The sequence below is a fragment of the Oncorhynchus kisutch genome, linkage group LG30 (assembly GCF_002021735.2).
Source record: "Oncorhynchus kisutch isolate 150728-3 linkage group LG30, Okis_V2, whole genome shotgun sequence".
NCBI classification, from domain to species: domain Eukaryota; kingdom Metazoa; phylum Chordata; class Actinopteri; order Salmoniformes; family Salmonidae; genus Oncorhynchus; species Oncorhynchus kisutch.
This window is the reverse complement of record NC_034203.2, coordinates 5,271,364-5,413,891: the sequence shown is the minus strand read 5'-3', so window position 1 is coordinate 5,413,891 and position 142,528 is coordinate 5,271,364. Positions and strand designations below refer to the sequence as shown.

At 41.5% G+C, this 142,528-nt stretch overlaps 2 protein-coding genes across 3 annotated transcripts; one reads left to right on the top strand and one right to left on the bottom strand.

The window, feature by feature from the left end:
* Positions 1-23,692: 23,692 nt before the first annotated feature.
* On the bottom strand, positions 23,693-109,941 carry puf60a (poly-U binding splicing factor a). Its single transcript, XM_020466649.2, has 11 exons — positions 109,814-109,941; positions 96,023-96,118; positions 84,668-84,757; positions 80,280-80,330; positions 79,821-79,982; positions 72,665-72,757; positions 72,364-72,577; positions 52,503-52,693; positions 51,062-51,167; positions 42,628-42,875; positions 23,693-24,399 (listed from the first exon to the last, which is right to left on the bottom strand). The coding sequence occupies exons 1-11, from the start codon at positions 109,832-109,834 to the stop codon at positions 24,100-24,102; spliced, it is 1,572 nt and encodes a 523-aa protein (XP_020322238.1). The 5' UTR covers positions 109,835-109,941; the 3' UTR covers positions 23,693-24,099.
* Positions 109,942-118,632: 8,691 nt separating this feature from the next.
* tmub1 (transmembrane and ubiquitin-like domain containing 1) lies at positions 118,633-141,821 on the top strand. Of its 2 annotated transcripts, none has more exons than XM_020467125.2 (3): positions 118,633-118,751; positions 134,682-135,373; positions 140,766-141,821. In XM_020467125.2, exons 2-3 carry the CDS (start codon positions 134,727-134,729, stop codon positions 141,115-141,117), a joined length of 999 nt encoding a protein of 332 aa, XP_020322714.1. In that variant the 5' UTR covers positions 118,633-118,751; positions 134,682-134,726; the 3' UTR covers positions 141,118-141,821. The 2 variants fall into 2 exon arrangements, with proteins under 2 accessions (XP_020322714.1, XP_020322713.1); XM_020467124.2 differs by lacking the exon at positions 118,633-118,751 and adding an exon at positions 127,104-127,214.
* Positions 141,822-142,528: the final 707 nt, after the last annotated feature.

Here is a 142,528-nt window from a genome sequence, read left to right as displayed (position 1 = left end):
GAGTCTTGTAGCACCGTACCAAACATCATGTCGACAGGCAGACGTGGGGTTCTCCCAAACATCAACTGGAAAGGGGCGTGGCCCGTGGTTTCATGGACTGTACAGTTGTAGGCGAAGGTCAACGACTTCAGCTTCTGGGGCCACCTGTGCTTCGCTCTCGTAGGTAAAGCCCTGATCATGTTTCCCAGCATTCTATTGAACCTTTCGACTCCCCCGTTCCCCATCGGATGGTAGGGAGTTGTGTGCGACTTCTGGACTCCTGCAGCACTCAACAACTCAGCAATCAATTTACTTTCAAAGTTGGCCCCTTGGTCAGAGTGGATACGACGAGGAAAACCATAGAACACAGAAGATGTTGTTCCACAGCTGAAGGGCCACTGCTTTAGCTGATTGGTTCGGACACAAGAAGGCATGGGCCATCTTAGTAAAATGATCAGTGACGACCAGAACATCCAATGACTTGTTGTTGGAGTCTTCAGCAGACCAGAAATTCAACACACACCAACTCGAGGGGCTCAGTCGTGATGATGTTCTCCAGTGGAGCTCTGGCCTCTGGCTCGGGGGCCTTACTGAACACACACCTCTTGCAGGTCTTGACATACTCTCTCACATCCGACTCCAGACCATGCCAGAAGAACCTCTGTCTTGTCAAGTACAACGTCCGCTGTTGCCCCTGATGACCGGCTTCATCGTGGACACCCTTCAAAACTGTCGCCCTCATGGAGGTGGGAACTACATACTGGTACGTCTTCTTCTTTGACAGCAAACTTTTGGTAAAGCCATATAGTACACCCATTTTCAGAGTGAGCTTCTCCCAGGTCTTCAGAATCCGCAGAGCCTCGATTGGTTCATGGCCATGTTCCCTCCTAGAAGGTCTACGTCCCCGTTCCACGTAGAAGACAACTCTGGCGAGTGCATCATCCTGGCGCTGCTTTGATATCAGGTCGTCACGGGACAGCACTGTCACATCTGACATCTCAGATGGCACCAGTGACTGAGTGAGCTGAGGCAGTAGCAGCGCACAGTTCTGTAGACCAGCCTCCTCTTGCGACCTCAGGACTGCTGACACCACTTCCTTTGACAGAGAACCAGGAGAAGGATAGGAGGTAGTTTGGCAGTCCATGACAATTTCACAGGCATCTGCCTCAATTGATGGTGAGCAGCTTTCGAGGTCGAATGGGTGGTTCGACAAGCGGAACACATCTTGCACCTTCTCAGCACGTACTCCCGCAGCTTCTTCCAGCAAGGCCTTGTATAGAACCCTTGTGATACGGTGGAGTGCGCTCGGCTGCACAAATGGCTGTCTACTGAGTGCATCAGCAATGACATTTTTGGGACCGGGGATGTACTTTATGTCAAACTCGAATGGAGCAAGTTGAGCAACCCATCTCTGTTCACAGGCATCCAATTTGGGCTTGGACAGAATGTACGTTAATGGGTTGTTGTCTGTCCATACAGTAAAAGGCTTGCCCCTTAGCCAATGACTAAACTTCTCAGACGGCCAAGCAAAAAAACTCTAACCTATGGGCAGGATACTTTGACTGTGCATAAGTAAGAGATTTGCTAGCGAATGCTACGGGCCTGGCTGCAGACCCATCCTCTGGCACTTGGGAGAGGACAGCACATAATCCATTAATAGATGCGTCTACAGACAGCAAGAAAGGTTTACTAAAATCAGGGTGGGCTAGCATGACCTGATCGAGGAGAGCTTGTTTCAACTGACTAAAGGCCTGTTTGCCCTCACCAGTCCAGTCTGCTGCTGTGAGTTTTCTATGTATTCCTCTTTTCCTCTTGCCTTTACCATGGCGTGGTGCCTTCGTCCCAGTTGTCAGCCCATGCAGCCAGCGGCTTAGCGATGGTGGAGCACCCCTCAATGAACTGCTGGCAATAAACTATCATTCCGAAAGGACCGAATCTTCCCCTGGGAGGGCACGTCCGTGTTATCCTCCATGAGATCCTTCTCTGTCATCCCTGCAATAGCCTTCACTTTTTCTGGGTCTGTGGCCACACCTCCTTCACTGATGACATGCCCCAAGAACCGCACTGACCTCTTCATGAAATGGCATTTCTTTGGAGACAGTTTCAGATTATGGGCCTTGAGACGCTCAGAAACTGACTCCAAGCGTTGCAATCCAAGTTCTTCAGTCGGGGCAAAAACCAGCACATCGTCCAGGTAGCATAGAAGGCTAGAAAAAAAAATATCCCCAAAAATGCTCAACATCATCCTCATGAATGTAGCTGGGCTATTGCATAGTCCTTGTGGAAGACGGTTATATTCATATAACCCAAAAGGAGAAGTGAAGGCTGTAAACTTCTTGTCTCTTCATGTACCTCCACATTGTAGTAGCCTGAGGTCAAATCCATTGTAGAAAAGAAGGCATTGCCACCCAGGGCCGCCAGAGCATCAGCTTGGTGAGGTAGAGGGTGAGCATCCTTTACGGTGCGAGCATTGAGCCATCGGAAGTCTGTACACAGTCTCAGATCGCCAGACTTCCTCCAGACCCAGCACGAGCGGGGAGGCATACTCACTGCTGGATTTCCTGATTATCTCTCGCTCTTCCATCTCATCCAAGGCCTGCCTGAGCTTGTCATAATGGTTAGGGGAGAGCCTATGGTAAGGTAGCCTAAAAGGCTTAGTGTCACTGAGTCTGATGCGATGGACATATCCAGTAGCCTTCCCGCAATCTAGTTTGTTCCGGGAGAAGATACACTCGTCGTAGCGGGCTATTAGCTGAACTAGCCTGGCCTTACACTGTTGCGACAACTGAGTGAACTCAATGTCAATGTCACCTAGCCCTAACTCGTGCAACATCTCACTTGTCCCTCTGTGCGGTTTTACGGCACTGTCAACGGTCAAGCTATCTCCACTACCATTGTCAAAGTCTTGATTGTCATCCATTTTGTGTACCTGCTGCACCAGGGGGACCGGTTCGGCAGTGGCCCATCTATATAGTCAGTGTCAAAGTCTTTTAATGCCATGCAAGGAAAAACGTCCGCTATCTTGGCATTGCGTCTCACTGTTATCGGCTTTGGTGAGGGATTGATAACTTTGACAGGAACCCAGCCATCGCTCCACAATTTCGCTACTGTTCTCCCCACTAGAATGTTTTTCGGTCTTGAGCGTGCCCTCGTAGGCTCAATAACGACTGCACTGCCCGCGGATACGTTTTGAGGCGTACACAACCGGCCCCAGACTAAATGTTCCTGCATGGGTCCAATGTGACCGCCCGCTTCAGCCTTACCATGCCCACTCTTTCCGGCACTTCTGTCCCTTTCTATCTCTCTACATTAGCCAGCAGACGGAACAGTTTGTCATCTCCATTGTGTTCAGATGATGACATCTTCTCCCAGAAGTCACCGGTCGTCTTCAGCTCCCTGATGAGGTGTTTTATCACATTGCTGCCTAGGATGAGCTCATCACGTTGGCCATCCACTACTAGAACAGGGACAGAGACACTGCTGCCATACACAGACAGATTCAATTCACACACACCTACAGGCTTGGTCTTCAACCCCCGCAGCCAACCAACACCACTTCAGTCGGACTGAGGGAGCCACTCTTGAGCACCCCTGCTTTCTCAAGGCGTGGCACCACTGTTGAGCTCAATGTGCATGCCATAGAACCACTGTCAATCATAGCGCTCACCTCTATAACATCCTCCAGTAACACACTAGTATAGAAGAGTTCATCGTTGTGGACCACACTCTGTGTATTTTGCATAATTACTTTTTCGTTCGACTTGACTTCATCACAAACACTTTCTAAATCTACAACACTATCGGATTGGGGCACCTCACAAGGCCCAGTACTTCCCCCCACCACGTGCGGGCCAGCTAGTTTTCCCTGCCGGTGTGAACGTGTTGCCGCTTGATGGAGCGACGGGAGTTACCGATGAAGTGCGAGGACATTCCTGAAGTGTGTGCCCAGCTGCATAACAGAGGAAGCATAGGTGGTTAGAATAACAATGATCCATTGTGCTGTGATTCGCATCCCCACAAACTTTGCATTGCAAAGACGGGTTCTCCCTTCTCCTGGGCCTCCTCTGGAAACGGTTATCATAGCCACCTACAAGTTGCTGTGGCCTCTGCTCCAAGAGCCATTCAAGCATGCCCATCACACGATCCAATGCCTCGGATGAGCCATTTGTGGGCTGCTGCAAGGGGTCCGGGCAGTTTGCAACAGCCGACACTGGCCTACTTACTTCCTGCGTCAGTGTGGTGACCAGTGGGTACAGCCGCATCCACGTCCCTTGCGGCCTTACACTTCCTCTGGTACTCCTCCAGCCTGCCGTGGACCTCCGCGGCTGTCCACTCATGCAATGGTTTGCACATGAATATCAATGACAGCTCTGGGTTTGGACAGTGCTTGATGAACATGACAGTCAGAACACGTGATGGATTGGCTCCTTGTTCTGCCTCTTCAAACAGTCCTCTGCCACCTCTATGGCTCTGTTCAGTCTGATCCAGTAATCAAATGGAGTCTCCCCTTCCATTGGCAACGTAGAATAAACATCAGCTAGGGGCATGTCAGAGTTGATTGTGTCGCTAAAGTGATGCTTCAGAATGTCAAAAACCGGTCTAGGGCCCTGGCTTAAGTCAACTGGGTTACTGCGTAGGCTTACTCTTACCACATCACGTGCCCTCCCCGTCAGCTTACCCAAAACTTCATCTGACCTCTCCTGCCCACCATAGCCCTTCTTCTGCATGTACACTAACATGGTCTCCTCCCACTCATGCACTGTGCATTCCTCTGAACCATCCCCCCTGAAACACACTGGTTCCCTGACATCATTTTTCACCACTACATTTAGACTAGAGCTGGCCCCAACCTTGGTACCACCAACATTATCAACCTTCTGTCCCACCCCATCTCCCATAACCTTTGATTCCAAACAAGAGGCAATATTTTCACCTATGGAGTACCCTATCTGCCTAACAATGCCCGCCAGGAAATCCATAGACACATCCTCCTTCCTAGGATTAGGTGAAACTGGCTCAAATGCACTGAGTTGAGGTAGCTCTAAATCATGTGGAAAGCACACCCTTGTCTGTGTAGTTGGCCTGGCCAGGGGTGTGGAAGTAACCGGAGAAATAGCTGCCCCCCTACCGACTGGCGGTGAAGGGTTAACCATAAAAACTCCCCTACCTCTCCCAGAACTTTCCATTTTTAAAATAAATGATATATATATATATATATATATATATATATATATATATATATATATATATATATATATATATATATATATTGTTTTTGTTGTAAATATTACGTGCAAAAAAAATAATAATAAATGAAAATTATCACAATAAATATGAACACTTCTATAAAATCAGCTGGAACATAATGCACTCAAAATAAAAGTTCAGTAGTAGTTGTCTAACAAGACCAAGAATCAACACAGAAAAGTAACAAGAAACGCCTTAATAAATAGTTGGCGCCACCGTGTGGTAGAAAATGGCACCACCCTCACGTTAATTGGCTTCCGAAGGTTACTAGCTTAACAGCACAGAGGTGGAGTATAGTTGAGATTGTAGAGAGCTTTCTGAGTTTAAAAACTTCTTAAGGCTAGGGGGCAGTATTTGAAAGTTCGGATGACTGACGTTCCCAAAGTAAACTGCCTGTTACTCAGGCCCAGAAGCTGGGAGATGCATATAATTGGTAGCATTGGATAGAAAACACTCTTAAGAATAATGTCTGTGAGTATAATAGAACTGATATGGCAGGCGAAAACCCGAGGAGAATCCATCCAGATTTTTTTAATTTTTAGGTCACAGGCCATTGCAATGCAAGCCTATGGGATATTCAAAATAATTCCTCCCAGATTGCAGTTCCTATGGCTTCCACTAGATGTCAACAGTCTTTAAAATGGTTTCAGGCTTGTTTTATGAAAAGCGAACGAGTAGTTGTAGTTTGTCCAAGGTGTCTCTCATTAGAAAAGTAGTCTTGTTGCTCGCGTGAATGAGGTGCGCGCTCTTCGTTATTTATCTTCCCTATTGAACATACTATTCTCCGTCTTACATTTGATCATTTATTTAGATGTTAGAGTACCTGAGGATTCATTAGAAACAACGTTTGACTTGTTTGGACGAACTTTGTTGGTAACTTTTTGGATTCGTTTGTATGCATGTTGAACGAGTGGATTACTGAATCAAGCACGCCAAATAAACTGACATTTTTGGGATATAAAGCAGGACTTTATCAAATAAAACGACAGTTTGTTGTGTAGCTGGGACCCTTGGGAGTGCAAAGAGAGGAAGATCTTCAAAGGTAAGTGATTTATTTTATCGCTATTTGTGATTTTGTGACGCCTGTGCTGGTTTGAAAAAGTATTTTGGTGTGGGGCGCTGTCCTCAGATAATCGCATGGTATGCTTTCGCCGTAAAACTGTTTTGAAATCTGACAATGCGGTTGGATTAACAAGACAGCTGCCTCCCGCAAAGCATTCTTCACTCCCAACGAAAGGCCCGGAGCGGATACAAACAACGAATAGTTTCACCGTCCTGGAGTCTGATTTTCCTCCACCTTCGTCGCTGGGGATGCCTGTGTCTGCAGCTGCAGTGCCTACTACTACGATTTCAATGTCGACATCTGCAATCTTCCGTCCCTGCTAGGGATCGAGCGGAGCTTCTCCATCTGTCGGATGCACCAGGTGCCGGGAGCAACAGGCTCAAGTAATCCTGCCTCTCGCCCTTCCATAAAGGGTTCTCCGAATCCTGTGAAGCGTGGGAGTGGGCAGATTTCCTCGTCATTTTCGGCAGCCATGATTTTGGGCAGATCCATGGGAGGAAATGTGACTGTTCCTGGTGCAAAAACAATGTCCTACCCCGGAGCTTGAGTAAATGACATTACTAAGCTACTCCTGAATGTACTACGTCAGAATCGATAGAATCGATGTCCATGTGGGTTTTAATGCCCTGAACAGTTGAAAATGGATTTTAAAGCGCTGACTCTCTGCTAGACACTAACAAAAATTACCCATCATATCTGGTCCTGTTCCTTCTCTGAATCGTGGCATTGAACGCTTTAGCAGGATTATTTCTCTTCACACCTGGCTTCGTGATTATTGCAGCTCAATGGGTATAACTTTTGTTGACAATTTTGATACATTTGGGAAACAAAACACGTTTTATTAGGCGGATGGGATCGACCCAAATCATTTGGGTTCCTGGATCCTTTCACAGCATTATAAGATTATGTTGAGACAATTGCTTATCAATGACCCAAGCCCAGCTCAGTTAATTCCTACTATTGTGACGCAGAGTTGTTAAGCATTCCAGAAGAAAAGTGCTCAAAATAGCCCACTAACATATGTAGTTTAAGAAACGAGGTTCTCTGAAACTAACTTAGATAATACCTTTGATGATACAGTAGCAATACAAGGTTATAACATTTACAAAAAAGATAGTAATGCCAATGGTGGAGGTGTTTCTGTTTATATTCAGAAACACATTCCTGCAAAAAAGGACCTGTTAATGGTGGGTCGCAACGTGTCAGAGTAAATGTATATTTATTTCATTAACTACTGGAATTGATTTGGCCAAGTTAATCTGCGCTCTACATGTTGATTGCACTCTCTGCTTAGCAGCGGTCTCTGCTCAGTTTGGCAGCTGCGTGAAGAGAGAGAGTGGGAGATGCCTGTGTGCTTCGCGGTTCACCTGATATTTTTTCTGCAGTTTTCTTGACGATCACTCCGCGACATGTGATGCAGATGATGCCCTGTCAGCCACTGACTTGTTATTCCCACTCGCCATTGTCACGATCGTTATAGGGAGTGGACCAAGATGCAGCGTGGTATGTTTCCATCCTTTTATTTGGAAGAGAAACTTAAAAGAACAAAAACAAGTGAACAAACTAAATGTGAAGCTCAAAGTAGTGCTCGCGGGCAACTATACCTAGACAAGATCCCACAAAGCACAATGGGGAAATGGCTACCTAAATATGATCCCCAATCAGAGACAACGATAAACAGCTGCCTCTGATTGGAAACCATACCAGGCCAACATAGATATATAATTCACCTAGATAAACCACCCCAATCACTGTCAAACAACATAGAGAGTAAACAGCTCTCTATGGTCAGGGCGTGACAGCCATCACTCAACGCTGTCATCAAATGGACTCATGCTAGCCACAACATCCACAGCATGATGGTTAACCCAGGGAGTTCTTTCAGAACAGGGCAGAATGCTTCCAGAAACAGTGCTTTGACAGTGGAAAAGTCAGTCAGCTAGCAAGGCATTGTCATTTTATAACAGGTGATGATCAGCAGAAATAAGGGAGTACTTACAAGCTCTCATAATAGTAGATGTGAGTTTCTCTTTCAAACAATCCCCTGGTCTTGTACACAGCTAATAGCTAACGTTAGCCAAAGCAAACTAGCTACTGATGCAGCCCTTAGTAACAGTACAGATGAAGATGAAAAATGATCAGGCCTACTGTACATCTTACTGTAGAAGTGATTGTTGAAAACTAGTCTAGGTTGATAATTGCTGTTGCTGTTAATCCATGGGGATTTTATCGTTTTTAGTCATTTTCTTTTTCGTTTAGTCATTTTCATTTTCGTTTTTAGTGCATGTTTATTAGTAACTGGAATAAGCAATTTCATAAATGTGTGAAGTGCAGTGTCTGTTAGCTCCTTATTACACATGACGGACCAAGAAATATTCTTTACATCAACAACATATGAATCACTACAAAACGTATTGTATGACCTCTTATACACTATATTAGGCCCAGACTTTGGAACTTTGGTTTTCCTAGATATTGCCATTATATTGTGATCACTACATCCTATGGATTTGGATACTGCTTTCTAGCACATTTCTACAGCATGAGTAAAGATGTGATCAATGCATGTTGATGATTAAATTCCTGTGCTGTTTTTAAATACCCTGGTAGGTTGACTGATAAACTGAACCAGGTTGCAGCCACTGGTTACAGTTAGAAGCTTTTTCTTGAGTGGGCCGCTTGATGAAAGCCATTCAAAATTTAAATCGGCCAGAAAATATACCTCCCTGTTTAATTGTATTTTTATTTAACTAGTTAGTCAGTTAAGAACAAATTATTATTTACAATGGCGGCCTACCAAAAGGCAAAAGGCCTCCTGCGGGGACGGGGGCTGGGATTAAAAATAAATTAAATAAAAACATAGAACAAAACCTACATCACGACAAGAGACAACACAACATCACATAAAGAGAGACCTAAAGACAACAACATAGCATGACAGCAACACAACATGACAACAAAATGGTAGCAACACAACATGGCAGCAGCACAAAACAGGGTACAAATATTATTGGGCACAGACAACAGCACAAAGGGCAAGAAGGTAGAGACAACAATAGATCACACAAAGCAGCCACAACTGTCAGTAAGAATGTCCATGATTCTTAGAATGAAGAGATACAACTGTCCAGTTTGAGTGTTTGTTACTGCTTGTTCCAGTCGTTAGCTGCAGCGAACTGAAAAAATGAGCGACCCAGGGATGTGTGTGCTTTGGTGACCTTTCACAGAATGTGACTGGAAGAACAGGTGTTGTATGTGGAGGGTGAGGACTGCAGTAGATATCTCAGATAGGGGGGAGTGAAGCCTAAGAGGTTTTTATAATAAGCATCAACCAGTGGGTCTTGCGACGGGTATACAGAGATGAACAGTTTACAGAGGAGTATAGAGTGCAGTGATATGTCCTATGAGGAGCATTGGTGGCAAATCTGATGGCCAAATGGTGAAGAACATATGGCCGAATGTAGGCTGTTGATATCACATACATTATCAAGCATTTCACACATGTTATCCAGTGTCATGACTGGCCTGTTCGGGCCAGGTTACTGTGGATCACAGTTCTGCAGAGAAATCTCTCCCTTCCGCGGAGGGGGCGAGGTATAGACGGATTGATGGGGGGGGGGGGGGCACAAGCAGACCAGCTCCTTTTTGGTCTCTAATGTGAGAGACTGGAATGTCTTTGTGTGACTTGTGGAGAATCTACCTCAGAACTGTAACATGGAATAAATGGACTTTGGGACATTATATTTCATAGTCAAAATGGTGGTAACAATTATAACTGGAATATGAAAATGAATGTAGATTTTGTGATGTCATTAAAAGTTCATTGACGTTATAAAGAAAACATGTTCACATACTGTTTGTTGTGTAGAAAATATCCAGATCAAAGAGAATGTTTTTGTAATGATGAACTGTGAATTTAGTTGCCTAAACCAAATCCTGGTAAGGTTCTGATACCTTGCCTTGTAATGAGCTATGCTCCAGGGAACCCAGAGGACACTACCGTCCCACCTGCCCATAAGAATTTAACAATCAAGGCTACGGTTGATTACTGTATCTAAGAAGGTGAATTCAAGAAGAACCAACCGGTTATTCTCTTCCAGTCATCAGTTGTCTACACGGCCCTACCCAAGCAGCTAGGAGCGTCAACACAGCTGATTAGCCTCCTTAGAAGCACACTCTCACAGAACGAGTGCAAGGAAACAGACCACTAAGAGAAAGGACACTGACATTGTGTGGACAATTTGAGACTTACACCCGGTAACGAAGGAGGCCATCGAAATAAAATTTGTCAGCCAAACCTTTCCCACTAAGTGGAACTTGGTCCACGAGATACCCAACGGAGACCTTCCACAAGTAAATACATTCATTATCATTCTGACCCATAGGAGCGGCAGTTCGGGGCAAGGTGTTAGGGCTAAACTAAGCATAGTTTACAAATGTATCCTTTTATCTCGTGCACTTTCTCTCTCTTTCTTTAAATCTACATTTTGTATAACATATGTCATATTGTGTTGGTCCACTGTTGCCTGTTGCCATTGTATGAAGTTCTAACCGATAACCTAGACTGTTTGTATATGTGTATCTTATATTGTCATTTAGCTTGTTAATAAATAATAAATAATCATCTCAATTGGTGTGGTACAGAATGATTTAGTGAGACCCGAGTTTGTGCAGATTTACAAATTGCCCCACGTTCAGAATTAAATGAATGAATTAGTGACTGCTAGAAAATCGATATTCTGATATTCTTTGAGTTAATTTGGGAAACAGTAACTCATTAAACAAACTTTTCCCATATTGCCCCAGGTTACTGAGTTAACCTCTCTGGGATATGTGGGACGGTAGCGTCCGACTTGGACAAAATCCAGAGAAAATGCAGAGCGCCAAATTCAAAATCAAACTTTCATGAAATCACACATGTAAGATACCAAATTAAAGCTACACGTGTTGTGAATCCAGCCAACATGTCAGATTCCAAAAAGGCTTTTCGGCGAAAGCAAACAATGCTATTATCTGAGGATAGCCGTCATTGAAAATAAGAATTTGTTCTTAACTGTCTTGCCTGGTTAAATAAAGGTTAATTTTTTTTTATATATATATATATATTTTTTTAAATAGCACCTCCGTAAACAAAAGAGAGAAAACAAATTTCAACCCTGCAGGGGAAAAACGCAGAAATAAAAATATAAATCATGCTTTACCTTTGACGAGCTTCTTATGTTGGCACTCCAAAATGTCCCATAAACATCACAAATGGTCCTTTTGTTCGATTCATTCCGTCGATATATATCCAAAATGTCCATTTATTTGGCGCGTTTGATCCAGAAAAACACCAGTTCCAACTTGCGCAACGTGACTACAAAATATATCAAAAGATACCTGTAAACTTTGCCAAAACATTTCAAACTAGTTTTGTAATACAACTTTAGGTATTTTTTTAAGTAAATAATCGATCAAATTGAAGACGGGATGATCTGTGTTCAATACAGGAAGAAAACAATCGCTACCTTTCTGGTCACACACCTCTAACAAACAGTACACTTGAAGTGACCCTTTTTTAAACAAAGGAAAAATCTCAACCAATTTCTAAAGACTGGTGACATCCAGTGGAAGCGGTAGGAACTGCAAGAATGTCCCTTAGAAATCTGGATTCCCAATGAAACCCCATTGAAAAGAGAGTGACCTCAAAAAAAATCTGAATGGTTTTTCCTCTGGGTTTCGCCTGCTACATAAGTTCTGTTTTACTCACAGACATGATTCAAACAGTTTTATAAACTTCAGAGTGTTTTCTAACCAAATCTACTAATAATATGCATATCTTATCTTCTGGGGATGAGTTACAGGCAGTTGAATTTGGGCATGCATTTCATCCGGACGTGAAAATACTGCCCCCTGTAACCAAGAAGTTAACGGTTACCTGCTTACTTTTATCCCATAATTATAAACATAGTTAAGTAACAACGTTACGACACCAGATACTGACTGTTAGCACTTGGTGGTCTATAGCAGCTTCCCACCAGAATGGACTTTAGGTGAGGCAGATGAACCTGTAGCCATATTACTTCAACAGTATTATGAGAGATAATGAGAGATCCTCTGAGATCCTCTCTATTCTTTACAGCAGGGGTTCTTAAAATATTTCAACCTGGAACCCAAATTAGAAATGTTGTGTTTTCCTGGGACCCAAGCTTTTGAATGTATGCAACTATATGTAAATATTGGTACATTTCATGCCTAAAACAAACGCAATATAGACAAAAACAATTAACAATGAAATAAATTATTCATATTTATATTCCATTAAAAACACTCCTACGTATCTGTCTAGGTTGTTACTGTTGCTATTCAAATAAAATAAATAATTTTCATTCTGAACTGGAAAAAAATGATCACATCACACAGATGTAGACCAGAAAACACATACACACAGTCCTAATGAGAGGTGTGTAGCTGGTTGAAGTTTTCAACAAGCATGTCTATTCTGGGCTCTGTTTTTCACAGTGCAACACTGAGGTCATGCTCAGAACTGACACAGTTTCTGTACTTCAGAATCCTGACTTGAATAGGTATGTGGTGCCAAACTGGATCAGAACATCTAGTGCTTTTTCAGTCAGGCAGGAGATGAGATGCTGCAGATGAGCAACCCAGAACAGTGTGAGTGGGTCAGTTTATTCCAGTTCAGAATACAAATTATTACTTGTATTTTAATGCGAAATTGAAAAATTGTTTGGTTGAGAGGGATGAGGCAAAACGAATGGCAAATCAAATCAAATGTATTTATATAGCCCTTCGTACATCAGCTGATATCTCAAAGTGCTGTACAGAAACCCAGCCTAAAACCCCAAACAGCAAGCAATGCAGGTGTAGAAGCACGGTGGCTAGGAAAAACTCCCTAGAAAGGCCAAAACCTAGGAAGAAACCTAGAGAGGAACCAGGCTATGAGGGGTGGCCAGTCCTCTTCTGGCTGTGCGGGGTGGAGACTATAACAGAACATGGCCAAGATGTTCAAATGTTCATAAATGACCAGGATGGTCAAATAATAATAATCACAGTAGTTGTCGAGGGTGCAGCAAGTCAGCACCTCAGGAGTAAATGTCAGTTGGCTTTTAATAGCCCATCATTAAGAGTATCTCCACCACTCCTGCTGTCTCTAGAGAGTTGAAAACAGCAGGTCTGTGACATGGAGCACGTCCGGTGAACAGGTCAGGATTCCATAGCTGCAGGCAGAACAGTTGAAACTGGAGCAGCAGCACGGCCAGGTGGACTGGGGACAGCAAGGAGTCATCATGGCAGGTAGTCCTGAGGCATGGTCCTAGGGCTCAGGTCCTCCGAGAGAGAGAAAGAAAGAGAGAATTAGAGAGAGCATACTTAAATTCACACAGGAGGATAAGACAGGAGAAGTACTCCAGATATAACAAACTGACCCTAGCCCCCCGACACATAAACTACTGCAGCATAATACTAGAGGCTGAGACAGGAGGGGTCAGGAGACACTGTGGCCCCATCCGATGATACCCCCAGACAGGGCCAAACAGGAAGGATATAACCCCACCCACTTTGCCAAAGCACAGCCCCCACTCCACTAGAGGAATATCTTCAACCACCAACTTACCATCCTGAGACAAGGCCGAGTATAGCCCACAAAGATCTCTGCCACAGCACAACCCAAGGGGGGGCGCCAACCCAGACAGGAAGATCCCGTCAGTGACTCAGCCCCTGTAATAGGGTTAGAGGCAGAGAATCCCAGTGGAAAGAGGGGATCCAGCCAGGCAGAGACAGCAAGGGCGGTTCGTTGCTCCAGAGCCTTTCCGTTCACCTTCACACTCCTGGGCCAGACTACACTCAATCATATGAGCCACTGAAGAGATGAATCTTCAGTAAAGACTTAAAGGTTGAGACCGAGTCTGCGTCTCTCACATGGGTAGACAGACCATTCCATAAAAATTGAGCTCTATAGGAGAAAGCCCAGCGGTTTGTTTAGAAATTCTAGGGACAATTAGGAGGCCTGCGTCTTGTGACCGTAGCGTACGTGTTGGTATGTATGGCAGGACCAAATCAGAGAGATAGGTAGGAGCAAGCCCATGTAATGCTTTGTAGGTTAGCAGTAAAACCTTGAAATCAGCCCTTGCCTTAACAGGAAGCCAGGATAGCACTGGAGTAATATGTTACATTTTTTGGGTTCTAGTCAGGATTCTAGCAGCCGTATTTAGCACTAACTGAAGTTTATTTAGTGCTTTATTCGGGTAGCCGGAAAGTAGAGCATTGCAGTAGTCTAACCTAGAAGTAACAAAAGCATGGATACATTTTTCTGCATCATTTTTGGACAGAAAGTTTCTGATTTTTGCAATGTTACGTAGATGGAAAAAAGCTGTCCTTGAAACAGTCTTGATATGTTTGTCAAAAGAGAGATCAGGGTCCAGAGTAACGCCGAGGTCCTTCACAGTTTTATTTGAGACGACTGTACAACCCTTAAGATTAATTGTCAGATTCAACAGAAGATCTCTTTGTTTCTTGGGACCTAGAACAAGCATCTCTGATGGGTCTGAGTTTAAACGTAGAACGTTTGCAGCCATCCACTTCCCTTATGTCTGAAACACAGGCTTCTAGCGAGGGCAATTTTGGGGCTTCACCATGTTTCATTGAAATGTACAGCTGTGTGTCATCTGCATAGCAGTGATAGTTAACATTATGTTTTCGAATGACATCCCCAAGAGGTAAAATACAGTGCCTTGCGAAAGTATTCGGCCCCCTTGAACTTTGCGAACTTTTGCCACATTTCAGGCTTCAAACATAAAGATATAAAACTGTATTTTGTGAAGAATCAACAACAAGTGGGATACAATCATGAAGTGGAACGACATTTATTGGATATTTCAAACTTTTTTAACAAATCAAAAACTGAAAAATTGGGCGTGCAAAATTATTCAGCACCCTTAAGTTAATACTTTGTAGCGCCACCTTTTGCGGGGATTATAGCTGTAAGTCGCTTGGGGTATGTCTCTATCAGTTTTGCACATCGAGAGACTGACATTTTTTCCCATTCCTCCTTGCAAAACAGCGCGAGCTCAGTGAGGTTGGATGGTGAGCATTTGTGAACAGCAGTTTTCAGTTCTTTCCACAGATTCTCGATTGGATTCAGGTCTGGACTTTGACTTGGCCATTCTAACACCTGGATATGTTTATTTTTGAACCATTCCATTGTAGATTTTGCTTTATGTTTTGGATCATTGTCTTGTTGGAAGACAAATCTCCGTCCCAGTCTCAGGTCTTTTGCAGACTCCATCAGGTTTTCTTCCAGAATGGTCCTGTATTTGGCTCCATCCATCTTCCCATCAATTTTAACCATCTTCCCTGTCCCTGCTGAAGAAAAGCAGGCCCAAACCATGATGCTGCCACCACCATGTTTGACAGTGGGGATGGTGTGTTCAGGGTGATGAGCTGTGTTGCTTTTACGCCAAACATAACATTTTGCATTGTTGCCAAAAAGTTCAATTTTGGTTTCATCTGACCAGAACACCTTCTTCCACATGTTTGGTGTGTCTCCCAGGTGGCTTGTGGCAAACTTTAAATGACACTTTTGATGGATATCTTTAAGAAATGGCTTTCTTCTTGCAACTCTTCCATAAAGGCCAGATTTGTGCAATATACGACTGATTGTTGTCCTATGGACAGAGTCTCCCATCTCAGCTGTAGATCTCTGCAGTTCATCCAGAGTGATCATGGGCCTCTTGGCTGCATCTCTGATCAGTCTTCTCCTTGTATGAGCTGAAAGTTTAGAGGGACGGCCAGGTCTTGGTAGATTTGCAGTGGTCTGATACTCCTTCCATTTCAATATTATCACGTGCACAGTGCTCCTTGGGATGTTTAAAGCTTGGGAAATATTTTTGTATCCAAATCCGGCTTTAAACTTCTTCACAACAGTATCTCGGACCTGCCTGGTGTTTTCCTTGTTCTTCATGATGCTCTCTGCGCTTTAACGGACCTCTGAGACCATCACAGTGCAGGTGCATTTATACGGAGACTTGATTACACACAGGTGGATTGTATCTATCATCATTAGTCATTTAGGTCAACATTGGATCATTCAGAGATCCTCACTGAACTTCTGGAGAGAGTTTGCTGCACTGAAAGTAAAGGGGCTGAATAATTTTGCACGTCCAATTTTTCAGTTTCTGATTTGTTAAAAAAGTTTGAAATATCCAATAAATGTCGTTCCACTTCATGATTGTGTCCCAATTGTTGTTGATTCTTCACAAAAAAATACAGTTTTATATCTTTATGTTTGAAGCCTGAAATGTGGCAAAAGGTTGCAAAGTTCAAGGGGGCCGAATACTTTCGCAAGGCACTGTATGTAGAAAATTGGCTCGACCTCTGACTCCAACTCGCTGCTTAATGGGGAAAACCGGTTGAAAGTTTCTGTCGGCTGAATAAGCGACACCGGTTGAGGATTCCTACAGCATTTCCCTCCAGAAGCCATAAGAAAGTTGTCCGGCAGCGGGGACCGTGCGAGGGGATTTATACTAACATTACTATCTGTACTTACTGGTGGTACAGATGCTGTGTCATCCTTTCCTACACTGAAATGACCCTTGCCTAACGATTGCGTCTGAAGCTGGGCTTGCAACACAGCTATCCTCGCCGTAAGGTGATCGTTCTCCTGTATATTATGAGTACAGCGACTGCAATTAGAAGGCATCATGTTAATGTTACTACTTAGCTTCGGCTGTTGGACAATCCACGTCCAGATAAAGCGTCCAGAGTGAAAAAGTTTAATGAAAAAATGTTGAGTGAGGGAAAACTAAAAATATAAACGGTAATTAAAAAGTAAAAACTGTAAAGTTGTCAGGTAGCAAAGTAAGGTTGGCAAAAAACGCACAAAACGCAATTACGTCTGGCTGCACAACCGATTGGAAAACGTACTGCTATTGAGAAATCATGTGACTAAACTGAATTGAATGTGACTAAAAGAATTAGAAACAAGTATTGTTTTCTATCGACAATGACAAGCCACCGGGGTCTGACAATCTGGATGGAAAATTACTGAGGCTAATAGCAGATGATATTGCCACTCCTATTTGCCATATTTTCAATTTAAGCCTACGGTAAAGTGTGCCCCCTCAGGCCTGGAGGGAAGCTAAAGTCATTCCGCTACCCAAGAATAGTAAAGCCCCCTTTACTGGCTCAAATAGCTGACCAATCAGCCTGTTACCAACCCTTAGTAAACCTGTGTTTGACCAGATACAATGCTATTTCACAGTAAACAAATTGACAACAGACTTTCAGCAAGCATATAGGGAAGGACACTCAACATGCACGACACTTACACAAATGACTGATGATTGGCTGAGAGAAATTGATGATAAAATGATTGTGGGGCTGTCTTGTCAGACTTCAGTGCAGCTTTTTGACATGATCAATCATAGTCTGCTGCTGGAAAAATGTATGTGTTATGGCTTTACACCCCCTGCTATAATGTGGATGAAGAGTTACATGTCTGACAGAACAGAGGGTCTGACAGAACAGAGGGTGTTCTTTGATGGAAGCCTCTCAAACATAGTCCAGGTAGCAGGAATTCCCCAGGGTAGCCATTTAGGCTCCATACTTTTTTCAATATTTACTAACAACATGTAAGGCCAGTGTGTCTATGTATGCGGATGACTCAACACTATACACGTCAGCTACTACAGCGACTGAAATGACTGCAACACTCAAAGAGCTGCAGTTAGTTTCGGAATGGGTAGCAAGGAATAAGGAATAATAAAGGAATAATAAAATCATTGTATTTGGGACAAATCATTCACTAAACCCTAAACCTCAACTACATCTCGTAATGAATAATGTGGAAATTGAGCAAGTTGAGATGACTAAACTGCTTGGGGTAACCCTAGATTGTAAACTGTCATGGTCAAAACATACTGATACAACAGTAGCTAAGATGGGGAGAAGTCTGTCCATAATAAAGCGCTGCTCTGCCTTCTTAAAACCTCTTAGGGATGATGCGAATTTTCGCAGCTTTTTGTTAAAAATCGCGCAACATTTCAGCGTCCTGCTACTCATGCCAGGAATATAGTATATGCATATGATAAGTGTGTGTGTATAGAAAACACTCTGAAGTCTCTAAAACTGGTTAAATCGTGTCTGTGGCTATAACATAACGTGTTTAGGAGTCAAAATGCGTCAAAAAACTGTTCACCGAAACACAAAAAAAATATCCATCCGCCAGTCAATGTATTATCTAAGGCTGAAAAAAATACATGGGAATCCCCTGTAAACGCCTACAGCTTCCACACGATGTCGCCAGTGCTTGCATTTTGGGCCTGCTTTATCCTTGGTTTGGTTACGTTTAGGCATTTCCTTTCTTGAGGCTCACCACAGGATGTTATGATTGTGAAAACATGGACGATGATTTCAAGACTTGCTGCTATCGAATACAGATCGCCTGTATTTAAACGTATTTTAACGTTTATTAATACCTAAAGTTGGTTTAGAAAAGTAGTTTGAAGTGATTTGTAAAAGTATATAGGCAACTTTTGTAATTTTAAAAAGTGACGTTGCGTCTTGTAAAGGGGCATTTTTCTGGATCAGACCGGTCTTCAGCAAATCACATTTTGGGTATACATTGACGGATTTAATCGGGAAAAAGACCCAATTGTGATGTTTATGTGACATATAGGAGTGCCAAGAAAGAAGCTCGTCAAAGGCAATGAATGTTTTATATTTTATTTCTGCGTTTTGGGTAGCGCCGGCTACCGCAAAATCTGTTGTTTTGTTGACGGTCTGTTATTTTGGGGGGGTGATTGCTATCAGATAATAGCTTCTCATGCTTTCGCCGAAAAGCATTTTACAAATCTGACTTGGTGGCTAGATTCACAACGAGTGTAGCTTTAATTCACTACCTTGCATTTGTGTTTTAATGAAAGTTTGAGTTTTATCGAAAACAATAAGTGGCGCTCTAAAATATCCAGCCGATTTTGATCCCGACACAGGGACCTCATACTTAAGAAGTTTTAATTAACAACACTAACAACACCATCGAGAGCATCTTGACTGGTTGCATCACTACCTGGTATGGCAATTACTCAGCCTCCGACCACAAGGCACTACAGAGGGTAATGCATACGACCCAGTACATCACTGGGGCAAAGCTTCCTGCCATCCAGGACCTCTATACCAAGAGGTGTCAGAGGAAGGCCCTACAAATTGTCAAAGACCCCAGCCACCCCAGTCATAGACTGTTCTCTCTACTACTGCATGGCAAGCGGTACCGAAGTGCCAAATCTAGGACAAAAAGGCTTCTCAACAGCTTCTACCCCCAAGCCATAAGACTCCTGAACAGCTAATCAAATGTCTAGCCAGACTATTTGCATTGCCCCTCCCCCTACACACAAAGATAACCACATTTTTCTTAGAGCTTGGTGAGAACGTGGTCGTCCTATGGTTATTTTGCATAAAACCTTCCACAACTTTCTGGGAATGTTGCAGGACAGTTGCTTGGCTTTGGAACATTCTCAGCACAGACTCACCACCTGGATTCGGTCTTATGTAGCGACATTTGAAATGGTGTGTTTTACATTGGATAAAAGTAGAGCTACAAAATTGTATATCATACACTGCATCTTTGAGGAACAATGGGAAAGTAATTCTGCTTTGAAAGTTGATAAACTTGTCAACTCACTTTTGAGAAAATGTTTTGGTATCTAGTGAAGAGCTCTTCTTTGTCTACACCCATTCAGCATCATTCACAATCTCTTAAGCTTTAGCCCCACCCATCTCGTTTTGCTCTCGGAGTGCACACTTGACGCTGTGGCTGAAGATTTGTTTACCTCTGGACAACATGAAAACAGCCTAACCAGCACTGCTGGCAACAATTTCATTACGCTTTTTTTTCTCAGACGTTTACTGACACCAGTCATATTCAGCTAGCTAGGTAAACAACTTGTAAGAACACCCTCGTCACGTAACATTAGCTAACGAGCCAGTCAGCTACCGTTGGCTAGTTAAACAACAATGAACATAGTGCCAAATCACGTTGGCACTACCCTGCATGAATATGCTGGGAGGTAACCAACCAGGTTAAATGTTAGCTAGCTAACATTAGGCTCTAACTAGAAAAGCAAACGGCTCTGGGAAATTAATAATAACATCAGCTAGGGAGCCAGCCAGCTAACGTACACTTTAGCTTGAAATGAAACCTACTTTGTCAAAATTAGAAACTTGTAATATCCTAAAATGTAGCTAGCTAACGCTAGACAATCTTACCTGTATACATCATCATGCATGATTGACACATGGAGAAAATACCTGTCTCCGGAATACATCTTCAAACTAATCAAGCATAGAACGAGCATTTGCTGGAGGGTCATGTCAGGATGAGCCTGCAGGAAGGGTACCACATGAGAGAGGAGGATGTCTTCCCAGTAATGCACAGGGTTGAGATTGCCTGCAATGACAAGCTCAGTTCGATGATGCTGTGACAAACCGCCCCAGAGCATGACAGACCCTCCACCTCCAAATCGATCCCGCTCCAGAGTAGAGGCCTCGGTGTAACGCTCATTCCTTCGACGATAAATGCTAATCCTACCATCACCCCTGGTGAGACAAAACCCTGACTCGTCAGTTAAGAGCACTTTTTCAGTAGAAAGAGGAGTCAGTAGAAAGGCCTCTTTAGTGTACTAAGTTTTCAGAACTGCGACCTTAATTGCCTACCATCTGTAAGCGGTTAGTGTTTTAACGACTGTTCCACAGGTGCATGTTCATTAATTGTTTATGGTTCATTGAACAACCATGGGACACAGTGTTTAAACCCTTTACAATGAAGATCTGTGAAGTTATTTGTATTTTTACGAATTATCTTTGAAAGACAGGGTCCTGAGAAAGGAACCTTTATTTTTTTGCTGAGTTTACATACGACAAAACGGTCCTGTAGTTTAGCATCTGCTTCATCTGACCACTTTTTTATAGACCGAGTCACTGGTGCTTCTTGCTTTAATTTTTGCTTGTAAGCAGGAATCAGGAGGATGGAATTATGGTCAGATTTGCCAAATGGAGGGCGAGGGAGACCTTTGTATGCGTCTCTGTGTGTTGAGTGAAGGTGGACTGGAGTTTTTTTATATTTTTACCTCTGGTTGCACATTTAACATGCTGCTAGAAATGTATTTAAGTTTCCCTGCATTAAAGTCCCCGGCCACTGGATGAGCGTTTTTCTGTTTGCTTATGGCCGTACACAGCTCATTGATTGGGGTCTTAGTACCAGCATCGGTCTGTGGTGGTATGTAGACAGCGACGAAAAATACAGCCTATTGGATAATGGTACAATCTTCAGGGCTTTTTTGGCTCATAAAAAGTTAATGTATGGCTCATCAGATTCAGGTAGCATCAGGGTTGAATTTTCAATCAAAACTCTAATCAAATTCAGACAAAGGCTTTTGAATGACACTTCCAGTTTTGGCGGGACATACCGGGTTACCCAGGAGAAAATAGATTTATTCTTGGGATGGAACATTGGTAAAATACCAGGAAAATATTCAACCCACCATCAAGGCTTATTATAAAAGCAGGTGACAGCACGCCTTAATTGGCAATGGTCTTGGTAAGTGGAGTGTGCCAATATATTTTGCATAATGTTTTCTTGACTAGAGGAAAAAAAAGCAAGTAGGCTATGAGGATACATTTATATTTGTAGCTACATCCAATGTAACAAGGCTGTGGATTTTAATCCCACATGGGGTGGATATATTTTTTTCTTCAAATGCTTTATTTACAATATTCATCCCGTGCCCACACCCAATTCTGAAAAGTGAAAGTATACCTGTGAGAGTGGTCACCCTGGTCGTAGATGTAGGTTTTCATACAGTACCCAAGACCTACCGATTGTCTCATTCACCCCCCTCCCCCCGTAACTATTCCCCAGGTCGTTGCTGTAAATGAGAACGTGTTCTCAGTCAATTTACCTGATTGAAAAAGGGTTAAATAAAAATAAAATACCAATCTTGTGAGTTAATTTGACCATTGGAAAAAGAGCTACTGCGTAAATACTGCAATGTCTCACAATTGAGAGGATCCTGTTGGGCTGTATCACCGCCTGGTACGGCAACTGCACCGACCTCAACCACAAGACTCCAGAGGGTGGTGCGGTCTGCACAACACATCACCGGGGGCAAACTACCTGCCCTCCTAGACTCCTAAGGCACCCGATGCCACAGGAAGGCCAAAAAGATAATCAAGGACAACAACCACCCGAGCCACTGCCTGTACACCCCGCTATCATCCAGAAGGCGAGGTCAGTACAGGTGCATCAAAGCAGGGACCGAGAGACTGAAAAACAGCCTCTATCTCAAGGCCATCAGACTGTTAAACAGCCATCACTAACTCAGAGAGGCTGCTGCCTACTTTAAGAAAAAAATCACTGGACACTTTAATAAATGGATCACTTGTCACTTTATACAATGCACTCTAAATAATGCCACTTTAATAATGTTTACATATCTTACATTACTCATATCACATGTATATACTGTATTTTATACCATCTATTGCACCTTGCCTATGCCGCTCATCCATCGCTCATCCATATACTTACATGTACATATTCTCCTTCACCTTCATATGTGTGTATTAGGTATAAAAAAAAACATACGCTACCAAGGAACCAAATGTTCTAGCTGGGCTTGGTGTGTTCTGCTGGTGTTACTGTAGAATGGAACATAGCAATCCCTGGGCATTTTGGTTTATTTGTCTTGTCTGCTTCACTAGCAAGAAGTGTTCTGGCGGTGATAACGTTAGCTAGATCAATTTAGCCATCTATGTGTCTGTCTATATCGATCTCTCTCTCGATCTATATACCCATCTGTGTGTCTGTTTATTAATTTGCACTGCTGAAATTATCTAGTTGACCACACACGGCTATTGCTTTAGCTACATTTATTATAACGAATGGATTGCTGTACGTTTCAGTAAGCAACCATTTGATACATGCCTTCAATTGTATTAGCCTATTATTGAAATATTTGTTATTCAGTGATATTTATTCGCACAGTAATTCTTTAGGATCCATGAAATCTTTGTTAAGAAAACGTGCATGCATAGTGGTGGGTGTTGTGAAGAGATGTGCAAAGTGACATCAAAGTTTAGAACTTCCACAAGGATGGCAACAGCTTAGTAACAGGCGCTGCCTAGCAACCATAAGCATCAAATCTCATGAACGCGAATTGCTTACGCCGGACTTAGCTTCGAGTTATTTTGTTTGGTGCAACAGGTGTAAATTCTGATCACAAAGTTGGTGATGTCTGACCTCGGATTTAAAACCAACTTTTTTTTTTTGTGATCAAACTAGACTAACCGACCCCTGCTCCCTGTAGTTTCTTTCTGGATTAATATCAATAATCAAAATATCAAACCACTTTATGAATTCATGAGGAATTTATTGTTTTGGGCAATTAATACCAAGAGCTATATAACAAGAGAACCTTTGTAGAATTGACTTAATCAAAAAAGGTGTAACCGAAATAAAACTAAAATCAGGGAAATGAAACTGAAAACAATACAAAAACAAATATCCAGCCCTTCACAGTAGGCCACAATAATAATTAAAAAAATCCTCCTTGCTTTGTCGGTGTCCCCAAACAGGAGCATTAATAATATTAATATCAACATTGATAAAAAAAAAAAAAAAATGGTTAAAAAGAGGCCAGCATCACCTACAGTGGTGCGTGGCAGCCTTGTCTGTGTAAGTGTGTATGTGTGTGAGGGAGAGAGAAACACCAGAGGTTGTGGTCGTAGTAGTAGAGATCTTTCAGAAAGGTCAGAACGTCTTATGCAGATAAGTCGCTGTTGTCAAAGCGCTCCTGGTCGTACACCTCAGCAATGACCTTGCGACCTCCAAACCAGCGATTATTGAGTGCCTGGATGGCCTTGTTCATCTCTGCCGCCATGGAGAACTCCACAAAGATCTTGACAATAACCTCCGCATCATCCTCCTCGCCCTGCTTTTCCTGGTAGATGATGACACGGTTGACAGCACCAAACTTGCCGCACTCCTCAGTCACCTCACCCTCCAGGTCATCGTCGATGTCCTCTGGTCCTACCATGTTCCGCAGCACCATCACCGTCGACTGGGCACAGTGGAAGAAAAGCATTATTATTGTACAATGTATTATTAAAACACAAATATGTGTGCTACCAGTTACTTTCTTGATCAGAGAAAACACTGACGGTACAGTTAGTTACCCACACGTTGCGACTATTAATGTTGTGGAAACTTTTCAGAGAATGCAACTGTAGCCCTTGTGGCTAAACTGCGCACTTTCAACCCCAACCAGGGCTCCAGACGTGACCACTCAGTAAAATTTTGCGACCCTTTTACTTGGCTGTGCGAGTTCAAGTTTAAATTGGAAGCATCGGCTGCACATTCTACTTGATCACCTCAGTTAAAACTTTGGGAGGCTAAAACCATGATTTGGTGAAAATTTGGTGCACTATCCTCATGTAGGGCTGACCCCATTTAGTAGACTGGTCAAATATTTTGGTCGACCAAGATTTTTTGGGGTTCAGCAGTTGCAAATATATACAGTACCAGTCAGAAGTTTGGACGTGCCTACTCATTCCAGGGTTTTTCTAAATGTTTTACTATTTTCTACATTGTAGAATAATAGTGAAGACATCAACACTATGAAATAACACATATGGAATCATGGAGTAAACAAAAATATATAAAATATATTTTAGATTCTTTAAAGTAACCACCCTTTGCCCAGATGACAGCTTTGCACACTCTTGGCAACCAGCCAAGGTAGTCACCTGGAATACATTTCAATTAACAGGTGTGCCTTCCTAAAAGTTAATTTGTTGAATTTCTTTCCTTCTTAATGCGTTTGAGCCAATCAGTTGTGTTGACACATGGTAGGGGTGTTATACAGAAGATTGCTCTACTTAGTAAAAGACCAAGTCCAAATTATGGCAAGAAAAGCTCAAATAAGCAAAGAGAAATGACAGTCCATCATTACTTTTAGACATGAAGGTCAGTCATTGCGGGAACATTTCAAGAACGTTGAAAGTTTCTTCAAGTGCAGTCGCAAAAACCATCAAGCGCTATGATGAAACTGGCTCTCATGAGAACCGCCACAGGAAAGGAAGACCCAGAGTTACCTCTGCTGCAGAGGATAAGTACATTACAGTTAACTGCACCTCTGATTGCAGCCCAGATAAATGCTACAGAGTTCAAGTAACAAACACACCTCAACATCAACTGTTCAGAGGAGACTGCGTGAATCAGGCCTTCATGGTTGATTGCTGCAAAGAAACCACTACTAAAGGACACCAATAAGAAGAAGAGACTTGCTTGGGCCAAGAAACACAAGCAATGGACATTAGACCGCTGGAAATCTGTCCTTTGGTCTGGAGTCCAAATTTGACATTTTTGGTTCAAACGCCTTGTCTTTGTGAGACGCAGAGTAGGTGAACGGATGATCTCTGCATGTGTGGTTCCCACTGTGAAGCATGGAGGTGGTGGTGTGATGGTGCTTTGTTGGTGACACTGTCTGTGATTGATTTAGAATTCAAGGCACAATTATTAACCAGCATGGATACCACAGCATTCTGCAGCGATACACCATCCCATCTGGTTTTCGCTTATCATTTATTTTTCAACAGGACAATGAACCAACACACCTCCAGGCTGTGTAAGGCCTATTTGACCAAGAAGGAGAGCGATGGAGTGCTGCATCAGATGACCTGGCCTCCACAATCAACCAACCTCAACCAAATTGAGATGGTTTGGGATGAGTGAAGGAAAAGCAGCCAACAAGTGCTCAGCAAATGTGAGAAATCATTCAAGACCGTTGGAAAAGCATTCCAGATGAAGCTGGTTGAGAGAATGCCAAGAGTGTGCAAAGCTGTCATTAAGGCAAAGGGTGGCTACTTCGAAGAACCTAAAATATATTTGTATTTGTTTTACACTTTTGGGTTATTTCATAGTGTTGATGTCGTCACTATTATTCGACAATGTAGAAAATAGTAAAAATAAAGAAAAACCATGTGTCCAAACTTTTGACTGGTACTGTATATTTTTCATGACACCTGTCTAAATCATGTCTGTCTCAGTGGACTTATCCATTGTGCAGGCCGCTGGGATGGCACACCAGCATCACCAGTAGTACCTTTGCCTTTAATTCCGATAATGTCTAATCTACAATGTTTGTTTGGTTACGGCATTTTCTGGTAATGCATTAATAATAATAATATATTCAGTATTTTACAGTTCTCATTGTGGGAGTGGACTTGTGAGGAAGACATTTGTCAATATATTCATTGTCTTTTGTTTGTGGCTCTCCTGTCAATGTTGAGTTAGGATGCGCATCTGACTATGCATAGAAGTAGGCCTAGGCTTCCTGGCAGGCGTGCAAATGTAGGCCTATAAATGTGCACATTTGGAGATCTGATAGCATTTCTGAACTCACCACCACTGTGGAGCTTCTCAAAGTAATGTTTTCTCCACCTCAAACAGCAAGAAAAGAGCAAGTAAATTGAGAATGACAATAGTTCCTTAACGTAGCCTATTTAAAAAATATCTATCGATAACCACTCGGCGTGAAAGTATTTTTTTTTTTTTTTAATCCTCTCATCCGGTGGAATTGTCATAAAATAGGCCTACTTCTTATCCCTTGTGCAAATAGCCTACAGCTGTCTGTGTCTGTCTGTCCGGAGCTCACTGGCATAGGAAACTGAGGGCCCAGAATATTTTAGAAAATGTTGCAAGATTGATAGTGCTAGCTTCAGGCCGGACCCAAGTTAACAGTTGATATAATGTTTCATATTCCTTGCAGACAGGCCATGCATAGCCAATGTGAATTATAGGATATTTATTTTTAACAGGATATTTTCTACCTGCAATGTTTTTATTTATTGGCTTTATATGTAGGCTATTTTTACATTTTACATTCAGACCTTTACTTTTTCCACATTTTGTTACGTTACAGCTTTATTCTAAAATGGATTAAATGTATTTTGAGATGTTAGATCGGGTTAAAGTGCGGGCTCTGGCTGGACCACTCAAGGACATTCAGAGACTTGTCCCGAAGCCACTCCTGCGTTGTGTTGACTGTGTGCTTAGGGTAGTTGTCCTGTTGGAAGGTGAAACTTTGCCCCAGTCTGAGGTCCTGAACACTCTGGAGCATGTTTTCAACAAGGATCTCTCGGTACTTTGCTCCAACAATCTTTCCCTCAATCCTGACTAGTCTCCTAGTACCTGTCGCTGAAAATCATACCCAGAGCATGATGCTGCCACCATGCTTCACCGTAGGGATGGTGCCAGGTTTCCTCCAGTTGTGACACTGGGCTTTCAGGCCAAAGAGTTCAATCTTGGTTTCATCAGACCAGCGAATCTGGTTTCTCATGGTCAGAGTCTTCGGGTGCCTTTTGGCAAACTCCAAGCGGGCTGTCATGTGAGATGGTTGTCCTTCTGGAAGGTTTTCCTATCTCCACTGAGGAACTCTGGGAGGCTCTGTCAGTGTGACCATCGCGTTCTTTGTCACATCCTTTACCAATGCCCTTCTCCCCAGATTGCTCAGTCTGGCCAGGCAGCCAGCTCTAGGAATAGTCTTGGTGGTTCGAAACTTCTTCCATTGAAGAATGATGGAGGCCACTGTATTTTTGGGGACCTTCACTGGTGCAGACATTTCTTGGTATCCTTCCCCAGAGCTGTGCCTCGACACAATTCTTCTCTCAGAGCTCTACGGACAATTCCTTCAAACTCATGGGTTTGTTTTTGCTCTGACACACACAGTCAACTGTGGGACCTTATATAGAGGCATGACTCTCCTGGGGGAGGGTCCAAGGGTCAGATCAGCGTGGCAATGGCTGACGATAGCCAGACCCCCTCTCACCCACAGAAGAGGAGGAGGGGGCTGTGCCAGTTTTGACACCTTAACACTCAGTCATGAATTTGGCAGTATTAGTAAAGGAATGCCCTTTGTCTACAGAATACTTTTACCACCAAAACGATGACATCCAAAAAAGTTAATATTGGAACAATATTTCTAATATAGGAATGGTCAGTGGGGATCTAAAGAACAATCATGTCACATTGTTTATCATTTTGTGATGTCATTAAGAATTGCATCAAGAAAATACTGTATCTCGAAAGTGTACACATTCTGTCAAGTTTACATCCAAATGATGTAGAAAATATATGATTAAGGATGAGAGTATTTCTGTTAAGATAGGAATGTGATTAGAGTTTTCTAATTTGTTTTTTTTCTCCATATAAATTGTGCACAGTGACTAGACACACCCTGAATGAGGTCAGAGAGCTTGTCAGTGTGATGGGACTGCCTTTTCGACCAGAGTGCTTGAAAGGACTGGCTAAGAATTCCACATGAGGCCGTGATCCACACGTTGAAATGTTTTGAAACTCTCAACCTCAACACTAGATGAGAAGACAACCTCACCTACCAGACCAGAAAGAGTGGATCGTTAGCTACATGTTTGAAATGGTTAAATCTTTAAAACCTTGACACAAGGTGAAGAAGAAGATAACCTCACCTACCAGACCAGTAAGACCGTCAGTCTGTAGCTGAGAGTGTAAGTGATTTGGAAGTTCGACTATTTCTTTAACATTTTTATTTCACCTTTAGAAATATATGTTATTCAATTATTGCACCTACACTGCTCGCGTTCGCCAACAAGCGTCTGCGTTGCCAAGGGCTAAAATAGAAATCAGTTCTATTTCTGAAGCAGATCACGCTGCAAGTCCTGCCTCTCTCATGTCCTCATTGGTTTATAGAAGCAGGAAGCCACGTGCCACCATCTCATTGGTTATACCCACGTGGGTGACTGAAGACGAACGAGGTCAGTGGCGGTAATGCACCTAATTTATGAAAGTTGCCAATATAAAGCCAAGAGAAGCAAACGCCTGGAAGGCAGAGAGATCACTAGAAATTATTCGGTTGACCGTTTTACAGTGCCTTGCGAAAGTATTCGGCCCCCTTGAACTTTGCGACCTTTTGCCACATTTCAGGCTTCAAACATAAAGATATAAAACTATTTTTTTGTGAAGAATCAACAACAAGTGGGACACAATCATGAAGTGGAACGACATTTATTGGATATTTCAAACTTTTTTAACAAAACAAAAACTGAAAAATTGGGCGTGCAAAATTATTCAGCCCCCTTAAGTTAATACTTTGTAGCGCCACCTTTTGCTGCGATTACTGCTGTAAGTAGCTTGGGGTATGTCTCTATCAGTTTTACACATCGAGAGACTGAAATTTTTCCCCATTCCTCCTTGCAAAACAGCTCGAGCTCAGTGAGGTTAGATGGAGAGCATTTGTGAACAGCAGTTTTCAGTTCTTTCCACAGATGTGTGGATTAATTGTCCGAGTAGAGGACCTTGGGCATTTCAGGTAAAATAACAACTCAATGTTAATATCCCAGGGCAAATTAGCTAGCAACAGCAAGCTGGCTAAATAGGACAAATTAGCTAGCAAGTGCCGGCTAGCTCGCTAGATTGCCATAAACGGTTAATGCTTTTCGACCTGTCCCCAAATTAATGTAATTGGTTCTGAGTTTATTTTGATATTTTAACATGCGTGTCGGGATCGCGTTTGGTGTGGGGGGACAAAATAAATGTCTGCACGATGGCACAGGGGCGGCAGGGTAGCCTAGTGGTTAGAGCATTGGACTAGTAACCGAAAGGTTGCAAGTTCAAATCCCCGAGCTGACAAGGTACAAACATCTGTCGTTCTGCCCCTGAACAGGCAGTTAACCCACTGTTCCTAGGCCGTCATTGAAAATAAGAATTTGTTCTTAACCGACTTGCCTAGTAAAATAAAGGTAAAAAAAACACGCGCGCAGCCGGTTTGGGTTCCGTGTAAAGGCAATAAATTACAATTTAGCAATTAACACTGGAGTGATAGATGCGCAGAATAGGATGTGCAAGTAGAAATACCGGTGTGCAAAAGAGCAGAAAAACAAAAACAAATATGGGGATGAGGTAGGAAGTTGGTTGGGATAATTACAGATGGGCTATGTTCAGCTGCAGCGATCGGTAAGATGCTCTGACAGCTGATGCTTAAAGTTAGTGAGGGAGACATAAGTCAACAACGTAAGTGATTTTTGCAATTTGTTCCAGTCATTGGCAGCAGAGAACTGGAAGGAAAGGCAGCCAAAAGAGGTGTTGGCTTTGGGGAAGACCAGTGAAATATACCTGCTGGAGCGCGTGCTACGGGTGGGTGTTGCTATGGTGACCAGTGAGCTGAGAATGGGAGGAGCTTAACCTTGCAAAGACTTACAGATGACCTGGAGCCAGTGGGTTTGGCGACGAATATGTAGCGAGGACCAGCCAACGAGAGCATACAGGTCGCAGTGGTGGATAGTATACGGGGCTTTGGTGACAAAACGGATGGCACTGTGATAGACTGCATCCAATTTGCTGAGTAGTAGTAGTAGTTGCTGGAGTGAACCTTTCAAAATGCCGATGTTTATTTAGTTATGGATCCATAATGAATTACTATCGGAATAAATATCACTGAATTACAGAAATATCCTCCAATCCTCTATATGTAATTATTGGCGGAGAGTCACGTCATATTTTCCTATATACTGTAGGCCTACCGTAGGTGACATGAGTCCCACTAGTGTTGAGTAATGTGCTGTTAAAAGTGGTGTAGGTCTTATTTAAAGAGCATATTGAAGTTATAAGCAATAGGATTTGAAGCAATAGCCTACAACTATTTTAGCACTGATTTGCACTGCTCTGAGACAAGCATGGGGACTGGTCTTGATCAATCAATGAGATTTTTTTATTTTCACTTAATCTCCATGTGGGTATTGGTTAGACTAAAATTTGAAAATTAGGGTGTAGAAATATTATGCTCTTAGTGTAACCTTTAACTAGGCAAGTCAGTTAAGAACAAATTATTATTTACAAGGAAAACCTACTCCCTCCTTCCTTCCCCTCGGGGTATTGAATCCGGTCTCACACGTGCCCGGAGGTTTTTTTCCAGTTTTTCTTGGAATTGAAACACCATAATATTTATCAAATTAATTAAGCAAGTACCAATCAAAAGTTTGGACACACCTACTCATTCCAGGATTATATAAAAAAACTATTTTCTACATTGTAGAATTGTATTATTATTTTTTTAAACTTTATTTAACTAGGCAAGTTAGTTCTTTTTTTTCAATGAGGGCCTCGGAACAGTGGGTTAACTGCCTTGTTCAGTGGCAGAACAACAGTTTTACCTTGTCAGCTCTGAGATTTCCTTCTTGCAACCTTTCAGTTACTAGTCCAACGCGCTACCCCGCCACGGCAAAAAATAGTGAAAACATCACAACTATGAAATAACACATATGGAATAAGTTGTTATTTACAACGACAGCTTAATCCTCCTCCCCGTCGGGGAATTGAACCCCGCTCTCCCGCATTTTCTAGTACAGCAATTATTGAAGGTACTTGAGGTCACCGAGAAAGTCTGGACATGGCCTGCTCTCCCTTATATTTTATTTATTTTGTCTTTATTTAACCAGGTAGGCAAGTTGAGAACAAGTTCTCATTTACAATTGCGACCTGGCCAAGATAAAGCAAAGCAGTTCGACAGATACAACGACACAGAGTTACACATGAAGTAAAACAAACATACAGTCAATAATACAGTATAAACAAGTCTATAAACAATGTGAGCAAATGAGGTGAGAAGGGAGGTAAAGGCAAAAAAGGCCATGGTGGCAAAGTAAATACAATATAGCAAGTAAAACACTGGAATGGTAGTTTTGCAATGGAAGAATGTGCAAAGTAGAAATAAAAATAATGGGGTGCAAAGGAGCAAAATAAATAAATAAATAAAAATTAAATACAGTTGGGAAAGAGGTAGTTGTTTGGGCTAAATTATAGGTGGGCTATGTACAGGTGCAGTAATCTGTGAGCTGCTCTGACAGTTGGTGCTTAAAGCTAGTGAGGGAGATAAGTGTTTCCAGTTTCAGAGATGCTATGGTGACCAGCGAGCTGAGATAAGGGGGGACTTTACCTAGCAGGGTCTTGTAGATGACATGGAGCCAGTGGTTTGGCGACGAGTATGAAGCGAGGGCCAGCCAACGAGAGCGTACAGGTCACAATGGTGGGTAGTATATGGGGCTTTGGTGACAAAACGGATTGCACTGTGATAGACTGCATCCAATTTGTTGAGTAGGGTATTGGAGGCTATTTTGTAAATTACATCGCCAAAGTCGAGGATTGGTAGGATGGTCAGTTTTACAAGGGTATGTTTGGCAGCATGAGTGAAGGATGCTTTGTTGCGAAATAGGAAGCCAATTCTAGATTTAACTTTGGATTGGAGATGTTTGATATGGGTCTGGAAGGAGAGTTTACAGTCTAACCAGACACGTAAGTATTTGTAGTTGTCCACGTATTCTAAGTCAGAGCCGTCCAGAGTATGTTGGACAGGCGGGTAGGTGCAGGTAGCGATCGGTTGAATAGCATGCATTTAGTTTTACTTGTATTTAAGAGCAATTGGAGGCCATGGAAGGAGAGTTGTAATGGCATTGAAGCTTGCCTGGAGGGTTGTTAACACAGTGTCCAAAGAAGGGCCGGAAGTATACAGAATGGTGTCGTCTGCGTAGAGGTGGATCAGAGACTCACCAGCAGCAAGAGCGACCTCATTGATGTATACAGAGAAGAGAGTCGGTCCAAGAATTGAACCCTGTGGCACCCCCATAGAGACTGCCAGAGGTCCGGACAGCAGACCCTCCGATTTGACACACTGAACTCTATCAGAGAAGTAGTTGGTGAACCAGGCGAGGCAATCATTTGAGAAACCAAGGTTGTCGAGTCTGCCGATGAGGATGTGGTGATTGACAGAAAGCCTTGGCCAGATCAATGAATACGGCTGCACAGTAATGTTTCTTATCGATGGCGGTTAAGATATCGTTTAGGACCTTGAGCGTGGCTAAGGTGCACCCATGACCAGCTCTGAAACCAGATTGCATAGCAGAGAAGGTATGGTGAGATTCGAAATGGTCGGTAATCTGTTTGTTGACTTGGCTTTCGAAGACCTTAGAAAGGCACGGTAGAATAGATATAGGTCTGTAGCAGTTTAGGTCAAGAGTGTCCCCCCCTTTGAAGAGGGGGATGACCGCAGCTGCTTTCCAATCTTTGGGAATCTCAGACGACAAGAAAGAGAGGTTGAACAGGCTAGTAATAGGGGTGGCAACAATTTTGGCAGATAATTTTAGAAAGAAAGGGTCCACATTGTCTAGCCCGGCTGATTTGTAGGGGTCCAGATTTTGCAGCTCTTTCAGAACATCAGCTGAATGGATTTGGGAGAAGGAGAAATGGGGAAGGCTTGGGCGAGTTGCTGTTGGGGGTGCAGTGCTGTTGACCGGGGTAGGAGTAGCCAGGTGGAAAGCATGGCCAGCCGTAGAAAAATACTTATTGAAATTCTCAATTATGGTGGATTTATCAGTGGTGACAGTGTTTCCTATCTTCAGTGCAGTGGGCAGCTGGGAGGAGGTGTTCTTATTCTCCATGGACTTTACAGTGTCCCAGAACTTTTTTGAGTTAGTGTTGCAGAAAGCAAATTTCTGCTTGAAAAAGCTAGCCTTGGCTTTTCTAACTGCCTGTGTATAATGGTTTCTAGCTTCCCTGAACAGCTACATATCACGGGGGCTGTTCGATGCTAATGCTATTATTTTTGTGTTGGTTAAGGGCAGTCAGGTCTGGGGAGAACCAAGGGCTATATCTGTTCCTGGTTCTAAATTTCTTGAATGGGGCATGTTTATTTAAGATGGTTAGGAAGGCATTTAAAAAAAATATCCAGGCATCCTCTACTGACGGGATGAGATCAATATCCTTCCAGGATACCCTGGCCAGGTCGATTAGAAAGGCCTGCTCGCAGAAGTGTTTCAGGGAGCGTTTTACAGTGATGAGTGGAGGTCGTTTGACCGCTGACCCATTACGGATGCAGGCAATGAGGTAGTGATCGCTGAGATCTTGGTTGAAGACAGCAGAGGTGTATTTAGAGGGGAAGTTGGTTAGGTTGATATCTATGAGGGTGCCCGTGTTTAAGGCTTTGGGGAGGTACCTGGTAGGTTCATTGATAATTTGTGTGAGATTGAGGGCATCAAGTTTAGATTGTAGGATGGCTGGGGTGTTAAGCATGTTCCAGTTTAGGTCGCCTAGCAGCACGAACTCTGAAGATAGATGGGGGGCAATCAGTTCACATATGGTGTCCAGAGCACAGCTGGGGGCAGAGGGTGGTCTATAGCAGGCGGCAACGGTGAGAGACTTGTTTTTAGAGAGGTGGATTTTTAAAAGTAGAAGTTCAAATTGTTTGGGTACAGACCTGGATAGTAGGACAGAACTCTGCAGGCTATCTTTGCAGTAGATTGCAACACCGCCCCCTTTGGCAGTTCTATCTTGTCTGAAAATGTTGTAGTTTGGAATTAAAATTTCTGAATTTTTGGTGGTCTTCCTAAGCCAGGATTCAGACACAGCTAGAACATCCGGGTTGGCAGAGTGTGCTAAAGCAGTGAATAGAACAAACTTAGGGAGGAGGCTTCTAATGTTAACATGCATGAAACCAAGGCTATTACGGTTACAGAAGTCGTCAAAAGAGAGCGCCTGGGGAATAGGAGTGGAGCTAGGCACTGCAGGGCCTGGATTCACCTCTACATCGCCAGAGGAACATAGGAGGAGTAGAATAAGGGTACGCCTAAAAGCTATGAGAATTGGTCGTCTAGAACGTCTGGAACATAGAGTAAAATGAGGTTTCTGGGGGCGATAAAATAGCATCAAGGTATAATGTACAGACAAAGGTATGGTAGTATGTGAATACAGTGGAGGTAAACCTAGGTATTGAGTGATGAAGAGAGAGATATTGTCTCTAGAAACATCATTGAAACCAGGAGATGTCATTGCATGTGTGGGTGGTGGAACTAATAGGTTGGATAAGGTATAGTGAGCAGGACTAGAGGCTCTACAGTGAAATAAGCCCATAAAGTGTTTAACCAGAACAGCAATGGACAAGACATATTGACATTAAGGAGAGGCATGCTTAGTCGAGTGATCAAAAGGGTCCAGTGAGTGGAGAGGTTGGTTGGGGGTCACGGCGATTTAGACAGCTAGCCAGGCCATCGGTAGCAAGCTAGCATAGGATGGAGGTCTGTTGTTAGCCACCATCAGTAGATTAGTGGGGTTCCGTGTGGTAGAGGGGATTAATCCAAATCACACAACAACAACAAAAATAAAAACAATAGATATAGTTATAGAGGCCCAAGAAGAAAACAACATCGGCCCAAGAAGATAATAATAATAAATAAATTGTCCGATTGTCTATTCAGATAGCAGCCGGTAAGACAGCTAACGGTTAGCAGGCCGCAGATGGGCGTTCAGGTAACGTGATTGATGGAACTCAGGAGTGATTGACGGAGCCAGTCGGATCTCCTTCGGGTAGATAATGTCGGCAGTCCAGTTGTGAAGGCCCGGTGGGGCTCCGCATAGGCAGCAAAACGGGTCCGGATAGGTGACTGCAGCCCAGGAGTGATTGATGGAACTCAGGAGTGATTGACGGAGCTGGCTAGCTCCGGAATAATTGATGTTTGCTCCGGAATCGACGAAGGCCGATAGTCACACGGATAGCAGCTAGCTAGCTGTGAGATCCGGGTATGAATGTCCAGAGAGCAGTCGAAATCCAGGGACATGGAGAGAAAAATTGGTCCGCTATGATCCGTTCCGAGCCGCGCTGCGCCGTACAGAACTGGCGATAGATTTTCGAGCTAAAGGATAGACCACAATGATGACCACAAACCGTGGTTAGCTGAATACTAATGATTTGCCAGTAAAGAAGCTAACTAGCTTCTGAACTAGCTTCTGGATTAGCTTCTGGCTAGCTTCTGGCTAGTTTCAGGCTAGCTTCTTGGAGTTTCTGGCTAGAGGATTACAGATATAAGGAATTAGGCACTTTCTCATGTTTACTGCAGTATGTATTGTAGGCTATGTTTACTTGTCAGAATGGACAGTGTCCTAATAAACAAATGCAGGTGACTTATATATTCAAAAGGCTTTAAATGCTTTATTATCCAAAAGTAAAAGCATAGAATGTACAGTACTGTATTTCTTCATCAGCATCTTTTATGCTTTTGTTAATAAAATAATCTTTCAAAATGCAGATGTTAATTTAGTTATGGATCCATAATGAATTACTATGGAAATAAATATCACTGAATTACAGAAATATTGGATCGAAGTTGTCTAATGAAATACTCTTTTAAACACATGGTCACATTGTATAGTGTCATCATGGCACTATATCATGGCTATTATATCATGGCTATTAGCATAAATATTATTTTGGCCTTTATTCAGATTACAATTGCTCACTGTCATTTAAAAAAAAAAAGCCTTCCCACTGTGGACGTTTATTTCAGCACCATTTCGCGGATTTTCAGTTATATTCCATGATATTCTTAAAATATGTGCTGACAGAATATAAGCAAGTGATGTCTGCTAAATAATCTTATTTCTGGAGAAACCTTAAGAACAAACTGGCTTTATTTACAAATGAGTGAGAATGTTCAAGAAATTACTTTTTCCTCGCTCACTCTAGGTTAAATGAAAATTAAATCTCCAAAATATTATTATTATTAATTAATTTAGAATTATGTGAAAGCCCCTTAGATATTCTCATAGATACTAACGGAAAATGCCCCTTAGATATTAATTTAGAATCCTCCAATCCTCTAATTATTGGTGGAGACTCACGGCATTGAATTTTTTTTTTTTTTAGATATACTGTAGGCCTACCATAGACGAAATGAGTATTGGTTACACTACAATTAGGGTGTGGAAATGTTATGCCCCTTAGATATTCATTTAGAATCCTCCAATCCTCTTATGCTGCAGCCTACTCCCTAACTTCACGTTGTACAGCTCAATATTTTCCATTCCATCCTAACGGAAAACCTGAGGGTTTCGTTTTTTGTTTTTCTCGGAATAGAACCACCATAATATTAATCAAATTAATTAAGCCAAATTTCTTAAAATCAATCCCAGATACTATGTTATTACAAAAAGGTTTTAAAGTCTCTAGTAATGCCAATGCGGGAGACTATCAAATGCTTCTCAAAGTTGCCCTCAGGTGGTCAAACTAGCACTAACTAGCATTACGTAAAAAATGGCTGGCAATTAAATAACATTACATAGAATGCTGCAGCAGCCCGCAAGGTGTGCTGCAGTATGACGCAACTTTTAAAGGAGCAACCACTGTATATGATTAATGTGAGAACATTCCTAGAATGTGTCCACGATAAGTGTCCTTTTCCTCCCTCTCTCTCTTTCCCCCTCTCCATCAAGCTTTATGTTGCAACAAGCCGTCATATCTTGTCAGTCCACAAGGGACTTTTGTCTCATGTAAGTGTGTATGTGTATTTTGTGTTATTATTTAGTTATTAAATAAATAATTTAATACATTTGTGTAGTAATGAGCAAAGGTTGGGTTTTTTGCAGATCCAAGAGGGTTACGACTGATCAGAATGTGACTGATATGAGGTAATGATTAATAAGTGACTTATTGATAGATAACTTATATATAAAGTTATATATAATCTTCTAGAGTTTAAAGAGTTACCATCTCCCGAATTAAACAACTTCTTCCGTGATGTCCCAAATTCCTAATGAGTTAATTGTTACATGCTAAAAATAAATAACAGTCATCACATTAATGCAAGTCACGTCACGACAATAGACAGGTGTGTGCCTTTCCAAATCATGTCCAATAATTTAATTTACGACCGGTGGACTCCAATCAAGTTGTAGAAACATCTCAAGGATGATCAATGGAAACAGGATGCACCTGAGCTGAATTTCGATTCTCATAGCAAAGTGTCTGAGTACTTATGTAAACAAGATATTTCTTTTTTTTTTTTATAAATTTGCAAAAATGTCTAAAAACCTGTTTTCACTGTGTCATTATGGGGTATTGTGTGTAGATTGATGAGGATTTTTATGTATTTAATCCATTGTGGAATAAGGTTGTAATGTAACAAAACGTGGAAAAAGTCAAGGGGTCTGAATACTTTCCGAATGCACTGTAGCTGTGCAGCAACGCTCCTCATCCATCCTGACAGAGCTTGAGAAGATCTGCAGAGAAGGATGGGAGAAACTCCCCAAATACAGGTGTGCCAAGCATGTAGCGTCATACCCAAGAAGACTCGAGCCTGTAATTGATGCCAAAGGTGCTTCAACAAAGTAGTGAGTAAAGGGTCTGAATACTTATGTAACTGTGTTACCTTTTAATAATTTTAAAACATTTTCAAAAATGTTTTCACTTTGTCATTATGGGGTATTGTGCGTAGATTGATGAGAAAAAAAAATGTTTTAATACATTTTTGAATAAGGCTGTATCCTAACAAAATGTGGAAAAAGTCAAGGGGTTTGAATACTTTCCAAAGGCACTGTAGATTTAATGATCTATGTGTTTTGAGTTCCTCAGCTAGTGAATTAGCCTTAAAGCTGCAATATGTAACTTTATGGGAAAAAAACAACAGATTCACATAGAAATGTGAGTTATAGATCTGTCATTCTCATTGATGAAATCAACTCTTACGAATCTGTTCTTTGTGCGGTAATTCTATTCTTCCTGTTCTTAAGTTTCGTTTTTGCATCTTTTACTTTAGATTTTGTACACCAGCTTCAAACAGCTGAAAATACAATATTTTGTGTTATTGAAAATATATTTCACAGCGGTTTAGATGGTACAATGATTCTCTACCCTTGTTTTGTCACAAACTGAAATTAGGAAAACTATTAGAATTTTAGCAATCAGGAAATGGAGCCATTTCTGCATATTGCACCTTTAAATTATACTGAACCAAAAATATAAACGCAACATGTAAAGTGTTGATTCGAAAATGTTCCATAAGCATAAAAAGCTTATTTCTCTGAAAAATGTTGCACAAATTTGTTAACACCCTTATTAGTGAGCATTTCTCCTTTGCAAAGATAATCCATCCACCTGACCGGTATGGCATTTTAAGAAAATGATTAAACGGCATGATCATTACACAGGTGCACCTTGTGCAAGGGACAACAAAAGGCCACTCTAAAATGTGCAGTTTTCACACAACACAATGCTACAGATGTCTCAAGTTGAGGGAGCATGAATTTGGCCTGTTGACTGCAGGAATGTTCATCAGAGCTGTTGCCAGAGAATTGAATATTCATTTCTTTACCAATGTCGTTTTAGAGAATTTGGCAGTACGTCCAACCGGGCTCACAATATCACACCACGTGTACGGCGTCGTGTGGGAGAGCGGTTTGCTGATGTCAACGTTGTGAACAGAGTGACCCATGGTGGCGGTGGGGTTATGGTATGGGCAGGCATACGGTACGAACAACAAACACAACTGCATTTTATCGATGGCATTTTATTTCAATTAACTGATTTCCTCATATGCACTGTAAAACATTGTTGCATGTTGTGTTTATATTTTTGGTCAGTATAATTAGCCTATGTGATGTTAGCGCACATAAAGATGTAAGCAATTCCATCTCTATTGAAAAATCAAATACCATAACACTCAGGAGCCTATTTTCACAGTAAAATATAACCCAAAATTCATGACAATCACTGGATTAGGTTGCACATTAAAATATCTTGAATCATCCATTCCTGCTTGGACATGTAAGATGAAACAACTTATTTACTGAATACTAGAGGTCGACCGATTAATTAGGGACGATTTCAAGTTAATAACAATCGATAATCTGCATTTTTGGACGCTGATTATGGCCGATTACATTGCACTCCATGATGAGACTGCGTGGCAGTCTGACCAACTGTTACGCGAGTGCCGCAATCTGAACATAAATCATTAGTTAACTACACATGGTTGATGATATTACTAGTTTAACTAGCTTGTCCTGCGTTTCAAATAATCAATGCGGTGCCTGTTAATTTATCATCGAATCACAGCCTACTTCGCCAAATGGGTGATTTAACAAGCGCATTCGCGAAAAAAGCACTGTCGTTGCACCGATGTACCTAACCATAAACATCAATACCTTTCTTACAATTAACACAGAAGTGTATATTAACTAGGTAAATTATGTCACTTCTCTTGCGTTCTGTGCAAGCAGAATCGGGGTATATGCAGCAGTTTGGGTCGCCTGGCTTGTTGCGAACTGTGTGAAGACCATTTCTTCCTAACTAAGACTGTAATTAATTTGACAGAATTTTACATAATTATGACATAACATTGAAGGTTGTGCAATGTAACAGCAATATTTAGACTTAGGGTTGACACCCGTTCGATAAAATACGGAATGGTTCCTTATTTCACTGAAAGAATAAACGTTTTGTTTTCGAAATTATAGTTTCCGGATTTGACCACATGAATGACCTAAGGCTCGTATTTCTGTGTGTTTATTATATTATAATTAAGTCTATGATTTGATATTTGATAGAGCACTCTGACTGAGTGGTGGTAAGCAGCAGCAGCCTTGTAAACATGCATTCAAACAGCACTTTCCTGCGTTTGCCAGCATCTATTCGCAATGCTTGAAGCACAGCGCTGTTTATGACTTCAAGCCTATCAACTCCCGAGATTAGGCTGGCAATACTATAGTGCCTATAAGAACATCCAATAGTCAAAGGTATATGAAATACAAATGGTAGAGAGAGAAATAGTCCTATAATTCCTATAATAACTACAATCTAAAACTTCTTAACTGGGAATATTGAAGACTCATGTTAAAAGGAACCACCAGCTTTCATATGCTCTCATGTTCTGAGCAAGGAACGTAAACATTCGTTTTTTTACATGGCACATATTGCACTTTTACATTCTTCTCCAACAATGTGTTTTTGCATCATTTAAACCAAATTGAATACGTTTCATTATTTATTTGACATGTAATTGATTTTTATGTATTATATTAAGTTAAAATAAAAGTGTTCATTCAGTATTGTTGTAATTGTCATTATTACAAATATATATATATAAAAATCGTCCGATTAAACGGTCTCGGCTTTTTTTGGTCCTCCAATCGATATCGATATTGAAAAATCATAATTGGTCGACCTCTACTGAATACCATCTCAGTAGTCTATGTACACTTCTTAAAAAATGAATAAAGGAATAGGAATGACTTTATAATGTCTTCATAAGATGTTTTTTTTTGCAATAGATTTCTTTAAATCATGTGACTCGTTTCAGGAAACTCGGCGTATGCCGAGCGTCACTAATTCACAGGAGAGCCATTTAAACCTTTTTTTATTTTTCCAAAATGCATTTTTTGGCAGAAATGCCATCTGGAACATGTGAACTTTCATGTGCCTTAATAACAAACGTGTATGCCATCTGAATATGCATATCCTTGGTTCTGTGCCTGAGCTCTAGGCAGTTAGATTTGGGTATGTCTTCAGGAAATTGAAAAAAAGTAGGGGGGTAGTTCTAAGAGGTTTTTAAGGAGAAGTCTATATAAGTCTTTAATTCTGTGACTAACAATTGTATCTTTTATCAATGTTTATTATGAGTATTTCTGCAAAACCACCAGATGTTTTGGAATCAAAACATTATAGCACGTAATGCGCCAATGTAGATTGAGATTTTTGGATATAAAGATGCACATTATCGAACAAAACATACATGTATTGTGTAACATGATGTCCTATGAGTGTCATCTGATGAAGATCATCAAAGGTTAGTGATTCATTTGATCTATATTTCAGCTTTTTGTGACTCCTATCTTTGGCTGGAAAAATGGCTGTTTTTTAAAAACTTTGCTATGACCTAACATAATCATATGTTGTGTTTTTGCTGTAAAGCATTTTAGAAATCAGACATGATGGGTAGATTAACAAGATGTTTATCTTACATTTGCTGTATTGGACTTGTTAATGGGTGAAAGTTCCATATTTCCAAAATATATTTTTGAATTTCGCACGCTGACTTTTCAGCGGAATGTTGTCGAGGAGTTCCGCTAGCTAAGAGGCCTGCCCTAGAAAAGTTAATTGGGTAGACAAAGATTAGCTCTCCAGTTGGTACCAAAACACTCAAGGGCCATTTTTACTAAAGTGATGTTACAAGTTAATCAACTTTTTAATCAAGGTTACAAGTTAAATTAATTTCCCATTGTCCCTCAAATATGACTTACCATTTTGTAGCTCTAAGTCTCTACTTTTATCCAAAATAATAAACACAATTTCAAATGTTGCTACATAAGATCAAATTGAGCCAGTCGGTCACAAATATGGGCTAGTGCCACAAGGGGAAAAGGTTAGACTGGAGCACTGCTAACTCATCCACTGTGTTCAATAAGAAGAAAAAAAAACAGGAACATTTCAACCCACCTCTTGCTTGCGGAGCAACTTCTGCATGACCATGTGTCTGGCGCTGCTCCCAGAGATGCTCATGTACTCCTGCTCACTCAACGGCTCCTGGCCCGTCCCGTCCTGCAAGGCCTCCTCCTCCACTTCCTTCTTCTTGGCCTCCTGGGCTGCTACCAGAGAGGTGACCAGCACCGGTGGTAAGGCCAGCACTGGGTTGACCAGGCCCACCTGAGGTAGCACAGGCAAAGCGGGCCGCACTGGGGTTACCCCTGTAAGAGAACGGAAGGAGGCAGCACAAAAAGGTCAAACCCCCCCAAGGTTGGACAGCCAACAGAGGAGCCTCCCCAAGCCCTAAGCCAGTGGCAATGGTGGGAAAACCCCTCAGGGGCTTTTCCCAAGATAACTGGCTGGGTTGGCTCCTGTCTAGCAATGTTTAATTGTGACACGACAGCTCCCTGTCAAGTAAAAGGGTGCTATCGAACTGGAGCTAGCAATCATGGTATTGGAATGTTGTGTCCACTAGCAGGCTGTGACTGGACTGACCACATTTGTTCTGCTGCATAAGGAACATTTCCACGTGATGTTTGGGGTTGGCAAAAGTTAGATGGCAAAGAAACTCTATAGCAAAGCCTTCCAAACCCCTTCTAAAGCTCTACCATCTATTCCAGGTAAATATGGTTTTCCTAGTCCATTAATCTTTGTCAAGTAAGTGTTAAAGCGGCAATCTGCAGTTGTATCAATAAATAAGTGTCCTCCCCTCCCTGAATCGGTAAAAAGCTGAGGGAGGGGGCTGGAGAAATATAACCACTCTCAGATAAATAGACAGAGCTATGGATGCAAAGACTGACCATCCAGGATATCAAAAGTATCATTTTAACCAGTGTTTGTTTACATTTACTTTGATTCCAAACATTGGAGTAAAACAAGCTTATATATTTTGGGTTCTGGTGGAGTACATCAGTTGAACTAAGCTCAGGAGGCATTTATAAGTTATAAGTGCCTTCAGAAAGTATTCATACCCCTTGACTTATTCCACATTGTGTTGTTACAACCTGAATTCCAAATGGATTAAATATATTTTTTTCTCTCACACATCTACAAACACCCCGTAATGAAAGTTAAAATGTTTTTAGAGTTTATTGAAAATGAAATGCATACATTTCTAATTTCCATAAGTATTCACAGCCCTGAGTCAATAGTTTGTAGAAGCACCTTTGGCAGTGATTACAGCTGTGAGTCTTTCTGGGTAAGTTTCTAAGAGCTTTGCACACCTAGATTGTGTAGCATTTGCCCATTATTCTTTTCAAAACCTTCAATCAAATTGGTTGTTGATCACTGCTAGACAACCATTTTCAGGCCTTGCCATAGATTTTTTAATATAGATTTAAGTCAAAACTGTAACTCGGCCAATAAGGAACATTCACTGTCTTCTTGGTTAGGTTATTTTCATGCTGAAAGGTGAATTCATATCTCGGTGTCTGGTGGAAAACTGACTGAACCAGGTTTTCCTCTAGGATTTTGCCTGTGCTTAGCTCCATTCCGTATCTTTTTTTATTCTGAAAGACTCCCCAGTTCTTAACGATTACAAGTATACCCATAACATGAAGCAGCCACCACTATGTGTGAAAATATGGAGAGTGGTACTCAGCAATGTGTTGTATCGGATTTGCCCCAAACATAACACTTTGTACTCAGGAAAAAATGTGAATTGCTTTGCCAGGTTTCTTTGCAGTATTATTTTAGTGCCTTGTTACAAGTAGAATGCATTTTAAAAATATTTGTATATTCTGTAAAGGCGTCCTTTTCCTCTGTCATTTAGGATCGTATTATGAAGTAACTACAAAGTTGATCCCATCCTCAGTTATCACAGCCATTAAACTCTGTAACTGTTTTAAAGTCAACATTGGCCACATGGTGAATCCCTGAGCGATTTCCTTCCATTCCGGCAACTGAGTTAGAAAGGACACCTGTATCTTTCTAGTGACTGGTTGTATTGATACACTATGTGTGGGGTACAGACATTACTCCTGAACTTATTTAGGCTTGCCATAACAAAGGGGTTGAATACTTATTGACTCTTGACATTTCAACTTTTCCTTTTTAATCATTTGTAAAAAATTATGAATAACATAATTCCACTTTGACATTATGGGGTATTGTGTGTAGGGCTGTAAAACAGTAAAATCTGGCAAAAGTCAAGGGGTGTGAATACTTTCTTAATGCAATGTATATTCTGTATATGGATGTAGCAACTGCAGACTGCCCCTTTAAAGGGGAAAGGGAGGAGGGGCATGGGATGCAAACTAAACACTCCTTACAATAAAATGAATGTATTCAAATGAATCCCCCCCACCCTCTAACCACCCTGGTTGTAGCTTCTTAATGGTCATGTTGATGCATACCAAAAGTAAACTCCACAAAACACACAGGATCTGAGACTCACTGGCCAATAGGAATGAGGGGCTATGTTTATGAGGGGAGGGGCTAGAAACAGTCCTCTTCACACTTGGTTGGTCAGTGTGCAGCAAAGGGGAGGGATTAAGTGGCCACTGTCGGTGCGATTGTGGAGTCAAGAGAGGGAGGGGAAGAAAGGAGAGAGAAAAAAGAGAGAGACAAGGAGAGAAGAGACAATAAAAGAGAATCTATTAGTGGAGTGGTCCTCCGACAGGCTATGTACAACTAACACACTGTAGGAGACAACAGCAGCCTGAAAAAAGTACAGAGGCAATTCCACTTCAGACAAAAAAATATCTATATGCACCGGTTTAATTCCTCATCTCGTTTTGGTTCCACCATATAACATTATAGGGTGTTAACAGATGGCATCACTAAGTGTAACGCTACACCAGCGGTGTCAAACTCATTTTACCCCGGGTGCCGCATTCGTTCTTCAACGAGGTCCGGAGGGCTGCACTGAAAATTGGTTATACTTCCTTGCCAACAAAGTTAACAAAAAAATTGTCCTCTATCCATCATTTTAAACATTTTCTATGCTCCCTGACACTTCTAGCGAGCTGGACAGTCAAGAAACTATGAATATGGGTCCATTATTTCTACACAGTTTTGGTTTGTTTCTAGTCATTTTAAAGCATATTGAGTTCGTCGTCCCCCCCCCCCTTAAAATATAGATTTTCTATAATTTTTTACTGGATTGGACCCCCTCAATGGCCAGATCTGGCGTGAGGGCCATATGTTTGACACCCCTACTCTACACAGAACTCTCTCTCTTCTTACTGAACTCAAAACAAAGTGAAAGGCATTGAGATGCCAATTGATAGTCATTTTGGGAGAATGCTTTTATTAGGGTTTTAACCAATCTTTAATAAGAGTTTGTCAACAACCTGTAGTTGTTAATATAGGCAAAACACATTACTGCATGTTACTTCTCATTGTAATTTGGTCCCAAATATGTCAACTGAACAGCCCGACTTAAAAAGACTGCTACAAAATTGCGCGTTTACAGCGTTGTTTTGGGAAATGGCCTCTAAATGACCACATAACACAGCTAACATAAATCCTATAATATATGTTGCATAAGCTTGTCTGTTGCCAGTACCTGCATTTATCCAATTCATTCCCAATGACCCTACAACTGTCCAATTCTGCACTTACCTGGGTATCTGGCCTCTTTTCATACACACCAACTCACTGTCTCACTCTGGATAGCCCATGCAGTGAAAGGCATCCTAATAAATGCACACATTTCCCTCGCCAGCCAATGAGAGGCACATTGTTCAATGGTGGTGCAAAGAGGGTGTTTAAAAGTAACACTTATTTTCTTCCTGATTCAAGGCCAAACAAAAGACTGAGTGTGAAAGCTGCCATGACCAGCACCTGCTCAACTCAATTTCTTACTGTCCAATCTTCCATCTTCCCATTTCAAATCAGTCCACAAAAGCTAGCCTGGTGGAACAAGCCTGATTGCTGCGTTCATCATTCTATTTCACTTCACATATTAGCCTGGCATTCATCCTCATTGAAACTGTTTGAGCCATTGTCTGTTATGAGGGAATTAAACATAATTAAATAGGCAGTGATTGAATCACCTTTAACCAATCAGAGGACAGACGGGCATATTCAAAGCACTATATTTGGCCACAGGGTTTTTGACATAAACCCAGCCACTGTTTCTATTTGGAGCAGCCATTTTCTGGCATATTCCAAACACACATCTGTTGAAGAAAGGCCAGAGTGATAACAGCAGTAAAACAGAATCAGGCTGTTTACAGCAGCGATCAGATTCCTCTACCACCCCCCATGATGTCCTTTCAAATCGGTGAGGTTACCAGGAAGTAAGAGTTCCTCTTTCCACATCCCCTTTAATCTTTTGCTAAATCCCAAATGAACCTCCACAGAACTTCTTCATGGCCAGTAAAATGATTCTCTACACAATGACTGCTTGTTTTGCCACATAAACTGAAATTAGGAAAACTATTTGAATTTTGCAAACAGGAAAAGGCAGAGCTATTTCTGCATATTGCACCTTTCATTTGGCTCTATACTCCAGCATTTTGGATTTGAGATCAAATGTATCATGAGACGACAGTACAGAATGTCAACTTTTATTTGAGGGTATTTTCAGACATACATTACCATTTAGAAATGAATGCACTTAATTTAACTGTAGCCAGGTGTACACATTTTCATTTGTGTATTAAAGTAGTCAAAAGTTTACAAGTTGGTCTCATATTCGTAGCATGTGTCGCCACAAACTTGTTGGATACATTTGCAGTTAGTTTTGGTTGTGTTTTGGGAAATTCTTTGCCCATTAGGAACTGAATGGTGAATGGAGCCATTTTCTTTCCAAGTGAAATGTTTCTGAACACTTTGAAATGAATCCTGATGCCATGTCATTATTAATCACCAATACCAATAGGAGGGGCATCTAACTTTCTCACTCATCATTATTAAAATTGTATTTATGATTATCCATAATCTTGGTAGCATCCGCATTAATGTAGAAGTGTTCAGAAAGATCTATTTTTACTTTCAATAAAAGTGACTTCAAAATGACAATACATTATTCACCATTCAGTTCCTATTATGTAAAATATAATCCGAAACACGAACAAAACAAACTGCAAATACATCCAACAAATTTGTAGTCACATGCTTGATGTAGTCATTGGGTGCAAGGAAAATGGGACCAAATACAACATTTTTGACTACTTTAATACACTATAAAACTATATGAATTTGTCAAAATACTGTCAAATGGCGAGACTAGATACTAGTGCTGAGCAATTAGTGTTTTTAAGGTCGGTTCGGTTTTGATATTAAACAAAAAATGCATTATGTGGGTTGAATGCTACAACACAGAATAAAAAAATTGATGGTATAACTGTCCACTACGATCACTTATTAGGCCCTAACCTTCATTTATTCACATTACTTAAATTATATGTATATTTGTTTTTGGTACGATGATGACTATTATTTAATTAATGATGATGGTAGAGACTGCCTATTACTGCATATCACTTATTGATAAACTATCCTTTAGTCACATAACTTTACTTTAACCCCTGTAGGTCTAAGCCCTTATAGCTCAATATCTACTAAGCTAACATACGGAATTGTTTTAAGATGGTCATAAAATGGATCATTTACCCACTTGATTTTGAATGAGGCATACACTACCAGTCAAAAGTTGTAGAACACCTACTCACTCAAGGGTTTTTCTTTATTTTGACTATTTTCTACATTGTAGAATAATAGGGAAGACATCAAAACTATGAAATAAAACATATGGAATCATGTTTGGCTTGTAGACAGCTTTGCACACTCTTGGCATTCTCTCAACCAGCTTCATAAGGTAGTCCACTTGGAACGCATTTCAGTTAACAGGTGTGCCTTCTTAAAAGTTAATTTGTGGAATTTCTTTCCTTCAAAATGCGTTTGAGACAATCAGTTGTGTTGTGACAAGGTAGGGGGGTATACAGAAGATAGCCTTATTTGGTAAAAGACCAAGTCCAAATTATGTCAAGAACAGCTCAAATAAGCAAAGAGAAACGACAGACCATCATTACTTAGTTGAAGGTCAGTCCATATGGAAAATATCAAGAACTTTGAAAGTTTCTTCAAGTGCTGTCGCAAAAACCATCAAGAGCTATGATGAAACTGGCTCTCATGAGGACAGCCACGGGAATGGAAGACCCAGAGTTACCTCTGCTGCAGAGGATAAGTTCATTCGAGTTACCAGAAATTGCAGCCCAAATAAATGCTTCAGAGTTCAAGTCACAGACACATCTCAACATCAACTGTTCTGTTCAGAGGAGACTGTGTGAATCAGGCCTTTATTGTTGAATTGCTGCAAAGAAACCACTAAAGGACACCAATAAGAAGCAGAGACTTTCTTGGACCAAGAAACATGAGCAATGGGCATTAGACCGGTGGATCTGTCCTTTGGTCTGAGTCCAAATTTGAGATTTTTGGTTCCAACCGCCGTGTCTTTGTGAGATGCAGTGTGGGTGAACGGATGATCTCCGCTTGTGTGGTTCCCACCATAAAGCATGGAGGAGGTGGTGTTATGGTGCGGGTGTACTTTGCTGATTAGTTATTTAGAATTCAAGACACACTTAACCAGCATGGATACCACAGCATTCTGTAGCGACACGCCATCCCATCTGGTTTGTGCTTAGCGGGACGATCATTTATTTTTCAACAGGCCAATGACCCAACACACCTCCAGGCTGTGTAAGGCCTATTTGACCAAGAAGGAGAGTGAAGGAGTGCTGCATCAGATGACCTGGCCTCCACAATCCCTCGACCTCAACCAAATTGAGATGGTTTGGGATGAGTCGGACCACAGAGTGAAGGAAAAGCAGCCAACAAGTGTTCAGCATATGTGGGAACGCCTTCAAGACTGTTGGAAAAGCATTCCAGGTGAAGCTGGTTGAGAGAATACCAAGAGTGTGCAAAGCTGTCATCAAGCCAAAGGGTGGCTATTTGAAGAATATAAAATATATTTTGATTTGTATAACACTACATGATTCCATATGTGCTATTTCTTAGTTTTGATGTCTTCACAATTGTTCTACAATGTTAAAAATAAAGAAAAACCCTTGAATGACTAGGGTGTTCTCAATCTTTTGACTGGTAGTGTATATCAAAATAAAAAATAAAAATGTGAGCAAACATTGAATTTGGCCTTTACTGCTAGATCCCATAGAAACGCATTGAATAACACATTTGTACATGGCAAAACAGACAACTATCAATGAATTCGATGTATTTCGGTTAGAGATACATAAGCAACAGCTCTCTATCGCTCTTCCTCTCCATGTCTGTCTGCTGGCCCCCAAGCAAGCCTGGGCAAGAACCAATGAGAACAGGCATCTGAAGGTGTAGATTGTAGTTGGTGTAGATCATTGTACTCAATTACCACATTTTCCGCACTTAACTATGATGAATATTGATTAGCCCGTTGAAAACCACATCTTTCTACAACCTACCACAGTTCATGTTTGATTAAATTGAAGATGCCTAGAAACTGCTTCTCCAATAGAAATCCCCGATCACGCTTGTAGGGGATGTCATGGCAGTGTTGGCTAGCAAAGCTCATGCGCAGAAACACAAGCTCATGTGTAGTCATCGGGTTTAATGGTTATCTCCCGCCGAACTGCGCATGTGCAGGCCGTCAAATCAAAGGCACTCCTTCGATATAAACTTGTTCTTGACGAAAATTAAAACATGTTAGTTTATCACTTTCACGAGGTTGGCGGGTTCAGTTACTTAAGACATTGGCTCGAATCAAGGTTGTGCGTTTAACTTGAGAAACTTAACAACAAAGAGTTTTCATTTTCTCCAATTGACTTCCCAAACCCCTGTCTGGTCTGTCGAGTCTGCTTCGCGAAGCATTCCCAGAAGTATCGGGATGTTGGGTCTCTGGGTTTAGAAACTCTGTGAATAGATTTCTCTCTGGAGAAACGGTGTGTGCTCACAGAAAAAAAACGAACAAAATGGAATTCAAATAAGTGAAGTTATTTCAAAACCGTAAATAAACCAACATTTCGGGCTAATCACTCAGCACTAGTAGATACATAAAGTGCTTTCATTTCTAAATGGTAAAACAGATACAGTATGAAAATAGCCTCAAATAAATAATACATTCTGTACTGTTGCCTCAAACATTTGATCTCAAATCCAAAATGCTGGAGTATACAGACAAATATATATTTTTTGCTTTACTGTCCAAATACATGGACAGTACTTTACTAACGACTCTACTCCAAACCCCTCCCAACTGCACAGGCATGGCCAAGGTCCTTAGTAGTAGAAACATTGCCATTAAACTTTTAGGAGCTTTTAAACAGTATACTTTATTCCCAATTGGAATTGTTGGTAGCCTGCAACCATGGAGGCTTGTTGGATGTGCATACACTTTTCTTTAAACAAACGTGTGTGTGTGTGTGTGGGGGGGGGGGGGGGCTGGGGGTTGAGGTGCTTGGCTTACCTGTGATGACCCCCGGGGCCTGGGCTGCCATGACGGCTTGGGGCAGGCCACCCAACTGTTGAGAGAGGAGGGCGGGTCCAGCCAGCACCGATGACCCAACCGTCTCCTGGAAGAACAAAGCCAGACATGAGGGTATACCACCTGGACTGTGCCAGTGACGACAAGGACAGAAAATGAGAAAGGCAAAAAAGAAATTGTCGGGATAGTCTGTCCTGGAAGACCAAGGTGTGCATTGTTTTTTGTTTTCTCCTCCAGCACATTAGTGCATTTTATATGGAGCACATCAGTCATGCGCGCATTCACGTGCGTACTTAAATTTGAAATATAATATATTGAAGTGGACACACGTAAAAAAGTGAGGAGTCGGGATCTGGGGCTCACTGGGGACACCCTCTCCCAAAGGAAGGGGGTAATGCAGCGAACTTAAAGTATCTGTCCAGTGTTCCAGATTTCAATGAAATATGACCTAAAATGTATTACAATATGTAATAAATAGATGTCCTTTCCAATTTTTTAAATTAAGGATGTTAAAAAGCAGTTTCTCTGTGCCCTGGTTTGGGTGAATAACAGGGAAAAAAAGAAGAAAAAAAAACTGCTGATTTGCCTGCTCAGCCAATAAGATGAACATACACTTGGATGTTCAAATGAGCTCCAACGTGGGGTCAGAGTCACTGCCGAACTACCCCGGTAGGCTTGCCCTTTGCTCATGCTGCAGCAAACCAAGTGAAATAGTATGGATGGATTCAGTATTTGGAAACGTATGATGGAATTACTAGGCACTTTACTAAAACAGCAATAAATACACTGTGTCATTTCTGTCCATTGCTTTGTCACTACTCCGTTAGAGATGATCAGCTTGAGCTAAGTAAGGTGCAGAGTCACTGATCTACAAACAGTATTCCCTGCCAAATAATAGGTTTTGTACAATTCACAGAGCTACGCCTCCCCTGATTTAGGCAATTCCCCCACTGAACACACACATGCACAACCAGACATTGATTGATTGGATACCGCTTGTGTCAATTAAAGACAATTTCCTCTGATTTTCTACCTGCAGCAACACAAGTTGATAATGCTGGATATACCAGTAAAATCAAAGTGCCTCAAAAAAGTACCTAAAATGCATGGCCCTAGTTATGTTTTGCCTGTGTTTGTTTCCAAAAAGTACCTAAAATGCATGGCCCTAGTTATGTTTTGCCTGTGTTTGTTTCCAAAAATGTCAAACTGTCACCCTGTCAGTTTAATATTTCATATACACAAATGACAGCTAGTATTAATTGGGACTTACTGAGTCTGGCTTTATGAAACAATACATAATTCAACGAATATATCAGAGCTTGAATTGAAATTGAATCTCTTGAGCCAAAGTAAATTCAATTTGCAACTGACCCCAAAAGCGGAAAATAGTGTCTACTAAAATGAGGGCACAGACAGTACTGACCTGGGCAGTGATTTTGGCTGTGGCAGCTGCAGCCGCCACAGCTGCAGCAGGGGGGAGTCCGCCAGGTGTGGTCGGAGTGAGCAGGGGCATGGGGGGGGTGACCGCTTTGCCCACACGCAGGTATTGACCCCCTAGGTCAAAGAGATTCATGGAGGAAACTGCATCCTGGGAGGACTGAGCCTTGTCGTACTCTAACGGGTGGCAGATGGGAAACCAAAAGAGATTCAATTAGGGCTGGAACAATTACATATAACTGTGTAACCAACTGTTATGGATGAATACCGCCATGAAAATAAAATAACCGTCATAACTGTAAAAAAAAAAAATCTAAAATGGCTGAAGACGGGACGGTTGGGAATTTGTGCGTTTGAGTCTGTTTCTGCTGTAACATGGACTCTACACGGTGATGAAACTTTGTTGCTCCTTGCTAAAACAAGAAAGGTGTTGTAGCAAACAAGTCTTTGGTTGCCTAGGCAACGCCCCCCTTACTGCAGCAGCAGCACATGAAAAGAGGAGAAAATGTGCGGCGAATTCCATGACTGTCACAGCCCTAGATTCAATACCTGATTGTCTTATTTGGGAGGCATGTTTAACAGATGCATAATATAGTACTGGCATGAATATTATTATAACATAATTGCTATTACCTGATTATCACCCAAAGTTATGATACCTGCACCATTAAGGGGTTCGTTAAAGAACAAAACCCAATGTGGTAACGAGTGCCGTAGCCTACTCTGCAAAATGCACAACACATTGTATTACTGTCGGTCACACCATAGCCATCCCATCCCGGACAGAACATTAACTAAACTCAGCAAAAGAAGAAACGTCCTCTCACTGTCAACTGCGTTTATTTTCAGCAAACTTAACATGTGCAAATATTTGTATGAACATAACAAGATTCAACAACTGAGACATAAACTGAACAAGTTCCACAGACATGTGACTAACAGAAATTGAATAATGTGTCCCTGAACAAAAGGTCCGTATCAGTCCGTATCTGGTGTGGCCACCAGCTGCATTAAGGACTGCAGTGCATCTCCTCCTCATGGACTGCACCAGATTTGCAAGTTCTTGCTGTGAGATGTTATCCCTCTCTTCCACCAAGGCACCTGCAAGTTCCCAGACATTTTCTGGGGTGCCCTAGACCTTTTTTATTTCACCTTTATTTAACCAGGTAGGCTAGTTGACAACAAGTTCTCATTTGCAACTGCGACCTGGCCAAGATAAAGCAAAGCAGTGTGACACAGACAACAGTTACACATGAAGTAAACAATAAACAAGCCAATAACACAATAAACAAATCAATGACACAGTAGAAAAAATTAAGTCTATGTACAGTGTATGCAAAAGGTATGAGGAGGTAGGTAATAATAGGCCATAGGAGTGAATAGTTACAATTTAGCAGATTAACACTGGAGTGATAAATGAGCAGATGATGTTGTGCAAGTAGAGTTACTGGTGTGTAAAAGAGCAGAAAAGTAAATCAAATAAAAACAGTATGGGGATGAGGTAGATAGATTGGGTGGGCTATTTACAGATGGACTATGTACAGCTGCAACGATCGGTTAGCTGCTCAGATAGTTGATGTTAAGTTGGTGAGGGAAATAAGTCTCCAACTTCAGCGATTTTTGCAATTCGTTCCAGTCACTGGCAGCAGAGAACTGGAAGGAAAGGTGGCCAAATGAGGTGTTGGCTTTGGGGAGGATCAGTGAGATATACCTGCTGGAATGTGTGCTAGGGGTGGGTGTTGTTATCATGACCAGTGAACTGAGATTGACCTAGCATAGACTTATAGATGACCTGGAGCCAGTGGGTCTGGCGATGAGCCTCCACCGTCCAATCCAACAGGTCCCAGACGTGCTCAATGGCCATGGTAGAACACTGACATTCCTGTCTTGCAGGAAATCATGCACAGAACGAGCATTGTGGCTGGTGGCATTGTCATGCTGGAGGGTCATGTCAGGATGAGCCTGCAGGAAGGGTACCACATGAGGGAGGAGGATGTCTTCCCTGTAATGCAGTGTTGAGATTGCCTGCAATAGCAACAAGCTCAGTCCGATGACGCTGTGACAACGGCCCAGACCATGACGGATCCTCCCACCTCCAAATCGATCCCGCTCCAGAGTACAGGTCTCGGTGTAACGCACATTCCTTCAATGATAAACATGAATCCGACCATCACCCCTGGTGAGACAAAACCGTGACTCGTCCGTGAAGAGCACTTTCTACCAGTCCTGTGTGCTCCAGCGACGGTGGGTTTGTGCCGATAGGAGACGTTGTTGCCGGTGATGTTTGGTGAGGACCGGCCTTACAACAGGCCTACAAGCCCTCAGTCCAGCCTCTCTCAGCCTATTTTGGACAGTCTGAGCACCGATGGAGGGATGCATTCCTGGTGTAACTCGGGCAGTTGTTGTTGCCATCCTATACCGCAGGTGTGATGTTCGTGCAGCTGTTGTTACACGGGGTCTGTCACTGCGACGACGATCAGCTGTCCATCCTGTCTCCCTGTAGCGCTGTCTTAGGTGTCTCACAGTACGGACATTGTAATTTATTGCCCTGGCCACATCTGCAGTCCTCATGCCTCCTTGCAGCATGCCTAAGGCACGTTCACGCTGTTTTTTCAGAGTCAGTAGAAAGGCCTTTTTAGTGTCCTAAGTTTTCATAACTGTGACCTTAATTGCCATGCCGTCTGTAAACTGTTAGTGTCTTAACGACTGTTCCACAGGTGCATATTCATTATTTGTTTATGTTCATTGAACAAGCATGGGAAACAGTGTTTAACCTCTTTACAATCTGTGAAGTTATTTGGATTTTTACTAATTATCTTTGAAAAACAGGGTCCTGAAAAAGGGACGTTTATTAATCCACTATTGTAACTGTTAAAAGTTAAAATACTTCCAAAACCCACATTTGACCATATCTATTAATATTGTGTAGAATACAGCGCTAATGCTAACTGTTGGCATTTGGTCAAGCTTAGCTAGCTAGCTGAATGGAACTGTTTTGATTTGAATGCCACAACACCGGAGAAGCCTGAAGTGAGAAAACTGCCCGAATGGAAATGACTTGAAATAGTGAAGATTTTCTACTCTGGGCCTACCCAAGTGGGTGCTACACAAATATTAGTGGAAGAGTAGCTGAGAATGTTGGGGACAGCTATGTGTACTGCTGACCTACCAGTCTCTGACTTTTAGATTAACTGTCTTCAAAGTAATGACTCGGGACGTCGGGTTTGATATGAAAGCTTCTTTTAGTAATAATACTTGTTCACGTTACATTTAACAACTTTAGATTCTACAGAGCAATGCAGGTAAGATGCTATCGGAAAGTCAGCTTAATCACCTTGCACCTGCACATAATTGGCGCGTTCTCTCTCTCATTCCTGTCGCAAGGCATTCTGGAACTTGCAGTCAAAAGCGTAATTCAATACTAACCAATACAATTACATATGTAAATAACTGTAAAGAAATATCTTTAGATACAGCTGCATGAATTAACTTAAACATTAACTCTGTAACACATTAAAGTTACAACATCCTCCCCCCCCCCCGATGAACAACTGTGTTCATCTAGATCTCTAGGCAGTATATCAACTGAATAGGTCTCCTCAACAAAGTCCCTGAAGCAGTACGAACTGAACATGATCTAACTAAGCCATCTCGGCCTGGAAACAGTTCCTCAATCTTTCCTAGTTTCCAGGTTTGTCTGGGTGTGTTATCTTCTCCAATGAGTACAACGTCACCCGCTTTCAGTGGGGTGGGCTGTGGTGTGTCACAGCGGTGTGCTGACTTTAGATCCAGCAAGTAGTCTCTTCGCCAACTGTTCCAGAAACTGGTCACAAGTCTCTGCGTGTACTTCCATCTGCAACCATGGGTGCTGCTCTCTGAATGTGAAGTTGGACTGTTGCAGTCTTCCTCCTACACTGAGTAGTTTGTGTTCGTCCAGGAAAGGTTTCAGTTCTCTGATTTTACAGTCATTGTTTAGGCTTTTTCCTGCCGTCAGTAGTTTGATCTCCTGTCCAAAACTCTGTTGTGTTACCTTAATCCAGTACTTTTCTGCATCGAACAGTTCGTCAGCAGTCAGTTCACCTTGCATCTTTATGGTTGTACGAGCATTGGCTATGAATCTCTTTATCCAGGCGGTGACTCTGAACACTCTTTTCAGTTTGCTGTACCTTTCAAACTCCAACACAGGTTCAGTGCTGTCTGTGCTGTTTGCTGCGAGTTGTACAGTAACCTGGCAACTGGACTTCAGTTCTATATTCACCTCTTCTGGAACCTTGTTATCATCAGTCTCTTCGGACTGATTGGGTGATGTCAGAATTCTGGGTCCATTCCACCATAGCTCGCTCTGTGTCAAGTTTCGAACAGTTTGTCCTCTTGTAGGGAGGTCAGCTGGATTAGTTTTCCCTTCAATATGTGACCATGACTCTGGATTAGTCAAGGACTGGATCTCCGTCACTCTGTTCGCAACAAACTGTTTCCATTTCTGAGCTGAGCTGCAAATCCAATGCAGCACGATCATAGAGTCTGTCCACATTTTGATCTGTTTTTCTTCCATTTTCAGTGTGGTCATCAAGTTGTTTGCTAGTCTCGCTCCAATCACAGCTCCCATGAGCTCCAGGCGTGGCAGCGTCATTTGCTTAAGTGGGGTTACCCTGGACTTGGATGCGACTAGACTTGTTGTTTCCCTGTCTTGTGACTCACCTTGCAGGTAAGCTACTGCACTGTAAGCCCTTTCACTTGCATCACAGAACACGTGTAGTTTCAGGGTGTGGTTATTCTGTGGCCGCATGTCTGTTCTGTACCACCTTGGTATGGTGAGCTGGTGTAACTGGGGTAGTTCTGAACACCACTGTTGCCATTCTCGTGTCAGATCAGGTGGTAATTCTTCGTCCCAGCTGAGTCCCCTCTCACACATTTCCTGGAACATGCACTTGATCCTGATGGTGAAGGGAGTTAAGAAACCAAGAGGGTCGAAGACACGTGCAGACGACTGCAGAACACTTCTCTTTGTGTTTTCCTTTTGCTTTAAAATGCTCAGTAGCGGCCTGAGGTCAAACACAAATTCATCCGTTTCCGGCCTCCATACTAAACCTAAAACCTTCTGCACTAAATCCTTGTGTTTCTAGCGCCAACGGGTGGTTAGTTGTCGTACTCTCCTCCCATTTTGTTTTCAATTCAGGAGAATTGGTCATCCATTTGCAGAGGTCCATGCCTGCAATCGACAGCATTCGCTTTGCAGTTGTTGTCACAAGGTAAGCCTCTTCAACATTGCGTGAACTTGCAATGAAGTCATCTACATAGAGTGACTCTCTCAGTATCTCTACAACTTCTGGTTGTTCTGTTTCATATTGTTTCAGGTGCTTCCTGATTGTAGCTGCCAGCAAAAATGGACATGGGGAAGCTCCAAATACCACTCTTTTCATCCTCAGCACACGCAGCTCCTCTTCATTTTCTCCCCTTGGTGGGCCTGTGAGCCATAGAAATCTCACGGCGTCTCTGTCTCTCTCTGCTAGGGATATCTGCAGGAAAGCTTTCTTGATGTCTGCCATGAATGCGATCTCATGTAGTCTGAACTTTATCAGAACGCTGAGCAGATCCTGATTCAGGTTCGGTCCTGTGAGTAGACAGTCATTGAGAGATGGACAGCCATCTTCATGGGACGACGCATTAAACACCACTCAGTTTTGTTGTCACCTTATCTTCTCGGAGTACTGCATGGTGAGGTAAGTAGTATTTTACGTTGTCTGCACTTGATGCGTTGTCCTTGGGCACGTCCTCTGCCATATCTTGTTGTAAGTAGTCCTCTACTACTTCATTGTATCTGCTGTACAACGTCACATCCTTCAGCCTTTTCTTCAGACCTTCAAACCATTTCTTGGCGATTCTATAGTTGTCTTGGAGTTCTGGCATTTCTCGTTTCCATGGCAACTCCACATGGTATCGCCCATCTTTGAAGGTGGTTGTTTCCTCGAACCTTTGTAGAGCCTCGTTTTCCTCTGGGTTCTGTGTTTTCTCGCTTAGAATACCCAGAGACTCGTGTGTCTTCATCAAGTGGGATGAACATGCGGTTGCCTCGGCGACACTTGACATGGACACGGGTCCTTGCACCGACCATCCAAAGGTGCTCTCTAAAGCAACTAGCGTCTCCGTCAGTCGCTCCACTCTGCCTGATACTATCTGCCAGTAGTAGTCTGCACCTATCAGGACAGAGAGTTCAGGATCATTGTCATCTCCTGGAAAGTCTGTGAGCTGCAGTCCCCTTTTACTGAGCTCATGCTGAATCCGTTCACCAGGAACCTTCATCACAGCTGTGCACACTTGTGGGGTTTCAATTGCCTCTCTCTCTATTCTCTGCTGTTTGTCCCAGACATTCTCCAAGATGACTTTCACTGTGTTGCGTTGGGATGTTGCCCCTTTGCTGGGGCAGAGGAGCCAAACGTGTGAAGATTGAAGGCCTCTTGTCTGATTACTGGTAGCTTCAAGCCCTTCACAAGGTTTTCATGTATGAAGCTTCTCTGACTGCCTCCATCTATAAGCAACGATTTATCTTCCTGCCCGATGGGCCTTCTACCCATGCCTTTGCCGTTTGTAGCAACACAGTGTTCTGTCCATCTGGTTTCATCCTCACTGAATGGGGAATAACTGAGGAAACTACAGCATCTACAGAAACAGTAGGGGGTTGCACCTCACTGCTCTTACTGGTACACACAGCAATGTGATGTCTGCTTCCACATGTTGCACATGACACATCTTTGACCTTACAGAATTTTGCTCTGTGTCTCTGTCCTAAACATACAAAGCATCTTCCCATGTTCTTTAGTTTTTCTTTGCGTGTAGCAATATTGTAGTCAGTGCAGTTTTCTGATTTGTGGTCTGCACTGTCACAAAATAGACAGTTTTGTTCCTTCTGGCTGGCCTTATGCAGTGCTGCAGCAGAGGGCATGTTGGGTCTTTTTTTTTCATTTCATTGGAGAAGCATGACGTGTTCCGTGGTTTGCTCTCTTTCTGTTGGTTGCATGATCTTGTCATTTGTAGCGCTCTCTACCTGCTCTAAACCTCTTTCTGTAGGAAACTGATAATCTCAGACACGTTCCATTCATCATCTACTCCCCTCTGACGACTATAGTCAAGAGCTATGTCCTCTGGAATCATCTGTAGTAAGATTGGGCATAGTAGACTTCCATAGGGTTCTGACACTACACCCATTGATTCCAGGCTCCTAATCTGAATTTCACATTCATCATATAGCTGCTTCAATGCATTTAGATCAGAGGATTTCTTCACAGGTATGAGATTCAGCAGCTTTGACATATGAGCACTAATCACAAGATCTTTCCTTACAAATCTGCTCTTGAGTAGAGCGATTGCATCATCATAGTTACGGTCTGTTAACATCAGTCCTGCTACTGCCTTTACAGCTGGTCCAGTGAGATATGTTTTCAGATAGATACACTTCTCTTTATTACGCAGTGAATCATTGTTGTGAATAGCAGTCTCATACTGGCTCCAAAACTCCTGCCACATACTGACATCTCCATAGAATTTCTCAATAATCAACTTTGGTAGCCTTACTGATTGTCTCTGTGATCTGTTTGAGTTAGCGTCACTCACCCGTGCTGGTAGTGGATTGACGTCCTGTTTCTTCGTTATCACTCGTGCACGGCTCTTCAGCATGATAATGCGCTCTTTGTAATCCTCCGTGCATGCAATCTCTGCCTCCAATCCGTCCAATGGCGTTAACTGTTCAATTCCACGATCAAGTTCAAACAAACTGTCCTCCTTAGTTGATAACAATTCCAACAATGTACTCAAGTGATCGGTATCCGGATTTGACTTGGATATTTCCACGTCAATCTGATTCAAAATCTGTGTTGTTGCGCCTCGAATGGTACCCCGCTCATGCCAAGGTTCCTCCTCAGCCATTTCAGCCACTTCTTAGTCGCAGCTCATCTCCCGGGTTTCGGCACCAAATTTTAGATTAACTGTCTTCAAAGTAATGACTCGGGACGTCGGGTTTGATATGAAAGCTTCTTTTAGTAATAATACTTGTTCACGTTACACTGACCAGCTATTCCCCTTGGCTGGGACAGAGTTGCTCCCCTCCTCCAGACCATCGATACATTCTCCACTAAAACCATCCAAAATACTTCAACAACTGCCTGATGACTTAAATTTCTTAATAAACCTGTATCACATTTATTGATTTATATTGGTTTACTAGAATTTTCTGTTGTATACACAACTGAATTTGTAGCTGCCATGTACAGTGCATTCGGAAAGTATTCAGACTCAGTGACTTTGCCGACAATTTGTTCCATTACAGACTTATTCTAATATGGATTAAATTGTATGTTTTCCCTTATCAATCTTCGCACAATACCCCATAATGACAAAGCAAGTTTCCATAATGACAAAACAAGTTATTAGAAAATCTTGCAAATTTATTCTGAATAAAAAATGTGCAATAAATGTATTTACTTACAGTAACAGTCAAAAAGTTTGGACACACCTACTTATTCAAGAGTTTTTCTTTATTTTTACTGAGGTCTACATTGTAGATTCATCAAAGTTGCCACCCATTGCCATGATGACAGCTTTGCACACTCTTGGCATTCTCTCAACCGGCTTCACCTGGAATGCTTTTCCAACAGTCTTGAAGGAGTTCCCACATATGCGGAGCACTTGTTGGCTGCTTTTCCTTCACTCTGTGGTCCGACTCATCCCAAACCATCTCAATTGTGGAGGCCAGGTCATCTGATGCAGCACTCTCCTTCTTGGTCAAATAGCCCTTACACAGCCTGAAGGTGTGTTGGGTCATTTTCTTGTTGAAAAATAATTGATAGTCCCACTAAACCCAAACCAGATGGGATGGCGTATCGCTGCAGAATGCTGTGGTAGCCATGCTGGTTAAGTATCCCTGAATTCTAAATAAATCACAGACAATGTCACCAGCAAAGCACCCCCATACCATCACACCTCCTCCTCCATGCGTCATGGTGGGAACCACACATGCAGAGATCATCCATTCACCTACTCCGCATCTCACAAAGACACGGCGGTTGGAACCAAAAATCACAAATTTGGACTCATCAGACCAAAGGACAGATTTCCACCGGTCTCCTTGCCTTAATGGTGTACTTTAGTAGTGGTTTCTTTGCAGGATTTCAACCACGAAGGCCTTATTCATACGTTCTCCTCTGAACAGTCGATGTTGAAATGTGTCTGTTACTTGAACTCTGTGAAGCAATTTCTGCGGCTAGTAACTAATGAACTTATCCTCTGCAGTAGAGGTACCTCTGGGTCTTCCTATCCTGTAGCGGTCCTCATGAGAGCCAGTTTCATCATAACGCTTGATGGTTTTTGCGACTGCATTTGAAGGAACTTTCAAAATTCTTGATATTTTCCAGATTGACTGACCTTCATGTCTTAAAGTGACAATGGACTGTTGTTTGTCTTTGCTTATTTGAGCTGTTCTTGCCAAAATATGGACTTAGACCTATTTGGTAAAAGACCAACTTCTGTATACCACCCTACCTTGCCACAACACAAATTATTGGCTCAAACGCTTTAAGGAAATAAATTCCACAAATTAACTCATAACAAGGCACACCTGTTAATTGAAATACATTTCAGGTGACTACCTCATAAAGCTGCTTGAAAGAATGCCAAGAGTGTGCAATGCTGTCATCAAGGCAAAGGGTGGCTACTTTGAAGAATCTAAAATATATTTTGATTTGTTTAACACTTCGCTGGTGACTACATGTATCCATATGTGTTATTTCAAAGTTTCGATGTCTTCACTGTTATTCTACAATGTAGACAATAGTCTAAATAAAGAAAAACCCTTGAATGAGTAGGTGGGTCCAAACTTTTGACTGATACTGTAAGTATTCAGACCCTTTGATGGGACTCAAAATTGAGCTCAGGTGGATTCTGTTTCCATTAATCATCGTGAGATGTTTCTACAACTTCATTGGAGTGCACCAGTGGTAAATTCAATTGATTGGACATGATTTGGAAAGGCACACACATGCCTATATAAGGACCCACAGTTGACAGTGCATGTCAGAGCAAAAACCAACCCATGAAGTCGAAGGAATTGTCCGTAGAGCTCCGAGACAGGATTGTGTTGAGGCACAGATCTGGGGAAGGGTACAAACAAATGTATGGAAGCAGCATTGAAAGTCCCCAAGAACACAGTAGCCTCCATCCTTCTTAAATGGAATAAGTGTGGAACCCACAAGACTTTTCCTAGAACTGGCCGCCCAGCCAAACTGAGCAAATTGGGGAGATGGGCCTTGGACAGGGAGGTAACCAAGAACGCGATGGTCACTCTGACAGAGCTCCAGAGAGCCACTCCTCATTAAAAAGCAAAATGACAGCCCGCTTGGACTTTGCCAAAAGGCACCCAAAGGACTATCAGAACATGAGAAACAAGATTGAACTCTTTGCCCTGAAAGCCAAGAGTCACGTCTCTGAGGAAACTGGCACTACGGTGGAGCATGGTGGTGGCAACATCATGCTGTGGGGATGTTTTTTTTTGTTGCATCGGAGACCAGGAGACTAGTCAGGAAAGATAAACGGAGCAAAGTACAGAGAGATCTGCTTGACGCAAGATGGCGCCGACAGAGAGTCCTTTGGAAACTATGCAGTATTTAAAAAAAATGTATTACTTCTTACATTGTTTTAAGTGTTATTACATACAGACGGGAATAACTATTGGATATAAGAGCAACGTCAACTTACACATTTTACGACCAGGAACATGACTTTTCTGAAGCGGACCCTTTGTTCGGACCACCACCCAGGACATTGGATCTAATCCCAGAGGCCAACCCAAAACAACGTCGCCGCAGGAGAGGTAGACGGAGCGGCCTCCTGGTCAGGCTTCGAAGGCGTGCACACCACCCACTGCTTCCGAACATAGTACTCGCCAATGTCTATTCTCTAGACAACAAGGTGGATGAAATTAGGGCAAGGGTTGCCTTCCAGAGAGACAGAGATTGTAACATTCTCTGTTTCACGGAAACATGGCTCTCTCGGGATATGTTGTAGGAGTCGTTACAGCCACCCGGGTTTCTTCATGTGTAGCGGCGAAAGAAATAAACATCTCTCTGGTAAGAAGGGCGGGGGTGTGTGCTTCATGATTAACAACTCATGGTGTAATCATAACAACATACAGGAACTCAAGTCCTTTTGTTCACCTGACCTAGAATGACTTAAAATCAAATGCCGACCACATTATCTCCCAAGAGAACTCTCTTTGATTACAGTCACAACTGTGTATATCCCCCCCAGCAGATACCTCGACGGCCCTCAAGGAACTTCACTGGACTCTATGCAAACTAGAAACCAAATATCCTGAGGCTGCATTTATTGTAGCTGGGGATTTTAACAATGCTAATTTCAGAACAAGGCTACCTAAATTCTACCAGCACATTGACTATAGCACATTGACTGTAGCACCGCAGGCAATACACTGGAACATTGCTACTCTAACTTCCGCGATACATACAAGGCCCTACCCCGCCCTCCCTTCGGCAAATCCGACCATGACTCCATCTTGCTCCTACCGTCGTATAGGCAGAAGCTCAAACAGGATTTACCTGTGACTAGAACCATTCAACGCTGGTCTGACCAAATGGAATCCACTCTTCAAGATTGTTTCGATCACGCGGACTGGGAAATGTTCTGGGAAGCCTCAGAGAATAACATAGATTTTTATGCTGACTCGGTGAGTGACTTTATAAGGAAGTGCATTGGAGATGCTGTACCCACTGTGACTACTAAAACCTACACTAACCAGACACCATGGATAGATGGCGGCATTCGGGCAAAACTGAAAGTGCGAACCACCGCAATCAACCATGGAAAGATGTCGGGGAATATGGTCAAATATAAACAGTGTACAGTGGTTCCTCCTTTAAAAGTTGCGTCATACTGCGGCACACCTTGCGGGCTGCTGCAGCATTCTGTGGCACGCCATTTTTTTCTGTTATTGCTAGTTTGACCACCAGAGGGCATTTTTGAGAAGCATTTGATAGTATTCCGTATTGCCATTACCAGAGAATTTTAAACCTTTTTTGTAATAACATAGTATATGGGATTTGATTTTAAGAAATTTGGCTTCATTAATTTGATTAATATCATGGTGTTTCTATTCATAGAAAAATGAAAAACGAAACCCTATGGCGCTGTACAACGTGACGGTCGGGAGTAGGCTACAGGATTGGAAGATTCTAAATTGTTTGCCTTCATTAAAAAACGTTGTTCCAATATTTCTGTAAATCAGTGATATTTATTCCCATAGTATGTTATGGATCTATATCTAAATCAACATTTGCATTTTGAAAGTGGATTTTTTAACATTATTTTATTATATTGGGCGGCAGCGTAGCCTAGTGGTTAGAGCATTGGACTAGTAACCGGAAGGTTGCGAGTTCAAACCCCCGAGCTGACAAGGTACAAATCTGTCGTTCTGCCCCTGAACAGGCAGTTAACCCACTGTTCCCAGGCCGTCATTGAAAATAAGAATGTGTTCTTAACTGACTTGCCTGGTTAAATAAAAGGTAAAAAAATATATTAAAAAAATAAATAATATATAAAATATACAAATCCCGGAATGAGTACGTGGGTCCAAACTTTTGACAAGGTACTTGCTGGAACGGAAAATGACGGTCGGCAGTACAGTACTGGGCTATTTACGAGGAAGGAGTAGGCTGTCCTTGTAAATTAGAATTTGTTCTTAACTGATTTGCCTAGTTAAATAAAGGTTACACTAAGAGCATAACATTTCTGCACCCTCATTTTCTAATTCTTGTCTAACCAATACTCAAATGGAGATTAAGTGAAAATAAAATCTCACTGATTTATCAAGACCAGTCCCCATGCTTGTCTAAGAGTAGCACGAAACAGTGCTAAAATAGTTGTAAGCTTTTGCTTCTAACTTTTATATGCTCTTTAAATAAATAAGACCTACACCATTTTTACTCAACACTAGTAAGACTCATTTCGCCTATAGTAGGCCTACAGTATATCGAAAATATTTTTTTCAATGACGTGGCTCTCCACCAATAATTACATTGAGGATTGGAGGCCTCTAAATTAATATCTAAGGAGCATTTTCCGCTAGGATCTGTGAGAATATCTAAGGGGCTTTAATATAATTCTAAATTAATTAATATTAAATCGCTTTGTTTAAAAAGTAACAGTATTTTGGAGATTTATTTTTCATTTAACGTAGAGTGAGCGAGAAAAAGGCTATTCTTGAACATGGTGTGAGACATTCTCACTAATTTGTAAATAAAGTTATTTAAAATTATTTATTTCTGGAGAAACCTAACTTGATTATTTAGCAGACATCACTTGCTTATATTCAGTCAACAAATATCTTAAGAATATCATGAAATATTTGAAAATTTTTGTTTCTCCATGCTTGTCACAGAGCAGCGCAAAACGGTGCTGCAATAGACAGCCACAGCTGGAAGGCTATGCATTCTGTGCCCACTCTCTTCGGTTACACATCCTTCTAATAGCAGAACAGCATAACGGTCCGGGCGGCCCATGCTGTGCCTTGGTGAGCAGTTGGTCAAGTTCTGTTGTCAGAAGAGTAATGGAAATGTCAGTGTGAACCGAAGACCTGACGAACCCGCCACATATGTTGACTCTGCAGTGGAGTTCCAGAGCTATTTATTTACACATACAATATATATATATATATATATATATATATATATATATATATATATATATATATATATATATATATATATATATATATACACATATATATATATATATATATATATACACATATATATACATATATACATATATTATATATATATATATATACACTGCTCAAAAAAATAAAAGGGAACACATAAACAACACAATTTAACTCCAAGTCAATCACACTTCTCTGAAATCAAACTGTCCACTTAGGAAGCAACACTGATTGACAATACATTTCACATGCTGTTGTGCAAATGGAATAGACAACAGGTGGAAATTATAGGCAATTAGCAAGACACCCCCAATAAAGGAGTGGTTCTGCCGGTGGTGACCACAGACCACTTCTCAGTTCCTATGTTTCCTGGCTGATGTTTTGGTCACTTTTGAATGCTGGCGGTGCTTTCACTCTAGTGGTAGCATGAGACTGAGTCTACAACCCACACAAGTGGCTCAGGTAGTGCAGATCATCCAGGATGGCACATCAATGCGAGCTGTGGCAAGAAGGTTTGCCGTGTCTGTCAGCGTAGTGTCCAGAGCATGGAGGCGCTACGAGGAGACAGGCCAGTACATCAGGAGACGTGGAGGAGGCCGTAGGAGGGCAACAACCCAGCAGCAGGACCGCTACCTCCACCTTTGTGCAAGGAAGAGCAGTGCGGAGCGCAGCCAGAGCCCTGCAAAATGACATCCAGCAGGCCACAAATGTGCATGTGTCTGCTCAAACGGTCAGAAGCAGACTCCATGAGGGTGGTATGAGGGTCCGACGTCCACAGGTGGGGGTTGTGCTTACAGCCCAACACCGTGCAGGAGGTTTGGCATTTGCCAGAGAACACCAAGATTGGCAAATTCGCCACTGGCGCCCTGTGCTCTTCACAGATGAAAGCAGGTTCACACTGAGCACGTGACAGACGTGACAGTCTGGAGACACCGTGGAGAACGTTCTGCTGCCTGCAACATCCTCCAGCATGACCGGTTTGGCGGTGGGTCAGTCATGGTGTGGGGTGGCATTTCTTTGGGGGGCCGCACAGCCCTCCATGTGCTCGCCAGAGGTAGCCTGACTGCCATTAGGTACCGAGATGAGATCCTCAGACCCCTTGTGAGACCATATGCTGGTGCGGTTGGCCCTGGGTTCCTCCTAATGCAAGACAATGCTAGACCTCATGTGGCTGGAGTGTGTCAGCAGTTCCTGCAAGAGGAAGGCATTGATGCTATGGACTGACTGCCCGTTCCCCAGACCTGAATCCAATTGAGCACATCTGGGACATCATGTCTCGCTCCATCCACCACAGACTGTCCAGCAGTTGGCGGATGCTTTAGTCCAGGTCTGGGAGGAGATCCCTCAGGAGACCATCCGCCACCTCATCAGGAGCATGCCCAGGCGTTGTAGGGAGGTCATACAGGCACACTACTGAGCCTCATTTTGACTTGTTTTAAGGACATTACATCAAAGTTGGATCAGCCTATAGTGTGGTTTTCCACTTTAATTTTGAGTGTGACTCCAAATCCAGACCTCCATGGGTTGATAAATTTGATTTCCATTGATCATTTTTGTGTAATTTTGTTGTCAGCACATTCAACTATGTAAAGAAAAAAGTATTTAATAAGAATATTTCATTCATTCAGATCTAGGATGTGTTATTTTAGTTATTTAGTCAGCCACCAATTGTGCAAGTTCTCCCACTTAAAAAGATGAGGCCTGTAATTTTCATCATAGGTACACTTCAACTATAAGACAGAAAAAAAATTGAAAAAAATCCAGAAAATCACATTGTAGGATTTTTTATAAATTTATTTGCAAATGATGGTGGAAAATAAGTATTTGGTCACCTACAAACAAGCAAGATTTCTGGCTCTCACAGACCTGTAACTTACTTCTTCTTTAAGAGGCTCCTCTGTCCTCCACTCATTACCTGTATTAATGGCACCTGTTTGAACTTGTTATCAGTATAAAAGACACCTGTCCACAACCTCAAACAGTCACAATGCAAACTCCACTATGGCCAAGACCTACACCAGGCTGGGAAGACTGAATATGCAATAGGTAAGCAGCTTGGTTTACTGTGGGAGCAATTATTAGGAAATGGAAGACATACAAGACCACTGATAATCTCCCTCGATTCACCCCGTGGGGTCAAAATGATCACAAGAACGGTGAGCAAAAATCCCAGAACCACACGGGGGGACCTAGTGAATGACCTGCAGAGAGCAGGGACCAAAGTAACAAAGCCTACCATCAGTAACACACTACGCCGCCAGGGACTCAAATCCTGCAGTGCCAGACGTGTCCCCCTGCTTAAGCCAGTACATGTCCAGGCCTGTCTGAAGTTTGCTAGAGAGCATTTGGATGATCCAGAAGAAGATTGGGAGAATGTCATATGGTCAGATGAAACCAAAATATAACTCTTTGGTAAAAACTCAACTCGTCGTGTTTGGAGGACAAAGAATGCTGAGTTTCATCCAAAGAACACCATACCTACTGTGAAGCATGGGGGTGGAAACATCATGCTTTGGGGCTGTTTTTCTGCAAAGGGACCAGGACGACTGATCCGTGTAAAGGAAAGAATGAATGGGGCCATGTATCGTGAGATTTTGAGTGAAAACCTCCTTCCATCAGCAAGGACATTGAACATGAAACGTGGCTGGGTCTTTCAGCATGACAATGATCCCAAACACACCGCCCGGGCAACGAAGGAGTGGCTTTGTAAGAAGCATTTCAAGGTCCTTGAGTGGCCTAGCCAGAGTCTCCAGATCTCAACCCCATAGAAAATCTTTGGAGGGAGTTGAAAGTCCATGTTGCCCAGCAACAGCCCCAAAACATCACTGCTCTAGAGGAGATCTGCATGGAGGAATGGGCCAAAATACCAGCAACAGTGTGTGAAAACCTTATGAAGACTTACAGAAAACGTTTGACCTCTGTCATTGCCAACAAAGGGTATATAACAAAGTATTTAGAAACTTTTGTTATTGACCAAATACTTATTTTCCACCATAATTTGCAAATAAATTTATTAAAAATCCTACAATGTGATTTTCTGGATTTTCTTTTCTCATTTTGTCTGTCATAGTTGAAGTGTACCTATGATGGAAATTACAGGCCTCTCTCATATTTTTAAGTGGGAGAACTTGCACAATTGGTGGCTGACTAAATACTTTTTTGCCCCACTGTAGCTCAAGTTGGGAGGGTTCAGACCTAGTTCGGCTATTAGACAATTATTTAGTAAAAAGGTTTACTAGTCTATTGTTCAGCTAATAGCCCATCCTGCTACTCATGTGAAAAACAAATAGTAATACTTTTCCCCTTTCCACATGTTAAAGATTCCAATTGATAACCACAATCAGACCCATCCCAATTAATATATTTGGGCACAGTCGATAGCGTACTGGACTTCGGGCTAGATAGTTGAGGGTTCGAAACCTGCTCCCTGCTTGTTTCATTATATTATTACGCTGGTCTAAGACAAATAGCCTGGATTGTTACTCCCATCTCATTCCCCACCCTCTTCCACGCGTCATTCAGCACGCTTGTGGGTGTGCTGGCAGGATGTACAGTTTTTTATTCTGTATATATGAATTACAAAATCAGCCTTTACTTAAATAGTTACAATGTGTAATCATTGATGTCCCAGGAGCAGGAGTGGTAAACACTGTTGAAGTGTATAATGAATGAGTTTGATACACCTAGTATTGGATATGGCAGAATTTTTTTGTTGCCAAATAGCGATTTTCGTAAATGAACTTTTTGACAAAAAAATATGCACAATTGTTTGTCTCTACATTAACTAACATATTCCTCTCAATTGTGAATGTTTTGCTTGACTCATTATAACTACTTACATCTGCTTCCCCCGTAATGTTTTGTCAGCCATCTTTGCTGAAGTCACCAGGAACGGGTGGCCCGCGTCAAATTCGTCATCGGAACCACTCGATATGATGGCAATATAAAAACCTTATGACCCAAATGCATAATGAGTGCTCTAACTCCCCCTTGTGGTGGTCTGGAGCAATGAAGCCGGGACGCTGGGTACCTCTAAATCCTGCGGGGTAAACTTGCAACTTTTTAAAGGAGAAACCACTGTAGTTATTCCCTCGGCAAGGCAATCAAACAAGTGAAATGCCTGTAAAGGGACAAAGTAGAGTCGCAATTCAACGGCTCAGACACGAGACGTATGTGGCAGGGTCTACAGGCAATTACACACTGCAAAAAGAAAACCAGCAACATTACGTACACCGACGTCTGGTGTATTACGTACACCCCCAGGTGGTGTAGGTAGGAAACAACACCTCCACTTCACTGACCCTCAACGCTGGGTCCTCACAAGGGTGTTTGCTCAGCCCCCTCCTGTACTCTCTGTTCACCCATGACTACGTGGCCATGCACGCCTCCAACTCAATCATCAAGTTTTCAGACGACACAACAGTAGTGGGCTTGATTACCAACATCGATGAGACAGGGAGGTGGTGAGGGCCCTCGGAGTGTGGTGTCAGGAAAACAAGCTCTCACTCAACGTCAACAAAACAAAGGAGATGATTGTGGACATCAGGAAATAGCAAAGGTAGCACCCCCCTATCCACATCGACGGGACAGTAGTGGAGAAGGTGGAAAGTTTTAAGTTCCTTGGCGTACACATCACAGACAAACTGGAATGATCCACTCACACAGACAGAGTCGTGAAGAATGCGCAACAGCGCCTCTTCAACCTCAGGAGGCTGAAGAAATTTGGCCTGTCACCAAAAACCTTCACAAACTTTTACAGACGCTCAATTGAGAGCATCCTGACAGGCTCAATCACCGCCTGGTACGGCAACTGCCACCGCCCATCAACCGCAAAGATCTCCAGAGGGTGGTGCGGTCTGTACAACGCATCATCACCGGGTGCAAACTACCTACACTCCTAGACTCCAAAAGGCACCCGATGTCACAGGAATGCCAAAAAGATCATAAAGGACAACAACCACCCGAGCCACTGCCTGTTCACCCCGCTATCATCCAGAATGCGAGGTCAGTACAGGTGCATCAAAGCTGGGACCGAGAACCTGAAAAACAGCTTCTATCTCAAGGCCATACAGCCATCACTAACACAGAGAGGCTGCTGCCTACATAGACTCAAATCATTGGCCACTTTAAATAATGCCACTTTAATAATGTCTACATATCTTACATTACTCATCTCAAATGTATATAGTGTATTTTATAGCATCTTGCCTATGCTGCTCGGCCATCGCTCATCCATCTATTTATATGTATATATCCTTATACCATCCCAATACATTTGTGGGTATAATGTATTTGTTGTGGAATTGTTAGATTACTTGTTAGATATTATTGCACTGTCGGAACTAGAAGCTCAAGCATTTCGCTATTACGATCTGCTAACCATGTGTATGTGATTAATTTAATTTGAGAGGTCCTTGATGAAAACCTGCTCCAGGGTGCTCAGAACCTCAGACTGGGGCAAAGGTTAACCTTCCAACAGGACAACGACCATAAGCACACAGCCAGGACAACGCACGAGTGGCTTCGGGATAAGTCTCTCAATGTCCTTGGGTGGCCCTGCCAGAGCCCGGACTTGAATCCGATCAAACATCTCTGGAGAGACCTGAAAATAGCTGTGCAGTAATGCTCCCCATCCAACCTGACAGAACTTGAGAGGATCTGCAGAGAAGAATGGGTGAAACTCCCCAAATACAGGTGTGCCAAGCTTGTAGCGTCATACCCAAGAAGACTTGAGGATGTAATCGCTGCCAGTGATACTTCAAAGTACTGAGTAAAGAAAGGGTCTGAATACTTATGTAAATGTTTTATCAAATTATTATTATTATATATATATTTTTAAATACATTTACAAAAATGTTCTAAAAACCTGTTTTTGCTTTATCATTATGGGGAATTGTATGTAGACTGATGAGTGGAAAAAACGATTTAATCCACTTCAGAATAAAGCTGTAACGTAACAAAATGTGGAAAAGATCAGAGGACCTGAATTCTTTCCAAACGCACTGAAATAATACTAAACCAAAAAAATATATATCTTTGTTGATTTAACTGCATTATTTTATTTGTTTCAAGGGGGTTAGTTTGCAACCAATTTAACGTCGCAGTCTGGAGATGTTTTCCTCACCAATAAAGCCGTAGCTCTTGTGTTTCCCTGTAGTGGGGTCTCTCGCTAGAGTGCATGACTTGATCCGGCCGAACGCCTCAAACACACTCTTGATGTCCTCGTCCGAGAGGTCGGGGTGCACAGACGCCACGTAGATTCGGTTGAAGGCGCGTGCCTCTTCTGCCAGCTGGTCAATGATCGGCTGGGCCTGTCCGATGTTGCTCGGTCGTCCCACCTTAAAGTGTGATGCGTTAAAATAGTGTAGTCATGGCATTGAGCAAAAAAATCAAGTTACTCTTTAAAAATTGACAGCAGGGCTCACCTTAATGTTTCTCCCTCCCAGCATAACGGAGTTCATCTGCTCAAGGGATAGCTGGGCTGCCTCAGGTACCTCATACTCCACAAACGCAAAACCCTGAGGGACAGGGGAACAACAAAAAAGTCAGGCTTCAACCTGAAGCAGGGAGACTGGTCTATGCAAAGGGGATTTACCTGTTTGGGAAACAATGGCTATACGCTCTGAAGAAACTTCAGCTAGGACTAAAATTAAAATACATTTGTTAGGGTTTATTTATTTGAACCTTTTTGGGATAGGGGGCAGCATTTTACTTTTGGATGAATAGCGTGCCCAGAGTGAACTGCCTTCTAGCCTGTCCCAGATGCTAATATATGCATAGTAGTATTAGTATTGGATAGAAAACAAGTTTCTAAAACTGTTTGAATGATGTCTGTGAGTATAACAGCACTCATATGGCAGGCGAAAACCTGAGAAAAATCCAACCAGGAAGTGGGAAATATGAGGTTTGTAGTTTTTCAAAGCTTGGCCTACCGAATACACAGTGTCTATGGGGTCAAGTTGCACTTCCTAAGGCTTCCACTAGATGTCAACCGCCTTTAGAAACTTGTTTCAGGCTTCTGCTATGAAGGAGGGGGGAATGGGAGCTGAATGAGTCATGGGTCTGGCAGAGTGTCTCAGGCTCGTGACACGCGCTCTCCCGATAGAGTTAGGTCTCGTTCCAGTGCTTTACTTCAGACAATGAAATTCTCCGGTTGGAACCGTATTGATGATTTATGTTAAAAACATCCTAAAGATTGATTCCATACATCGTTTGACTTGTTTCTACGACCTGTAATGGAACTTTTCGAGTTTGTCTGGACGAAGAGCTCGCGCCTCATGAAGATGGATTACTGGGCTGAACACGCTAACAACAAGTGACTATTTGGACATTAATGATGGACTTTATGGAACAAATCAGTAATTTATTGTCGAACTGGGATTCCTAGGAGTGCCTTCTGATGAATATCATCAAAGGTAAGTGAATATTTATAGTGTTATTTCTAACTTCTGTTGACTCTAACATGGCAGATATTTCTCTGGCTGGATTGGGCTCTCAGCACCGTTCTCAGATTATGCTTTTTCCGTAAAGTTTTTTTGAAATCTGACACAGCGGTTGCATTAAGGAGAAGTCCATCTTTAATTCTGTGAATAACACTTGTATCTTTTATCAATGTTTATTTTGAGTATTTCTGCAAAATCACCAGATGTTTTGGAAGCAAAACATTACTGCACGTAACGCGCCAATGTAAACTGAGATTTTTGGATATAAATATGCACATTATCGAACAAAACGTACATGTATTGTGTAACATGATGTCCTATGAGTGTCATGTGATGAAGATCATCAAAGGTTAGTGATTCATTTTATCTATATTTCTGCTTTTTGTGACTCCTATCTTTGGCTGGAAAAATGGCTGTGTTTTTTTGACTTGGCTATGACCTAACATAATCATATGTTGTGCTTTCGCTGTAAAGCATTTTTTAAATTGGACACGATGGGTAGATTAACAAGAAGTTTCTTTCATTTGCTGTATTGGACTTCTTATTGTGTGAAAGTTACATATTTCAAAAAAATATTTTTGAATTTCGCACCCTGCCTTTTCAGCGGAATGTTGTCAAGGGGTTCCACTAGCGGAACGCCTGCCCTAGAAAGGTTTTAAGAGGTATGGTAGCTGCAACTACCATCAATACTCATGGTTAATAACTTACTCCTAATTACAAGAGATTGCTTACAATTATATTGCAGGGCAGGATAGTTGCAAAAATATTGATGACTGTAGCACACTGCACCAACAACTTAAAAGGGGAATTCCACCGCTTTTCAACCAAATTTTCATTATCTCCAGCACAATACCAGTGTCTACATACACCGAGTGTACAAAACATTATGAGCAACTCTTATTGAGAGAATGATCAGATGAAAGCTATGATGTCACTAAGCTTATTGATGTCACTTGTTAAATCCAATTCGATCCGTGTAGATGAAGGGGAGGAGACAGGTTAAAGGATTTTTAAGCCTTGAGACTTGGACTGTGTATGTGTGCCATTCAGAGGGTGAATGGGCAAGACAAAATATGGTAGTAGGCGCCAGGCGCACCAGTTTGTGTGTCAAGAACTGCAACGCTGCTAGGTTTTTCATGCTCAACAGTTCCCTGTGTGTAGCAGGAATGGTCCACCACTCAAAGGACATCCAGCCAACTTGACACAACTGTGGGAAGCATCGGTATCAACGTGGGCCAGCATCCCTGTGGAACGCTTGAAACCTTGTGGAGTCCATACCCCGATGAATTGAGGCTCTGCTGAGGGCAAAAGGGTATGCAACTCAATATTAGGAAGGTGGTCCTAATGTTTTGTACACTCAGAGTATTTGAAAAGAGCGTATTTCAAGTTTTGTCTAACAAATTTCTAAAGTTAAAAGGTTCTACCCAATGACATCATCAAAAGTTAAACCATTTTAAAAACAATGATTTTCAAACACTGAGATTCGCGGTGATGTGGGGAGCCAGAAAATATCCTCCGCCAAGGGTTTCCGTTAGACGGTAAGTTCAGATAAAAATAAAATAAAAAGACAATAAACATACATTTGCAAAATACCAGTAAAGTAATACTTGACACCCAACGTCATAACACATTACGACACAGTAATAACAGCTGACATAACTTGTTATAACCTGTTATAATATAATCATAACACTGTCATGATATATTTAGACCTGTTGTGACATATATTGCGTTATTTTATGGCTGTTATGACACCTAAATAAGTGTCAAAACCTACCACACGAGGCAAGGCATTACATTACACCATAGCCTACATGTCAACTGTATGTTTTAGTTATATAATTATTCTTTAAATTGACCATGTTAAATTATCATTGTAATTGCACACACCTACCCCAATATTCTGTTGCTGATGACTGGGCTGAATGCAGGAGCAGATTTCAGGAGCAGGACGAGACACCCTCTTTTTGATTGATATAAGGGCATGATGATGGTAATAATGCTTTTTGTTAGTGTCATAAAGTGTATTTTCTTATTCCAAGTAAAGTGACACAGTATGGTCATAATGAGTCACGATAGTGTCATAAAATGTTTTATCTACATGTTATTTAAAATATGATGGAGAAAAAAAACAACTAAAGAATGAATTTATGAGAAACTTTAAAACAAAAGGAAACTTCTTGGTAGGGAAAAACTCATTTGAATAAATGTGTATATCGAAACTCTTATGTAGGTGTCATAACCAGCCATAAAATAACGCAATATTTATCACAAGAAGTGTAAATATATGGGTCGTGACAGTGTTATGGCAATGTCAGGTTATGACAAGTTATGTCAACTGTTATGACATGGTTATGACACGGTGTCAGGTAGTGTTACTCAAAATAATGCTTTTTATTCATTGATGGAAATACCAGTCGATGTGCTCCAACTTCAAAGGCAAATACACTTCATAGGGTAATAAACCCCCAAGCTGCTTGGAAATTAGTGTGGTGTGTGTCTTTCACGCAAAACATACGGGACTTCAGCTAGAGTAAGTGTACCCAGACTCAAAATGGGCAAAAATCGTGTTCATTATCCTTGTTTCTAGTGTGCCTGTGAGAGGTGATTCTTTCTCCAAAACAGTAAATACGGCCGGAAGATCACATCCTTCTTGAGGACAAAGTAACGAGGCTGATGTGCATCAAGCTGCTCCAAGGAGTTCGAAAGTTTTGACTTCCCAACAAGAGCAGCTCACTTTGAGCAGGTCAAGGTTGGCCACAAACGCAAGTAAATTAGAGGCAAATTATTGTGTTAGTCAGGCCCAGTCCTAGCAGTTCTGCTGCTACCCTAGGCAAGATCAACATATGCATCATGTATAGTATAAAGATTTGAAATGGATTGATAGACTAGAGTAATGCTGTGTATCGTGAGCAATTGGTGCATATCAGTTGAGGTTATTCAGTAGCACTTGGAAACGAAACATCGTTGCCAACTATTCAGATTGGAGTTACAATGTTGTCATCACTAGGCAGCCAACTACCTATAGTAGGAAACAGTTGTATCAATAAGCCATGTATAATCACATGACACGAGTCTAACCCTCACCCTAACCCCGCGATAGTTCAAATTACAATAAACACTTACAGCCTAATTTCTATTCTGTTATGATGAACTGTGAACTGTTTTCACACAAGACTCTAGTTTGGTGCTGAAGATGATGAATGAGGTTGAAAAGTGGTGGAATTGCCCATTAATATGGTCAAATTAGAGCCGAACCAATATATGGATATTGGCCTGTTACCTATATATCAGCTAATAATATCAGTCAACATCCACTCCCTTATTCTACTGTATTTTCTAATCTGAGCTTCTGGTGAATCAGTTTTACAACCAAACAAAAAAAAACCAGACATTCATGTGTAGTTGTAGCATGAGGTGTAGTTATAGATCTGTGGTTATGCATCATGTAAAAAATACTGTTGTTTAGTCATTTTAAAGAATATACATAGTTCTACTCTTGTACTTCCAATATAAAGAATTTTCATTTTGTTCTGCCACAAGTGTCATCAGATGCTGCTGCTGCCGCTCTTGCATTCAACCCAACATTACAAAGTAGCGATTGGCTACACTGCTCAGTCTGATCCAACGTTACGAGCCAATTTCTGAAAACAATTCCTTTTTGGTAGCCTGGTCCTCCTGACTTCAGAGTCTGGGAGGCTATTTTGATGCTAGTCAGCACGATGAGTCGATAATGAAGTGCTTTTACTGGTTAGTTCTCCTCTGTGTCGTTCTCACTCAAAAACCCACATGTAGGGCCCTATTAAATCCACCATGCGGAGAACGTGGACAGAATCACGGTCCAGATGTTCAAATGGAATTAAACAATATTTTAAAATGTGTTGACGTTAGTAGAAGATCAATAAATTGTATTAAACTTAGTCGAAAAAGTATTGATTTGCATGATTTTCTCTCAAGACATGAACAAAAATGTATCAAGGATTAACATTTCCAACAATGTTCTGAAGAAGCAATGGCATGTTAATTCCCCTGTCTGTGTAGTGCTCACTTTTGTCTCTCACTTTGTGTAGCCAGTTAGCAATGATAATGACAAACATCTTGTGGGTAGAGAGGAAGGCCTTCAACAAAACCTTCTGAATTAAATGTTAACTGCAAAGTAGGCCTACCGGGCAGAATGATATCATGATTATTTGTATCAATCGGGTGGGCATTTTTTTGCAATCTATGCCATCACATGTGCAGTACAGAAACATCGTTAGCCAAACATTCCTCTTGTTAAATGCACAATTAAAGGGGAATTACAAATTATTACTTTTTGAGATTTATGCATTGTTATGGACTCATCCAGTTGTAAATTTGAGTCACAAAATAAAAAAGTTTAAGAAATCCCAAACCAGGAAAACTAAAACCGGGAAAACAAAGATTTTATAGGGCCCTGCACATGCAGTCACACACAGCGCCCAAACGGCAAACCCTTCAATTACAACGATTACAAAATCCAATCAAAACAAGGAAGGAAAGGGTGTCCAGACCATCGGGGCACAACTCCTCTCGCTGTGTCACGTGGTCTGTGCATCAGCCAGGCTACCGGTTTGGTGCAGCAGTCTACAAATAAAGTGCAGTGAAAAAGTATTTGCCCCCTTTTTGATTTTCTCTATTTTTAATACTGAATGTTATCAGATACTCAACCAAAACCTAATATTAGATAAAGGGAACCTGAGTTTACAAAAATATATATACATATTTAAAGTATACTAATTTGATTTATTTAATTAACAAAGTATGCAACACCCAATTCCCCTGTGTGAAAAAGTTATTGCCCCCTTACACTCAATAACTGGTGGTGCCACCTTTAACTGCAATGACTGCAACCTCAGACAGATGGCCTGACATTCTCCTGTAGAATTCTCTGATAAAGAGCAGAATTCATGGTTCCTTCTATTAAGGCAAGTCGCCCAGGTCCTGAGGCAGCAATGCATCACACTACCACCACCATGCTTGACCGTTGGTAGGAGGTTCTTAATGTGGAATGCAGTGTTTGGTTTTCACAAAAAATAATGGAGGCCATCTAAAAAAAGTCTACATGAAAATGGATAAAGCAACAAATTTGATGTTTTCTCAAAGTCCAGACCTAATCCCAATTAAGATGTTGTGGCAGGACATGAAATGAGCAGTTCATGCTTGAAAACACAAATGTCGCTGAGTTAAAGCAGTTCTGCATGGATGAGTGGGCCAAAAACTCACAGATACGTGAGACTGTTAAACAACTACCGTACATGAAGCGTGTGGTTGGAGTCATTGCAGCTAAAGATGGCACAACCAGTTATTGAGTGTAAGGGGGCAATTACTTTTTCAACACAGGGGCATTGGGTGTTGCATACCTTTGTTTATTAAATAAATTAAATAAGTAATAAATATGTAACTGTTGTGTTAATTTGTTCACTCAGGTTCCCTTTATTTAATATTATGTTTTGGTTGAAGATCTTATAGCATTCAGTAAATATGCAAAAGTAGAGAAAATTAGAAGGGGGGCAAATACTTTTTCACAGCACTATACATCAACAAGCTGCAAAAGTAGCTTTCAACAGGTTTAAACATTTAGAGACAAGCTTGCTTACCTAGTATTTCAGCAAGCTAGCTAGCAACAAGTTCAATCAGCTGATCAAGTCAGTGGCGAACGATATGCTTTCAGATCATTTTTGCAGGAGGTAGAGCCGCTTTGAATACATTTTCTAACAATTGCAAATCTTTGAATCACTGTCAAAATGTGTGTATAATAATTAAGCTAATTCTGCCTGTGTCAGAGATTCATGCGAGACCTCAGTAATTCCAGAAATTAGGAACTATGTTTTCATTTTCTGTGGCGGATGCTTAAAATATAACAATTTTTATTCCACGACCTACAAGACAGGTCGGTTGAGGGACGAGCGTTGCACAGGAGTGGCACCACCTGACGGAAGACAATGATATTGGTCGGGCTATAGTTTAAATTATACACAAATGCAATAATAATAAATATCCTTACAACATTGTGGGTAGATACAAAGAACATACAGTAAAGGAATCCCTCATTCAACAGCTGAGTTCAGCTGAGGAAAACAAGTCTGGGATGTTCTAATGTTCAGTTGTGAAATCTCACCTTGTGTTTCATTGTAACAGAGTCCCAGGACATGTCGATGCTCTTGATGGGGCCGAACGGGGCAAAGGCCTGCCGGACCGTGTCCTCTCCCAGCTCGTAGTAAATGGAGCCCACGTACACTCGGCACATGATGGCTAATGCTCGCTGTCTCTGAGCCGCTACCTACAATAGGAGGAAACTGCTTGAATATAGCACTGACTTGCTGTTCCACTGTATATTACAAACACAAACACTGACCAAAGACACACAAGAATTGGAGATCGGTGGAATTGCTTCCTTCAGTTATTGACATTCCATATTGCATGGACTTCACTCCATTGATTGTGTAATTGAATAAAAAAAATACAGAGAAAATCATGCAAAGATTCTCTATTTTGACACTTGGTTTAACAACAAGACATACATGTTATGATAAAATAACATGGAGTTTTTAACATAATAAATTATATAACAGCTTACCGATTGTAAAGGTGAGAGGGGATCGCCAAAGCCCATTGTCAGCGATGCCATCTAAGATAAAAAGTATACATTTAAGGATAAAGGCCCATCAATCAAAAATTATTCTAAAAAGCAGCATTGAAAGTAATTGAGTCATGTTTTATACTATACTGAACAAAAATAAACGCAACATGTACAGTGTTGGTCCCATGTTTCATGAGCTGAAATAAAAGATCCCAGAAATGCTCAATACGCACAAAAATATTATTTTAAAAAATGGCACAAATTTGTTTACATTTCTCCTTTGCCAAGAAAATCCATCCACCTGAGAGCTGTGGCATATCAAGAAGCTGATTAAATAGCATGATCATTACACAGGTATACCTTGTGGTGGGGACAATAAAAGGCCACCCTAAAATGTGCAGTTTTGTCACACAACACAATACCACAGATGTCTCCGGTTTTGAGGGAGCGTGCAATTGGCATGCTGACTGCAGGAATGTCCACCAGAGCTATTGCCAGAGAATTTAATGTTAACTTCTCTTGCTCCCCAGTGGGTGGGCATCAATACTCATTTCAGGAAAGTAGATGTATGTCGCACGTCACTACTTCCCAGGAGCAGCCATCGAACGTAAACATTTATTTCTTATCAAAGTGTGTTTTATGGCAGAAATTCCTTCTGGAACATGTGAACTTTCATATACCTTAATAACACAAGTGTACTCCATCCATATATATGAATACAATTTTTAAATTACGAGCATAGTTGGCTTAGCCACAGAATAAGTCAGGAACCTTCCCACTAGCCATGATTGGCTGAGATAATGGGTGGGCTGGTCATGCCAGGGGATGAGTTTGGATTGGTCTGCCATGTAACATGAACTGTTCAGTATGTGTTGACAGTCCTTTGTACCCTGACTTTCTGAAAGATATCACGTTAGCCATTGAGAACTACAAAAGTTGCTACTTTTCTCAACAACATTGATTCCCTGAATTTAGCAGCTGCTATCGAAATATCAGTAGGAAAAGTGATGCGCTTCACTCTGCACACGGTCAGTGTGAATAGGAGAGAATTCCTTGACACAACGCTGGCCAAAAACAAGATGTAGCCACAAACAAAACAGAGTTAAATATTTCCAGTCTGCTGCGAAGTGTTAATCCATGTATACGGACGGTTAAGGGTCTAGCTACATTTTCAGATATAAGTTTCTAATTTAGTCAGAAAGTAAGTATCTAATTTTGACAAAATAAGTATCCCCAGATATCTGTACCCCTTACCTCCGTACCAGGTTCTTTATTTCCAGTGAGGACATTGAAAGAAACAGAAGTCACTGTGGTCTGAAGCAAGTGCCTGGCACCATGAAGTTGCATTGCATCAAAACTGTCAAGGTAGTGGCAAACAAAAACCTCTGTTGCTTCTTGGATTCTTGTCTCCATGGGATTGGAGTCTGTGAGAATGGATGATATTTTGCGCGAGAATGGATGATATTTTGAAACTTCACAGTCTGCATTGCTTACATTATGCAAATCACGTGTTTTTTTGTTTCCATACCAGACCTTTGTAAGATGACAGAGACCAGATGTACCAGAGACTAGGTGTACCTGATGTACCAGCGGCCAGATGTAACAGAGACCCGATGTATCACTGGCCAGACATACCAGCGGCCACACGTACCAAAGACCAGATGACAGTGACCAGAGTATTGAGTGTGGTGGTGGTGAAGAGATCTAATAATGTCATCAAGCCAGAGAAAATGCTGTAAGTGAAAATATGGTATACAATCTAACACACACACACGTCACATTTTGACTGACATGTAGATGTTGTTGCTAGGTGGACTTTTATTCCTGTAACTACACATGTGAAGCAGCCAGCCACCAATTGTGTAAGTTCTCCAACTTAAAAAGATGAGGCCTGTAATTTTCACCAGAGAAAAAACGAGAAAAAAAAATCCAGAAAATCACATTGTAGGATTTTTAATGAATTTTCTCAGACGATCCCGCAGGTGAAGAAGCCAGATGTGGAGGTCCTGGGCTGGAGTGGATTACACATTGTCTGCGGATGTGAGGCAGGTTGAATGTACTGCCAAATGCTCTAAAATGACATTGGAGGTGGCTCATGGTAGAGAAATTAACATTCAATTCCCTGTCAACAGCTCGGTTGGACATTCCTGCAGTTAGCATGCCAATTGCACGTACCCTCAAAACTGTGTGGCATTCTGTTGTGTGACAAAACTGCACATTTTAGAGTGGAGCACCTGTGTAATGATCATGCTGTTTTAGCAGCTTCTTGATATGCCTTTCAGGTGGATGGATTATCTTGGCAATGGAGAAATGCTCACTAACAGGGATGTAAACCACTTTGTGCACAACATTTGAGAGAATACTTTTGTGCGTATGGAACATTTCTGGGATCTTTTATTTCCGCTCATGAAAAATGGGACCAACACATATTTTTGTTCGGTATAGTTCATATAGTTTTGAAACCGAAATGTACTTTGAGGGTAGTATTCAATATTGTGTAGTTTTGAAAATGCCACCAGAGGGTATCAGAGTTTAACAGGTTAATACACTTCTAGAGAGCTGAAGCAAGAACAGACACTTTCTTTGGGAAATGTACCGTTACTAGTTTAGTGATATTTACCTTACCTTAGGCCAGTAATACAGCATCTACCATGAGCCCATGTTTACTTTTCAGGCTGACTAGCATCTACAGAGTTGCAATGTTCCATAAATTGAATGACCAAATCATGAGAACATTATGTTTGCTATAACCTTGCAAATATTCGGTATAAATGCATGCTCTTCAACCGATCTGCACCTACCCGCCTGTCCAACATCACTACTCTGGACGGCTCTGACTTAGAATACGTGGACAACTACAAATACTTAGGTGTCTGGTTAGACTGTAAACTCTCCTTCCAGACCCATATCAAACATCTCCAATCCAAAGTTAAATCTAGAATTGGCTTCCTATTTCGCAACAAAGCATCCTTCACTCATGCTGCCAAACATACCCTTGTAAAACTGACCATCCTACCAATCCTCGACTTTGGCGATGTCATTTACAAAATAGCCTCCAATACCCTACTCAACAAATTGGATGCAGTCTATCACAGTGCAATCCGTTTTATCACCAAAGCACCATATACTACCCACCATTGCGACCTGTACGCTCTCGTTGGCTGGCCCTCGCTTCATACTCGTCGCCAAACCCACTGGCTCCATGTCATCTACAAGACCCTGCTAGGTAAAGTCCCCCCTTATCTCAGCTCGCTGGTCACCATAGCATCTCCCACCTGTAGCACACGCTCCAGCAGGTATATCTCTCTAGTCACCCCCAAAACCAATTCTTTCTTTGGCCGCCTCTCCTTCCAGTTCTCTGCTGCCAATGACTGGAACGAACTACAAAAATCTCTGAAACTGGAAACACTTATCTCCCTCACTAGCTTTAAGCACCAACTGTCAGAGCAGCTCACAGATTACTGCATCTGTACATAGCCCACCTATAATTTAGCCCAAACAACTACCTCTTTCCCAACTGTATTTAATTTTAATTTATTTATTTTGCTCCTTTGCACCCCATTATTTTTTATTTCTACTTTGCACATTCTTCCATTGCAAAACTACCATTCCAGTATTTTACTTGCTATATTGTATTTACTTTGCCATCATGGCCTTTTTTGCCTTTACCTCCCTTCTCACCTCATTTGCTCACATTGTATATAGACTTGTTTATACTGCATTATTGACTGTATGTTTGTTTTTACTCCATCTTGAACACTATTTAAAAACAGAAACATGAGAAATTCATACTGCAAGCAGCCTTCCAACATACTGTGTCGTTTTATCTGTCGAACTGCTTTGCTTTATCTTGGCCAGGTCGCAATTGTAAATGAGAACTTGTTCTCAACTTGCCTACCTGGTTAAATAAAGGTAAAATAAAAAAAAATAAAAAATATATTTTTTCGTTTAATGTCTACAATTCCATTTTATCTCCTAGCTGGCTATTAGATACCCATAGAATCCCAGTCATTGCGCTAACGCTCGTTAGTACTACCGCACACTTCTTCCACACTGGACACACATACATACAATTGGTATCCACAAGTTCATCTGACTTCATGGAAGTAGATAAAGGGCCTCATTGCCAACATATGGAATTGTTATAAGAAGGATAATTAAACTTTTGATTTTGAATTTGAATTCCGCAGAGGTGCGGACATCTAGGTTGTTTGTTTTTTCAACAGTAAATAAACTTTGTATGGCTGTATTTGTTTTCCATGAAGTGGGTAGTACGTTGTGTAGAACATTTAAATATGTTAAATGTTCCAACAAAATGTGAAGACTGCAGGGGTTCTGACACCCCACAAATGAGGCCGGTGCAGTGGTGCCAAGGTTCTCCTTACCTGTAAGTTGGTGAGCTGCTGTTGTTGATGAGCCAGGGTCTGTTTGACCAGCACACTTTTAATGCTTTGCTCCATGGCATACTTCTTCGCCTGCAGGCAAATGAAGGGAAAGAAAAGAGGTTGACATTTTCAACATCACACTAGTGACATGATACCAGAAATGTGACCTTTGATACCAATACCAGCCTGCACACTTAGTATCAGAATACTTCATAGTCTATACCGCAACGAGAAAATGCCTCAGTTAAACTGTACTGTTACTGTATAAAACAAATATAGCCAACTCTCCATCTGGAGAGCTACTGGGGTGCAAGGCTATTTTCCCAGCCATGCTCAACACACTCAGCTCATCAGGGTCCTGTTGAGTATCTTATCAATAGAATATGGTGTGTTAGTGCAGGGCAAATATTGTCAAAATTATATTTAGCAATCGAATCACATTCAAATATCAATTTGTTTGCCACAATGGTCTAAGAAAAAAAAAACATGTTTATCTCTCATTGGGTGTTGTCATAACTCTCCTGTGACGATCTGAAGGATCAGGTTACAGCGTGTTCTCTCTCGAAGAGGGGGAGAGCGGGAAGTCGGCTGTTTTATGGCGGTCGTAAAATATGCTGCCTCTATGCTCTGTGGTGTTTGAGATTGGAATGTAAAACTGTGGAACACAGAGAGACACTTGGACAATTAAACATTTGAATAATTAAACAATATTTCTATTTTTGAGAATGTGGGAATTGTCCGTGGGTATTTTAAGAACAATCCTGTCAAAGTTGTTTCATTTGGTGACCTCATTACTGTATCTCTGTGTACACTTTTCAATTATCAGATTTACATCTAGATGTTGGATAAAATGAATGAGTAAATATGAAACTATTTGTGAAAAGATGTGATGTATTCCTTCTAAATGAGAATTGTTATTTTTATAAAGGTTTTAACCAAGTCAGTGGCCATAGACTTGGTCGGCATCATGGAATGCCCCCTTCTTCCAGACTATAAAACCCACTTCCTACAAAATGTACATTACGTTAGAGAACGCCGGGATGGAGTCCCCACGTTGGAATGGCTCCAATTCTATAGGCCATTAGACCAGACAGCGTGCAGGTGAGGCTACACGGCTGACAAATGGTTTAAAACTACAAGACCAGAAAAGCACGGAGAGGTAGCTACATGTGAATGGTTAAGAACTAGAACTCCATAGGCCGAGGAGATCATACAGCTATAAGGCTAGAAATGGTTAAACTATAAAACATTGCTACAGAAGGAGCCAATCTTAGACAAGGCCTTTTCAGTCTGCAGCTGAAAATGTACCTAACCTAGGAAGAAGAATACCAACATTTGGAAAAAAACTTTTCTTGTCGACTCTCTCCAGCAGATGGACCGGCGACCACAGAGAGGCAGCAAGACATACACTCGTAAATACGTAAATTGCTACACTCGTAAATACGTAAATTTGTTTTCGTATTTGAATTTCTATGAGTGTAGTTATCAGCTATGAGTTTCCCACTCTTGAGCGGTCCCCACCCCCTTTCCTTTGTTTACCTAGACGTCATATCGGTTTCATCGACTCTGGACTTTTTTTTGTATTAATGTAGTAACCCATGTATGAACTAATTGTGTGTGTTCATGCAATTCAGTGATTTATTTATTTACTAATTAACTTAATCATTGAGCCAATTTGTATATCGCTGATTCATGACTTAGGCTAGGGTTTGTGCAGATATTCAAGGGTTTGCAACATTCAGTAATGAGACTGAAGAGGTAATAATAATAATACAAGACTGTACTCGATAGGATATGAAAATATCTGAAGCGTTATAGTCGGGATTTGAAAAACTATAAACATTCCCGTGGTGCCCCGACTTCCAAGTTAATTCAAGTTCCATGATTAGTTTTAAATCGTGGAATTAAATTACTTAGAGAATTGATTTGATAAGATAGTCAACGACACAACATAATGATGCTCCCATATTTTGATTCAGCCTATATAAAATTGGAAAGCAGATTGCATTACGCACCCATATTATATTATACAATTTGGGAGTGGTAGACAGGATTTGTTGACGTGTGTTGCCATTTGAACAATACAAGGAGGTTCCCTCTGTCTTGTTTCTCTGACATAGTCGGTGTAGGGTTAAGATTACATTTATAGTGCTAATTATAGAAATCTTGGGACAAAGTGCTATTTCTGTCTCTCGTGTTCAGAAGCGGGTAGACTCGGTCATTATTAATGTCAAGAGCGAGGACATAGGGCCAGCCGATTGAAATTTGAGGTCATATTACCCTGACCAATCGATAATTCTCTGTCACCCACGTTTTCAGCAGCGTGAGGAGACCACGGTGTATTTCGTTGTTTTCTGCGCATTCCGGTTAAAACATCGCAAAAATAGCGCCGTAAAGGGTTTGAATGGAAGGCGTTATTAGTAAAATCATTCCCTTGTTTAACTTGTTATGGCTGGGGGCAATATTGAGTAGCTTGGATGAATAAGGTGCCCAGAGTGAACTGTCTGCTACTCAGGCCCAGTTGCTAATATATTGCATATTATTAGTAGATTTGGATAGAAAACACTCTGAAGTTAAAACTAAAGTCTAAAACTGTTTGAATGATGTCTGAGTATAACAGGACTCATATGGCAGGCAAAAACCTGATAAATTCAACCAGGAAGTGGGAAATCTGATGTTTGTAGTTTTTCAACTCTTGGCCTATCAAATAGACAGTGTCTATGGGGTCATATTGCATTTCCTAAGGCTTCCACTAGATGTCAACAGTCTTTAGAACTTTGTTTGATCCTTCTACTGTGAAGTGGGGGCAAATGAGAGGGGAATGAGTCAGAGGTCTGCCAGAGAGGCATGAGCTGGCCACGCGCGCGTTCACATGATAGTTAGCTTGCGTTCCATTGCAATTCTACAGACAAAGGAATTCTTCAGTTGGAACATTATTGAAGATTTATGTTAAAAACATCCTAAAGATTGATTCTATACATCGTTTGACATGTTTCTACAGACTGTAACGGAACTTTTTGACTTTGTCTGCTCCTAGTGATCGCGCGTCATGAATTTGGATTACTGAACTGAATGCGCTAACAAAAGGAGGTATTTGGACATAAATGATGGACATTATCGGAAAAAAAAAACATATTGTGGAACTGGGATTCCTGGGAGTGCATTCTGATGAAGATCATCAAAGGTAAGTTAATATTTATAATGCTATTTCTGACTTCTGTTGACTACACAACATGGCGCTGTACTCTCTGAGCGCTGTACTCAGCCAATGTATACTGAGATTTTTTGATATAAATATGAACTTTATCGAACAAAACATACATGTATTGTGTAACATGAAGTCCTATGAGTGTCATCTGATGAAGATCAAAGGTTAGTGATTAATTTCTCTTTTTCTGCTTTTTCACCCATGGAATTAGCTGTTAGGGGTTCAAAGATTAGGGGGTGGGATGACCTGAAATATTCTGCTTTTACAAACTGTTATGCTGTTTTCAAATGAAACACAATACCTTGCTCTTGTTAAAGCTTTTAGAATGTATTTTAATTGATTATTATTCATTTTATATCATTGATTGTTGTGACAAGTAGTTTCTTTACGCGTACAGTGTGTTTATATCAAGTGGTTACTTATGATATCCAGCCAATCTCAACGGATTGGATATCGTTATCTCATTTCAGTTAACTAAGAGGTAAAATTGTCAGACTTACCTTTTTCAAATGGATATTTAAAATTATATCCAAAATGATTGGTTTCTACAAATGAGACAATTTAAACTTTTCCACATTACCCTTGATACAGCAACACTTTCAGGTTAATTAAAGTTTAAGGTTTGATTTATCAATAACATTGATTAATCAGTAAAATGTGTTTTTGCTAAGCTTGGAAGTCCCACCCTCGCGGGAATCCCATGTGGCTTCGGTCTTAGGGATATGTGAACCAGGTGGTGAATGGGGTACATTCATAACATTTAAAACTACTGGTTACACTTATGATAACCCAGACAATCTCAATTGATTGGATATCATGGTCTCATTCAATTTAATAAATTAAATTGTTGAACATACCTTTTCAGGTTCTTCCAATTAAATGAGAAATGTTTTACTTTCCCATATTAACCCAGACCAGGTATACCCAAACTGGGGTACACGCAATGCCGCCAGGGGTACGCCAAATAATGTGATTCACATTTAACCCCAAAAAAATCTCTACACCTTTTCAAAGTCCATTTATATTTTCCAATGGAGCTATACATTTGAGTGAGTTTTTTGTCGCCTGAGTAGCCTCATTTCACTGCCAAAAAGAAAAACCATCTAGTGTTCAGCGAAATAACAACTAATTAACATCCAATCACATTAACCGTTACTCTTTCGCAGGAATTCTACTACCGGTCCGAATGTAGCTGCTGCTCATGTTGGTATCTGTACTGATGGAGCAAAAGCCATGACAGGGAGACATAGTGGAGTGGTAATGCGCATGCAAGCATTTGCTCCCGACGCCACTTGGGTACACTGCAGCATCCACCGAGAGGCTCTTGCTGCCAAGGGACAGCTTGAAAGACGTTTTGAACACAAACCAAGTTAACCATTTTCACTGTAAAGCAAGGCCCCTGATCTCTCATGTATTTTCTGCATTATGCAATGATATGGGCAGGGACCACGCTTTTACAACATATAGATGTGCGCTGGATATCAAGGGGCAAAGTATTGACATGTTTTTTTAAATTGAGAGATGAGCTTAAAGTTTTATTTACAGAACATAATTTTCAGAATTCATTTCTCACATGACTGGCGTATCTGGGTGATGTTTTTTCTCGCCGGAATGATCTGAATCTAGGACTACAGGGAATCTCCGCAGCTATATTCAATGTGCTATGATTAAGAAGTTGGAGCTCTTCTCTGTCTGCATTAACAAGGTCTTTCCATCATTGTATGATTTTTTGTGTGTAAATTAACTCAAGCTTACGGACAATGTCATGTGATATAGTGAAGCACCTGAGTGAGCTGGGTGCAAAATTACACAGGTATTTTCCCGAAACGGATGACACAAACAACTGGATTTGTTACCTCTTTCATGCCCTGCCTAATGTCCACTTGCCAATATTTGAACAAGAGAGCCTCATCGAAATTGCGACAAGAGGTTCTGTGAAAATTGTATTTAATCAGAAGCCACTACCAGATTTCTGGATCGGGCTGCGCTCAGAGTATCCTGCCTCGGCAAATCGCACTGTTAAGACACTGATGCCCTTTGCAACCACATACCTATGTGAGAGTGGATTCTTAGTTCTCACGCTAGTGAGGGCCAAATACAGGCCCAGACTGTGTGGAAAATGATTTAAGACCGAGACTCTCTCCAATGCAACCCAACATTGCAGAGTTATTTTCATCCTTTCAAGCGCACCTTCTCATTAACCTGTGGTGAGTTATTCACAATTTTTTATGAACATAAGGTTTTATATGTAAGATGGCTAAATAAAGAACCAAATTATTGATTATTATTTGTGCCCTGGTCCTATAAGAGCTCTGTCACTTCCCACGAGCCGGGTTGTGACAAAAACTCACACTCATTCTTATGTTTAATAAATGTATCATAGTGTGTGTGGCAGGCTTACAATGATGGCAAAAACAACATTTGAGAGTGCTCTGACCCTGGTGCTAGAGGGGGTATGCAGCTGGAGGTTGAATGTTTGAAGGGGTACGGGACTATAATAGTTTGGGAATCACTGGACTAGAGTAATGATTTGTATCATGAGCAATTGGTGCATAACAGTTGAGGTTATTCAGTAGCACTTGGAAACGAAACATCATTGCCAACTATTCAGATTGGAGAGTTACAATGTTGTCATCACTAGGCAGCCAACTACCTATAGTAGGAAACAGTTGTATCAATAAGCCACGTATAAATCACACGACTCGAGTCACAACCCCACAATAGTTCAAATTAAAAAACATAACATTTATTAACATCATTCAGTAGAACTGTAAAAATACATAATTTGAGCGTTGGAAACAAGTGTTTTCATAAATGCATGAAGCGGGCCTCGTTTCACAGAAGCATGGTAAAATAAGCTCTCTCTCAATGAACCAGCCGTAACTAATTTTGTTTATTTACATATCGAATTTGATTGTCCAACATCAATTTTATAGTTTGTTCATTTTGTGGCCACCTAGAGTGTCCTCTTTCCACTGCTGTGGTGCTAAATCACAATGGGAATGGGTAGTGGGACCGGCCGGCCCGGTTATGGCTAGAAGGGATCCAGCCAGAGAGGAAAAGGAAGAGAGACCCAATTCGGCAAAAAAATCTGTCTCCCTCCAGCAGGTGGAGTTTTTGCTTTGTTTAGACAGCCAAACAAGGAGTTTTTGCATCGAGGTCTATGAACGTCGAATTTGGTCAACAACAAAAAAATGTCTGGCTAATTTGATCTAATAAAAGTTTCATAATGCTTAAGTTGTTACTGATATAAGTAGGACATGTGACCTCTCGGCAACTTTGGAAAAATTACTTTATATTGGAGTTGTCTCGAGATGGCTATTGATAGGACTGGATTTCTGAACTTTAAATGTTATTAATCATTAGAGACCTGAGGGGTGCCGTAGTCTAGGGTCTACACCAGAGGTTAATGGTTATCTGTAGGAAGAAGGTATATGGTGGGTGCAACTAAGCTTGAAATGTACTGAGTGTAGGGTAAGCGATTACATGTGGCAGGCATTGATGAGGGGAGAGCCATGGATTCGTGAAGAAGGGGGTTGAGGACAGGTCAGGTCACGTTAAGGGAGAAGAAAAATGTATTCCCGTATCACTTTGTTTCCTACCTAGCAATAAAGATGTAATGTAAACAGACTCCACCCAAAGTGGGTCAGATACAGTATAAAACAACTATTCTAACCATGTCTTTGTCTAATGCAACTGTATTGACCCTCAGGGAAGAAAAAACTTGGTTTGAGCTTTCATAGTGTCCATTGAGTTTTTACTCTGGGAATTAGAACCTAACACTACACATATTCATTGCATGACGCTAGCAGAATAGATTCTCTCTCCATTGAATACAGGCAGTTGAAGTCAACAACCCTTATCAAATATTCAAAAAACAATTACAATAATGAGGTGTATCCACCATTCCAAAGAAAGGAAGGCGGGAGCTAGACAGCCCTCTGTGCCACTTTGTGGACAATGACTCCCATTGTTAGGGCGCAGAGACATGTATATTGTCAGTGTGTACATAATCTTTAATCCATATTTTGTCAAACTAACATCAAAAGATACATTTTGCATTTATTTGAGCAATTTTGCTAACCCTAACCCTTTTCCTAACCTTAACCTAATTATCCTAACCTACTAGGAAAAGTCAAATTTGAAAAAAGCTGGGTCCCTTCTAACATGACCGGCCAGACAGCCATGTAGACAGAAATGTTATGTTAGTTATTGGCCTAATTAAAATGTTAATGCCTAGGCTAAATTACATTAGAGGGACCTAGGTTGTATTTGAAAACAGCCATGTTTTGTTATTTATTAACACATTTCATACAAATAGTCTACAGGACAGGTCTTCCGCAAATTACATTATACAAATATTATATTTTGAAGTTGTTTACCGTGCAGGTGACTTATTCTAGGCTAAAAGTTCATTTCTTTTTTAAAATTATACTCTTAAGATTTATAGCAGGGATGAAGACAGGCAATGTTTTCCTTTTCAATAAAAACTGTCATGCTGGTATAATTTATTAGAACTTTACAGGCTAATTTCTATTCTGATAAGATAAATGACAATAATCTAAATGTGATTTTGAGAACAGTGGGTGGACGCCCTAATGCGGTACCTACTAGAGGTCGACCAATTAATCGGAATGGCCGATTAATTAGGTCCGATTTCAAGTTTTCATAATAATCGGAAATCGGTATTTCTGGACGGCGATTTTGCCGATTTGTATTTTTTTCCAACTTTATTTAACCTCTTGAAGCTAGGGGACACAATTTTTATGTTTGGAAAAATAACGTTCCCAAAGTAAACGCCTATTTCTCAGGACCAGATCCTATAATATGCATACAATTGACAGATTAGGATAGAAAACACTAAAGTTTCCAAAACTGTCAAAACATTGTCTGTGAGTAAAACAGAACTGATATTGCAGGCGAAACCCTGAGGAAAATCCAATCAGGAAGTGCCTCTTATTTTGAAACCCTTCTGTTCCTTTGCATGCCTATCCTCCATTTAAAGGGATATCAACCAGATTCAATTTTCTCTGGCTTCCCTAAGGTGTCAGTCTTTAGACATAGTTTCAGGCTTTTATTTTGAAAAATGAGCATGAAAGATCACATTGCGTAAGTGGATAGGTGAGTTTTTGCACTACAGCGTGAAGCCGCCATTGTTCCTCCCGCTGTTATTGAAAAACCTACACACTCGGTTGATATATTATCGAATATATATTTTAAAAACTACTTGAGGAATGATTATAAAAAACGTTTGACATGTTTCTGTGGACATTATGGAGACTATTTGGAATTTCCGTCTGCGTTGTCGTGACCGCTCTTTCCTGTGGATTTCTGAACATAACGCGACAAACAAACGGAGGTATTTTGGGTATAAAAATAATCTTTATGGAACAAAAGGAACATTTGTTGTTTAACTGGGAGTCTCGTGAGTGAAAACATCCGAAGATCAAAGGTAAATGGTTCATTTGATTGCTTTTCTGATTTTCGTGACCAAGCTTCCTGATGCTAAGTGTACATAATGCTATGCTAGGCTATCGATAAACTTACACAAACGCTTGGCTTGCTTTCGCAGTAAAGCATAATTTCAAAATCTGAGACGACAGGTGGATTAACAAAAGGCTAAGCTGTGTTTTGCAATATTGCACTTGTGATTTCATGAATATGAATATTTTTTTGTAATATTATTATTTGACTGCTATGCTATTCAGCGGTTGCTGATGAAAATGATCCCGCGACAGGGATGGGTAGCGTCAAGAAGTTATTAACGAGGCAAGTCAGTTAAGAACACATTCTTATTTTCAATGACGGCCTAGGAACGGTGGGTTAACTGCCTTGTTCAGGGGCAGAACGACAGATTTTTACCTTGTCAGCTCAGGGATTCAATCTTGCAACCTTACGGTTAACTAGTCTAACGCTCTAACCACCTGCCTCACGAGGAGCCTGCCTGTTACACGACTGCAGCAAGAAGCCAAGGTAAGTTGCTAGCTAGCATTAAACTTATCTTATAAAAAACAATCAATCATAATCACTAGTTATAACTACACATGGTTGATGATATTACTAGTTTATCTAGCATGTCCTGCATTGCATATAATCGATGCGGTGCGCTTTGGCGAAAAAGGGCTGTCGTTGCTCCAACGTGTACCTAACCATAAACATCAATGCCTTTCTTAAAATCAATACACAGAAGTATATATTTTTAAACCTGCATATTTTGCTAAAAGAAAGGTTAGCAGGCAATATTAACCAGGTTTAATTGCGTCACTTTTCTTGCGTTCATTGCACACAGAGTCAGAGTATATGCAACAGTTTGGGCCGTCTGGCTCATTGCGAACTAATTTGCCAAAATTTTACGTAATTATGACATAACATTGAAGGTTGTACAATGTAACAGGAATATTTAGACTAATGGATGCCACCCATTAGATAAAATACAGAAAGGTTCCGTATTTCACTGAAAGAATAAACATTTTTTTTTCGAAATGATAGGTCATTAATATGGTCGAATCCGGAAACTAAGGCTTGTATTTCTGTGTGTTATTATGTTATAATTAAGTCTATGATTTGATATTTGATAGAGCAGTCTGACTGAGCGATGGTAGGCACCAGCGGGCTCGTAAGCATTCATTCAAACATCACTTGCGTGCGTTTTGAAAGCAGCTCTTCCCTGTGCTTCAAGCATTGAGCTGTTAATGACTTCAAGCCTATCAAATCCCGAGATTAGGCTGGTGTAACTGATGAGAAATGGCTAGCTAGTTAGTGGGGTGCGCGCTAATAGCGTTTCAAACGTCACTCGCTCTGAGACTTGGAGTAGTTGTTCCCCTTGCTCTGCATGAGTAACGCTGCTTCGGGGATGGCTGTTGTCGATGTGTTCCTGGTTCGAGCCCAGGTAGCGGCGAGGAGAGGGATGGAAGCTATACTGTTACACTGGCAATACTAAAGTGCCTATAAGAACATCCAATAGTCAAAGGCATATGAAATACAAATCGTATAGAGAGAAATAGTCCTATAATTCCTATAATAACGACAAACTAAAACTTCTTACCTGGGAATATTGAAGAGACTCATGTTAAAAGGAATCACCAGCTTTCATATGTTCTCATGTTCTGAGCAAGGAACTTAAACGTTAGCTTTCTTACATGGCACATATTGCACTTTTACTTTCTTCTCCAACACTTTGTTTTTGCATTATTTAAACCAAATTGAACATGGTTCATTATTTATTTGAGGCTAAATTGATTTTATTGGTGTATTATATTAAGTTAAAATAAGTGTTCAATCAGTATTGTTGTAATTGTCATTATTACAAATAAATAAATACAAATCTGTATCTGCTTTTTTTTGGTCCTCCAATAAATCGGTATCGGCGTTGAAAAATCATACTCGGTCGACCTCTAGTAAACACCCAATGCATTTGTATGTCCGGTAAATTAAAATCACGTTGTCCAGCGCCAGATTTTGCTAACGGAAACCCTGATGTGTATATCTTTGGTTTGTCGCTTTGATATTGATAGGCTGGGCTAACACGTTCAGTCAATGAGTCAAATATATATATATATATATATATATATTTTTTTTTTACTGTGCTCTGAACAGAAATTATAAGTAATGTCATACAATGTGTGACACTGATCAACATCAATTGAGCTATTCACTTAACCAATTCAGTTGAAAACTGCACAAAAGCATCAAGCATGACTTTTTGTAATGATAGCCCCAGGTCTCCTAAATAATATGTATAATTGATGGTTCATATAACATATTTATAAAGGGAAATAGTCTCCTAAATAAGATGTATAATTGATGGTTCATATATTTGTAAAGGGAAATAATGTCAAGTTGAGGTTAGACTTCATTATTCCATTATTGTTATCATGAAATAGTCTACCATCCAAAAGATGTCATGTTAAACTACAGACAATTTTCCTGCTTTTATATAGGGCACTGTCATTAAAGCACACTCTCTCCTCCATATTTCTTCCCCGTTTCAGTTCAATCCAATTAACAAAAAAATACGTGAGGAGTGACTGCCCCACTCCTTCAGCAGAAAAAAATAATACTGCAGTCTGTGACTATACCACGTCTGCACTGTTGGCCTCTCGCTTTTGTGAAAATCTCAGGAATAAAACCGTTCTAGGGGGCCTTACCTTCTGCAGTGCCTCCTGCTGCTCAGGGGTGAGAGGCGGCAGGCCGAGCTTTGAGGCGGTGCTCTGTCCATTCTCCATCATCAGAGCCTCGCCTCCCTGCAGGCACACAAGTGTATGGTTATGATGACAGGGAGGAAACACCCACTACAAATCTCTGCCGGAAACATCCAAATCAAATCTCTGCAAATCTCTACTCAGAAAAGACCAAGATGGTTGAACTAACAAGTACAAACAAGCTAACTACGTATGACCAACCGCTACCCCCAAACTCAAATATGATCCGAGACTCCCAAGTGGAAGGCTCCATAATGAATGCAGTTAACTTACAAGTTATAATTATATCCACTATCTCCTACTGTGCTGGTTTTGTAACAATAGAATGCAAATTAAGCCTTTTGCACCATTTAGCATACATGACCTAGGTTTGAGAGACAAGTAGCCGTTTATCAAATATGCAGGTACAATTGAGAAGATGCGACTATTTTGAGCTTGCTCTGAAACAAAACGTGCTCATCATTACACTGTGGTGGTAAAATGACACAGAGGAACAGTATAGACAATTTAGATAAACCTGCAGTGTGGTTTTGTAACGGGAAAAAAAATTGACACAAATATTTGGTTCAGACATTTAGTGTAGTCTAAGAATAACAGGATTAAAGAAAACATGATGTTAACAAAATATAACAATGTCTTCCAAAAGAAGAAGCGTGGCCACTTCTTTCAATAGCCTATGTGGGGGACTGAGTGCCATCACCCCAATAAGTGTGCATCATTTTACAGTGCGTGCCTATTGACAACAACACAGAACAAAAACTAACTTGGCATTTATGAACTCCAGAGGGATGCACCACAATGAGCAGTGAGACAATGCACACTCGACGTCCTAACTGACACTCAATATTCCAAAATTCAAAAGCCATTCGCGAGCATCGTCTCTCGCAACCGGTCTTTTGCATGACTCACTCGCTACGAAACACGGGCACTGGGGAAAACACAGACACATAATCTGACACAGTGGGAAAGTTGTAGAACAACTAATTCCACCAAAAAATGTGCAAGTACAGTGCATTGGGAAAGTATTCAGACCGCTTGACTTCATCCACATTTTGTTAAGTTACAGCCTTATTCTAAAATTGATTAAATATGATACCTTTTTTAATCAAATATAAAACACAATAGCCCATAATGAATTGTCTAGGGGAAAATTCCTTCAACATCATGGCTTGGTTTTTGCTCTGACATGCACTGTCAACTGAGGGACCTTAGACAGGTGTGTGCCTTTCCAAATCATGTCCAATCAATTGAATTTAGCACAGGTGGACTCCAATCAAGGATGCTCAAGAAATGTATTAAAAATAAAAAACTGAAATACCTTATTTACATAAGTTTTCAGACCCTTTGCTGTAAGACTGAAATTGATTACATGTGGTAAATTCAATTGATTGGACATGATTTAAAAAGGCACACTATATTTCTTTGTGTTCACCTACAACTTGTGAGAAAGGTAATAGAGCCCTGGATAGTTTGACAGCTTGTTGAGGAAGTTGTAGACATGTTCCCAGCAGTCAGTCCATACTTCAGCATGTCTCCAAAGCACCAATCGCTACTTTGTAATATTGGGTCAGCTAAAACAATGGTTCCCAACCAGGCGTACTATACCCCTTGGGGGTACCTGGCCTATCAACGGGGTGTACTTAAAAAGACTCATGAGATCATAGGTCTACTGGTAAAATGCACATGGAGTATATCCTGGGGGACTTACGGCAGAGCAAAATTCAATTGGTGGTGCAGTAAACTAAAAAGGTTGGGAACCACTGAGTTAAAACCACAGCAGCAAGCTGTTCGCGTCAGTCGCTTGCCTTTCTCTGCCATTTTTCCAACTTGACCTCTCTGCGCACGGAACCCGTGCGGGATGAAATTCGACAACATACGGTGATCGCTACATTAAACATTCATGAAAATACAAGTGTCTCACATGTTTCGAAAGCCTAGAATCTTGCTAATCCAACTGCGTTGTCAGATTTAAAAAAGGATTTACTGCGAAAGAATACGATGCGATTATCTGGGGATAGAGCCCCATAAAAAATATAAAAAATTCAACCAGCACAGGTGCAACAAAATCAAACTGCAATAAAATAAATAGTTTACCTTTGACGATCTTCCTCTGTTTCCAATCTCAATGCTCCTTGTTATACACGAATGTTTTTTTGTTTGATAAAATCCACTTTTATAGCCTAACACGAAACATTTTTTGAACCGCTTGTGTCGTGAATTCCGTCTCATTCCATTTTCGACGACACATTCGAGGTAAATACACACACAGAACATGACTTTTCCAGTCATGTTTGGTTTCATTGCAATCAACTGGTTTGTTTGGGTCATTTCGTATTGACTGAAAGAAACCGATTTGAAGACAACAAGTAATGACATCATTGTGCACCAATGATTTGCCCGCTGTTTCGTTGATTGACTGTATTTTAACCCAATGACCACTGATCGTCTTGAAATCTAGCTGGGTAGATAGCCAATGAGCTGAGGTAAACGGCAATATGTAATGTTTATGTGTTGGAAGACCAACCCATGTAGTAAACTCCGGCGTAAAGAGGTTCATTCGCCATTGACGATTCATACCGGAAGGAGCAACGCATGTTGCGCACAGCATTGTTTTGGTAAAGCGCATATTCAGCTGTTTATTTTTCAATCAGTATAACTAGATATACAGATGTACACACAATTATAGAAGAAATTGATCAAGGACGATTCATTTAGCGATTCCCCAAACGGAGGAATAGTTTTTGAACGGAGAGGACATCGTTTTGGACTGGTAAGTTCTTCTCATGCTAATGCCGTTGTTTGAAATTAATAATATAAAATAGTATTTTTTGGTATTTTGTATATAGTTATTACATTCAAAATGAATAACTTCACCAATTTGGCCACTTGGGTACATTTGGGCTACTTGTGTGGGACACCTGGGTGACTTCATGATAAATGTCATGTAAGCACACGCTTTAGAAGTTATCATTCTGAAACTTTGCACAAGTACTGTTGCCCTCATGTTTTTCACTGAAATTGTCCCCATCATCCTATCTGAATGTTTGTTTTATCTTGTTCATTTTAATGATGATACAACAAAAAGAAAAAACATTTTTTTTCATTTTATTATCTAAACCAGATCTATTGTGTTATATTCTCCTACATTCAATTCACATTTACACAAACTTCAGAGTGTTTTCTTTCAAATGGTACCAAAAATATGCATATCCTTGTCTTCAGGCGGAAATTGAAAAAAGTAGGGGGGGTAGTAGCTCTAAGAGGTTAACGGTTGACGTACTATAACCGTGGCAAATAATTGATCAATTCTACCCTGCTAGAGCTACCCCAGTCAACTGCAAGTGCTGTTATTGTGAAGTGGAAACATCTAGGAGCAACAGAGGCTCAGCCGCGAAGTGGTAGGCCACACAAGCACACAGAACGGGAGCACTGAGTGCTGAAGCGTGTAAAAATCGTCTGTCCTCGGTTGCAACGCTCACTACCAAGTTCCAAACTGCCTATGGAAGCAACGTCAGCACAAGAACTGTTTGTCGGGAGCTTCATGAAATGGGTTTCGAATGCCGAGCAGCCACACACAAGTCTAAGATCACCATGCACAATGCCAAGTGTCGGCTGGACTCTGAAGCAGTGGAAACACGTTCTCTGTAGTGATGAATCATAATTCACCATATGGCAGTCCAACGGACAAATCTGAGTTTGGCAGATGCCAGGATAACGCTACTTTCCCCAATCCATAGTGCCAACTGTAAAGTTTGGTGGAGAAGATATGGTCTGGGGCTGTTTTTCATGGTTCAGGCTAGGCCCCTTTGTTCCAGTGAAGAAAATCTTTACGCTTCAGCATAAAGTGACATTCTAGACGATTCTGTGCTTCCAACTTTGTGGCAACCGTTTGGGGAAGGCCCTTTCTTGTTTCAGCATGACAATGCCCCAGTGCACAAAGCGAGGTCCATACAGAAATGTTATGTCCATATCGGTGTTGAAGAACTTGATTGACCTGCACAGAGCCCTGACCTCAACCCCAGCAAACACTTGGGATGAATTGGAACAGTGACTCCGAGCCAGGCCTAATCGCCCAACATCAGTGCCTGACCTCACTAATGCTCCAGTAGCTGAATGGAAGAAAATCGCTGCAGCAATGTTCCAACATCTAGTCGAAAGCCTTCCCAGAAGAGTGGAGGCTGTTACAGCAGCAAAGGGGACCAACTCCATACAGGCTTCAAACAGACAGTGGCAAGTCAAATTCAAGGACTTTCAAGTACTTTTTCAAGCACTAATATTTATTTAATAACCATTCATTTGTAATAGTTCCTATTATGTAATTGTTTCTAGTCGCTAACAGACGGCAGTATATCACCATAACTTCATGGGGGGAAAAACTGACTTACTATTCATCACTACCTTACAAGTTCTCCTCAATAATACGTTTCACTCTTTATTTACGACATACATGAGTGGTAAGTCAGGACTGATGATGTTGACTGATTTCCTTATATGACCTGTAACTCAGCTAAATCTTTGAAATTGTTGCATGTTGCGTTCATATTTTTGTTCTGTGTACATATTAAATTGTCTTTATACTGTATTTCACTCAATTTGTCATCCCTCTGGATGTCACAACACAATTACATGAAAAACAATTCTGAAAGTGTAAACGTCCCTTAGTTGACTAAAATGTGGTATTCTATACCCAGTTGAAGAGAAAAAATCTGTGTTTAATAAGATTAAAGACTCTCAGGGGACCCTATTAACATTTTAGAGGACCTCACATGGGTCCCGGACCCCAGTTTTGGAACCACTGTACAACTAACCTCTCTCCCTGCTTGTTTCAATGCTTCCTGTCTCTGTGTATCTCCTTTGCCTCCATTGCAGCCTGACTCAACACTGTATGTCTCACTACTCTCTATAAAGAAAAGGTATTTTGATTATAGCTAACTTAATTTCAGTCATCATCCTTCTAGTCAGCTAGTTATAGCTAGTTACCTGGCTAAGAGCCAGAGCCCTTGAGCTACCTAGCTAGCTAGATATCTGACTGAAACATCAACACTCATTCTCCGAGAGTCGGGGGGGGTTGTTTGGGGGAATGTCTGCTGACACCGCAGGAGTCAAGGGATGTTAAAAGAATTCCCACCGTCAACGGCGTCTTTGCTACTTGCCACTGTAGGTCTGGACTGAAGTAGCTCATTTCACCTCTCCGCCTATGTCGTGGGGAAAGTTTCCCATTGGACAGAGTGGTGAATGAATGCGCAGCTAACACGGCAAATCCGGAGGAACAGACGAACATAACGAGCACACACAAATCATTCACGATTCCACTTGTTCGCAGAGGCTGGCGCAATTAGAACTCAGATCAAGAAGCCTTCTGAGCATTGATCAAACGCTGGGAATGCAATAAATGGGTAAACAATAATTAACAAAATAAAACGGTGCGTAAACAGCGTTTAAGTGTGTTTACCCTCCACTACCTCCCTGGTTGGGTCTGGCAAAACCCATTCATAAACATCAATATCCTGCCAGGCAGGATTAAATCTACATTTTCTCTGTATTTTAGCTATCCATGTGACGTTTGGCAGTGCCTGATCAAACCGTTCTGTCCCTGCCTGGCTGAGTGGCAGTGTGGGTGGAATGAGCGATCTCGCCTTGTAGTCCGCCTGGAAATGTATTCACATGACCAATACATTATTCTAATATTTTTCATATTTGATCATTTTCTGTTCTCCACTCATTTTATTTCAAGCTCTTTCAAGTATCAACTTGAGGAAATGTCTGATTTTCAAGGTGTTCCAGTACTTCAACTGGAATGAGATGACCCGATGAGCTGGTGTCCACATACTTTTGGTCATGTAGTGTATTTCCTTCATTTTTTTAATAGGACAGACACTTCAAAACCTTGTTTCTTAATATATATATTTTTACTGTCCTTTTTGCCATTGATGAATGTGTTATTCAATGCATTTCTATGGGCTTTAGTAGTAAAGGCCAAATCAATATTCACTGCTCAAAAAAATAAAGGGAACACTTAAAATAACACATCCTAGATCTGAATGAATGAATGAAATATTCTTATGAAATACTTTTCTTTACATAGTTGAATGTGCTGACAACAAAATCACAAAAATATTATCAATGGAAATCAAATTTATCAACCCATGGAGGTCTGGATTTGGAGTCACACTCAAAATTAAAGTGGAAAACCACACTACAGGCTGATCCAACTTTGATGTAATGTCCTTAAAACAAGTCAAAATGAGGCTCAGTAGTGTGTGTGGCCTCCACGTGCCTGTATGACCTCCCTACAATGCCTGGGCATGCTCCTGATGAGGTGGCGGATGGTCTCCTGAGGGATCTCCTCCCAGACCTGGACTAAAGCATCCGCCAACTCCTGGACAGTCTGTGGTGCAATCTGTTGGTGGATGGAGCAAGACATGATATCCCAGATGTGCTCAATTGTATTCAGGTCTGGGGAACGGGCGGGCCAGTCCATAGCATCAATGCCTTCCTCTTGCAGGAACTGCTGACACACTCCAGCCACATGAGGTCTAGCATTGTCTTGCATTAGGAGGAACCCAGGGCCAACCGCACCAGCATATGGTCTCACAAGGGGTCTGATGATCTCATCTCGGTACCTAATGGCAGTCAGGCTACCTCTGGCGAGCACACGGAGGGCTGTGCGGCCCCCAAAGAAATCCCACCCCACACCATGACTGACCCACTGCAAAACCGCTCATGCTGGAGGATGTTGCAGGCAGCAGAACGTTCTCCACGGTGTCTCGACTGTCACATCTGTCACATGTGCTCAGTGTGAACCTGCTTTCATCTGTGAAGAGCACAGGGCGCCAGTGGCGAATTTGCCAATCTTGGTGTTCTCTGGCAAATGCCGGTGTAAGCACAACCCCCACCTGTGGACGTCGGGGCCTCATACCACCCTCATTGGAGTCCGTTTCTGACCGTTTGAGCAGACACATGCACATTTGTGGCCTGCTGGAGGTCATTTTGCAGGGCTCTGGCAGTGCTCCTCCTTGCACAAAGGCAGAGGTAGCAGTCCTGCTGCCCTCCTACGGCCTCCTCCACGTCTCCTGATGTACTGGCCTGTCTCCTGGTAGCGCCTCCATGCTCTGGACACTACGCTGACAGACACAGCAAACCTTCTTGCCACAGCTCGCATTGATGTTCCATCCTGGATGAGCTGCACTACCTGAGCCACTTGTGTGGGCTGTAGACTCAGTCTCATGCTACCACTAGAGTGAAAGCACCGCCAGCATTCAAAAGTGACCAAAACATCAGCCAGGAAGCATAGGAACTGAGAAGTGGTCTGTGGTCACAAACTGCAGAACCACTCCTTCATTGGGGGTATCTTGCTAATTGCCTATAATTTCCACCTGTTGTCTATTCCATTTGCACAACAGCATGTGACATTTATTATCAATCAGTGTTGCTTCCTAAGTGGACAGTTTGATTTCACAGAAGTGTGATTGACTTGGAGTTACATTGTGTTGTTTAAGTGTTTTTTTTTTGAGCAGTGTATATATATTTTTTTTAATCATTTTTTTGATACCTCAAGGGGCCCTAAAATTCCAAATCAAACAGCTAATGTATCCATAGTATGACCACCTTAAAAAAAGTCCATGTTTGCTCAGCAAAATTCCCCCTCCCCCAAAGTCTTATACTTAGTGTTCAGAGAGTTTTGCATTTTTTAACACCTGTAAGTTCCATTTCCTGCGATCAACAACTAGAAAATACCCTTTAAGGTTGTGTTGCCTGGCTTTAAATAATAACAAATTAGTAAAAAAATATATACAGAACCAGACAAAAGGTTGTACACACCTACACATTCAAGGGTTTTCTTTATTTTTTACTAGTTTCTACATTGTAGAATAATAGTGAAGACATCAAAACTATGAAATATCACATATGGAATCATGTAGTAACTAAAAAAAGTGTTCAATCAGATTCTTCAAAGTAGCCACCCTCTGCCTTGAGACAGCTTTGCACACTCTTGGCAATCTCAGCCAGCTTCACCTGCAATATTTTTCCAACAGTCTTGAAGGAGTTCCAATATATGCGGAGGTCATTGTCCTATTGTGAAACAAATGATAGTCCCACTAAGCGCAAACCAGATGGGATGGCTGCAGAATGGCTACCATGGCTACTGCATGGCTACCACTGCAGAATGCTGTGGTAGCCATGCTGGTTAAGTGTGCCTTGGATTCTAAATAAATCACAGACAGTGTCACCAGCAAAGCACCCCCACACTATCACGGTGGGAACCACATATGCGGAGATCATCGAATCACCTTCTCTGCGTCTCACAAAGAAAGCAGTTGGAACCAAAAATCTCACATTTTGACTGATGAGACCAAAGGACAGATTTCTACCGGTTTAATGTCCATTGCTCGAGTTTCCTGGCCCACGCAAGTCTCTTCTTCTTAGTGTCCTTTAGTAGTGGTTTCTTTGCACCAATTCAACAATGAAGGCCTGATTCACACAGTCTACTCTGAACAGTTGATGTTGAGATATGTCTGTTACTTGAACTCTGTGAAGCATTTATTTGGGCTGCAATTTCTGAGGCTGGTAACTCTAATGAACGTATCCTCTGCAGCAGAGGTAACTCTGGGTCTTCTTTTCTTGTGGCGCTCCTGATGAGAGCCAGTTTCATCATAGCTCTTGTTGGTTTTTGCTACTGCAGTTGAATAAACTTTCAAAAAATATATCTTCATTTGTTTAACACTTTTTTTGGTTACTACATGATTTCACGTGTTATTTCAGTGTTGACGTCTTCACTATTATTCTACAATGTAGATAACAGTACATAAATATATAGTGGCGCAGCCCGTCCACAAGATGGAGCAGGGTTAATGGTTAGACGAATTGACAGGAACGGTTACTAAAGTGTGCCTTTGTCCTCCTGTTTCATGGCCAGTTATATGGTTTTGTTCACATGCTAGGTTGTTTTTCAATGTTCGTTTGAGATTGATGCAATTATCTGCTGCTAGGAAGACAACGCAGTACGAGATATTTTTAAATCACAGAGAAGTGAGTGCCCAAGTTACCACGGTAATGACCCATCCCTTAAAGGGATTCTTGATTGCACATGAATCACTCCCAAAAACTTTTCTTCATGAACTTTGTCATTGTTCTCCTAGTTTATTTGTGCGCTCGTTTCTACTTAGGAGCACATCATGTCCTCCTTGTAAAAAACGCAAGCACAGACAGAGCTCTGAACTAAAAAAATAAATAAGCCGTATCACTCAGCATTTTGTGGCAGGCCATGCACTTTGTTGATTCCTGATATTCAGTTGTAGAACTTATTCTGTTTTTATTATTGGATCTAAATTATTTATTTTAACATACATTGGTTAAAAGACGCCGGTCACAAATTAAACAATATACCCCACTACTTCTTACTATTAATACATTTATTGTTTTTGAAGAATTTGAAAGCATGCTCATGTTTTTTTGTGATTTTTGGTGTAATTATGGAGCAAATAATATTTTGTTTGGTAAAAAGTGACTGGTCGATTTATTTATTTTTTATCTACCTGCCACAGTGGCTGGTGGATCAAAAAGTGTTTTCCCAACCCTGGGTGTCACCATGGAAGCCAAAAACTCCATCCAAATGGTGACTTGAAAACAGTTAGTTTAAGGGCTGTGGTAGAAAACGAATGATGAATTATGAACATCAGTTTCTCCACAATACTAACCTAATTGACTGTGACAAGAAGGAAGCCTGTACATAATTAAAATATTCCAAAACATGCTGCAAAAAAATTGCCAAAGCAAATAACTTTTTGTCCTGAATACACAGTGTTATGTTTGGGGCAAATCCAATACAACACATTACCGAGTACCACTCTCCATATTTTCAAGCACAGTGGTGGCTACATTCTGTTATGGGTACGCTTGTAATCGTTAAGTACTAGGGAGTTTTTGAAGATAAGTACGGCATGGAGCTAAGCACAGGCAAAATCCTAGAGAAAAACCTGGGAGACAGCAAGACAATAACCTAAGACACAATGCCAAATCTACACTGGAGATGCTTACCAAGAAGACAGCGAATGTTCCTGAGTGGCAAAGTTTAAAGTTTTTACTAAAATCCACTTGAAAGTCGATGGCAAGACCTGAAAATGGTTGTCTATCAATGATCAAGAACCAATTTGACAGAGCTTAAAGAACTTTGAATAGAATAATGGGCAACGGTTGCACAAACCAGTTGTGGAAAGCGCTTAAGAAAGACTCTCGGCTGTAATTGCTGCCAAAGGTGCTTCTAGACAGTATTGACTCAGGAGTGTGAATATTTGTGTAAATGATACATTTCTGTATTTAATACTAAAAACATGTTTTCACTTTGTCATTATGGGGTATTGCATGCAGATGGGTGAGAATATTTTTTAATCCCTTTTCAATTTAGGCTGTAACAACAAAATGTGGAATAAATCAAAGGTTATGAATACTTTCTGAAGGCACTACCTTATGCTACTTTCCATGATGTGGACAGTATGTGTTACTACACTACACATGCTGACATTTTGAACATATCGAATTGGGGGGAATTACACATCCTTTTAACCTCAGATCGGTGATGTTAGTATAGAAGTTTATGGTCAACACAACGTCAAGATCAGCTGCTAAAAATAGATACATTTCTTTGGTTTTGTACTGTTAATTTTGCCACACACACTGGAAAACACAGCAATCATTTTCTTCTCAAAATGGCACAGATAATTCTGGGCGGTCTCTCTATAAAAGTCGCTGACCGGAACAAACCACTTTTTCAATTTTTGGACTTCAACGAATCATGACCTGGCATAGGATATTAACGCTGACAAGGGTTGGCTGTTACTTGAGTGTTAGTTTGACTCTCAAATCTATGTATTGCCACACACACACTGGAAAACACAGCAATCATTTTCTTCTCAAAATGGCACAGATAATTCTGGGCGGTCTCTCTATAAAAGTCGCTGACCGCCCAGAATTATCTGTGCCATTTTGAGAAGAAAATGATTGCTGTGTTTTCCAGTGTGTGTGTGGCAATACATAAATCGCAATTGAAACATTTGGTTAAAAATAAGTCCTAGATTATTTGCCCGTATCGTGCAGCCCTACGTGGCAGTGTGGAAATTATCTCAATTGAGCAGTGGTGTAAAGTACTTAAAACTACTTAAGTACTTAAAGTTTTTTTTTGTATTTTGCAGCTCATTCTGTAGTTTTTACCTAATAATGTAAAATCCTGTATAAAATGTAAGTACCATTCATATTTAAATTCCTAAAACATACACTGAAAATTATACTGTTGCTGCTTCCTGACTTTTTGATTTATGGCCAAGTGTCAAAACACCAGTTTTAGATGTCCAAATTCATAATCAATATGCTGAAATAAGTTGTGATATTTTGAAGACCAAAACATAAATGTTACTCCCTACGAACGTTTCACACTAAATTAGTACCTTCTAAACTGCACACGCACCATTATTTACCAAGCGTGATTGATTAGCTTGTTCTACTGAAGGGCCTAAAATTAACCAGCCAAATGCAGGTAGATTTTGGCAGTGGTGGGTACGTTGGCGGATGTTCAGGGCACCATTTCACTCACATTTATGAACGAAAATAGTCAAGTATGGCCCCACATTTATAGTCAAATGCTGCAGTAGCAGTTTTCAAAGTATTTCTGCCATTTTGTTTCATAGCTGGTAAATTAATTGCACAAAGTCAAAGAACGATGAATCCTATATAGCCTATTCCACCTCACGCTGCAACACTGCCTGGCTGGGGGCTGTGTGCATATGAAGAGCTGAGAGAAAGTTTCATTTTTTGAAGCGCACAGGTATAAAAGTTGGTCTAATTTACTTGAAAGGAAAGTCTACTGAAGTGAGACTTTGTCCTTGTGTTTCTCAGCTATTTACATAGAAAAATGATCTTGCTTGTGAACAAAACTATGTTTGAGTTTCAACTGCTCGCAAAGAGAAGACAACGCATACTCAATCTCACAATTAACATGACTAGTCAGGTTAACATTGTGCCCTTAAAGGGGCAGGCAAACATGTGTCTCATCTGTGATATTTTGGTTAAAAGACTCAGGTCACAAAAAATGCAATTAAACAATATACCACATTACTTCTTACTAGTAATACATGTATTGTTTTAGAAACATTACAAAGCATGCTCATCTTTTTTTGTTGGTGTAATTTGAGCAGGGAAAATATATATTTTGGCTGGTAAAAAATCTGAGTGACTTGTAGATTTTAAAATTTAACTGCCACAGTGACTGGTGGACCAAAAAGTCAATTTTCCCTGTTCTACTGTAATCAATAGCGCATGCAAATGAATCACTCTCATTGATATTGTATTGAAATCATTCGCACTCTTCTAACACAGCATCTCCCAAACGTGATCCTGGGCCCACTACACAGCTGATTTAAATGACCAACTCTTCATCAAGCTCTGATCATTTGAAATCAGCTGTGTAGTGCTAGGGGGGAAAAAACATCTGGGGGGGGGGGGGGGGGGGACAAGTTCGAGAAGCTATGTTCTAACAGACAAACCTCAATGAACTTGGACACACTACATGTGTGTTGATAAATGACAACCTGTTGTATGTAGCCATTTATCAACTTATATCTGTGAGAAAATTATGGTCAATACGGAAAAGGAAACCGTTTTCACAGGATAATTTCAACCAATCACCATCTTACACCAGTTTCTAAATAGCGACCACATTTCCTTTGAATGATAGTTTAACCCTCAAATTCATGAGGCCAGAGATTTACGGGATGAGCGGCCGATTTTATTTCCTAGCCACAGTGGTCTGAGAATGAGTTACGTTAAGTCCCAATACAGACGGGCGTGTATGACAAAAACACTGGTACTAAAACCAAAGTTATTGATCCGTTTTAAGCAATGGAATTTTGAGTTCGTCATGACTATAAACGTGATACTAACATCACCAATCGGAAGTAAAGAAGTGTATTTCCTGTTCTTGTGTGTTGATAACGTCAGTCAAACGTTGTAACACTTCCTGTCCACCATAGGGACACTAGCGTAATATAATGAAATGTCATAGTAACTCAACACATCTTTCTACCTACTTTAACCATGGAGAAAGGCTCATAAACACAATTTAACCAGGAGCTCTATATCAGAGCGTCAGTCGCCAGGGTATGTGTAGCAGGCTGATCGTTCGACCTCCCTAGCTACTAACGTCACTCGTTCACCTCAGCTATGACAGGCTGTATTGACTAGTTAGGTAGCTAGTTAACTACATCCAGCCGACTTGGAGAGCTAGCTAGTTGGCGCCTACCCAGTTTCGCGAGTGACGGTACTACTAGTAACTATCTAACGTGAGTTAACTACTATTATCGAAAGATGCAAGTTCGTTGGTTAGTACCTAGCGAACGAACGTTAGCTTCATAGTTAGCTAGGTCTATAAATCCCGCTCTTTGCTATCTAGCTAACCAACGGTACTCAATTCACATTTACTCGATAGTAACGTTAGCGAGCTAAATAGCGCTTGTGTTTGTAATGGCTAACTAACGAGCCAGTGTCAGGCTGGGTTAACAAACTAACTAGCTAGCCATCTAACGTTAGCCAACTGAATAAGGGAACAGGATGAGTGCAGGACAAGCTTGTACTGTACGCATTCAACGATGAGCTGTTCAAAATTTGGTCAATAATCCCTTTTAACCATCAGAGTTTGACCATTGGTGTAAAATATAATCGAAAAACAATGCTATTCGATTTATTTACCGCAGAAACTGCCACCGCCATGAAGCACACCTTTCAGCACAGGGCGACGCCAATGAGGAATTCTTCTTCTATGAAGTTTATTGGCTCCTAGCAACCAACTTCAAAGGTGCATTACCGCCACCTACTGGACTGTAGGAATCAGGTCCGGTTGCATCATCTACACGTAAAGGCGTCCTCGTATTTATTTGTATTTAATTTTTATCATCTTTATTTAACAAGGCAAGTCAGTTAAAAAAAACAATTCTTATTTACAATGACAGCCTATCAAAAGGCAAAAGGCCTCCTTTTGGGATTGGGAATAATAAAATATATATATTGGACAAAGCACACATTATTGTATTTATTTTTAATGACGACCTACCAAAATGTGATTAAAAATAAATATAAATTAAATAAAAATATAGGACAAACATCATGACAAGAGACAACACTACATATAGAGAGACCGAAGGTGACGACACATCATGGCAACAACACAATATGGTAGCAGGACATAACATGGTAAAAACATTATTGGGCACAGACAACAGCACAAAGGGCACAAAGGGCAAGAAGATAGAGAAAACAATACATCACGTGAAGCAGCCACAAGTGTCATTAAGACTGTCCATGATTGAGTCTTTGAATGAAGAGATGGAGATAAAACTGTCCAGTTTGAGTGTTTGTTGCGGCTCGTTCCAGTCTCTACCTGAAGCGAACTGAAAAGAAGAGCGACCCAGTGATGTGTGGGGACCTTTAACAGAATGTGACTGGCAGAATGGGTGTTGTATGTGGAGGATGAGGGTTGCAGTAGGTATCTCAGAGAGTGGGGAGTGAGGCCTAAGAGGGTTTTATAGATAAGCATCAACCAGTGGGTCTTGCAACGGGTATACAGAGATGACCAGTTTACAGAGGAGTATAGAGCGCAGTGATGTGTCCTAGAAGGAACAAGGGTGGCAGATCTGATGGCCGAATGGTAAAGAACACCTCGACGCTCGAGAGCACCCTTACCTGTCTATCTATAAATTAAGTCTCCATAGCATGGTGATCTGATGATCAGATGGTCATCTGAATCAGGGTTCGTTTGACAGCTGGGGTGAAAGAGGAGCGATTATGATAGAAGAAACCAAGTCCAGATATAACCTTAGCTTGCAGCTTGGATATGTGCTGAGAGAAGGACAGTGTACCGTCTAGCCTTACTCCCAAGTACTTGTATGAGGTGACTACCTCAAGCTGTAAACCCTCAGAGGTAATAATCACACCTGTGAGAAGAGGGGCATTTTTCTTTCTGAACCACATGACCTTAGTTTTGGAGTTGTTCAGAACAAGGTTAAGGGCAGAGAAAGCTTGTTGGACACCAAGAAAGCTTTGTTGTAGAGAGTTTAACACAAAATCTGAGGAGGGGTAAGTTGAGTATAAGACTGTATCATCTGCATATACAGTGGGGCAAAAAAGTATTTAGTCAGCCACCAATTGTGCAAGTTCTCACACTTAAAAAGATGAGAGAGGCCTGTAATTTTCATCATAGGTACACTTCAACTATGACTTATTACTTATTTTCCACCACAATTTGCAAATAAATTCATAAAAAATCCTACAATGTGATTTTCTGAATTTTTTCCTCATTTTGTCTGTCATAGTTGAAGTGTACCTATGATGAAAATTACAGGCCTCTCTCATATTTTTAAGTGGGAGAACTTGCACAATTGGTGGCTGACTAAATACTTTTTTGCCCCACTGTAAATGTATGAGAGATGTTTTGATGTAAATTGAGAAGTGCATGGGGCCTAGGATCGAGCCTTGGTGTACTCTCTTGGGGACAGTCAGTGGCTGAGACAGCAGATGTTCTGACTTTATACCCTGCACTCTTTGAGAGAGGTAGTTAGCAAACCAGGCCAAAGACCCCTCAGAGACACGAATACTCAATACTCACAATGCCCACAAGAATGGAATGGTCTACCGTATCAAAAGTATTAGCCAAGTCAACAAAAATACCAGCACAATATTGCTTAGAATCATGGGCAATGGTGTCATCATTTAGGACCTTCAAGGTTGCAGTGACCTGAGTCCATAACCTGAGTGGAAACCAGATTGCATACCAGAGAGCATACTATAGACATTAAGAAAACCAGTCAGTTGATTATTGCCAAGTTTTTCCATCACTTTTGATAAACAGGGCAAAACATAAATTACCGTATAACAGTTAGGATCAGCTTGATCTCCCCTTTTAAATAAATTATGCACTGTGGCTGCCTTCCAAGCAATGGGAACCTCCCCAGAAAGGAGAGACAGGTTAAAAAGGTCAGAGATAGGCTTGGTGATGATAGGGGCAGCAAACTTAAAGAAGAAAGGATCTAAACCATCTGACCCAGATGTTTTTTGGGGGTCAAGTTTTAGGAGCTCCTTTAGCATCTCGGACTCAATGACCGCCTGCAGAGAGAAACTTTGTAGCGGGGCAGGGGGAAAGGAGGGAGGAGCATTCGGGCTAGTCGCATTAGAAGGGCTGGGAGATGAGGAAATGTTGGACGGGCAAGGAGGCATGGCTGAGTCAAATAGGAATCCTGGCTTAATGAAGTGGTGATTAAAGAGTTCAGCCATGTGCTCCTTGTCAGTAACAACCACATCCTCAACATTAAGGGACATGGGCAGCTGTGAGGAGGGGGTTTATTTTCCAGGTCTTTAACCGTTTTCCAGAACTTCCTGGGGTTAGACCCACAGAGAGAGAACTGCTCCTTAAAGTAACTAACTATGGCCCTCTGGATATTCTGAGTGCACTTATTTCTCATTTGCCTGAATGAGAGCCAGTCAGCCTGAGTGTGCGTGTGCTGAGCCTTTCACCAAATGGAATTCTTGAGGTGGTGTAACTCAGCCAGATCAAGGTCGAACCAGGGGCTGAACCTGTTTATCATTTTCATTTTCTTTATAGGGGTGTGTTTGTTTACAATACCACTGAAAATATTAAAAAAGAAGGTCCAAGCGTCTTCGACAGAGGGGATCAAGCTGATTCTATACCAATTTACACAGGCCAGGTCATGAAGGAAGGCTTGCTCATTAAAGTTTTTTAGCAAGCGTCTATGACAAATCAGGACAGGTCGTTTAATTAACTGAGCAGCCATTACGAACACAGGCTGTAAAACAGTGATCACGGTCACAAATTCAGACTTAGTGTAAGGTGCCAGGAGAGAGCTTGGGGCAGGTAGGGTACAGGCAGGTGCTGATGGAGGATGATAACACCCAACAACAGTCAACAAAGCAAAATTTGAACGTTTAATGCTTAAAACCAGCAAATCAAATTGTTTGGGGACATACGAGCACTGAAGGTGATCAGCATACATAAATTGTTTGGAGACAACCGAGCACTGAAGGTGATCCTTGGTAAAGATTGCCACTCCCCCACCTTTGGAAGATCTGTCTTGCTGAAAAAGGTTTTAACCAGAAAGGTTCAAATCAGTGTTCAAAACACTCTTTCTTAACCACGTCTCAGTAATGACCAACACATCTGGATTGGAGTTGTGAACCCACACTTTCAATTGATAAATTTTTGTTAATAAGCTTCTAGTGTTAATGTAAAGAAAACCCAGGCTTTTACGAGAGCAGAAATCAGTGAAGCATAAATCAGAGCACAAGTCAGAATTGGGGTTAGTAACAGAAATGGGCCAGATATCATCAGCAGTAATTTTTCAGGGCATGGCAAAGGACAGGCATAGCTCTGCAGTGTTGATTTTGTATGCTATTTGAATGTGCATCAGGTGGTAACCAGATCATATTGTACAGCAGTTTCATTAGGCAATATGAATACAAAGCCAGTGAAAGGTGGTTAGAATAGGATGGGAGGCCAAAAGTCTGTGTAACCAATAGAGAGTCAGAGTCCTGAGTTGTGGGGACAAACATAGTCTGTCCCACGGTTGGGTAAATGAGTAAGTTCATAGTCAACAAAGCACGCAAGAGTCACGGGGCAAATAGCATAGAGCGCAAGAAAAAAATTAAGTGACTTGGGGCTAGCCATTGTAAGTTCAAAGAGTCACTCGACCCAAAAAGATAACTTGAGAGAGTAGCTCTCTCTGAATCCTGTAGGCTATAAAAGTTTGAGATAAAATAAATAAATAATAGTGTATGTGCATGTATGCTGGAGGCAAGCGAAGGCTCGTGAGAGAGGGGGGGGGGGGGGGGGGGGGGGGGGTACCAGTTTCAGACAGGGGGAGACGGGCAGACAGGGAACAGATCACCCGGTGGGATCAGCAGTGCAACAGGCAATGGCAGTAGGTGTCACACCTGCTTGGGAGAAGCTTTTTTCGGGAGGCTGAGTCGGGGATTAGGCATTCAAGTTTGCACGACTAGAGTCTCCTCGGCAAAAACGTCAATATTAATATTTCTTGAGTTATGTTACATTCATTCTGACTGTTTTGAGGAAGTGCCTATTTGTGCATCTTTATTTTACCTTTATTTAACTAGGCAAGTCAGTTAAGAATAAATTCTTATTTTCAATGATGGCCTAGGAACAGTGGGTTAGCTGCCTGTTCAGGGGCAGAACTACAGATTTGTACCTTGTCAGCTCAGGGATTTGAGCTTGTAACCTTCTGGTTGCTAGTCCAATGCTCTAACCACTAGGCTACCCTGCCGCCCCGGCAGAGATGCCGTAGCCAGTATACTGCCTGACAATAGTCAGAATTAATCTAAAATAACTAAAGAAATCTGTCATTAATTTGTATGGGTTTGCAGAGGAGATCTTAGTCGCACAATTTTACATCTAACTAACATGTTAGGTGCAGTATTTCTCAAGTGAAAACTTGCAACCTTCCGGTTACTAGTCCAACGCTCTAACCACTAGGCTACCCTGCCACCCCTTGAAGACAACTGGGAACTCGGGAAAACATGAGCTCCTACTGGGAAAAGCATTCACGCAAACCTCTGCTTTTAATCGTGGCAAGGTGACCGGAAACATGACCGAATACAAACAGTATTCTATTCCCTCCGTAAGGCAATCAAACAAGCTAAGTGTCAGTATAGAGACAAAGTAGAGTCGCTATTCAACAGCTCAGACGCGAGAGGTATGTGGCATGGTCTACAGTCAATCACGGACTACAAAAAGGAAAACCAGCCCCGTAGCGGACACCAATGTCTTTCTCCCAGACAAACGAAACAACTTCTTTCCTCGCTTTGAGGACAATACAGTGCCACTGACACGGCCCGCTACCAAAACCTGCGGGCTCTCCTTTACTGCAGTCAATGTGAGTAAAACATCCCCAGCTGCGTCCTCAGAGCCTGCGCAGACCAGCTGGCTGGTGTGTTTACGGACATATTCAATCGATCCTTATCCCAGTCTGCTGTTCCCACATGCTTCAAGAGGGCCACCATTGATCCTGTTCCCAAAAAAAGTGAAGGTAACTGAGCTAAATGACTATAGCCCCTTTGCACTCACTTCCGTCATCATGAAGTGCTTTGAGAGACTAGTCAAAGACCATATCACCTCCACTCTACCTGACACCCTAGACTCACTCCAATTTGCTTACCGCTCCAATAGGTCCAGAGACAACGCAATCGCAATCACACTGCCCTAACCCATCTGCACACTGCCCTAACCCAGAGGAATACCTATGTAAGAATGCTGTTCATCGATTACAGCTCAGCATTTAACACCATAGTACCCTTCAAACTTGTCATTAAGCTCAAGACCCTGGGTCTCGACCCCGCCCTGTGCAACTGGGTCCTGGACTTCCTGACAGGCCGTCCCCAGGTGGTGAGGGTAGGTAACAACATCTCCACCCAGCTGATCCTCAACACTGGGGTCCCACAAGGGTGCATTCTCAGCCCTCTCCTATACTCCCTGTTCACCCATGACTGCGTGGCCATGCACGCCTCCAACTCAATCATCAAGTTTGCAGACAACACTACAGTGGTAGGCTTGATTACCAACAACGACGAGACCGCCTACAGGGAGGAGGTGAGGGCACTCGGAGTGTGGTGTCAGGAAAATAACCTCACACTCAATGTCAACAAAACAAAGGAAATGATCTGACTTCAGGAAACAGCAGAGGGAGAAGCCCAGTATCCACATCGACGGGACAGTAGTGGAGAAGGTGAGAAGTTCCTCGGCGTATACATCACGGACAAACTGAAAGGGTCCACCCACACAGATCACCGCCTGGTACGACAACTGCTCCGCCCACAACCGTAAGGCTCTCCAGAGGTTAGTGAGGTCTGCACAACGCATCACCGGGGGCAAACTACCTGCCCTCCAGGACACCTACACCACCTGATGTCACAGGAAGGCCAAAAAGATCATTAAGGACAACAACCACCCGAGCCACCGCCTGTTCACCCCGCTATCATCCAGAAGGCGAGGTCCGTACAGGTGTATCAACGCGGGGACCGAGTTGAGAGACTGAAAAACAGCTTCTATCTCAAGGCCATCAGACTGTTAAACAGCAATCACTAACAGTGAGTGGCTGCTGCCAACATACTGACTCATCTCTAGCCACTTTAATAATGAAAAAAATGGATGTAATAAATGTATCACTAGCCACTTTAAACAATGACACTTTATATAGTTTATATACCCTATATTACTCATCTCATATGTATATACTGTACTCTATACCATCTACTGCATCTTGCCTATGCCGTTCGGTCATCGCTCATTCATGTATTTTTATGTACATATTCTTATTCATTCCTTTACACTTGTGTGTATAAGATAGTTGTTGAGAAATTGTTAGGTTAGTTTACTTGTTAGATATTACTGCGTGGTCGGAACTAGAAGCACAAGCATTTCGCTACACTCGCATTAACATCTGCTAACCATGTCTATGTGACAAATACATTTGATTTGATTTGAGTAGTGGTGTGTGGGTAACCAGGAAAAAATCTCCATATTACAACCCATGTGTTGTGATAATTGCGTTGTTAGTTCATATTCCTTGCCACCAGTGGCAATTTTAGCATGTAAATCTTGATGGGGCAAACAAAACAATGTGGAATGCATGCCAGCAAAGCCACTACACAACAAAACAAGTTTACATACACCTTAGCAAAATACATTTTAACAATTCCTGACATTTAATCCTGGTAAAAATTCACTCTCTTAGGTCAGTTAGGATCACCACTTTATTTTAAGAATGTGAAATGTGATTTATTTCAGCTTTAATTTATTTCATCACATTCCCAGTGGGTCAGAAGTTTACATACGCTCAATTAGTATTTGGTAATATTGCCTTTAAATTGTTTAACTTGGGTCAAACATTTCAGGTAGACTTCCACGATAAATTGGGTGAATTTTGGCCCATTCCTCCTGATAGAGCTGGTGTAACTGAGTCAGGTTTGTAGGCCTCCTTGCTCGCACATGCTTTTTCAGTTCTGCCCACAGATTTTCTATAGGATTGAGGTCAGGGCTTTGTGATGGCCACTCCAATACCTTGACTTTGTTGTCCTTAAGCCATTTTGCAACAACTTCGGAAGTATGCTTGGGGTCATTGTCCATTTGGAAGACCCATTTGTGACCAAGCTTTAACTTCCTGACTGATGTCTTGAGATATTGCTTCAATATATATCCACATAATTTTCTTCCCTCATGATGCCATCTATTTTGTGAAGTGCACCAGTCCCTTCTGCAGCAAAGTACCCCCACAACATGATGCTACCACTCCCGTGCTTCACGGTTGGGATGGTATTCTTCGGCTTACAAGCTTCCCCCTTTCTCCTCCAAACATAATGATGGTCATTACAACCAAACAGTTCTATTTTTGTTTCACCAGACCAGAGGACATTTCTCTAAGAAGTTCAATCTTTGTCCCCATGTGCAGTTGCAAACCGTAGTCTGGCTTTTTATGGCGGTTTTGGAGCAGTGGCTTCTTCCTTGCTGAGCGGCCTTTCGGGTTATGTCAATATAGGACTCGTTTTACTGTGGATATAGATACTTTTGTACCCATTTCCTCCAGCATCTTCTGGGATTGATTTGCACTTTTTGCACCAAAGTACATTCATCTCTAGGAGACAGAACGCGTCTCCTTCCTGAGTGGTATGACGACTGCGTGATCCCATGGTGTTTATACTTGTGTACTATTGTTTGTGCAGATGAACATGTTACCTTCAGGCATTTGGAAATTGCTCCCAAGGATGAACCAGATTTGTGGTGGTCTGAAATTCTTTTTTCCTGAGGTCTTTGATTTTCTTTTGATTTGACCCATGATGTCAAGCAAAAAGGCACTGAGTTTGAAGGTAGGCCTTGAAATACATCCACAGGTACAACTCCAATTGACTCAAATTATGTCAATTAGCCTATCAGAAGCTTCTAAAGCCATGACATCATTTTCTGGCATTTTCCAAGCTGTTTAAAGGCACAGTCAACTTAGTGTATGTAAACTTCTGACCCACTGGAATTGTGACACGGTGAATTATAAGTGAAATAATCTGTCTGTAAACAGTTGTTGGAAAAATTACTGCCAAAAACTATAGTTTGTTAACTAGAAATGTGTGTAGTGGTTGAAAAACGAGTTTCAGTGACTCCAACCAAAGTGTATGTAAACTTCCGACTTCAACTGTATATCTTGTTTTCTGTATTTCTCTATCGACAATGTTTTTCTTCTCTTCAAAGAGAAGGTCAATGGGACAAGAATTAACATTTTGTAGGTGGTTCCTAAATAATATAGATTTTGCTTTGTTGTCTTGTATCTTGTTACTTTAGCACAGGTATGATATTATTAGTTTTGTCTACATTAATTGTTTAGATTTTTTTGCCAGAAGGTCCGGGGGTTGGTGTCTGTTTCTAGTTGGTGATAAAAGGCAGTCCACTGTTTCTGTTTGTGGAGGGTGAGTTGGTATCTGATATGATTCTGTTACCGATTAACTTCTGTTTTCAGGTTTGGTGCTCTCTCTTCTAATAAAATCTCTCCAGACCTTTCTCTTCTGCTTGACGAGACTAAGGATATGTGGTGGGAGTTGTTGTTGTGGTGGTCTGATGGTGGTAAGTGAGTGGACAGTATAAAGTGTCTATCAGAAGAGCTGTATGTGCATTTAAGAGTATTTTTACTCTAGCGTACTCGTTGTTGTTAAGTTCTTCTTTGGTGAGGTTAAAAACAGCTTCAGAGTACTCAATTCCTTCCTTTAAAATAAGTGCCACGCTACCTCTGCATCCCTTTGGTCGATCCTTTCTGAGAATGTTATAGCCAGGAATGCGAAATCTTGTATTAGTACTTAGAAAGGTTTCGGTGATAGAGGCAATGTTAATTTGCTTTTCTAGAAGAAGTTGCATCAGCTCCTATTTGTTTCTCCTTATACTTCTGATGTTTACATGTAAAACATGTAGCCATTTGATTTGGAGTGTAGTTAAGGCTAAAAAGGTGTTTCAGAGTTAAGAGGTCGGGCCGTCTCTGTGTTTCTTTATGCTGTCCATAACTCTCTCCAGGCTGACACTTTTTTCAGGTTCTCTATCCACAGGATAAGGTAAGTCCATTACGGTTTCTGTGCGTCTCTCTGGGTGTGTTGTTTCATGTATTTTTAACAGGTGTCTCTGGTTCCTTCTGTAAATTCTCTCGTTTGGTGTTTGTACTATATGTATTAACTTGTTTTCCAAGTACAAATGTTTCCCAAGTACACTTGCTGGTTGCCATTTGTTGTCTTGTCTGATCCTTATTCATTCTCCTTCTTTCATGACCGAAAGCTTAGTGAAAGTAGTGTTTTTGTCTCTGTTGTCTGCTTGTGAGACGGCTCCTGAAATGTTGATCTATTTGATGTTGGAATCTTTCTCTTCAGCCTTCTTCCCATTAATAGTTGTGCTGGTGAGATACCTACTCCATCCAGGGGTGTGTTTCTGTACTCAAGGAGAGCTATGTAATGTAAGCCATCTTGTACTTTTCTCAACAGGTTTTTCACAGTCTGAACTTCTCTCTCAGCTTGGCCGTTTGACTGTGGAAATCTAGGGCTCGGCGTGACATGTTTTAAATCCCAGCTGTGACATTTCTTGACTCACCAACTCTTCCATTATTTGAGCACAAAACATCAGGCACCCCATGCCTTGCGAAGATTGACTTTCGTGCTATAATGATGTGTTTACTTGTTGTTCCACTGAGCTTAAAGATTTCTGGGTATTCTGAGTAGATATTCTGTGCCATTGTAAACGAAGAGGTCCACTCGAACTTTGGTCCAAGCGCTCTCTGTGACTGGATGAGACATGGATGAGGCTCTTTGGTATTGTTTTTGTGTGTGTTGCAGACTGCACATTTTGTAACATTTTTGTAACATTGTTACATCTTCAAATCTGTTTACCATGCCTGGCCAGAACATCCCTTGCTTGTTTCTTACATTTTACGATTCCCCTGTACACTTCATGGACTTTTTCCAGAATTTATTCTCTCATTTTCTGATGAACGACACGTTTTGAACAGCAGTCCATCAAGTCCTCTCTAAAGGTCCAATAGTGCTGTATTTTCTTTGCAATTCTTCCTCTCGCAATCCTTTTTCTTAACTGTTTCTGTGACCGGTCTTAACTCTTCGTCTTCTGCTGTTGCTGTTTTGTTGCAGTATTTCTTCTGAAACAGGAAGTTGATGAGCAATGTAGTTTACATCTAGCAATTTCTCTCTCTGTTCCTTCAGGTATGCTCGTCTCAGCACATCAGTAATGTGCATCTCCTTTCCTGGTTTATGTCACATGTAGACTATCTCTGTAGTCTCATCAGCATTCTCTGTAGTCTGGCTGGTGATCCACCTGGATCTGTTCTCCATACAGGTATTGATAAAACTTCTCTCAGCCATACACTATCGCCAGTAGCTCTTTTACATTTGAGCATATCTCTTGACAGCCTGAGGGTTCTTGACTCGTATGCGATTGGCTGCCCACCATGCAAAATCACAGCTCCCAAGCCTTCTGAGCTTGCATCCTGAGATAGTGTCACAGACTTTTTTTCACATCATAGTACTTTAACACTCATTGCTGATGAGTGATTTCAAGCTTTTGAAGCTCTGTTACTGTGAAGACTCCCAGTGCCACTGAATGTCCCCTTCCAGCAGTTGTTTCAGTGGTGTGCTGACATCTGAGAGATTTAAGATTAACTTTGCGAGATACTGCAACATTCCCATGAACCTCTGAACCGCTACTTAGTCCTTTGACTCTGGCATTTCTTGTATTGCTCTTACCTTTTGGGAGTCTTATTTCAGGCCTTGTTTGCTTTTCACATGTCCAATGTAGCCAATTTATGTAATTCTGATTTTGCACTTGTCCTTATTCAGTTTCAAGTTGATGCTTCTCAGTCTGTCTAGTGGCTGTTTCAGTCTCTGGGCGTGCTGCTCTGTGTCATCACCCCAGACAAGAATGTCATCCATGATGTTTATGACACCTTCCAGATATTGGGCGAGGCACCTCTGGAACACCTCTGGAGCAGATGCAATTCCAATGAATGAATACCTCCCTAACAGTGTATTGAAAGTACAGAGTCGGGAGCTCTCATCATCCAATTGGATTTGCCAGAATCCTTGGTTTGCATCATCTACTGAAAATACCTTAGCGTAGGCATTTCAGTAACTACCTCTTCAATGGTACATAAATTACAATGTTCTCTCTTGATGACTTTGTGTTTAGATCCTGTGGGTCCATGCATACCCGCATTTTGATTGTCACCAAACTGTTTACCCTCTCAGTTTGCCTGATGACAACATCCATGTTTTCCATGCAGTTCAGTTTTTCACTTTTCTAGTTGAGTGAACCACTGGTGTGACTTCTAGGGCTATTTGTATGTAATGAACTCCTGGAACACATCCAAGTCGTGAATAAATCTTCATATTCACTCAATGTCAGTCTCTGTCTTTTGTTCAAGCTTGAATATTCCCTGTATTAAGCCCATTTGCGGACAAGCTGATCTTCCAAGTATTGCAGGTGCGTCTTGTTTTTTCACTTGAAACTCCAGTTCAAACGCTTTACCTTTGTATTGACATTTGAGTGTTTTCTTGCCTTTTGGCTCCAACTGGTGGTCAGAATACATCACTAGCTTGCAGTTGGATTTTTGCATGGAATTGCCACTTTCTTTCACTTTCAGGGTTGTCAAGTCTCTCATGGACAACACATTACACTCAGCTCATGTATTTGTGGTGTTATTTGCATATTGCTTTCTGATTGGCCATATGCTAATCATGGCCTGTGGGAATGTAGGGGTTCATGAGGAAAGAATTTCTCTCTCGTGACTTGTAATGTGAAGCAACATCAAGTTAGCAATAAATATGCATTCATAAAGATTCACCGTTAGTAGTTATTTTACTCACGTACATTTAAGCACTGGGTTAAAAAGTTTTGGGTAAAAAAAAAATAGAGGAGGCTAATCAGCATGATGTCGCGGTAGAAGTGCATCAGCCACTGGCAGCAGTGGGAAGAGGCCTGCCGCCAGTGCAAGGTGCAGCGGCAGGGGCACAGCTTGAGAAAGCTAGCCATGGAAATACTAATGCTAATGCTAATGCAAAAAGTTGTAAAAGTGTGGAAACTGTTGCAAAATCCTTGCAGAACCAAGAGCATAGTGTGCAGCTAATGAAGTAGTGTGTCACTCCTGTGGGAAAAAGGGGCATTACCTATGTGTATGTCATCAAGAGCTGTAAACATGGTTTAAGAAGATGATGATAGCATTTTCCTAGGAACAATGACAGCAGGAAGTGACCCATGGATGATTGACATTCAAGTGATGGACAGAAATGTGAAATTCTAAATATGTGACTGTTATCCCAGACAATGTGTTCAATCACATTTTTGCAGTAACCAGCAAGCCAGCTCTGCAAAAACCAACAAAACTTCTGCTAGGACCAGGAAGAGCGCCGCTGGACATGATCAGCTTCACAAGTGTGGTTCTACCAAAGGGAGAAAAAGAGACCCTCGAGGTCATGTATGATGTCATCAGAGATCTACACAGCTTTACTAGGCAACCCAGCTATCACAAAGATTGAGCTAGTTGCGCGACTCCACAACATTGATTTACAGACACTGAAAGAAAGCTATCCAAAGCTGTGCAGCAGTCTTGGCACAGTACAACACCCATATACCATCAAGCTGAAACCCAGTGCAGAACCCTACTCACTCTACAACGGATTCCTCTGACAGGATATGTGTTGATTTCATCAGTCTCAATGAGTCAGTGTGTAGAGAAAAATACATACTTCCCTTGGCTCACTAGCCGGGGCAAAGATCTTCAGCAAGCTCGATGCGAACATGGGCTTCTTGCAGATCCCGCTAGCCGAGGAGTCAGTTAAGCTAAGAACCTTCATCACACCTTTTGGACATTGCTACTTCAACAATCTGCCTTTTGGCATCGATTCAGCACCTGAACACTTCCAGAATAGAATGGTGACAGAGGTCACTGAAGGCCTGGAAGTTGTGGTCTGTCACATGGATGATTTGTTGGTCCCGGGCCAAACACAGGAGGCGCATGATGCAAGACCTCATGCCGCATTGCAGAAGATGGAAAAAGCAGGCATAACTCTGAAGATGGACACATGTGACTTGACCCGACAAAGACAGAGGCTGTCAAGGAGATGGCGGAGCCATCCAACGTAAGCGAGCTGCAAAGTTTTCTAGGAATGGTGAACCAACTGGGAAAGTTCATCCTTCAGTTAGCAGAAAAGGACAAACCTTTCAGAAACCTACTCTCAAAGAAGAAACACTGGTCCTGGGGGGCCGACCAAGTTAAAGCCTTCAAAGAGCTGAAGGAGGAGCTGATATCCACACCTGTGCTAGCCTTGTCCGACCCAAAGAAAGAGATCAATATGTCAGCTGATGCGTCTTTCTATGACTAGGAGTGCTGCTGCAGAAGAAGAGTGAGGAATGGAGACCCAGTTGCCTACGCTTCCCGGTCTCTCACACCGACTGAGCAGAGATACGCTCAAGTGGAAAAGTAAGCTCTGGAGCTGACATGGGCATGTGAAATATTCAGACGCCTTCTCATTGATCAACACTTTCAGCTGCAAACTGATCACAAACCACACCTGAGCCCTCTGGGGAACCCATCCTTGGACATCCTTCCTCCACAAATCCAACGCTTCAGGATGAGGCATGAATTACTCCTACACGATTGCTCATGTCACTGGAAAGTATCTATGGACTGCAGACACGCCGTCACATGCACCAGTCAAAGCCAAAGCTAATGCAGCAGAAAAGGAGCTCACAGATACTGGAACACAAATATAGAGTACCAGTCAAAAGTTTGGACACACCTACTCATTCAAGGGGTTTTCTTTATTTTGACTATTTTCAACAGTGTAGAATAATAGTGAAGACATCAAAACTATGAAACAACATATATTGAATCACGTAGTAACCAAAAAAAAGAGTTAAACAAATCAAAATATACTTTATATATTTGAGATTCTTCAAAGTAGCCACCCTTTGCCTTGATGACCGCTTTACACTTTACAAATTGTGTAGGGTATTGGAGGCTATTTTGCAAATGACATAACCGAAATCGAGGATCGGTAGGATGGTCCGTTTTACGAGGGTCTGTTTGGCAGCATGAGTGAAGGATGCCTTGTTGCGAAATAGGAAGCCAATTCTAGATTTAACTTTGGATTGGAGATGTTTGATGTGAGTCTGGAAGGAGAGTTTACAGTCTAACCAGACACCTAGCTATTTGTAGTTGTCCACGTATTCTAAGTCAGAACCGTCCAGAGTAGTGATGCTGGATAGGCGGGCAGGTGCAGGCAGTGATCGGTTGAAGAGCATGCATTTAGTTTTACTTGTATTTAAGAGCAGTTGGAGGCCATGGAAGGAGAGTTGTATGGCATTGAAGCTCATCTGGAGGATTGTCAACACAGTGACGAATAGAGGTTGCAAGAATTGAGGCAGATAATTTTAGAAAGAGACAGTCCAGATTGTCTAGCCGGTCTAGTAATCTGACTGTTTGTGGACTCAAAAGATACTCTGCACTGTCCGTTTGCCAGTGACCAAAAGCCATCCTGACGCTGAATTGATCACAGTGGGGATTTGGTGAGGTCTGTCGGGGTGAGGGGCCAAAGGGACTGTGCATTCTAGGTGAAAACACGGCATTTGGTGAAGCCCTATTGGAAGAAGGACCTCATTCTGTGCGTCTGTGTGATTGTCTAAGTGACCCTCAGAGGTGGTGAATTCCAATTATTTTAAATGTGCTAGCCAGGTATGCCCTGGGTTACTCTGTGTGAGTATTTTGTAATGGGATCACTAGGTAATAGTTGTCGGACCGTTCTGTGTGAGCGGGGTAGGGTTGACTCTGTGTGGGCAAACCTTTTTATGTTCTGATGTTCTGTGTGGACGTCTGACCAGTTCTGTGTGAACATCTGACCAATCCTGTGTGGGTGATCCTTAAAGTTCTGTGTGAGTACCTACGATTTCTTAAGTTTTATATGGGTTCTGTGAATTATTTGAAATTAGGATAAATTGTATGTGTGTATAATCAATTACTAGAGATTTGATAAAGTAATGCTGAGAATGATTAGATACAATTTAAACCACCCATTCGTAGACGTACGTAGGTTTTGAGTTGGTATCTTAAATGGATCATTTGATAAAGATGAGGTTTTAAGCACTATTAAAATAATCAAAAAAATCTGGGATATTGAGCTCTAGAAACTGATTAGAGTGTGTCCACTTTTGGTTATCTTACCCTAACGATGTAACTATAAAACTCCTATTGGATTATCTCCGTATGGGTGAAACATTTGAAATTAAACTGCCCTTTAAGGTCTGAACATGTTATATTTTTTCCTCACAGTATGAGAGAAGTTGCGGGATTTATTGAATAAACTGAATAAAGTTAGAGAGAATTAAGAGGGAATCTCGATGTAATTTATATCACTGCCTGGTATGGCAACTGCTCGGCCTCCGACCGAAGGCACTACAGAGGGTAGTGTGAACGGCCTTGTACATCACTGGGGCCAAGTTATACCAGGCGGTATACATCACTGGGGCCAAGTTATACCAGGCGGTGTCAGAGGAAGGCCCTAAAAATGGTCAGACTCCAGCCACCCTATTCATGGACTGTTTTCTCTGCTACCGCAAGGCAAGCAGTACCGGTGCGCCAAGTCTAGGTCCCAAAAACTTCTTAACAGCTTCTACCCCCAAGCCATAAGATTCTGAACAGCTATTCAAATGGCTACCCAGACTATTTGCAACCACCCCCCCTTTTACGCTGCAGCTACTCTGTTTATTATCTATGCATAGTCACTTTAACTATACCTACATTTCACTGTAATACCTGTTGTATTTGGCGCATGTGACAAATTGGATTTGATTTTAAATTAATATCCAACTAGTCAATGACAACTGTGTGGAGTTTGTGACAGCAACTACGTGAGCTTATTACAGAAGGAATGTCCACCAGAGCTGTTGACAGAGAATTTAATGTGAATTTCTCTAGCATAAGTCATGAAACGGAGGAGTATTTCTGTCTGTAATAAAGCCCTTTTGTGGGGAAACTCATTCTGACTGGCTGGGCCTTGCTCCCCAGTGGGTGAGTCAGTTTCCCAAGTGGGTGAGCCTTTGCCCTCCCAGGCCCACCCACTTCATGTGAAATCCATAGATTAGGGACTAATACATTTAAAAAAATTAATTGACTGATTTCCTTACATGAACTATACCTTAGTAAAATTGTTGAAATTGTTGCATGTTGCATTTATATTTTTGTTCAGTATAGATCAAATCAAATCTTATTTGTCACATGCGCTGAATACAACAGGTGTAGGTAGACCTTACAGTGAAATGCTTACTTACAAGTCCTTAACCAACAATGCAGTTGTAAGAAAAATACCTATAAAAAAAGTAAGAGATAAGAGTAACAAATAATTAAAGAGCAGCAATAAATATCAATATAGCGGGGCTATTTACAAGGGGTACTGGTAGAGTCAATGTGCATGTGCACCGGTGTTGAGGTAATTGAGGTAATATGTACATGTAGGTATAGTTATTAAAGTGATAATAACAGAGAGTAGCAGCCGCAGTGTAGAAGGGGGGGGCAATGCAAATAGTCTGGGTAGCCATTTGATTAGCCATTCAGGAGTCTTATGGCTTGTGGGCAGAAGCTGTTAAGAAGACCCTACTGAGTATTTCCAACCCCACTTTTACATCCACACGTACACATTTTTGCCTCATTAAGCCAACATGTAATTTATAGGCCTAATGCATTTATTTAACTTTGGAAAATGTTTTAAAACCCACAAATAATGCAAATGTCACATAAATATGAACAAATATGAATAATGTTTGGACAGTTTTTTGGTTTATATATACACACATGTATACACAATAATTATATATATATATAGACACATAATTAAATATATACACATACACACTTTTATTTTGAAAACTTTTGATATTCCGTGACCCGGAAGTACTTTTTTAATGTTGATGACGAAATGCTGATGTAAGGAAGTGCACATCAAATTGGATAATGATTTAGCTACAATGATGCTATTTCAAATGTTAACAGTAAGTTCTACTATGCATATATTTTGTTGAAGTATTGTTGTAGTAACACTAGTCGTTCGTTTGATTGACATTAAACTCTGGTTGATTAATATTTTGCCGTTAGAGCCGCTACAGTTAATAGTTAGCTAGCTACTATGGCTTGAATTGTTGGGATATTTGACGAATGACTACCTGTTAGGGCTAGGCGGATGCTTGCTAGTCTAGGTAACTAGCAGCTGTACTAGTTACACACTATCGTCGCCAGCAGGTAGCTAACTAGCTAGCTAAGCGAGTTTGCAGGAGATAAGTTAAAGTTAACCAACTGCCCTCGTAGAGCCAGTGGTTAAGGAACTTGTGAACGTACGTAGCTAGGTAACTAACTAGGCCTGGCTTGTTAGCTTTCTAGTGTAAGTTAGTCGAAGTGTGTAGTCACGACCTTGTTCACTACAACTAACTAACTCGTTGGTGGTAGCTACTAATGCAGAATTTATGGTAGGTCAGTTAACTACTTACTTTGTATCCAATAAATATTGACCAATAAATAGCCTATTGCCAGCCTATCATTACGTTCAGGATCACAGAGAGACCGATCACCACATAGCAGGACTTTTTGACCCCACAGTTGTCATTGACTGTCTGAATGTACAAGACAAGTAATTGAGTTATTATTAATGTTTTTTACCAGGCAGGTCAGTTAAAAACGAATTCTTATTTACAATGATGGCTTGGCAAAGGGCAAGTATCTCTTTACTTTTACTTGAGTAAAATTAAAGATAACTTTTTAATAGAAAATGACTTTAGTAAAAGGGAAAGTCACCCAATAAATTACTACTTGAGTAAAAGTCTAAAAGTATTTGTTTTTAATACTTGAGTACCAAAAAGTAATTGTAATTTCTAAAATATACTAAATGATCAATAGTAAATCATTTCCAATTCCTTATATAAAGCAAACCAGATGCCATCATTTTTTATTTACCTATAGCCAGGGGCATGCTCCAACACTCAGACATCATTTATAAAATAAGCATGTGTTTAGTGAGTCTGCCAAATCAGAGTCAGTAGGGATGACCAGGGATGTTCTCTTGATAAGTGTGTGAATTAGACAATTGTCCTGTTCTGATAAGCATTCAAAATGTACCAAGTACTTTTGGGTGTCAGGGAAAGTGGAGTAAAACATACATTATTTTCTTTAGGAATGTAGTGAAGTAAAAGTTGCCAAAAATATAAATAGTAAAGTACATATACCCCAAAAAAGACTTAAATAAAAAATACTTGAAAGTACTACTTATTAAGAACTTTACACCACTGAGTAAAAATACTTAATTTAAAGTTAGAGTTCATATGTGGAAATCAGTCAATTGAAATAAGTAAATTAGGCCCTAATCTGTGGATTTCACATGACTGGTCACAAATTTGTAAAATAAAAAAAATGGGCCTCAGGATCTCGTAACGGTATTATTGTGCATTAAAATTGCCAATTGATAAAATGCAATTGTGTTCATTGTTTGTAGCTTATCCCTGCCATACCATAACCCTACTGCCACCATGGGGCACTCTGTTTACAACGTTGACATCAGAAAACCGCTAGCCCACACGACGCTATAAACATGGTCTGTGGTTGTTAGGCTGTCTGAATGTACTGCCAAATTCTCTTACACGGTAAACCTGGCGCCGACAGAGATGGTCGCCTCACTTCGCGTTCTTAGGAAACTATGCAGTATATTATTTTTGTATGTATTATTTCTTACACTGTGTTACCCCAGGAAATTTGAAGTCTTATCACATACAGCCGGGAAGTACTATTGGATATAAGAGCAACGGCAAATTACCAACATTACGAACAGGAATAGGACTTTCCTGAAGCGGGTCCTCTGTTTGGACCACCACCCAGAACAATGGATCGAATCCCAGTAGGCGTCCCAAAACAATGGCGGAAGACAGAGCAGTCTTCTAGTCAGGCTCCGTAGACGGGTACATTGCGCATCGCTCCCGAGCATACTACTTGCCAATGTCCAGTCTCTTGACAACAAGATAGACGAAATCCGAGCAAGGGTAGCATTCCAGAGAGACATCAGAGATTGTAACATTCTCTGTTTCACGGAAACATGGCTCACTCAGGATATGTTAGCAGAGTCGGTACAGCCACCCGGTTTCTTCATGCATCGCTCCAACAGAAACAAACATCTTTCTGTTAATTAAGAAGGGCGGGGTGTATGCCTTATGATTAACGAGTCATGGTGTGATCATAACAACATACAGGAACTTACATCCTTTTGTTCACCTGACCTAGAATCCCTTACAATCAAATGCCGACCACATTATCTACCAAGAGAATTTTCTTTGATTATAATCACAGTCGTGTATATCCCCCCAAGCAGACACCTCGACTACCCTGAAATAACTTCTTTGGACTCTATGTAAACTGGAAACCATATATCCTGAGGATGCATTTATTGTAGCTAGGGATTTTGCACGACCCGGGCTGGATCATTGTTACTCTCTCCGCGATGCATACAAAGCCCTTCCCCGCCCTCCTTTCGAACCAATCTGACCACGACTTTAGTGTCCATTTTGTTGCTCCCAGCCTACAGACAGAAACTAAAACAAGAAACGCCCGTGCTCAGGTCTGTTCAATGCTGGTCTCACCAATCGGATTAAACGCTTCAAGATTGCTTCGATCACGTGGACTGGGATATGTTCTGGATAGCCTCAGACAACAACATTGATGTGTACGCTGATTCGGTGAGCGAGTTTATTAGCAAGTGCATCGGTTATGCTGTACTTACGGTGACTATTAAAACCTTCCCCAACCAGAAACCGTGGATTGATGGCAGCATTCGTGCAAAACTCAAAGCGTGAACCACTGCTTTTAATTGTGGCAAGGCGACCGGAAACATGACCGAATACAAAGAGTGTAGCAATTCACTCCGCAAGGCAATCAAACAAGCTAAGCGTCAGTATAGAAACAAAGTAGAGTCGCTATTCAACGGCTCAGACACAAGACGTATGTGGCAGGGTCTACAGTCAATCACGGATTACAAAGAGAAAACCAGCCCCGTAGCGGACACCGATGTCTTGCTCCCAGGCAAACTAAAGAACTTCTTTGCTCACTTTGAGGACAATACAGTGCCACTGACACGGCCCGCTACCAAAATCTGCGGGATCTCCTTCACCGCAGCCAACGTGAGTAAAACATTTAAACGTGTTAGCCCTCGCAAGGCTGCCGGCCCAGACAGCATCCCTAGCCGCATCCTCAGAGCATGCGCAGACCAGCTGACTGGTGTGTTTATGGACATATTCAATCGATCCTTATCCCAGTCTGCTGTTCCCACATGCTTCAAGAGGGCCACCATTGTTCCTGTTCCCAAGAACGCGAATGTAACTGAGCTAAATGACTATCGCCCTGTAGCACTCACTTCCGTCATCATAAAGTGCTTTGAGCGACTAGTCAAGGAACATATCACCTCCACCTACCTGACACCCTAGACCCACTCCAATTTGCTTACCGCCCCAGTAGGTCCACAGATGACGCAATCACACTGCACACTGCACTATCCCATCTGGACAAGAGGAATATCTACAGTTGAAGTCAGAAGTTTACATACACTTAAGTTGGATTCATTAACTTGTTTTTCAACCACTCCCACAAATTTCTTGTTAACAAACTATAAATTTGGCAAGTCGGTTAGGACATATACTTTGTGCATGACACAAGTAATTTTTCCAACAATTGTTTACAGATGGATTATATCACTTATAATTCACTATCACAATTCCAGTGGGTCAGAAGTGTACATACACTAAGTTGACTGTGCCTTTAAACAGCTTGGAAAATTCCAGAAAAGAATGTCATGGCTTTAGAAGGTTCTGATAGGCTAATTGACATCATTTGAGTCAATTGGAGGTGTACCTGTGGATGTATTTCAAGGCCTACCTTCAAACTCAGTACCTCTTTGCTTGACATCATGGGGAAATCAAAAGAAATCAGACAAGACCTCAGAAAAATAATTGTAGACCTCACAAGTCTGGTTCATTCTTGGGAGCAATTTCCAAACGCCTGAAGGTACCATGTTCATCTGTACAAAAAATAGTACGCGAGTATAACCACCATGGGACCACACAGCTGTCATACCTCAGGAAGGAGACGTATTCTGTCTCCTAGAGATTAATGTGCTTCGGTGCAAAAAGTGCAAATCAATCCCAGAACAACGGGTACAAAAGTATCTTTTTCCACAGTAAAACGAGTCCTATATTGACACAAGGCCGCTGCTCCAAAACCGCCATAAAAAAGCCAGACTACGGTTTGCAACTGCACATGGGGACAATGATCATACTTTTTGCAGAAATGTCCTCAGGTCTGATGAATAGAACTGTTTGGCCATAATGAACCATTATTATGTTTGGAGGAAAAAGGGGGGAGCTTGCAAGCGGAAGAACACCATCTCAACCGTGAAGCACGGGGGTGGCAGCAGCATGTTGTGGGGGTGCTTTGCTGCAGAAGGGACTGGTGCACTTCACAAAATAGATGGCATCATGAGGTAGGAAAATTATGTGAATATATATTGAAGCAACATCTCAAGACGTCAGTCAGGAAGTTAAAGCTTGGTCGAAAATGGGTCTTCCAAATGGACAATGCATACTTCTAAAGTTCTCGCAAAATGGCTTAAGGACAACAAAGTCAAGGTATTGGAGTGGCCCTGACCTCAATCCTATAGAAAATCTGTGGGCAGAACTGAAAAAGCGTGTGCGAGCAGGAGGCCTACAAACCTGACTCAGTTACACAAGCTCTGTCAGGAGGAATGGGCCAAAATTCACCCAACTTATTGTGGGAAGCTTGTGGAAGGCTACCCGAAACATTTGACCCAAGTTAAACAATTTAAAGGCAATGCTACCAAATAGTAATGGAGTGTATGTAAACTTCTGACACACTGGGAATGTGATGAAAGAAATTAAAGCTGAAATAAATCATTCTCTCTACTATTATTCTGACATTTCACATTCTTAAAATAAGACAGGGAATTTTTTACGCGGATTAAATGTCCGGAATTGTGAAAAACTTAATTTAAATGTATTTAGCTAAGGTGTATGTAAACTTCCAACTTCAACCATAAGTAAGAATGCTGTTCATCGATTACAGCTCAGCATTTAACACCATTATACCTTCCAAATTCGTCATTAAACTCCAGACCCTGGGTCTCGACCCTTACCTGTGCAACTGGGTCCTGGACTTTCTGACAGGCCTCCACCAGGTGGTGAGGGTAGGAAACATCTCCACCCCGCTGATCCTCAACATTGGGGCCCCACAAGGGTTTGTTCTCAGCCCTCTCCTGTACTCCCTGTTCACCCATGACTGCGTGGCCATGCACGCCTCCAACTCAATCATCAAGTTTGCAGACGACACTACAGTGGTAGGCTTGATTACCAACAACGACGAGACGGCCTACAGGGAGGAGTTGTGGGCCCTCGGAGTGTGGTGTCATGAAAATAACCTCACACTCAACGTCAACAAAACAAAGGAGATGATCGTGGACTTCAGGAAACAGCAGAGTGTGCACCCCCCTATCCACATCGATGGGACACTAGTGGAGGAGTTGGAAAGTTTCATGTTCCCCGGCGTACACATCACGGACAAACTGAAATGGTCCACCCACACAGACATTGTGATGAAGAAGGCGTAACCTCAGGAGGCTGAAGAAATTTGGCTTGCCACCTAAAACACTCACAAACCTTTACGGATGCACAATCGAGGGCATCCTGTTGGGCTGTATCACCACCTGGTACGGCAATGGCACCGCCCACAACCGCAAAGCTCTCCAGAGGGTAGTGAGGTCTGCACAACGCATCACCGGGGGCAAACTATCTGCCCTCCTACAACACCCGATGTCACAGAAAGGCCAAAAAGATCATCAAGGACAACAACCACCCGAGCCACTGCCTGTTCACCCTGCTATTATCCAGAAGGCGAGGTCGGTACAGGTGCATCAAAGCAGGGACCGAGAGACTGAAAAACTGCTTTTATCTCAAGGCCATCAGACTGATAAACAGCCATCACTAACAGTGAGTGGCTGCTGCCAATATACGGACTCACCTCTAGCCACTTTAATAATTTAAAATTGGATGTAATAAATGTATCACTAGCCACTTTAAAAATGCCACTTTATATGTTTATATGCCCTACATTATTCATCTTATGTATATACTGTACTCGATACCATCTACTGCATCTTGCCTATGCTGTTCGGCCATCGCTCATCCATATATTTATATGTACATATTCTTATTCTTCCCTTTACACTTGTGTATAAGGTCATTGTTGTAAAGTTGTTAGATATTACTGCACAGTCAGAACTAGAAGCACAAGCATTTTGCTACACTCGCATTAACATCTGCTAACCATGTGTACGTGAACAATAACATTTGATTTGATTCGTAAAAGACATTTGAGGCGTCTTATGGTAGAGAAATGAACATTACATTCTCTGGCAACAGCTCTGGTGGACATTCCTGCAGTCAGCATGCCAATTGCACGCTCCCTCAAAACTTGAGACATCTGTGTCGTTATGTTGCGACAAAACTGAACTGGACATTTTAGAGTGCCCTTTTATTATCCCCAGAACAAGGTGCACCTGTGTCATGATAATGCTGTTTAATCAGTTTCTTGATATGGTACACCTGTCTGGTGGGATGGCCCGTGATGGCACAAGGTCAGTTTGACAATCTAGATACCGCCCAAGCCTAGTTGCTGCCACTCCAAAAAAATAAACAAAACTTAATGTATTGTTTTATATTTCTTGATGGTAAACATTGTCAGTGTAAACTGAAATGACTAAAAACAATATGTTTTTGACTAAGAATCTTGGAGAACTAACAGTCACAAATTAAAAACTAGACAGTTGGAGACAATCTAAAATTCATAAAATGTTGTGGCATGTGGCCACAATTGTTAAAATGTTTGAGTCGCTCAGATAGTGTAAGAAGACGGATTAAGCCATGTCACAATGAAAAAGAATATCAAGAAATTAGCTTAAAGCTGAAATGTTTTCTCAGCCCCAAGACAAAAAGTGTATCATTGCTTTAAAAAGCAAAATATTGTCTCTGTGACCAAGAGAGCCTTTACAAATGTTGGCCACAACCACTACCATGCCCCCTACAATCATTGCAGCTCAAGAACTCAATTCAACTTCCTCTTGCAAGTAACGCCCATGAGCAGACTTTGTGCAGGCAGACCAATCTATCTTAGATGCTCCTATTTTTCAGGTGTCATGGAGAAATGTGCTGAATAGTGCAATTTCTGTTTTGAAACATGTTTTTTATTTATGATTTTAACAATCCATAATTGAGTAGACTTTGTGCCGTAAGAACTGAACACCTCAGAATGTTGCCTACATGAATGTCATATTTTACTAAGCTCTGGCTAGGCAAACCATTTGAGTATGTGTTAGACTGAGCCCCAACCAAATCCTTTTCCTCCCTCCCCCTTTGTTCCAGGTGCCTAGTCAAACCTTGCCTTAGTGTGGGACCCCCGGCCTGGGTATGGCTCTAATCGAGGGGGTGGGGGACGAGGTCACCCTGCTCTTTGGGGCGGTCCTCCTGCTGCTGGTACTGGTGATTGCCTGGGCCTCCACGCACACGGCCGAGCCCCCCGAAAACCTCTTCACCACACCCCCTACCTCATCCTCCTCCTCTTCAGTCTCTGCCTCCCTCCAGCTCCGGACCGCCCCCTCTGATCCGCACCCGGCTCCCAATAACATCACCACCAATGACAGCGACAGTTCGGAGTTGCCACCTACCACAACCACTCTGGTCAGCCTGACCCCACCTTTGGGGGAGGAAGGTAAGGCAGAGGCGGGAGGACAGATTCCTGAGGTGGGTGGAGAAAGGGGAGTAGAGGGGGCAGGTGGAGAGAGCAGCCTTCTGGAAGAAGAGGGGTCGGGCTTCAGGAGGGATGGTGTGAGACACCGAGAGGGCGTCGGAGGTGGCCAGGCTGGAGCCGGCCCCTCTCCTTCCCCTTCTTTCCCCACCCCGAGTCCACTAGACAGTGCCTCAAGTGACAGCCACTTCCCTGATGTGGATACTACTGCCGCTGCCGAGAGGAACATGGTCTTGCGTCTTAAGTTCCTCAACGACACAGAGAGGATGGCCCAGGTCAAGCCTGAGGACACCATTGGTTACATCAAAAGGTACCTATTCTTTTGAGGTTTGTATCTATCTATTGCATTTGGCCTATTCATTCATATGAACACTTGAGACACATTCAATTTTGTTTGCCTCTTAGTTAAGAGGGCAGCTTACAAGTAGACCTACACTTCCTCCTATTTTTTCAGGGACTATCTGCAAGTTTAAACGTATTTTTTTTTTTTAATATGTAAATGAACCTTTATGCAGAGACTTGCAGGGATTAACCAAGTCCAAGGCTAACTCATTCTTAACAGAGCCTTCTCACAGCATTCTGTCTCTCCTAATAGACCTTGGGGATGGTGACACACATGGCAAGGTGTTTCAGGATGCTTTTTAGGCAGACTTATAGCATCAAGGGAATCGACTTAATCGTCTTCCAAATACTTAGGCAGAAACTAGGGATTTGTGGGTTGTAGTAAGATTGTTTGAATATAATCCCTATGGTTAAGATTTGGGTAGTGTGTTTACATAGATTCACACTGGTGCCGACCACTATTGAGGCTGGCAGAGGTGAAGGGGTGGGTGTGTATCAATCAGACCTGCCAAATGCCTGCCAAAGTATTGGCAGGCATTTACAACTACGTCTATTTGAAGAAGACTAGTTGGTTTGGGCTGTGTATTTGAAAATATCCAAAACACGAAAGTGTATTTCCAAATAAAAAATACTGCTGCTTGTGGCAACATACTGCTGAGTCTAATTTGAAGATCGTGTACAATTTATAATGTGGTGCCCTTAACTATGTAGCTTATTTCAAAGTGGGAAACCATTGTTTATGTTGTAGGGTTAGATTTACTAAGGGATGTTCTATATGAATTCAATCACTCGTTTACCTCATGTTTGCCCATGGTAGAAGTGGTCAGAAAGAGACGTTTTGAACCTGAATTACAAAATATTAAGGAGATGGAGGTTCTCAAAGTTTACCCATCTGCAAATTTAATGACCCCCCCCCCCCAAAAAAATATCACATTTACATAAGTATTCAGTCCCTTTGCTATGAGAATCAAAATTGAGCTCAGGTGCATCCTGTTTCCATTGATCATCCTTGTGATGTTTCTACAACTTGATTGGAGTCCATCTGTGGTAAATTCAATTAATTGGACATGATTTGGAAAGGCACACACCTGTTTGGAACCACCAAGACTCTTCCTAGAGCTGGCCGCCCGGCCAAACTGCGCATCGGGGGAGAAAGACCTTGGTTAGGGCGGTGACCAAGACACAATGGTCACTCTGACAGAGCTTCAGAGTTATTCTGTGGAGAACCTTCCAGAAGGACAACCATCTCTGCAGCACTCCACCAATCAGGCATTTATGATAGAGTGGCCAGACGGAAGCCACTCCTCAGTAAAATGCATGACAGACCGCTTGGAGATTGCCAAAAGGCACCTAAAGGACTCTGACCATGAGAAACCAGATTCTCTTTTCTGATGAAACCAAGATTAAACTCTTTGGCCGGAATGCCAAGCATCATGTCTGGAGGAACCCTGGCACCATCCCTACTGTGAAGCGTGGTGGTAGCGTCATGCTGTGGGAATGTTTTTCAGCGGCAGGGACTGGGAGACTAGTCAGGATTGAGGGTAAGATGAATAGAGCAAAGTACAGAGAGATCCTTCATGAAAACCTGCTCAGAGTGCTCAGGTCGTCAGACTGGGGCAAAGGTTCACCTTCCAACAGGACAACAACCCTAAGCACACAGGCAACACAACGCAGGAGTGGCTTTGGGACAAGTCTCTGAATGTCCTTGAGTGGCCCAGCCAGTGTCCGGACTTGAACCCGATCGAACATTTCTGGAGAGACCTGAAAATAGCTGTGCTATCCAACCTGACAGAGCTTGAGTGGATTTCCAGAGAAGAATGGGACAAACCCCTCAAATACAAGTGTGAGAAGCGTGTAGCATCATACCCAAGAAGACTCAAGGCTGTAATCGCTGCCAAAGGTGCTTCAACAAAGTACTGCGTAAAGGGTCTGAATACTTGTGTAAATGTATTATTTCAGTTTTTGTTTTTAATACATTTGCAAAAATATCTAAACAGTTTTTGCTTTGTTATGGGGTATTGTGTGTCAATGGGGGGACAGGGACTATTTAATCCCATTTAGAATAAGTAACGAAACAAAATGCGCAACAAAATGCACATCAAGGGGCCTGAATACTTTCCAAATGCGTTGTAAATGTAAATTATCCAAAAACTCAAATAAAAAAATAAAAAGGTTTTGCATATGTCATAGCTCAGACCCTATTTTACTATAGAAAGTTACGGGGGAATAATTATCCCAGGAAAAATAGTTTTGGGGGCGTGCTCTTTGCATCTGTAACTGTGCGTCTGAGTTTCATCATTATACACGATTTATCCATGATCATCCATAACCGTGGTAGCATCCACATTAATCTAGAAGTGTTCAAACATATTATATTCTTATTTACAATAAAACTAACTCTAAAATGACACTAGATTACTTAACAATTCATTTCTATTGGGCACAACAATTCCAAACACAACCAAAACAAATTGCAAATGCATCCAACAAGTTTGTAGTCACAAGCTTGATGTAGTCATTGCGTGCTAGGAATATGGAATCAAATAAACTTTTGACAAAATTGAATACACTAAGTGAATTTGTCCAAACACTTATGACAATGTGGGGACTAGATACATAAAGTGATTTAATTTCTAAACAGTAAATCAGATGGGTATGAAAATACCCTGAAATAAAAGGTGACATGTACGTCATGTCACGTCATATAAAACATTGTATATCAAATAGAAAATGCTGGACCAAAATTTAAAGTTTTAGCTTCACTGTCCAAATAAGTAGGGGAGTGTAGCCATTGGTTCTTGAGGAATAGAACTTATAAATGTCTCATGAACTTATACTGAACAATTATATAAACGAAACATGTAAAGTATTCATGAGCTGAAATAAAAGATCCCAGGAGTTTTCCATGCACACAAAAAGTTAAAACTCTCAAATTTTGTGCACAAATTTGTTTACGTCCATTGCTGAGCATTTCTCCTTTGCCAAGATAATCCATCTACCTGACAGGTGTGGCAGCTTGTGCTGGAGACAATAAAAGGCCACTTTTAAAATGTGATGTTTTCTCACACAATGTCAAGTTGTGAGGAGTGTGCAATTGACATGCTGACTGCATGAATGCCTACCAAACCTGTTGCCAGAGTACCAGGCAGATTGCAGACAGCGTGTATGGCGTAGTGTGGGCAAGCGGTGGGGTTATGGTATGGGCAGGCATAAGCTACGGTCAACAAACACAATTGCATTTTATCGATTTAAAATTTTGAATGCACAGAGATACTGTGATGAGATCCTGAGGCCCATTGTTGTGCCATTCTTCCACCTCCATCACCTCATGTTTCAGCATGATAATGCACGGTCCCATGTTGCAAGGATCTGTACACAATTCCTGGAAGCTGAAAATGTCCCAGTTCTTCCATTGCGTGCATGTCACCCATTGAGCATGTTTGGGATGCTCTGGATTGACATGTACGACAGCGTGTCCAGTTCCCGCCAATATCCAGCAACTTCGCACAGCCATTGAACAGGAGTGGGACATCAAGCCACAATCAACAGCCTGATCAGCTCTATGCGAAGGAGATGTCGCGCTGCGTGAGGCAAATGGTCACACCAGATACTGACTGGTTTTCTGATCCACGCCCCTTTTTTTGTTTAAAGGTGTCTGTGACCAACAGATGCATATCTATATTCCCAATCATGTGAAATCCATAGATTTGGGCCTAATGAACTATCCTACCCCAGCAGAACCTAAAATATAAGGGCAATTCTAGCATTCTGGATGTGACACCCCCATGTGACACCCCCATGCAATATCACACATACATTAAATGTTTGGTGTGTGTTTCTATAGTCCCCCTTGGTGAGGGAGTATACACCAAAAAGCAAACTTTATGGATGTGAATGGCCAAGCTTTTTGGGGAGATTGAACATATTAGCATAAGTCTGAGTTCATAAGGCTTGGGTAAAAACATGGCTAGCCATTTCAAAGGAAGGCTCTACTGAACACAAAAATCATACATCTGAAAATATTGTTATTTTCAATATTACCTTGGAGAGAAAAAACAACGGCTATACACCCATTGTTATGGATGGGACTGAGTCTGAAATAGACATTTGTCGCCTGGAACATTTTTATATTATTATTATTATTATTATAATAATTTTAGCAGAAGGTAAAGTACTTTAGGGTAGCCTGAATAATATACTGCGTAGGCTAAGGCCAGGCACCACACCCAAATAGGGAAATTTGTACTCTTTACATACACTGAGTGTACAAAACATTAAGAACACCTTCCTAGCATGGACTCTACAAGGTGTTGAAAGTGTTCCACAGTTGGACCATGTTGTGTCCAATGCTTCCCATATTTGTGTCAAGTTGGCTGGATGTCCTTTTGGTGGTGGACCATTCTCAAAATGTTGAGCGCAAACCCAGCAGTGTTGCAGTTCTTGACACAAACTGGTGCGCCTGGCACCTACTTCTATACCCCGTTGAAAGGCACTTGTCTTGGCCAACTGAATTACACACATACACAATCCATGTCTCAATTATTGTCTCAAGGCTTAAAAATCCTTCATGTACAGTGATTGAAGTGGATTTAACAAGCGCCATCAATAAGGGATCATAGCTTTCACCTGGATTCACCTGGTCAGTCTTTAACCTGTCTCCCCTTCATGTACAGTGATTGAAGTGGATTTAACAAGAGCCATCAATAAGGGATCATAGCTTTCACCTGGTCAGTATGTCATGGGAAGAGCAGGTCTTAATAATGTTTTGTACAATCAGTGTATATCACAATTAACCATAACCAGTTGAATGTAGACACAAATTTGAGATTTGTAATAAAATATACATGTGCCTATACCACCAATTCAATTGGAGACCAAATAAAACCTTGATGGAAGTTAGCTTTACAGAGAGTTTCAAGATGATCCGATGTGAGGTGCATGTTTTACAAAAACATTTAAATAAAAACATTTAAAAACATGGATGTTGTTTTACATTACAGTTGCAATCATCCCTCTTTCTTTTTACATTACTTTAGAACTCGCAAATAAATCCCAGGACACTTCAGTGTGGTCTGTATTACTTAATTGAGATGTTAACTTCATAAACACTGGGGGACAGCTGTGAGTGTCCAACATAATAGCCAACATTCATGCAATTTCTTACTTAAACTCGTCATACATTCCAACATATAGTTCATGACATCTGCTCGATCATCTGGTCTGAGACCACTCTCGGCAGATGTCCACATGTTGCATGTGGTCTTTCCGGAGGTTAACCACAATATGAGAGTGATGGCAGCCAGCAGAAAACTACCTAACTCTGATGTAACCCTTGTCCTTTCTCCCCAACCCCACTTCAGGACCTACTTCGCCGGTCAAGAGCACCAGGTGCGCCTCATCTACCAGGGCCAGCTGCTACAGGATGATGGCCAGACACTGGCCTCGTTAAACCTGTCTGACAACTGCGTCTTGCACTGCCACATCTCCCAGCACGCCACCAGGGCAGCACCAGCAGGGGCCCGGGCTGCCGACCAGGTCCACGTGGCCCTCAACGTGGGCAGCCTCATGGTGCCCCTGTTTGTGCTCATGCTGTCTGTGCTCTGGTACTTCCAGATACAGTACCGTCAATTCTTCACCGCGCCCGCCACTGCGTCACTGGTGGGCATCACCATTTTCTTTAGCTTTGTGGCGTTTGCGGTCTATCGTCGCTGAGGTGAGTTTCCCTTTGGTACGAGCCACATCCCGGATGTTCTTAATGAGCTTCGTTAATTTGCAGTAGTAAAAGTGGCTCCGGATTGTCTCGTTCTATTTATCTGCACTGGTGTGGAACAGCAAGACAGACAGCTATTGCCTCAGTAGGTGTCCTCTAGTCTACCATAGTGTTTTCACATGAGTGCAGATGAAGGGGAGATGAGGCCATTTTAGACTATCGAAATGTACCCTTACTTAGCTCCTCTCCCTTCGTGGCCACGATTCTCTGTGAAACAAGCTTTCTGTCACACTTTCCTTCCCCAAATGCTCCATTCATGTAAAGAACAATGTCACCAGATGGATGTGCTGTGATTTTTTTTTCCCCCCGTGTTTTTTCTGTATAGCGATTCTCATTGTGCCTATCCTAATATTACAGTTTTTTTCTTATGTATTCTGGTATGCTACCGCCTCCAGTTTAGTTGGTGCTTGCCTGTAGATGAGTCTATTTTTGGGGCTTACCCCCTTTTGACTCGAGGCAAGACTTGGACTTGGCCAGAGGACAATTTGTCTGTTTGCCTGTCTGCAGTCTTTCTCACTGCAGTGATGGAGGTTCAACTGCTGTTGTGCTGTATGTATGTAGGTTGGGACTTAAAGCCTAATTTATGTTTAAAATATGGCTTTTGAAAGGAAAAGATTCAAATTCTATTAAATCATTCTTTTATTTACTGCTGGCTTTTGTGTGTGCATCTTTTGAAGGGGTTTTCAATATTTCAACATTGGGTTTGCATCAGTCATTGTTTTTGGGCTTTATATTCAATATTAACCATTAATTTATTAAAGCTACAGACTGGATTTGGGAAGTTGTTCGAAGGTCATTTTAATTTGTGATATTTACCCATCGATTCTTGAATAATTGATTAGCTGCACCCCAGTAAATCAATGGATTTGATTAATTCGATTCAATGCAATTTCATCTTTGTGTATTGCACAGATCCCGAAGCTTCTGCCCATGTACGGGATGCTCTACTCATTCGGCTTCCCAGAGAACAAGCTACTCCGGTGAATTTCAGTGATGAATGGCGCTCGTTTAATCAAGTTAGATCAAAGCTGAATCAATGTCTGCAAGATCACATAATGATAGAATTCTACATAACAGAACCAAATATAATAGCACAGTATAACATTATTTTAAGACAAAAATACCACCTTATGATTGGTTGCATTTTTCTCTCGTGGCCAAAACTCAACGTGCGCCAAATATTGGTAGAGTGCTGCAGAGATGGTTGTCCTTCTGGAAGGTTCTCACATTTCCACAGAGGAACTCTGGAGCTCTGTCAGAGTGACCATCGGCTTCTTGGCCACATCCCTTACCAGGGCCCTTCTCCGCCAATTGCTCAGTTTGGCCAGGCGGCCAGCTCTAGGAAGAGTCTTG

What these genes read in the sequence shown, in the direction of transcription:
- tmub1 (XM_020467125.2), top strand. Translation starts at nt 134,727, where the DNA reads ATGGCTCTAATCGAGGGGGTGGGGGACGAGGTCACCCTGCTCTTTGGG. An exon ending in ACCATTGGTTACATCAAAAG is followed by an intron (nt 135,374 to 140,765) that starts GTACCTATTCTT and finishes ACCCCACTTCAG; the next exon opens with GACCTACTTCGCCGGTCAAG.
- puf60a (XM_020466649.2), bottom strand. Translation starts at nt 109,834, where the DNA reads ATGGCGGTGGCAGTTTCTGCG. An exon ending in AGCAGGAGGCACTGCAGAAG is followed by an intron (nt 84,758 to 96,022) that starts GTAAGGCCCCCT and finishes ATTTGCCTGCAG; the next exon opens with GCGAAGAAGTATGCCATGGA. An exon ending in AGCAGCTCACCAACTTACAG is followed by an intron (nt 80,331 to 84,667) that starts GTAAGGAGAACC and finishes TTTTTATCTTAG; the next exon opens with ATGGCATCGCTGACAATGGG.